This window comes from Rattus norvegicus, chromosome 14, assembly GCF_021556685.1.
Source record: "Rattus norvegicus strain SHRSP/BbbUtx chromosome 14, alternate assembly SHRSP_T2T, whole genome shotgun sequence".
In the NCBI taxonomy this organism is placed as follows: domain Eukaryota; kingdom Metazoa; phylum Chordata; class Mammalia; order Rodentia; family Muridae; genus Rattus; species Rattus norvegicus.
In genome coordinates, this window is record NC_141547.1 from 4,202,248 (window position 1) to 4,346,426 (window position 144,179).

The 144,179-nt window shown below is 46.1% G+C and overlaps 3 protein-coding genes and 1 non-coding gene across 15 annotated transcripts in view; 1 reads left to right on the forward strand and 3 right to left on the reverse strand.

Annotated features, from left to right (window-relative positions):
- Positions 1-11,828: 11,828 nt before the first annotated feature.
- On the reverse strand, positions 11,829-103,087 carry Lrrc8c (leucine rich repeat containing 8 VRAC subunit C). 4 transcript variants are annotated; one of them, NM_001037179.1, is given in 4 exon segments: positions 15,759-18,199; positions 43,966-44,107; positions 78,005-78,075; positions 102,843-103,043. In NM_001037179.1, coding segments are annotated over 2 exon segments (2,412 nt in total). In that variant the 5' UTR covers positions 44,104-44,107; positions 78,005-78,075; positions 102,843-103,043; the 3' UTR covers positions 15,759-15,925.
- On the forward strand, positions 95,981-106,013 carry LOC148001187 (uncharacterized). 2 transcript variants are annotated; one of them, XM_087584639.1, is made up of 2 exons: positions 95,981-97,064; positions 99,766-106,013. In XM_087584639.1, exon 2 carries the CDS (start codon positions 102,873-102,875, stop codon positions 103,446-103,448), a length of 576 nt encoding a protein of 191 aa, XP_087440765.1. In that variant the 5' UTR covers positions 95,981-97,064; positions 99,766-102,872; the 3' UTR covers positions 103,449-106,013. The 2 variants fall into 2 exon arrangements, with proteins under 2 accessions (XP_087440765.1, XP_087440764.1); XM_087584638.1 differs by having other exon boundaries at positions 95,981-97,060.
- On the reverse strand, positions 99,758-99,889 carry LOC120096783 (small nucleolar RNA SNORA36 family). The gene has a single exon (XR_015637759.1). It is a non-coding gene; the product is annotated as a small nucleolar RNA SNORA36 family (small nucleolar RNA).
- A 32,091-nt stretch (positions 106,014-138,104) lies between the features above and the next one.
- Lrrc8b (leucine rich repeat containing 8 VRAC subunit B) overlaps positions 138,105-144,179 on the reverse strand; it is a 66,311-nt gene continuing 60,236 nt past the window's right edge. For 7 of the 8 annotated variants that reach the window (XM_087582816.1, XM_087582813.1, XM_087582811.1 and 4 more), the window contains one exon: positions 138,105-142,446. In XM_087582816.1, the coding sequence (XP_087438942.1) occupies positions 142,174-142,446 (273 nt within the window). In that variant the 3' untranslated portion in view covers positions 138,105-142,173. 8 annotated transcript variants of the gene reach the window in all.

Genomic DNA, 144,179 nt, shown 5'->3' on the forward strand with positions numbered 1-144,179 from the left:
TCCTTCCTGCCTGGAGCTCTCTGAGGTCTTACAGAGGCCGAGGCAGAGGCTACAAAACGCACTTGAAAAGGATACCAGCAGAGGAGCCATGGCATCTCTAGGTTTTCCTCTAGCGTTCTTCTCAGCTGACCCAAAGACTCTGCAGTGGTGACCCCGAGGAAACCCGAGTTCATTCTCCAGGAACAGGACAAGGATGCAGCATTGGGAAGAACAGGAAAAGAAATTAAGTTCTTGAGCAGGAAGCCGCCACCTTTCCTTTGGGGACAGGGGAAAAAAAAAAAAAAAAGACCAGAAGGTCAGCTGGGGATGCACAGCTCAGTAGAGCAGGACCTTTCTGTACCGTTTGTCCTCAGCTCTGAACCCACCTCCTGAGAAGTGGGCAGCCTGGGACCAGGTGCAGACAGCACCTGGGGAGCTCACCTGTGTTCCGAGAACAAAGGACCTGAGTGTGGCAGGCCAGGCAGCCCCTGGGATCATCCAGGCTCGGCAGCCCCAGCAGTTGGACTTTTTATGTGAGCGTTGGGGATCTAAGCCCAGATTCTTGCGCTCTCACACAAGCACTCTACTCACTGGCACACCTCCCACACCTAGCAAGTCGGCAGGACTGCAGACACAATGGCAACCAAGCAAGGGAAGAAATGGAAGCATAATATGAAAGGGGACAGGAGGGACACAGAGATGGATCCACCGGGTGCTTTCCCTGGGTCCAGTGACAATGCTGATGTGACACATTAGTGTTTAGGAGTCTCTCTTTGCAGAGAAACTTGCTCTGGGCGTTGTCAGCTGACTCTCAGCTACTCTGTGGCCTTAGGCTCTGTGTGAGACCAGATGGCAGCTCTTTCTTCTTCCTAGGCCTGGAGGACAAAGAGTAAGTTCTCAGACGCTGCAAGACTACCCTGGCTTTGTTTTTATCTCAGTGTTAATTGAGGTTTCTGTTTTTTCAAGTGTTTTGTGTAATGTGCATGTGTTACCTGTGTGTGAGTGTGTGTGTGTGTGTGTGTGTGTGTGTGTGTGTGTGTGTTTAGTGGGGGTCAAAGGTTGATGTTGCATGTCTTTTCTTGATATTCTCTATTTATGGAAGCAGGGTCTCTTGCTGGACCCAGAACTCTCCAGGTCAGCTAGCATAGAGCAGCTAGTCAGTTTGCTTGGGAATGCCCTGCTTCTGCCTCCTGAATTCTGTAATTACAGGTAGGCCACTGTGCCCACCCAGCTTTTATGAGTATTGGGGATTTGAACCCGAACCATCAGACTTCCAAGGCAAGTTCTGAGCCATCTCTCCAGCAACCCTCCCTTTTAATTTTTATTTTAGTTACTGTTTTTATTATTATTATTATTACTATCATTATCATCATCATCATTATTTTGAGAAAGGGCTCAAGGTAGCCCTGGATGGCCTTTATCTTGCTGTGTAGCCAGTAGATGGTCTTGAACTTGTGCTTCTTCTGCTTCTGCTTCCCAAGTGCTGGGGATCACAGACATGCTGCCCCATTATGTCAGCTTTTATCCTCAGGCCTGGGAATGGGATCAGGGGCTCCCTGCATGCTAGGCAGCAACTGCACCAACTCAGCTGCAGCCCTGGGCGCTCTCCTGGCTTTGACTATGACTAAGGATTGTACCTTCCCCGCTTCCTGATACTGGAAAACTAAGATAAAGAACGCTATTCTAGCATATCATTTACACGGTGCCCTCCGCTTGACCCTAACATTCCCCTTTCTGCTCTCTGTTCTAGTGACTCAGGAACCTTTTCTTCCCTGTCCCATGCTCTCCAGTGACACCACATTTCAGGCTTCTGTCCCCATCTAGAAATCCAGTCCTTCTCATGTCTATAGGGGGTGTCCCCTGCATTGAGGTTCGGCCAAGGTTCCCTACTGGGGTCTTTCCTCTGGTTTAGAGTCTGGGGTTGTGGAGAGGGTCCCACCATCCTGTGATCCTGTGTGAACAGGCTTTTGGGCTGGCTCTTATGACACACTGTAGCTATTTGACTATGCAATGGTCTTTTTCTGTTTATGGAAAGTTTGAGAACAACTTATTTTTTTTTTTAGGATGATTTTCATCCTTTCCTTTTAATATTTTCAATTTTATATAATCATAAAACTAGCAAATTTCATGGGTGTGCATATGTTTGTGAGGTGTGTGTGTGTGTGTGTGTGTGTGTGTGTGTGTGTGTGTACAAGTTCATGCAGAGGTCAGGAGTCAAAGATGAGTCCTCAGGAACCAGTCACCTTATGTTTTTGAGACAGAGTCAAACTGGGAGCTGAGCCTTGCAGATTACACTAAACTGGCTGGCCAGTGAGTTCCAAGGATCTTCCTGTCTCCATTACCCAGGTGCTGAAGAGTGCTTTTATGTCTGTCCTGGGATTGAGCTCAGGTCCTTGACTTGCTGGGCAGGCAGGCTATTGACTAAGCTTATTTCCCCAGCCCCTACACTTCCTGAGAGTAAGCACTGAAGTAGTGGCTGCTTAAGTGTGTAAGTCACACACCTGACCCTGAGTGTCACAGCAGCTTTCACGATGCGTCTCTGATTCCCAGATGAACAGGCTGTGGGCAGGAAACCCCGGGCTTTCCTCAGCACATGCATTCAGAAAGCAGCAGGATGTAAACTGGCCAGAGTGTAGGACAGTAACACACCACTCCAGGCTTAGATGGTAAGGCCAGACATTTTGGCCTTACCCTTTATCATCTGTATCTCCAGCCATACAGCAACCCAACACTCTTGAGCTGTAAGGAGAGGAGGAGTCCTTTTCCCATTTCTCGTGTGCTCAGCCCAACACTCTAACTGCATCTGGACACAGCTGACTTCCACCTGGCTGATTTACATATGCGGTTACATCACCACTTCATCACACATTCCTGCAGTCAAAACTTAGTTACATCACTGGGAAGAAGCAGGGAGATGACCGTGGGCAGAGAGCTTTCATTTAGAGTGGAAACAGGACTGGTAATAAAGAGTGAGGAGAAATTTATAACTTAGGACAGAATTGGCAGTGTTCTCATCACTAGGATACAAAGTATCTTAGTGTTGCCGAGGAAGAGCCATGTCTTAGTTCCTACTGCTGTGGTGAAATGTCATAACCAAAAGCAAGTTGGGGAGGAAAGGGTTTATTTGGCTTACACTTCCATATCAGCCTATCAGTGAAGGAAGTCAGGACAGGACTTAAACTTGGCAGGAACCCTGAGGCAGGAGCTGATACGGAGGCCACGGAGGGGTGCTGCTTACAGGCTTGCTCCTCATGGCTTGCTTAACCGCTTTAGGACCACCTACCTGGGGTAGCATCACCTACAATGGGCTGGGCCCTCCACCACTAATCACTAATTAAGAAAATGCCCTACAGGCTTGCCTGCAGCCGGATCTTATGGAGGCATCTTCTAAATTGAGCACACCCATCCCTCAGAAGACTCTAGCTTGTGTCAAGTTGACATAAACTAGCCAGCACAGGCCGAAATAGGGATATCCTTCCTATAAACAAAGGATAGAGAGTTAGGTCCATCTGTTCAAAGTCACAGTCAGGGAATGGCATCGTGAACATTGAATTTATTTGGATCCCAGGAAACACAGATCAGGCCTACTTCATGGAGGATCTGGAAAGCCAGGAAGCTGGCCCTCTGGGACAGACAAGTGTTTGGATCAGAGAAGGAAGAGCAGCGATGTGTTTGTGAACCTAGTCTGGAGAGGGGAGAAGAGAGAGAGAGGCCTGACAGGGAGGGAGCTTGAACTGTGTGTAGCGAGGTGGTTCTGATGCCGTTGCACTGACAACACGTGTGTTTATGATATTTGTTTTCCGCTCCTTAAGCTTGAGGTGACAGGATTCATAGAAATGTCCAGAAGAACAGGAAGAGTAGGAGGGAGGAAAGAGGTGGCAGCAGGGGCAGAAACCTGCAAGTCACCCTAGGAAGGCCTGCACGCTAACAGCCATGCTGGGCAGCCAGGGCACTGAGACTGGGGAGGACAAAGGGGCACTGGAGATGGAGTGGGAAATCTAAGCTCTTGACTTTGGACGACAGGAAAGGAAGGGGAGCTCTGAGAAGACAGGAGAGAAGGAGGAGGTGCAGGTCAGGCAGGGATACGGAGGGCCAGTCACAAAGCAGATACCAGATCCCCTTGGGAGGAGGAAGTATCTACGAAGGTCGACATAATGATAAGCTTTTGAAGTTCAGCTCCCAGGAGGCAAGATCTCACAAGCCCAAGTAACAGGGCACCAGATCTTAGCACAACCGACTCCATGATGGGCGTGCCATCCAGGCTATAAACTCAGCACACAGACTGAGCACTGCCCGATCAACAACAAACAAACAAACAAACAGACAAACAAACAAACAAACAAACACAGTAAATGTACTAACCTTGGTTTTGTTTTGTTTTGTTTTGTTTTGTCTTTTGTAGTTCTGCTTCTGGCTAACTATTCTTGTTAACAGAAATAAGTCAACCCAGAACAAGGTTTTTATGCTTAAAAGCTCACACTGGGGAAGGTTCGGTGCTGGATGGAGATCCTGAGCACCCAGTGTGACAGCCAGCCAGCTAATCAAGACTTTCTATTGGCTTAAGCCCATGTCCGAGCAGTCTTTTCTTATAGTTGCCCGACGACATCCACAAGTTCAAGACCAGCTTGAGTAACTTAGCTAGACTCTGCTTGAGAAGACTAAACAAAAAATGTTTGATAAGCTGCTAACGTGACAAGAGTAAGGGAGAGTGGGGACCTGACTAGTGAGAGGTCAGGAAAGGGAGAACGTTAACTCTGCCCATGGAAGTGAAGAAGAGCAGGAGATGTGGATCTGAGGGAGAGGGAAACAAGAAGGTGGGAGGGACAGGACTTCCATCACAACATGTGGTACTAAAGGGTTTGCATTCCTCTCGTGCCCACCCTGACATCCATCCAAACGGTCACCAGTCCCTGAAATGTACAGTAGCCTGAGGTGCAATGACTTGCCTTCGTTGGGCTAGAAAGAGATCAAAACGTTAGACCAGGGCTGGAGCCTGCAGAATAAGGAGCCAATGAACTCGAGATCTCTGTGGAAATGGGCATAGTTAGTGGCCTGAAAAGAGGAGCATACCGGGAATTTCCACATCTCGAGGAAGGGGAGGAGCATTAAGGGTGTGTGTGGTATGGGGGTAGGAAGAATTTAATTTCCTCTGAATCTTAAGGGACCTGTAGACCAGCTGACACAGTCCATGCCACCTTACACTAGATGACATGCTGTTGACTAAAGTTTGAGCCGGATATGTTGGTGAACTTTTACAAGCGTGAACATGACTGAGGGGAACCCTGAGAGAGCTGCTTTGAAGATTTGTAGGCTGGAGGCATTAGGCAGCTCTTCCAGTGGCATTACGTAATCCTAGTTTCTGTCAGCCATAATTCGGCAGGCTGCCTGCTGCGAGTCATCTTTAAATTTCGTGCTGGAGATCATCTCTGGGACTTTTTCTGGTCCCTTTGCTCATGAGTAATTGTTTCCTAGAAAACGTTTACAAGCCTCAAATGTTCCTACTGAGCTGGAAGGGTGTGGGCCCACTGGAAAGGCCAGTGGATGGGATCCGTGCCTTCAAGGCTTGCACTGCCTGTCTCAGTCACTGTGGAGGGTTGTCAGCTTCACTGAAGTCAGGCCAGGGAGGGGGCAGGGGGCGAGGGCTCTGTACAGCCTCTTGCATTGGATTAGGATAGAAAGAAGCTAACGGGCTTCGTCACTGTTACCCAGTCTCTCCTCTTCTTCTAACCATGGAAACCAATGCTGACTTTTCTCTTAGTAATTTGTGTAAGTTCCAGGGATATGTGCATGTATGTACAATGTATACAATTCTGAATGATACTGGATATTTTGGGCTTACATGAAATTTGTGAAAGTGCTAGCTGGAACCCTTCATAAAGAAGATTTTAAAAATGTGAGGGGCTGAGGCAGGTGGTGGTGGCACACACCTTCAGTTCCAGCACTCAGGAGGCAGAGACAGGGGGATCTCTGAGGTGAGCCTTGTGTACAGATTGAGCTTCAGGAAGCCAGAGTTACTCAGAGAAACCCTTGTCTCGAAAAACCAAAAAGGAAAAAATAATGTAAGGGACTGGAGAGATGGCTCAGTGGTCAAGAGAACATACTGTAAGAAGGCCTGAGTTTGGTTCCCAGCACTCATGTCAAGTGCCCTACAAAATCCTATAGCTGAAGCTTCAGGGGGTCCAACTTCCTCTGCTAGCCGCTCGGGGCACTACACTCATATGTAATACACACACACACACACACACACACACACACACACACACACACACACACACTTTAAAAATAAAAATCCTTAAAAATGAGATTTAATGAAAAAAGAACAACAGTTTTCTCCAATGTACACTTTTCAAGATATCCTACCTTGAAAAAAGAAAAAGGGTATAGAAAAAAATGGCTTCCTCAATTTTCTTGTTTTCTATAATAATCAGTGTAATGAACGGAACTCGTCCTCTGTGGACCTCAGACCTCTCATCTGTAAATGATAGTAACATTAAGGTAGGGGCCTCATGCATGAAACATTGTATCAGACCTCTCATCTGTAAATGATAGTAACATTAAGGTAGGGGCCTCATGCATGAAACACTGTATCAGACCTCTCATCTATAAATGAGAGTAACATCAAGGTAGGGTCTTCACACATGGAACATTGTATCAGACCTCTCATTTGTAAATGATAGTAACATCAGGGTAGGGCCTTCACACATGGAACATTGTAGAAGTGTTGCTCCATCTATGATAGGAAAGGTTGAGGTGAGACTGTGACAGTGACAGAATTTGTATTTCACAGTCGGCCACCATGTCTTCTGTATGTATATATGTGTATTTGTGATGGTTAGTATCGATTGTCAACTTGATGTAATATGGAATTACCTGAGAAGAAGGTCCCAAAGAGGAACTGTCTCTACTAGGTTGGCCTATGGGTATGTTAGGTGGCCTTAATTTCAGACACTGGGGTGGGAAGTCCAAGCCACTGTGGGTGGCATCAGTCCAGGGGCAGGGAGAATCCTACATTGTATCTGTGCATATAAAGACCAGACTAAACACAAGTAGGCATGCATTCTCTCTCTCTCTCTCTCTCTCTCTCTCTCTCTCTCTCTCTCTCTCTCTCTGTCTCTCTCTCTCCACCCCCCCTGGGTTTGACTGTGCGATTAGCTCCCCCAAGCTCTGCCCACTGATGGTCTGTAACAGGAAATTGTGAGCTGAAATAAATTCACTTCCTTTCTAAATTTCTTTTCATTAGAGTATTTGATTATGGCCCTAGGAGATGAGACTAGGACAGTGTACTTATAGTCATATATGTTTTCAGTTCTCTCTCTCTTTCCCCCTCTGACACTTAACAGAAAGGTGGGGGGGGGTCTACGTTTTCTGTGCAGCTGTCCAAAGCTGAACAAGGTCCCGGGTGATTCCACCTACACAGCACAGCGGGAGTGACGTGAGTGATTTTCAAGACCTTCCATAAAAGGCAGTCTGGCTTCCCTCCTGTGCTCAGACATCACTTTGGAGCCCTACACTATCAGAAGATGTTTCACACACTGACGCTGCCATGCTGGGAAGATGCCCAGGCTGCGTGAAGAGGCTTGTTCTGGCTGGTTGTCCAAGGCAGGGTTTCAGCTTGGAAATAGAGGCAAATGCCAGACACAGGATAAAGATACCTCTGTGTGATTCTGAGTGCCACCAGCCAAGGAGCTATCACTGAGAGCTTTAAATTTTGTCCAAAGTTCTTACTGACTGAGTATGAGGGTCATAAAATAGTTTCTTTATGCTGTGAAGTTTTGGACTGGCTTACTGTCAGGAAACAGATACACATTAGTATCTATTAATTATGACAGCTATAAAACCAGGATGCTCCTGAGTCACCCCAAAATACTTCTGTGGAAAGGTAGACCCTTATACTTAAAATAAGATTTATTACTTATTCTTATTTCTCTATATATTTGTATTTTATATGCATTGGTGTTTTGCCTACATGCATGCCCGTTTGAGGGTGTCTGATTCCCCTGGAACTCGAGTTACTAGACAGTTGTGAACCACCCTGTGGGTACTAAGAATTGAACCTGGGTCCTCTAGAAGAGCAGCCAATGCTCTTAACCACTGCGCTATCTTTCTAGTCCCTATTTTTATCTTTTAACTGTGTGTAACTGTGTAGGAATATGTGCACATTAGCACAGTTGCCTAAGAAGGCCAGAAGAGAGAGTCAGATCCCTTTGAATTGGTGTTACAGGCTGTTGTGAGCTTCTGGGTCTGATGCCAGAACCGAAAGTGGTATATACTTTGTAGAGCCATAACACTGCTTGAAAACATTTGGATCAGCCAATCTTCAAGGATCTAACTTCTGTTCCTAATAAGCCCAGATCAGGATAGATTTGTCTATATAGAAAAGTATCTTACCCGGTTTCATAGATTCAGTTTTCGTCTGTGCATCTCCCAGGTGTTGAAGCCTAGGCTTTCCTTACCAGAAAGGGTGGAGATCTAGTCTAAGATCCTATATGAGAACAGTGTTTGCAGAAATCTTATACCATCATGTGTGACGCTTAATTTTATTGTCAAGCAGACTTCATAGAGAGTCACTGGCGAAGTAATTCCCAGTGAGGGATGGCTTATATCAGATTGGCCTGTGGGTATGCCTGTAGGGGATTGTCTTGATTACCTTAGTTAATGTGGGGAGACTCAGTCCACTATGTGAAGCACAATTCCCTAGGCAGAAGGTCAGGAACTGTGTAAGAGAACAAAGCAAGCTGTTGGGCATCATCTGTGGAGTGACTTCTCTCTGTTCTTGAGCATGGATGTGACATGACTGTTTTAAGTTCCTACTGCCTACCTGGAGTCATGAGCTAAGATAAACACTTTTCCTCTTAGTCTATTTTAAAAAATTAATTAATCTATCTTTTTAATCTAGCATCTCATTATGTAACCCTAGTAGGTCTGGAACTCTCTGTGTAGACTACATAAAGCACTGCTTCCAGAGTGCTAGAATTTTCAGCATGCCTGGCCCCTGGGATGCTTTTGTTGGGCATATTTCACAGAAAGGACATTAGTACAATATATCCTTGCAGAAAGGGAACATTTGGACATGGATGTTGATGCCTATAGAAGCCATAGGAAAGAGGAAGTAGAGACCCCAGAATGACACATTTATGGGTCAAGGGTCACCAAGGGCTTCTTGCAAAGCACCACACCCTCACAACCCTCAGAAACACATCCGGGTTGCCAATGCTCCCATGCAGAACTGAAAAGCTGGGAGTGGTAGTGCTCTTCCCCATAGCCCCTGAAGTTAGAAAGCTAAGTCAGGAGTTTAAAGCTGAGCTTAAGGCTGGGGGTGGGGTGGGGTGGGTGTAGGTGTGGGGCGATACAGGCAGACTTTCAATCTCTGGGAGCCCACCGGAGCCCTGCTTAGTTTGGTTCAGTGGGTTGAGTTCTCCTGGTGTCCTCCATCCCCTCTGACTCCTACAATCTTTCCACCCCTTCTTCCGAGGGGTTCCCCAATCTCCGAGTGAAGGGACCGGATGGAAACCCCCGATTTAGGCTCTCTCTATTTCTGCTTCCTAGTTTGTGTTCCTTTTCTGTGGCAGCTTTAAGAACCTCACTGGAGAGGGAGCTTGAGCAGGACGGGTGGCCATTTTAGATAGAGGACCATTCAGGCCTCTTGGCTGAGGGAGCAGAACTGATGGATTTGTCAAGGAGCCCACCAGGTAGGAGTTGTGATGGTGACCACCAGCAGCCGCCTCAGGTAGCTTTAGGTTTGGTTTCTGCACCCCCTGGACCTCCAGTGTGGAAATCACCTCAGTAAGCCAAGAGCGGCCCAATTGACTGTGCAGATTTAAATTGTTAGAAAGAAATTTAAATAAGTCTTAAACCCCTTAAAAATGTATCTCAGGTTCCATAGGCTCCGGCCAGTTCATTTGTATCCATTCCTGGTCACCCAAGCAGTTACAGAGTATTGGATACATTTTTGTACTTTTTCTTTCTCTCTCTGTACACCGGAAATATGTGGACTTCAAAGAGTGTAAAACCACTTTGAGGTGAGTCCGGTAACTGTCCCGGGCAGTGTAGCCAGTGCTGCTGAAAATCGTAACTGACATCACAAAGCTTTTAGAGTTCCTTTTAGGTGATTTTGTTTTTTTTTTTGAGACAAGGTTTTGCTATATAGCTCAGGCTGGTTTCAAACTTGACATCCTCCTGCCTCTCTTTTCTGACTGCTGAGTTTAGAGGTATGAACCGTCATGCCCAGCTTTTTAATTTTATAGCTTTATCTTACTTGTTTATTGGACTTTCATTTTTGATATAGAATCTTGATCAGATCTAAAACTGGAGTGGTGAGTAGAAGTTTCTCAGATTATGTGATCTTCTCTAGCTGGTTTACTGTGCTGGAGACTCGTTTTCATCTAAGTATCAGGAGATCACCTAGTAGCAAGTGGCAGCCGCAGTTCCCTCAACCCATGCCCAACGCTTATTTAGTTAAATTAGCTATTTAACTCCTCTGGTAGCGTTTACTATACCATTTGATACTATTGTTTCCTCAACCTTTCTTAGACTGAAACATTCATGCAGGCAGGTGTGCCGATGGAGTTGTGACCGAAGTTGAAAAATCTAACTTTCATTTTTGGTGTGGATGCACAGATTCAAGGGCCACCAACATCCTGCTGTTCCTTGATGTGTAAACAATGAGGCCCATTGCCAGGCTGCCTCTGTTGTTGAGGGTCCCAGTGCTACTACCCGGAAAAGTTCTGAGTCACACCTCAGAGTAGGGGCCCTGGAGAAAGCTGATCAAAACAGCCTTCTGCTTCCGAACAAATCGGTTTTCTGCTACAAACTTTCACAGAGAGGCCCCGCCGACATAAACGTTTTAAGATTACTCTACAATTGTGACAAACCATGTTATTTGCTTAGCCTCAGCTTATCTGGATATTCCATGTGAAAGAAAGTTCTGGAAGATGATGGAACAGAGGAGGGCAGATGCTGGCCATCTTTTTCACGAGTGCACGGCTGAAAAAGCCATACCATATTCAATCTACACTCTTCCGTTTTGCCTCCTAAAGTGGTCTCAGAGTTACGTCTGTTTCTGAAACATAACTCTTTCAGCTCCCACACACCCTGTCCTTCCTCATCACAATCATCCTTTCCCAAACGTGATTACCAGCAACATAATTCTACGTAGAAAGTACGTGTGGTGACAGCTTAGCTTTGACCGTAATACTAGTCACAGTATTTTTACGCCCATGCAACAGTACGTAAGATTGTCTAGTAGTGTGTTCTGTGGGGTATGTTTACTTGGGGCAGTGTTTCTCAACCTTGCTAATGCTGCGACCCTTTAGTACAGTCCCTCATGTTGTGGTGACCCCCGACCATAGAATTAATTTCATTGCTACGTCATAACGGCAATTCTGCTGCTGTTGTGAACTGTAACGTAAATAGTTTTGGAGATAGAGGTTGCCAAAAGATCGGAGACCCACGGGCTGAGAACTGCTGAGTTAGAGGACCCCTCCCTGCCTGCAGAGAATAGTTCTTAGTCCTTTAATTCCCGCTATTGTCATAAGGATATGTAATGAAGGTTGAGTTGGACGGCCATTGTACAATGTGATTTGGCAAAGGTACAAAAACTGTCCTTGGGATTATACATTAACTCAGTAATTACACAAATGGACTCCAGGGACACCTCAGGGAGATGCGGGGCAGTGAATCCAGGAAGGAAACAATTCGTTACAATGATAAAAACTAACTCCAATGGTAAAGGGTGACTGAACCTATTTCCCGCAGCCCAGAGAACCTTGGTAATGGCTTAGCAAAAAAAAAAAAAAAAAAAAAAAGATGCATGATTTCTAAGCATAAGTAAGAAAGGATGGATCCCCGAGTTACGTTACAAAAACAACTTTATTTATTTTTGTTCCTGTACACTACATAGCGAAGTAACATTAAGACAAGGTTTCCTTTCATGAACATGTATTCTGACAAACCAACCATCAGTCCTTTCTCTCGGCAGTCCAAGAAGTTTGCCAGCCCTCGACCATCTGAATGCACATGAACATAGCAAACAGACGCGAACCGAACACGAGCAAGCACGTAAGGCGTGGGGCGTCAACCCCAAAGAGCTGAGTCGCAGGGGAATGAAGACACAAAAACGAATGCACTAGAAACCACTCGGGCCAGGTGTGCAGTAAACACTTGTAATCCAGTGTCCAGGAAGCCAAGGCAAGAGGCTCTCAAGTTTAAGGTCAGCCTGGGTTAAAAAGCAAGACCCTGGCTCAAACAAACAAACAAACAAACAAACAAACCAAACCCTGAACACATAGTGGCTGCTATCTGGTCAGTAAGTCAAGCTGTCCAATGTTCTATATCTCTCTGATTAAAATATAAATTCCTTGGGGGCAGAGACTCTCTTCTCTCTCCCTCAGATAATCCTAAGAATGTCATCTTTGTTAGTGGGTGACTTTGGGAAGGGGAATGGGAGCAGATACTTGCTGGGGGTGGGGGTGGGAGGCTGATATAATAATTATCATTGAAGACTGAGAGATAAACCTGAAAACTCACGGCTGCTCTAGGTAAGACTGGGATTTCTTACTATGTCTCTAAATGGAAAAGGTGCAAACATCCCATAGACTCTTCCAGAAGTCTCCTCAGTGGTAGCAATTTTTATCCACTTGGGTATGAAGCCCTGTTCTTGAGACTCTGCCCCAGTGTGAACTCTTTAATGTAGTCCTCACTAACACTCTGAAAGACCGAAATGACATCAACAAGACTCACAAGAGTAGCGCTAACAGATTTTTTTGTATCGATGAAATGCCAATACTGTTGATCAGGTATTTGGTGTGAAAATTGGATTAGAGAGTGAGATAAACTAAAGCCAGAAACCAGCATACTGGAAAAACAAAACAAAACAAAACAACTGGGCTTCTTTTGTTGAGGAAACCCAAGGAAGAGTCCATGTTTCAGACCTTTCAGAGCAGGGCCTATGATTAAAATGAACACCATCTTTGGGGCAGGGACATTTCCAAAGAGCCTGAAAGGGCAGGCTTGCTTGCTGTTTAGGACGCCACAGAGACGGTTGGAGCTCATTGTAACACCAGGCAAGGACTGGGTGGGCCATGCAAAGGACCTCATGTACATCACAAATTTTATCCCATCGAGAGTTCTGATATTCAAAACGAGATCAAATCACATAATAAGAAAACACAATTCTGTTCTGAGGTGTTACATTCTTGGGTGTAAAATTTTCATTAATTGGTTTGTGCACGTTTTGTGTAGGGGCTCGTGGCGTGGCACCTGTCAGAGGATGACTTATGGGAGTTGGTTCTCTGTTCCACTGTGTGGATCCTGGAGAGCAAGCTCAGGACCTCAGGTGGATGGCAAGTGCCATTCCCCCACAGAGCCATCTTGCTGGTCCCTTAGGTGGGGTTCTATTAGGACCTTCCAACCACAGCACCACCAGACGGCTGTTCTGTACTCTGTTAGTAAACCTCACTGTGCAGCGTGGCCACCTTGAGCTTGAAGCGAGCCCCGGAGTTGAGAGTACAGATGGCACATTTGTGATTTATACAGCAGTTTGTTGTGAGTCGGAGGTTGGACAGAGCTGATCCTTCTCAGGAAGAGCACTTGGAAAACACAGAGAGAGGAGGCAGACAGCCTCTCTGTGCTGAGTTAGATCAGAGAACATTAGAGAAGCCAGCAGTTCAGGTACCTGAGTTTCCTGTTGGAAGGCTGGACAGTAACTGAAAGCGAGAACGCGAACAAAAGCTTACCGTGTTAAAAAGGACGGGAGTCAGAAAATCCAAACTCTTCAGAGTTTGTGAGGCTTTGGAAGTTTTTTTATAAAAATCTAATAGAAAGATCTATGAACATTTCCCTTTTAGTCTTGGGATTATTCTGGTTTATTGAATGATATTTACAACCTAGGTTGGGAGTGAGCCTGCAAAAAAACAATCACTATGAAAACAAATCAAATTATTTGGAAGCTTGATAAAACTGAATTATTGGCGATTTGCTTCAGTTAGGAACCCCTATGGGTTAATTTTCAGTTAATGCCAGAGAAAGACTTCAGTTTAGCTATGGTGTTTAACTCTAATAGGTCCCCTTGGAAGGGTGATGTTAGAAATAACCACAAGTCTTAACAATCAACACAGTGCATTCATTGGTTCAATTTACATTTCCACAACAGGCTACCCATGCTCAATAACAGACAATCTGCCCGTAAGTTCTTTAAGACAGAGCTTTTCTGAACATGGCACGTGATTCATATGATTTAATATTCTGAAACTGAATATTTCTTCATATAAGACATATAAGCCATAATAGTATTTCAAAATATTATTATCTTAATTCCAGGTTTAAAGAAATCATGACTGAAACTTTAAGCAGAAGACAGAAGTGCTTGCACATGGCTGGCCCCTCGCACGATTGTTCACTGCTCTTCCTCCACCCACCGCCATGAATCCCGTCCCCCAGGTCACTAAACTCAGACTCCGGGCACAGCGCTGGACAAGCGCTTCGTCACTGAGCTACACCCTCACAGCTCTCTGTCTTAACTCAGACGAGGAGGACCATGTGTTTCCCAGGCCTTGTCCATGTCTACGTGTCACAAAAAAACAGGTCTAGGCAAGGTCATGGGGGCCAAGAAAACGATCTTCAAAACAGGGTTTTGGAAGTCAAATCATCTTCCCACTGTCGGTGTTAAATTTTTCCCTAGGCCAGTCGGTGGAGTGTGTCACTCATGTCTCCACACAAAAGCTTCACCCGACACTAGGCAGGAACTATTGCTAAGCGAGAACACCGAGAGGTTAGTCAGCTCTAAGTGAGGTGCATCCTTAAGCAGACAGCCGAGGAGTTCCCATGCTTGCCGCACTGGCATCGGCCTCGAGGGCAGGCTTGCGGGAAACTGATGGCTGTGCTTCTGTATACAGTGGGCTGTTTTGTTCAGCAGGCAGAAAGTGAACTGATATCTCAGCACAGGGTCCGGGGAGGGGATGGGATGGGGTCTGTGCGGAATACATCAGCTTTCTAACAGAGTGCCTTAGTAGCAAGATTGTTTTCCATCGGAGGCATCCACATATCAAGGCATCAAAAATGATTAAATTACTCAAAACAGGGCTTCTAATTCTATGATTTAAAATTTAATTATCTGCCAGAATATTGAAATAAATCTAATTTCCCCAAGGTTGTTCAACAGTACCATATGGCAATACTGAGGCGGATGGGGGTGGCGGTGGTTGTATTTAATTTTTGATGGCATATTTTAGGATGGTGGTAAAAACACGAATCAGTTAGACAGCAAACAATGCACGCATGCGCGCAAGGACGGCAACCACAGGGGGTTCCTTTCTTCACCCACTTACAAAGCCGGGCCGAGGTTAACTGAAACTGTTTAGGAAATAATACAATTAACGCTGTCAGAGGCAGGGGATTTCTCAGGGTAATACTCTGTGACAGTGCACTTGTGTGAGCTCACAGTCTAGGGTTTCCTACAGAGTAGCACCACCTGACCCGTGAAGGCGGAGGCTCACAGTAAAACAGCTGGCATAGACTCCTCGCCTCAGTGCACACGGTGAAACACGCCAAGGGCTCTGACGGGTAGAAAGAACTAAGGGTGGTGTTGGCGGAATATCTCTACCCATTCAGACTATGCCAAAATGCACGCGACCTACGATCCCTTTCCTCTTACAAGAATGAGCTCAAGCTCTCAAGCAAAACCCAAGGCCAGTTGGAACTACCCATCCCTGCTGGCAGAAAGCAGTAACAGATGAGTCAGCTTCCAGGATAAATAAAACTTTAAAATATTAATATTGAAAAAATACAATTAAACTTTTATTAAAAAATACATACTCCTTACTCGATCTTTGTGTACATGTCTTGGTGTGGAAAAGAAAAAAAATAATATAGGAAAGGCATTAGGACTACCTAATTCTTTATATTGTATTTGGTAGAAGCATGTTTCAGTCATATTTTGATGAAAAATAAGTTAGTCTGCTTTCATTTGCTCCCGGACATCTGAGGGCAGAGTCTCAAACAGAGCGTCTTCCACAACCAGCCCGGCTCGTTTCAGAGCCCGGCAGTCTCCCAGCTCGGGAGGGAGGACTTCAAAGTGATTGCCTTTGATGTCTAAGTAGGAAAGAAATAGTAAGTTTCCAATTTTTGGTGAAAGTACAGAGAGGCTGTTTTTCCCGATCTTCAACGTTTTAAGTTTCTTGCAGAAGTAGAGTTCATCCGGGAGGCTCTCCACTTTGTTACAGGTGATGGAGAAATACTGTAAACTTTGCAGAACCCCGATTTCGGGCGGGATGAAGCGAATGTCGTTATAGGACAGGTCCAGGTATCTGATTTTGTTGCACAGGAAGAGGTGGGAGGGAAGCACTTCTACCTTATTGTGGCTGAAAAACAGTCGCTCCAGGCTGGTCAGTTTCTTGATGTGCTCTGGGATGTAAGCGATGCTGTTATACCACAGTTTGAGCACGGTTAGCTTTCTCAAGTGCTGGAAACTCACGATCTCCTCTATGGACTTCAGGTTGTTCTCCTTCAGGTCCAGCTCCTGGAGACTGAGCAGGCTGAACACGGCGTGGGGAATGCGTTCCAGGTCGCAGTGGACCAGTTCCAGCTCGGTCAGGTTGGTCATCTTCTTCAGGTTGTTGAGCATTACCAGCTTGGTGCCGTCGTTGTGAATGCACATCTTCTGGAGGTGGCTGGACACATCCACCACGGCCTGAGGGATCTTGGAGACGTTGCTCTTGATGGAAAGGATTTTAAGGCTTTTGAGGTCCCGCAGGGACTCCAGGGTGACGTTTTTGGAGATGTCGTGACTCAGAGAGCCAACCAGATAGAGCTCTTCCAGATTCCGGAGGCCGTACATCCAGGGGGGCAGCTCCCTCATGTCATCGAACTTGACGCTCAAGACCTTGAGATTCTCCTTCAGGAAGGAGAGTGCCGCACTGTGGATCTTGACGGAGCACTGGTGGAGGGAGAGCTCCTGAAGGTTGTCTAGCTGGGCGATGGTGGCGGGTATCATGACGTTCTTAATGATCTCCAGCTTCAGGGACTGTAACTCCGTGATCTCGAACACGGTGTCTGGGAGGCCAGACAGCATGATGAGAGGCAGCTCCAGGCGGTTGTGGGCATTCGTCTGCAGCTTCTGCCGCAGCTTGTCGGGGGTCCACTCGTTATTTAAGTTGAGCTGCTTTAACTTGTTCTCGCTGACCTCAGAGAGGAACACCGCAAACCTCTTGGAATAGAGAGGGTCATACTGGTCTATCATATGGAGCATAAAGGCAAAGTCATTTTTCACGTCCGGAATGTCATCGATTCCAGTCTCCTGCCGGACATACTCAAAAGAGTACTCCCTCAGAGAACGGTAGAACAGCCAGTACAAGGTATAAAGGCACGTCAGGCCGTAGATGCTTACAAAGCACAGGTAGCAAAAGGAGAGTTTGGAGAACAAATGAGCCATGGTGTGATTGCAGGAAAAGTTCTTATAGCCCGTCATGTCCTGGATGTCCACATTGCAGTCCACGGTGAACTGGACTTTGGAAACCAGAGCACTGTTGTAGGCGATGATGATCAGGAACTTGATGACCTTAAGCACAGTCTGCCGCACATACATGGCATACAGGATGTCACCTTCCTCCACGTGCAGTCTGAACTTCTTAACCTTCTCGAACAAGGCCTTGGCCTGTTCACCTTCCTTCTTGTCCAGAGCCCCCGCAGTGGATTTGTCAACCACGAACTTCTCGGGAATTGACTTGAGAGACTGGGACTTGACCAGGCTGCCTTCCGGACCGGACTGGATGGTGTTGGACCTGTTCATGTTGTTCTTCCTATTGTCCTTCTCTTCGGAGTCCTCGCCAGACACCTCGGAGAGAGCCCGAGTGGTCCACGGGGAGTCGAAGCACTTCCCCAGGATGGAGATGAAATGTTCTATTTTGGAACTAGATCCAGGGAACTTGAACCAGAAGTTGCTGCAGAGCATGAAGACCAGGGTGTGGATGAGCACAAGGTACGGGAAGTACTTGGCATACCAGTGGAGGGCTCGCTCGTAGCACATCTGGTTGATGAAACTGTACTGCTGGAGGTCCAGGTCTGTCTTCAGTCCCTTCATCTCCACGGTCGCCGGGTTGGTCGGAGAGGGTTTAGGTGGGGGCAGCGGGGTGGTATTGATCACAGTCTGGGAGACGTTGGAGAGGGAAGAGTGGTTCTGAGCAGGCTGCACTCTTTTTGGGAGGCAGATGATCTTGTCTTGCATGACCTGAAAGACAGAAATAATAGTTTCAAATTATATTACCCAAAGAGCTCTTAGTAATGTCATTAGTGCCAAGAAAGTAGCAATAACATCCAATAAATGTCCATTTCCTCTGCCTGGAGAACATAACCTCCGACTCCAGGACCAAGACTTTATTCTTAGCTCATGTTATGGGAGAACGAAATAGCTGATTTTGTTTACTGCATCAAGAATCGGCACAAAGTAGCAGCAGCAGCAGCAGCAGCAGCAGCAAAGCCAGGACATGGAACAGGTCATAGCAACGTTGAGTATTTAAGGAACATTCAACATTTTTTAATCTCTGTATTTCTTCACTGTGGCGAGAATCAGTACACGCCCTTAAAGGAAACTGCTGGCTCTGGATGTGGTCTTCACTTGTGAGAGACGTGTAAGGGTTGGAAAGAAGAAATGTGGAAGTAATTCCTGGTCCTCCTGTTTATCCCTCTCCTCCGCCCATGTTGTGCACTGCACTACACGCATGATTAACATAACTGGCTTTGATGTAACGGGGCTCTCACGGAAGCATTCCCACGTTCTTTAGAGATGAGAGAACACAAACCAGGCCCGACAGCAGTGCATCCATGCGTTCATTCTCTGCCTTGGAGACCTTGAGTCCTGCGGCTGTCCTGCCAGGCTCTGCTGGGGAGACTATCAAGTGAAAGCATCACGCAGCTCTGAGGAGTGCGATAAGGAAGAGGCAGGGTGCGACCTGTCTGGGACGAGGCAGGATACTGCTTGAATTAAATTAGACAAGTCACGCTCACAAAGAGGGTCAGAAACCTGGAAAAATATGGAAAACAAGCAATCGCCCAGAGGACAAATAGCAACCAAAAGGCACAGAGTATCATGGATGAAATTAATGAGTACTAGTGAATGAAATGAATATGTTTTGATGAATGAAATCAATGATACATTTTGATGAATTAAATTAATAATGAGGCAAAGTTTTTTGGGGGCTGTGTGATGGGGACAAAGGCCCTTGCTGGTAAGCCCGGTGTCTGGAGCTTGAGCCCAGAGACCCACATGGTGGGAGGAGAGAACCGACCTTCATGTGTGCACATAAATAAATACATGTAAAAAGGAGAGAACAGAGCAAATCAGTTTGTATCTCTAGGAGCCCGGTGTCTGGCGGTTCCGCAAGAACAGGCCCTGTGACAGCCAAGGTCTTTGCACTGATTACAGGGGTAGAAACTAAACACACTGCAAAGTGGCCCCTGCAGCACAATGTGTGACTATGAGCAGGTGACACGGACAGCCCACGAGACAGACACTCAACGCCGAAATCCAGCTGAAGCAACCAAGGCTTCATGAAGCGCACGCTGCCCACGTGTTTACTGGCTGAGACACACTCAGGGCCACCGCCTGTCCTCCTACGTCTGGTGCTATCGGTGTGGGCATGAAGAACGCCTCTTCCACCTCTTCTAGCGGTGAGGATGACGACAATGGTGGTGGTGGTAGGGAAGATGGTAATGGCTTCAGCAGCACACGGCTAATGTGCTCAACACACATCTGTCCTTATTTTGGAATCAGTATTAATTCTGAATTGTCACCTTTAAATTTTTATTTTATTAGATGGGATGCCGTGTCACCCAGGCTGGCTTCAAACACCCCATGTAGCCAAGAATGACCCTGAATTCCTCTTCTTGATTCTACCCCGAGAAAGGGCTGGGGTTGGCAGCGTGTGTCGCCATGCCTGGTTTAATCATCACCTTGGTCCGATAAGGCAGTGGCGGGCTTATGATTCCCATTTTATAGTTCTAGAGACTGAGGCATTAAATCAAATGACTAGACTGATGTCACATAGTTCAAGACCTCTCTTCTTACTTTATGTAACTGGTATGTCTGAAAAGGTCTGTCTTGATTTTGTTCATTAAAAAAAAACATTTTAAAGGCTATATTTAAATTTGTGTGTGTGTGTGTGTGTATGTGTCTCTGTGTGTGTCTGTGTGTGTGTGTGTGTGTGTGTGTGTGTGTGTGTGTGTGCGCGTGTGTATGTAGGGAGGTATCATATCCCTAGAGCTACTTATAGGTGGGTGCTGGGAGACAAATTTGGGATCTCTGGAAGAGCAACAAGTGCTCTTAGCTGCAGAATCATCTATTCAGCAACCTTTTTTTTTTTTAACTAAAAAATTGTTTTTATTCTTTCCCAGTGAATTTTATACATTTTCACCTCGTGCTATCCGCTGTGATCCCCCCCTTCCTGCTGAAAACTTTCTTTTTCCCAACAAACGCTGACCCCAATTTAAAGTCTTTTGTGTGTGGTAGCTGGAGCACAGCGCTCTTTCCTGAGGAACAGCAGAGTACGTTGGTGAGTTTTACAATTCTGGGTAGAAAGTAATTTCCCCTTCACATTTGAAAACACGATTCCATTTTCTCCTGCTTATTTGTGGGCAAGATGCCTGCTGCCAATTAATTGAGTTGTTTATTGGGCAACCTCTCTCTCTCTCTTTCCCCCTCCCCTTCTAGAAGCTGTTAAGACTTCCTGGGTTTTCTCTTGATTTTAAAATTTTGGATCCATGCAAATTATCCCTGCTCTGAATTTGGCTCAAAGGACTTTTTAGAAAATATCTTCCAAAGCTACACCACACAGCTCCATTTTCTTCTTCCCAGGGACACATGCTCCTGTCTTTTAGTAACCTCTTCCCTTTCGAGGCTGCATGCTGAAATCCTCCCCTCTCCCTTTCGAGATCTGGGGGAACACAGAACTAACTCACTGCTAACGAACCGTTTGTCTGGGCAGTTGGGTGCAGGACGCATGCTTTATTAGTTTTTTTTAATTAATTTTTATTTTATGGGTATGTGTGTTTTGCCTGCCTGCATGTTTGTGCACTGTTTGTGTCTGGTGTCTAAGGAAGCCAGAAGGTGGCACTGGATTGCCTGGAACAGACAGTTGTGAGCCACCCTGTGGGTGCCAGGGATTGAACCCTGGCCCTTTGAACGTGCTCTCAAAACTACTGAGCCATGACTCCAGCCTTCAGCTAATGTTTCGCAGATCACATTTGTAGGTGTTGGTCTGGGGGCTGTGGGTTGAAGGCAGCCTGCCCACCATCTCACCTCCCATTCTCCACCAACTCTCTGTTCCCAAGATTTCTACTAGTCTCCTATCTATCCACTCCCGTCACAGCTACACAATAGCTTTTGTTGCCATTGCCTTTGTAACACTGTCTTTTTGACCATTCTGAATAGAATCATTTAAAAATCCACAGTCCATTGTTTCAGATCACGATCTGACCTTGACAGCATCAGTGTTCTGTTAATTTTAATGTTAGCTTTCCTTAAAATTTTTCTTCCCATTTCATTTTGAGGCGAGGTGTCACTATTCAGTGCAAGCTGATCTCAAACTCATGGTAATCCTCCTGCCTTGGCCATCTGGGATCACGTGTGTAACCAACCCAGCTTAATCTCAGCATTTTTGTTTGTTTGTTTTTGTGGTTTTCTTCACCCATTCTGGGGAAGGTGCATTTGCATTGGGAGGTGGGTTTCCATGTATGACTGTGCTCTTGTGATTTCTGCATCTACCCAGCCCTAGGGCCATCCCTGGGATTTCTCACAGAGGGTTGGTGGTTCAGGGGGTGTTGTCAGCTGCCAGGGCTGTGCTGGAGAGGAGAACAGGCTGACTGGAGCTGGCCGGGAGGAACCCTAGGGCGGTCGGTCCCTTGAGGCACCAGCTTTAGCATCTGGTCAGTTACTGTTCTTTCCAGATCCTTCTGGAAATAGGGGCTTTGGCTTCAAAGAGTGACCAGACTCCAGGCTCTTATCTCACTTGGAGCCTTTCTAGTTCCCTTTCCTGGCAGGAGTCAAGGTCCTGTCTGGTGTGTTCAGTTTTGGAAGAAAGCCTGGTGGTTGATTTAGCCCACTCAGTGTTCTGATCCTGCTCCAAGGACAGGCTTGTCTGGGTTTGCAGCCCACCTGTGGGTTTTGCTATCTTATCCATCATGACTCTGCACATAAATGGGGTGTTTTGAAGTCCAGCATTTTTACAAGGTTTTCCACAACCATGTGTGTATATTACTAACAAAGTTAGACAAGATATAGCATTCACTCTCAATTGGAATGTATTCTTTAGTCTGTGGCTTCTGGCCTGAAAAGGCAGGGTAACATTGGCTACAATGTTGCTGCTCCATTTGGTTAAGGTAGGTTTTCTTTCTTTCCTTTTTTCAAGACAGTTTCTCTGTATAATAGCACTGACTGTCCCAGAACTCCCTCTGCAGACCAAGATAGTCTCAAACTCAGAGACCCACCTACTTTTGCCTCCTGAGTTCTGTGCCGCTATCACCCTAAGGCAGATTAAAAAAGAATATTTTTTAAATTCATTCTTTGCTAATGTCATACACATACATACACAATGTATCTTAATCGCGTCCAACACAATCCTCTCTCTCACTCCCCTGGACCCCTCCCAATTCTCCTCCCTTCCCCACTATTATGTCTCTTTTTATTTAAAATAACACTCTGGGCCCAATTAGAGATGCCCGAATGCCCTTAGGTGTGGGATACCCCCTGGAGCATGACAACTGACTGGTCGGGCACATCCCTGAAGAAAAATATCTTCCTCCCTTGAGTAGACACCAATTACCAACAGCTTCTCAGAGAGGAGTGGGTCTGCATGAGCCCACCTGCCTTTCACACTGGAGCTCTTCCCATGCAGCTGCTATTCGTTTATGAATGCCACGGCCATGGCATGGTTGGCCACGCCATGGTTGGCAGACAGAATCTCCAGGTCCCCTCCCTATCCTCTAGCTCTTCGATTCTTCCTACCCCTTCTCATTTTGTAATCTCCAAGCTGTTGGTCAGGAGGCCCCATTTAGGACTGAACATTCAGTCACTTACTCTCAGCCCCGGAGCAAGTTATGAGTCTCAAGTTATGAAACAAGTTACCGACTGTTGCCACTGAGTAGATATTTCTTTTGAGAAAGGGTCACATTGTGTCCCAGATACATGGCGTTTGACTTGCAAAGTAGCTGACGGTGACCTTGAACTCACGACCCTCCTATCTCTTCCAAGTGCTGAGGCATGTGCCACCGTACTTGGTTTGGCCAAAGCTAAGGACTGAACCTTGGGCTTTGTGCTTGCTGGGTAAGGACTCTACCAACTGAGCTACAATCCAGTGCAGCTGTGGCAGGCTCGATTCAAACTGGTGGAACAGACCAATAAAAAAAGCAGGCAAAGTAGCTGAAGATACTCCGCCTTTTATGGGAAGAGGTGACTTGGCAGTGCAAGCTCAATTTTGGTGAGAGCCAAGCAACACAGATTCATTATAATGTGAGTGTCTTCACAAACCTTGATTTTAAACACACACCCATGCTTTAACTGTCTCTTCATCCTCCACTTGCTTCACAGAGATGCATTAGCTGGTACTACATGCTATATACCCTAAGGTATTTATAGCCAGAGGTGCCCTAAATCAGACAGAGCAAATCAAGTTATTTATGCTGTGGTAAGATGCAGAGTGAACTATTTCCCCAAGCTGTATTCTCCACGGGTCATTCAGAGACACTGAGGAAGCGCCTTCATTATCTAAAGGCTACCAAGTATCTGCTCTATGATACAATGTAGCAGAAGCAAAGAGGCGGGAGAGATGGTTGCTGCAGCCTCGCTAGAGATGTAAAAGGCCATATGGAGTCAGTAAGGATACAAACGAGGCAGCATGCCCTCCACGAGCGGGCACAGGAGGCGCAGTAAGCTCCTGGGCATGGAGGAGGCAGAGGAGGCTCCAGGAGGAGGTACAGCTATGCTGATTGGGTCTTGAAGCCTCTAGCCTTGAATAGGGCATTGGGGAACAGACGGTGGGAACCTACACACAGGTTCCAGAGACAGGAACTAAAGGCGGCACCGTGAGAGTGAGAACCACCAGGGAGACAGACTGTCTGACTTTTCTCACTTCTCCTGGGCAGAGGGAAAAACCAGGAAGGAAGTAACTCTCAAGCCACTGAGGCATCAGCCAATGGACAAACTTGGGTTCGGTTTCCCTGAAGCCAGACCCCGGAGGATGAAGAACCATGGCCAACAGGCACCTGTTTGGTTTTTGTGATGGAAGGATTAATCCAGAAACCTTTGTTTCGAGGTTACCAGAAATGTTAAGTACCATAAAATCTTTCAGGGAATGAGACAGTGCTGAAGAAACGAATGCTCTGGGGCTTTTCAAACATCCCATTCACGAGCCTGCTATCCTTCAAGTCCAGCCCTGTGTGTCTGGGGACAATTACCCCAGAGTGCAAAAATAGACATCCGTGAGAACCGCACACTGCATCACAGTCGCCAGGACAAACAAGGTCTTTGTCTCCAGGGGAAATAGGAAAGCAAAACTGTGTGGCGACATTGCTTCCTGCCTGTGTGCACGTGTATCCCCTCTGTTATTTAAATGACTTGATTCCTTAAAAGAGAAGTTTTAGATTGATAGCAGGATGGAGAGGAAGGTTCAGAGATGTCCCATAGGCACACACAGGTACACAGACTCCTTTACTAGCACCTCTAACGGTGGTAACATTGTAACAATGTACAAGATGACATATATTGACACACGTTATTATCCAAAGTCCACAGTCACCTTAGAGGGCTCACTTGGTCTTTAGAATCTACTGGTCTGGCCAAACTCTACAACATATTCATCACTATGATATCCTGCAGGGCTGTCTCGCTGCCCTCTAAGCCTGCTGTGCTTAGCCTATCCGTTCCTGGCCTTTCCAGAATTTTGCCCTCAATCCCTGTCATGGTTTGAATACGTTTAGCCCAGGGAGTGGCACTGTTGGAAGGTGTGGCCTTGTTGGAGTAGGTGTGTCACTGTGGGCGCGGGCTTTAAGACTTATCCTAGCTGTGTGGAAGTCAGTCCAAGATGTGGAAGTCAGTGGAAGATGAAGAACTCTTGGCTCCTCACCATGCCTGTCTGGATGCTTCCATGTTCCCGCCTTGATGATAATGGACTAAACCTCTGAACCTGTAAGCCAGCCCCAATCACATGTTGTTGTTATAAGAGTTGCCTTGGTCACGGTGTCTGCTCACAGCAGTGAAACCCTAAGACAATCTGACTTAGTACTTTCTTCAGGTACCTCTTGCACGTTTCCTCAGTTTGCTCAGTCTCTCCCTGACCGCACTGCATAATAACCAGTTCTCTGGATTCCCTCTTGACGATGGCGTTTAAAACTCATGGAATGGTCAGGAAACAGCACAAAAATACATGGAGAAAACTTAGGCCCCTAGCATCCAACGAGGGGGAAAAAGTCTCATGCAAATCATGAGAGTTTAACTGGTTACTTAATAAGTGTACACACCAGCCAGGGCTGAAGCACACTGTCAGAGCCCCTATTTATCAGCACGCACGAGCTCATGGCTGTGGTATTTTGGAACACACATGCACACACCCACAAGAACTGAGCAAAAGGTTTGTCTTCATGAGTTGTAAGAAGGAACAAGGCAAAACACACCCCTGCCCCGGGCACCGGACAATAAACACTCTGTTGTCTGGGTTGTGTCTTTTGGGTGAGGACGCTCAAAACTTACAAGATGGTCAGTAAGTAATGAGCGGGGATGAAGTTTCATGTGTAGAGAAATCAAAAGAAAGGAAAACCAAAGACTCGGGGTTACCAACTTAACATCGAGCATGCCCCCTCCCCCGAGTTATCAGCATCACAGGGTGGTGCGTTGCTTACAAATGATGGACCCGCAACCCACACCGATCGGGTCAAGGAATTTGAGTCCTTAAGGATGGAGAGAGCTCCAGGAAGGACTGTACAGAAACCGGGATATTTCTCAGTGTGAGGAAGATAACATACATACTGTACACGTGTGAACCCCCTCAACGGTAGAAGACAACGGTTGTACATATTCTATATGTTCTGCAGGAACCAGACACCAGGCACATTTTGTGAACGTAAGTCAACAGAAAGTCTTTTTCTTTCTTTTTCTTTCTTTCTTTCTTTTTTTTTTTTTTTTTTTTTTTGTGGCTTGAGGAATTATGAGACACCACTGGCGTCATTATTATACAGACCAAGTGAATGCCTAAATGCTGTAACAAGTCCTCAGACACAGGCACCACGGCCTGATCTCAAGGTGGCACACATTAGGGACAGTGAACATCAGATCAGATAGACACTGTCTCTCTCCAAGGATGACAAGTCCCAGAAGTACATGCATGCCTACAATCAGCTGCCATTAACATCTGGGAGCATCTGGCCCATGGCTACCTTCTTCCGAGATGAAATGATTTCTTATGCGCATTCTCCGAATCGACAGAGCTCAGTGCTGGCTGTTGCAGACCCTGGGATTGCTGGAGTGGGGAGGCCATTACAGTTACATTAGACCTGTCTGTTTTGATATTTGGATCCATAAACACATTTCTTCCACCACCACCACCACAGGTGATGCTTCTTAGAGAGACAACAGGATGACGATGTGTCCACCATTATCGTCTGATGCTGTTAGCTCCTGGTTGACCTGGCACTTCCCAGACACCTGGGACGGTTTGTTTCCTTTATTTTCGTTACACTGATACAGTCCGTTTCCTTCTGCTAAAGAACAGGGCTCCACAGCAAGCAAGAATTAGAGGGACTGAAAACTGAGGGTGGGTACAGTACAGGAATTTGAGGGACTGAAGGTATTTTCCAAGCAGATCAGTGGGTTATCAGGTCTATGAAAAAAGTAAGATTTTAGTGAGAAGCGTCTATTTCAATGTTAAAAACACATGAGAAAATGAAGTGAATATGAAAACCTCTGGATATACATTAGGGATACACGCTGTCTAACAGTTTATTTGGTTTATGTCCTTGATAAACCTGAGATCTTTATCTACAACTATGCCCTTGAAATTATACAGGAAAAGCTATTTCTGATGTGATGTGCAAGGGCAAGCGTCCTCTGACTTCTTATTCAACATCTAGGGGTTGCTGATACATCAATGAGTAGGAAAACAACCAGAGAAACTGGAAAAGGTTTAAAGGGAAAAAAAAAAAAACCCACAACTGGCTTAGCAACAATGTATCAGCAGCACCAAGAACTCAATGCCAGGAACAGGCATTCTAAGAGGATTTTTTTTTTTTCCAAAACTGCAGATTATTCTAGAAATTTGCCGTAATAACCCAAGAACAGCACTCTGCAGCTCTCAGGGAGTGTGACGATGCTAACTGCCAGGCCCAGTCTGTTGGAAGAACAGAGCACAGTATTCCTAAGGAGTTTAGCTGCTGTCCATTGTGACGTCACAAGGCCCACCCTTAAGTGGGAGCTGTTGCAAGTGTTGGGCAGCGTTCGATGAGCAGAGCCAAGACTCTTTTTGGTTCTGTCTTGGGAGGACCAGGGTCATAGAGATGGTCAGAAGCATGTCCAACCTACATTTTCTGTTGAAAGTTTTAAGGAAAGATTTTTTTTTCCCTTAAAACTGACCTAACTGGGGTTGGGGATTTAGCTCAGTGGTAGAGTACTTGCCTAGCAAGTGCAAGGCCCTGGGTTAAGTCCCCAGCTCCAAAAACAAAAAAAGAATAATAATAATAAAAAAAGAAACTGACCTAACTGACGTCACACACATGCTCACATTGTGTATTTCTCGCGAACACTTGCAGTTTCCTACAAAACGAAATGCTGACATGGCTGATGATCTGCTTGGCGTGGGGGTGAAGGATTTGGGGTTGGGCTTGCAGAAACTCTAAAAATATGGATATCTAGCTTAGTGTCCAGTGAGTTTCAGAAAAGAAACCACTGCTCAGCCTCATACTGTGGTAGGCAATATATTCTGAGAATAGCACATAATACCACCAACGTTACAGCACTAGACACCACGTCTGACCGCAACATTCACGGCTCCAGGTCTGGGTTTCCCTACAGAACCTCCCTAGCTTTTGAGGTGACCTGAGCAGGAAGATGTCACCTCTGCTTTAAAATAGAGGTCCTTCATAGTGCCAACATTCCGCACTCCCTAGAGAGCAAATGTCCTCAGCTTGTGTCACATGGAAAGAAGGATCTCTTAAGTCTTCATGCCTTATTCTTTCAATCAGGAAGTGCCTAACTGTGTGTGTCTGTCTGCCTCCATCTGTCCGTCTGTCCATCTGTCCGTCTGTCCATCCATCCATCCATCCATCCATCCATCCATCCATCCCTTTCCCTCCAATGTCCTTATTTACAAGAATCCCCGACATGAACATTTATGCCTTACAAATCCTGCCTTTTATAACATCTCGTAACTCTACTTCAGAAATAGAATTTATTCCTCTTTTCTTCCAATCTTGCATGAAACATTAAGGGCACTGCTTTTCCAAGGCAGAATTACTCTTCTGTCTCTGGATGTAGTCACTGAAATTTATTTATAGATATCCACTGTAGAAATTATATAGTTTTATGAGTGCACACATGAATTCTTACTTTGAAGCAGTTTAAATAACTTTAGGGTCCAAATCAAGCTTGGGGTTGTCAGAACTTAGCACGGTTCCTGTAGCTACAGACTAAACTGACATGATGAATGGACAGTGTGCTGCTCCGTGTCTAGCTGTTACATACAACCTTTTGGGGCAGAGATGGAGTCTTAAATTATTCTGTATTCCCCATAATTCCTAACACAGTCCTGGGAACTCAGTCAACATTCCATAAATGTACACTAATTTATCTGTGCTTTCAGAGTGCAAGTTTCACAGGGCTCTCCTGCCCCCAGACCGTCTCGAGGAAAAGTATCCACGTGTCAAGGATAAATGATCTCTGTTGAACTTCTACTAGACATCTTTTAAACTCTCTTCCAGTTCTGATAAAGTTACTCTGTAGGAAGAAATGAAAAATGCAACTAGTTCATGACGACGACCTTCGCGGGTAACAGTAACCCAGTGTCGTGAAGATACCAGCATCACTGAAGACTAGCAGACCGTTACATGAATTATCATTCAAGCTGTGATAGACAGAGTATCGTCCAAAGCGAATAGAAGCAAGCCCTGGACGTTCATTTAAGGCCCGAGTTAGAAGAGGGACTGGACGGTGCTGGGAGCTAAGAGTGCTGGCTGCTCCTCCAGACGACCTGACTTGGTCCTCAGCACTCCTCTCAGGCAGCTCACAACCACCATAGCTACAGCCCCAGAGAATCTGATCCCTTCTGTGGCCTCCTCAGGGAGATGCCCATTTGTGGCACCCGCTCATACGAACACATACATAAAAGTAAAATTCTTTTAAAAACTGGTTTAGAATAAAAAGAATGTTTTTCTGTGGAAAGAGATGAAAGTTTTAAGACTCAGGTCAGCTCGTAACATCTAAACCAAGGAGACAAGGCTAAGTTAACTAGACTGATATAGATAACATCTACCTGGAGATAATGTCACATAACATCTGGGTAAGGATAGCATCGGGCCAACCAATGTCCTTGTATTCCCTCTCTAGAGCTAACTCCATGGTCGTCCTGTTTTACTTTCCTAGTTGCTATGGTTACTGCAGGTCATATACTCACATACTAAAATTCAGAGCTGGATCCACACATTTGAGAGCACATACATACATACATAATACATACATACACACAAGCAACACTAAACTCATTCATCAGGTTCTAGTTATATGTGTGTGCACTCGTGTGTGCAACAACCAAGTACAGGAAGGGATTTGAGAAGTGGGAAGGACACGGGAAGAGCTGGACCATTGAGAGGGTGGGTAGAAACGATATACGCACCGTCCTTGTAGGGACAGAGCAAGCTATATTTGCACGCAGTAAATGAAAACAGGTCACGAATTTAAAGGAGGGTGGGAGGGTTGTATGGGAGATCTTGGAGGGAGGAAAAGGAGGGGGAGAAATGTAATTATACTAACCTTAAAAAATTTAAGAACCTTTGGAAATAACAAACTGATGTTTAAAAAGGTACTCGTGCAAGGAATTTCAAATAAAATAAAATAATTTTATTTAAAAAAAAGGAATACGGACACTAGATAAAAATCTGGTTTCATTCTGACAGCTAAGATGTTTTAGTAAATTGTCACAGATAACTAAAGTAAAACAAATCTATAGTTGTAAAAACAGCCCACTGAGATGACACACACTTATGTCACAAGACGTGGAGATTCAAGATAGCACCAATCTCTTGTTAACTTGGGCAGAGCGGGAGGACGCTATGCATACTATCAGGGAGAAAAGCCGTCAACGGCGACACCTAGCTCCTACCCTGCAAGCCATAGTCATGACTGGGTTGGCGTGCTATGTTTCACCAGGGCAACAGTGGCTTGGCTGTGCACTGTGCACGGGAGTAACCAGCCGGTTTCTGATTGGCTCTTGTCATCTGATAGAACTCATGCCTGAGACGGTCAGAGACTCGGGGGAGAAGCCACCATTTCTATTCTGCTAAACATAGTATTAAACTGCCCACTGTGTACTTTATACCCATAGGTTAGTACATCGTATAACTATCGTCATGGAAGCTCGTTCTGGCAGTAGACAGTGATTAATACAGAAACTCACAGTCGGTCATTGTGCAGAGAATAAGGGCCTGGGGAGTGCTCAGCCTGACCTGTGATGTCTACATCACCCCTGCGCCCCCCAGGCTCAAGGATCATAGTGGAAGAGGTGTCAGAGTCAGAAGCAGAAGATGATCGCAGCATAAGAGTATTTTCCCAAGAACCACACCACACACAACCAGTCCCACAAATGGCACAGAAATGACATGAAGAAACCCCGGTCACAAAGGTACGAATCTCTTAAGGGGGTTGGCCTCGAGTTCCTGGGAAGCATGTGCTTTGCCAAGAAGCACAACAAGAAAGGACTGAAGAAGGTGCAAGCCAACAATGTGAAGGCAGTTAGTACTCGAGCAGAGGCCCCTGTGAAGCCTCAGGCCATTGAGCACAAGATGCCAAAGGGCCCCAGCTGCAAACTCAGCTGTCTGGCTTTCATCGCTCACCCCAAACTTGGGAAGTGGATTCAAAGCTACATGGTTAAGGGTCATAGGCTCTGCCAACCAAAACCCGAGGCTCAAACCCAGGCAGAGGCCAAAGCTCCAGCTGAGGCCCAGGCTTCAGCTCCAGCTCAGGCTCCCAAGGGTGCCCAGACCCCTGTGAGGGCCCCATAGAAAAGGATCCTGCCAGTGTGAAGAGAGAGAGACCACTGTGACACACCTACCTACACACTATTTGCAGATGACCAGTGTCCTATGCTGTTTTTACAAATAAACTTGAGGCAAGAAAAGAAGCATTTTCCAGACAGGATGTGGCTGTTGCACACATGGCTATATCTGTATGCACAAGACCTGCACTAGATCAACCTGGAAAAAAATCCTTGCACGGATTGGGAAAAGGATCACCAGGTCTCTCCTCATTTGAGGAGCTACTGTTAAATGATGGCTGCCAGGGGAAGGGAAAAAGTCAGTTTTTCCAGGAATGCGTGACAGTGGCCTCTCAAGGATGACCATGCTCAAACTGACGACCCTTACACTCATCACATACTGGGAGTACTAAATGGACTCAGTGGATTTAAAAAAAGACATGAAGTTAGGAGGATGGGGTGGAAGGCAAGGATTGGGAAGTCATTACACACACATGAAATTCCCAATAAAATAAGAAAATCTTTAAAGAAACCTTCTACTGCTGCCAAGTTTGTATGACCCCCTACATTCGATACTATGATCCCATATGGGTCACAGCCACTGTTTGAGAAGCAGGGATCTAAGGCACCAGGTGGGCACAAAATGAAACACACCTGAGTCTTGCCTGTAGGCAACATGGCTCCTCTAGAAACAATGTAACCTTGCTCTTGTTCCGAACTGTGGTTGGCCAAGAGTTACAGAAGAGGATGATAACTGCTCTTGGTTATCTGTGTGGTCCAAGCTTCTGACCATGGGCGGCAACTCTTGGTCGTGATTCCCAGAAGTCCGATGTAAAGGTGGCATTCATCAGAACCCTAGCACTTGGGGACACTAGACTGTGAAAGCCCAGTGTGGGTCAGTGCTTGTCCCAGGCTCTCTGTAGTGACCCACTCTTGAGAAACAGACAGGGGCCGCTCTGCTGCATACTCCTGTTCCCCGCCATCTCTCTTTGGAGTGTTCCCCTTGGTGGACACCTACAAACCTCCTCAGGCCCTTTGTTCTGTGCTACCGCTCTGCGTGTCCTGCATTCTCCACTTACATGGCTTCATTTGTTTCAAGGAACTTAGGTCAGAAGTTCTATTTCAAATGAATCTGCTGCTTTCACCCTGTGAACTGGATATTTTAAAAAAATCTTTGTGTATGTGTGTATGAGTGTGTCTGTGTATGTGTTTGAGCATGCGTGTGCATGAGCGGGTAAACACGTGTGTGTATGAATGAGAGTATATTGTGTATCTACATATGTGTGTGATCATGTGCATATGCCCGTGTATATGTGTGTGTCTTGTATATATGTGTATGAGTGTAACTGCATATGGGAGTGTGTATGTGTATATATTGTGTATGTAAATATGTACATGTGCGGTTTGAATGCATGAGTATATGTGAATGTGCATACATGTGTGCATGTATGTGTGCATGTGTGTAGTATGTGTTTTTGTGAGTATGCATGTATGTGTGTATGTGTGTAATGTGTTTATGTGTTGTGTGTATTTGTGTGCATGTATATGCGTTATGTGTGTATGCAAGTGTATGTGTTGTGTGTAGGCGTACACGCGGTTGCTATGGTGCTCATGCTGAGGTGAGAGGGCCATCTCTGGTGTTATTCCACATTGAAACAGGATCTTTCTTGTCCCTGAAGCCAGGCTGGGTGGCCCTTGAGCTTCTGGAGCCTGCCCTGTCTCCACCACCTATGTGACTATGGGAGCACGGGACTTGAGACACATGCAGCCGTGCCAGGCTTTGCTTGGATTCTTTAGTCTCAGGTCTTCACACATGTATAGCAAGTGTTCTACCCACTGAGCCATCTCCCCATTTCCCCAGCCTAGAATTAGACGTGTTTGCTACTACAGAACTCCACTTACATAATAACTATATGCCACGAACAGAGGTCTCACAACACGTGGATTCTTCTTACAGCTCTCTCTACACTCCTCCCCCACCCTCCTGAAAGGGAACACCAATACAATCTTGACCTAACAGCATTTCAGAAGGGTCTTGACTCAAGCTACAACACTCCTCCCTAAAATCCCCATTCTAGGAAGCCTGAGAGAAACTTAAGCCAGTGATATTTTCCTCATGGAAGTCTGTTACAGTTTGGGCTTTAAATAGCCCCGCCCCTGGTCCCATGTGTGGAGGGCTTGGTCCCCAGTGCAGCAGTGTTCAGAGGCAGGGTGTTTGAGAGGGACTGGGTCATTAGGGCTCTAAAGCTCATCAACATTGTAATCAAGTGTTGGGTTAATAGGCTATGGGGGCACAGGAAACCTGAGTAAGTCTGTTAGAGCAAGTAGAGGTCACGAGGGCACTCGTGTAACAGCATTCTGCCCCTTTCCCAGCTATCATATGCTTCCTGTCAGTAGATGGCCAACGTGCCATTTGTAGCTCTCTGCTTCCTGAAACCCACTCTTTTGAGCAGTTACATGTGCTTGCTACCGATTTCCTTTCTGAGGGCACAGGGATGAACCCTACGGATGAGGACCGGCTTTATGAAGCTCACAATCTTAGACACGTGATACAAATTCTTACAACTGGACTCCCGCTTCTATCAAGGGATGATTTATCTTCCCTCTTGAGAAAGTCCGTGCTAATGAATTCTCTATTTGCGGAGACCAAGGGAAAACGCTTATAAGGTCATTTCCAAGACCACATCTGAAGAGACAGATAAGATTTGGAAGAGCGAGTGATACAGTTTAAGGAAAGCAGAAGAATCCTTTCTAAAGGGGGTCACTTTGAGTGCACGTGTGTGTATGTGCAGGTGCATTTGTGATTGGCTGACATGTATCAAGAACCTTAGCGAAGGGGGCTAATTGTGCATGTTCCCGGACAAAAGTGTGCACGCCACCGCATCATGTGACCCGTCTTCTCTTCCACTGCCTCCTCCTTTGGTCTTTTCATTCCTCATACCATTTTTTCCCCATGAACAAAATAAATCCATAGTTATAGACCAAACACAACACTTCCAGGTTACCTAAAATGTGTAACATCTTTCCATTTTTTTTCAAATTACCATTTGTATTATTTACATTTTAGTTAAGTGTGTCCTGTGAGGGCTGTGTCTGTTGCTGGTTGGCTTATTCCTAGGAGAAACTTTCTCCTGTGCTTTTCAATAGCTTTAAGCTTTTTAGTTTGTATATATCTTTCCAGCTGGTAGTGCTTAATTAATTAAAAGTAAGCAAATAACCAATGCATTCATTTATCTCATTTCTGAGAAAGGTTCCCACATAGTCCAGGTTGGCCCTGACAGTCTCAGGAGGCAAGGCTGCTCCTGAAATCCTCATCCCTTGTCTCAGCTTTCTCAGCGCTGGAATTATAGACATGCCTGACTCCTATATATGTATGATGTGCTGTGAGACCCTGGCCCTAAGGATGATGGGAATTGCCTTTACCCCTCTTCAGGGTTTGACAGAGAACAGGAGCCCTGGTGCTATTCTTAGCCTGTCTGGGACCATGCAATGCCATGTATCACATCACATATGAATGCTAGATATTCCAAAAGGATAGGAATTACAAAACACATATAATAAATTTTATGGTTTCACCAAAGAAAGCTAAAGAGGAAGCAGCCGCAGCCGCATGAACTGTAGGAGCTGACATGCTGCAGACACAAGCTAGAAAAATCCAGGCTGTCAACTAAAGTGAGGTTTAACTTTAGCCTCAGCACTGTAGGACCTCTGACTCCTGAGGGAGATACAAGAGTCACTAGAGTTTTGGGGTGGGCAGGTTGGGGGGTCGGGAAACATGGAGGAACACAGTCACGGTGACAAGGAACAGTGGATCTGATGTGAGAAGACCGGGATCTCAGTCACCACCTTGAGGAGAAATAAATAGAAGGCCACCTCCTCCTGTGCTAAAGTAACCAACTCCCTCTCCTCCAATCTTCCTTTTGTTTGCTATTCGTCCCTGGCTGGCCTGAAACTCACTATGTAGCCCAGGCTAGCTTGTAGCTTGTACAAGTCCTCCCATTTCTGCCTTCCAAGTGCTGGGCTGACCGGCATGCACCATCACGCCGGCTGATCGAGACCTTTAAATATTAGTTTTGAAGGGTTTACACACACATAAACAGCAGCTGGGACTAAACATGTGATGAATCTCCTTGGTCTCACATGGAGGAAAAAAAAAGCAGTGTTCCGCCAGCATGTTGTGATCTGAGGGAAAAGTTGGGAAGAAACGGGTGACAAAGCAGTATTCAATCCCTAAAAGTGAGGGAAAAGGAGGTGTCCCCACTCACTGATCAGCAATGGATGTCAGAGGATTGCGATAGCCCCAATTCCTGCCCAAACTCGGGAGAGAGGGGCAAAAGGTGACTCACATTATTCTCGGTGCCAGGGATGCACTGCACTTTAAATTGTCAGAACACGAGAAGCAGAGTCCCAGGTAAGAGCACACTTGAAAACACCTGATGACAGAAGGCTCATGAAAGATGACAGACCTCAGAAAGGTCTCTATCGAGGGAGAGCGGGACTCTGAAATCATGTCCCTCTCAGAGTTCCCCATTGCCGCTGCAGAGGAGACCAGCCCCCCGTACTATATTTTCACAGCTGAAACAATGTATAATTGACACTCCCCAAGGCCCCAGTAGGATGGTAACACAGATGTGGGTAAAAGAGAAACTTTCTATCTTAGATGAAGTCTTTGTTTTCTCTTGGCGAGAGGGTCTCAGCAGCCCAGGCTGCTATGGATGTAGTCTAGGCTAGTGTCAAGTTTATGATATCCCGCCTGCCTTAGCTTCTAAAGCATGATCGCAGCCTGAGCCACCATTGAGCCAAGACCAACTGAGATCTTCTTTTCAACCTGCTCACTGGTGCCTTCACTGTTCCCCCAGGATATTGAATTTCAGCTTAAACTAAGGCGGCCTAAGGACTTCTGGCCTCACCTATAGTAGAAGGGAGATCCAGAGTATACCATGCCAATGAAGCCCTCTGAAATCACTCTGAAGTTTGCGCTTTTTCCTGCCTAGACTCTCTGTGAGCTGCCTATAGGCTGTCTGCCATGGCTCTACAGAGAAGTAGAGACGAGTTTCCATGTGCAGCAGAAACCAAAGCGTCCTCCAGCAAGCTCAGCCATGCAAGCTAATAATACATGAACCTGTCGGCCAGTTTGCCCTGGCGCTTGGGCTAAACCCACCAAGACATTTTTTTTTTCTTTTGGTAAGTCATCTCAAGTCATTGAAATGATTCTCTTGTGGCTCCCACCCCACTCAGAGAGCAGGAAATATTTTCCCCTTGTAACAATCACAGGGCAGGTCCCCAGGGCTTCCAGGGACCTTGCATCCCCCAGTTCCTGTTTCTGGTTCTTGACTGCCCCTCTATATTTATAGCAGTCTGCCCGTAGGCTGTTGTGGATTTGGTTATAAGATAACCTGGAGTCACTGAGCAGAAATCTGAAACAATCTGATTTTTTTTCCAGGAAGCGGCATGTTGACCTTTCAGGATTCGGTCTGTTTTACAGAGTATGTTGAGTTTTTGAATAGTGCTGTTTATAGCACAAGGCTTGGGTGTTTACTCTGTGGGTCCTTGAGGGTGCGTAACCGTACGGGAATAGGATACACACACTCCTGGGCTCTTGGGGCTTACGAAGAATTGATACTTGTTTCTTTTGTGGCCTGGTGTCACGTAAGGAATGCTCTTTACGTGTGTTTTTTCCTGCCATGGTAGTTTTGAAATAGTCACTTGCTTAGAAATGAATAAATATTTGTCGGATGAATGAGACAAGAAAGTTGATTCTAACTTTTGCACTTTGGGGCCAAGAAAGAGGCTAACCAATACCCATTTTATAACGACTTCCCCCCCAGTGCCTTCAAAGCTGCACTGCTTTACACTCTATGAACGGTACATTGTAGGATAGACAGATAAGCAAGCGTGACTGGCCACCCACAGGGGAGGCAGTTTTCAAGGTACTCAGGCCTCTGGGTTAGCGTTCCATCGCCGACCAATGGCCTGGCCACTGTCATTTTCCCTGCTGTGTTTTCAAACCTAGGAATGAACTTGCTTGGTAACTAAGGTCAAAGAACGACTGCACTTCCCTTTACAAGTGGAATATCACGGCAGGAAGCATATTTTAGCCATTTTAATGTCGCTGCGGAGATGGGAAAGGAATGCGAGCTTTACAGAGGGCTCTTTGTAGCTCAGAAGTTGTCAGCCACCAGGCCAGCTTCAGAGGACTCCCGTAGCAGAGCAGAATAGGAGCTTAAACTCCTCTCTCAAGGAACGGTATGCTCACTGTAGTGTAGCAACTGGGTGTGTTTAAATTGTTCTTTAATAATTTACAGCAGATCCTCCCCTCCCCCTCGTTCCTTCAACAGAGAAGCTGTTATCTTGTCGCAGGCAATGGTGGGCAGCTTTAGAAAAACCGAATCTGTATGGTTGACGCTCTGTGACTTCATATCCCCCCACTGTCCATAAATCCCCCCACTATCGCTCCGCACTTGTTTTTAATACAGTTTTATACACTAACGTCTGGACGCGTGCACCCTCTCCCCCATGGTCTACAACAGTGTCTGTGGCGTGAGAGGCAGAGGCTAGAGCATCGTTCTCAAGCTGTTGGCTGGGATCCCTTTGAGGGGTCGCATATCAGATATTGACATTATGATTTACAACAGTAGCAAAATTACAGCTATGAAGTAGCAATGAAATAATTTCACGGTTGGGGATTTCACGGGTCCCACAACACGAGGAACTGTATCACAGGGTCACAGCACGAGGGAGGTTGAGAACACTGGGCTAGAGACAGGGGGGTAGCTGGTCTGCTGCTGCCTGCACTCACCCCTTAGCTTTAGGACAAGCTACCCCAACTCCTATCTTTCCAAGTCCTTATCTGGAAATCAGGATTTATCTTGCCACAGGCTCGTTCTGGGAAGTAATGAAAGCCCGTATCGGTTCCAACACAGGTTGTCTCCTTACGTGATACTCAACGGCACTGCAGTTCGAATTCTGACTAAAGGGACTCTTCTACTGGGTGCCACAAGCAGGATTCAGGCTCTTCCCGACTCCGCCCTCCAAGCCTCTGTCATGGTGGGTCCCGGGAGGCTTGTTAAATGTTCGGACCATCTTCTGCTTATGCTGATATTTATTTCCATCCCCATTGTCTGAGAATCCACATGATCATCTTCTCTCCGGGTTCCTAACTTCCAGTGACTGAGATGCCAGCACCACCGTGAATATTCTCCTGAGTCAGCCAGGGTCACACCCCAAAGCAGCATTTGATGCTCAAGCTCCTCAGACTGTGCTGTACTTTCCATTCCGTGTCTAGAGCCCCACAGGGTGCCTGACCATTGCTGTTATGCAGACACCGGTGAATTGGACACCCTGTCGAGTATGAGTTCAGAGCCCTGCAGGCTTGGTGACTTGATACAATGTTCTCTCTCACTTCTCGGAATTGTAGCATCTCGGACTACATTTCTGTATCTAGACCACTGGCATCTGATTCCTTCTCAAGGGCTGTAAAGGTGGAGCAGCATGTAGGAAAGATCCAGGGTAGTCAGGCTGTCTGATGTGAATCATGAAAGCAGAGTACGTGATTGTGGGGTGCAGGGTGGGTGGTCCCGGGGGTCCTCCGACGGCTTCCACAGAGACAGGGTGTGCTACAGGCATGACTAATTGTGTGAGAAGGAGGAGGCATAAAGTGTGCTTGACATCCTGCCCCCTCCCCCACCTCCGTCACTTCAGACACCTCTCCTGATTCACGTCCACTAGACAACTACTTTTATTTTCTTTATTGAGAAAGGTTTTCCTACAGCTCAGGCTGGCCTTGTACTTGTTCCATAGCAGTGGGTGATCCTGAACTTCTGATCCTTCTGCCTCCATCTTCCAGGTGCTTGGGTGAAAACTGTGTTCCTGCACGCCTGGTTTATGGGGTGCTGGGGATGCAAGCCACAGCTTTGTGGGGCTAGACTAGCATACCACCAAATGAGCTAATCTGCAGCTGCACTGCAGACACCTGGGTGGACGTAAGTTGAATCTACTTCCCCTGGCTTCCCAGACCCTCCTTGCTCTCCTTTCGGCAGTCTGTCCAGCCCTGGAATATGGGATTGTTGGGGAGTTCCTGCCCAGTGTCAGAGCTCTGCACACTCAAGAGGAGACATGCAGTCTTCCTGCTGACCCAGGCACCTTCATCTGACGGCCATTGTTAATCTGTCCCCTTCCTTAAAGCCCTCATGACACTACTTCCTTTGGTACCATTTCCTGTTGTCCACAAACATGTCTCTCTGAAGACACATCTCCTTCTATACCATGGGGAAACTAAGCTACAAAGGTTCACATTTTAGTGTCCCTTCCAAACAAAAGCTTTATCGCTGCCAGCTGAGAGGGGTTCTGTCCCAGTCAGTCAAGGGAGTTTCTCCTCCAGTCAAAGGTGGGGGTTCCTCCTCCAGTCAGTCAAGGGGAGTCCTGCCTCAGTCAAGGGGTGGCCCTCTCCCATTCAGTCAAGGGAGTTCCTCCCCCTGTCAAAGGAGTTTCTCCTCCGGTCAAGGAGGGGTTTCCTCCTCCAGTCAGTCAAGGGGGTCCTTCCCCAGTCAGTCAAGGGGCCTCCTTCTACCACTATGTCCTTCCATCTGGAGATCAGTGCTCCCTACTTCCTAAGCACTCAATATCATAATCTGGGTGGTTAACATTTATCTCAAGCCTAACTTGCTCAAAAGAAACCTCTTCAGTTGCCCAGGTCTAAAATCCTCAGAGACAAGGCCATTGCCTTTTCTCTCACATTTAGCATTCAATCATCCAGAGGTTCTTGGTACTCTTCCCTAAATACATCCAGGGCTGCTGTTTCCAAGCAGGTCCAAGGCACCAGATTAATCTCAAGACTGCTGGCTTTCCCAATAATCAAGCCATAGGCGTTCCTGTCCTTTACACGTGTACTGTACATTCCTTCTGTCTCCCCTGGGAGCTATATCTAGACCAATGGAACCTGTACAGGCAGTACCAAATTTCTGAGACAGACTCTCACCATGTAGCTCAGGCTGGTCTCGAACTTGCTACTTGGGCAAGGTCCTTCTGCCTCCTGGGTGCTGGGATTGTAAGCACACCACCTTGCCTGGCCTTACTCTGATTTTCCAAGCTGGAGTAGTCTGGTTAAAATACCACCTCATGCCAGGCGTGGCGGTGCATGCCTTTAATCCTAGCACTTAGGAGGTAGAGGCAGGTGGATCTCTATGAGTTCAAGGCCAGCCTGGTCTAAAGGGCAAGTTCCAGGGCAGCTAGAGTTATATAGTGAAACCCTGTCTTGAAAGGACCAAAATAAATAAATAAAAATAAAGTATATGCCCCTTCATGAAATCCCTCTGCTCAGAATGGTCCACGTGGGTCATGTCTCATTTGAGCAAAGTCACCTTCCAGAGATTAACAAAGCTCTACATGGGCTATCTGCTGCCTCCGCTCAGGCGCCAGTTTTACCTTTAGCCTGCCAGGGAAACCCTTGTTTGCTTGGGTCACTATCAGGGGTCTTCCTCAGTTCACCTCGTATCCAAACTCATAAGACATAAACCTCACACGGTACCGGAAGCCTTGACACAGTGCTAGAGGGCCGTGTGCACGCACAGCTGCACTGAGCTTTGCCCTGGTGGGAGAATCTTCGTCGCTGCAGGCGGAGTCGTCCACTCTGCTTTCTGCGCACTTCTCCCCGCCATCTTGTCAGGCGTACATGACAGAATGAAAGCTGCACCTCTTGGAAGACAGCAGACACAAGGCCAAGCTTACACACAAACGCTTCCCCAAATCACACAAGTCCATCTATATGGCTCGTGACCAGGCAATTATTGCTGACTCAGCTCAGACAAAGCTGGCCAATCAGTGCTCATTTAAGTAATAAGCCATGTTCCCCGGTAACCATTAAAGCCCTCCCTGTACCTGGTCTCCAGGGGAAGGCAAGAATGAAAAGAAGTGTGTAAAACTGCCGGAAGTGAAGGGCCTAGCAACCCACATCCCTACACCCTTGTTCTAGCTTTTAGCCTGGAGTGCTCCTTCCAGCCTGTTCCTGCCCAACCCCTTGGCCCACAGCCACACTTCCTGACTTCCCCTGGCGTCTCCTCCCACCTGAGCATTTCAGTTTTCCTTTTTCTATTGTCTTTTTTGCATTCTAACTTTTTTAAGAGTTCCCTTTTATCCGTCATTTATTTCATTGCTTGCGGTTTTGGTTGTCCACAGTCGATTATGGTCCTAAAGTATTAAGTGGAAAGTTTCTAGTAATATGTGATTCATACATTTTTAAATTGCTTTTCGTGCTGAGTGGTGTGATATTCGTCACTTAGTAATTGTCTTGGTTTGCAAGGTGGCTGTGGGGGCATCTCGGCACTTGCCTTCCCGCAACCTGTATTTTAACGGTGGCCTCCAAGCACCAAGAGTGGTGATTTGGACAGACTGACAGCCCCAAGATAAGCCCCGATTTAACAGGGAAAGAAGAAGAGCTCTGCGGCGTAATGTAAGAATAGACAGAGAAGCATCGGCATTGGTAAGCATCCTTTCCGAACACTGGAAGTCTTGGGGGTGGTTCTGTCCCCTTCTCTGTACAATACTCACTGATTTTACTTGTTTTGTTCCTTCCTTTCCCTGTATTATTTCACATTGTAACTTTTTTTCTTAAGCTTGTGTGCTCTGGCATGCGCTGCAGGCACGGGGCAGTCTTCTGAAATCACTACTCTTCCTTGCCATGTGGCTTCTTAGGATCCAGCTCAGGTGGTCTGACTTGATAGCAAGTGCCTTTGTGTGCTGAGCTGTCTGGGTTTTTTGGTCTTTTATTTTTACTTCCTTCATTGGTAATTCTTAGTAGAGCGGAGCCTGGTACACGGTGTTGTGTTCTTCAAGGTTTATTTTATTTATGAATATGAGTCATTTTATTTATGAATACATCTATATTTCCTCCCTCTGGTTTTACACTTTCGCTCTTGATGGTATTCTTTTCTGAGTGGGTGGGGAGGAGGGAAGCATGTTTTGTTCTGAGACAGGGTTTCATGTAGATCAGGCTAGCCTGGAACTCATTTTGTTGCTGAGGAGAACCTTGACTCTGCTCCTCCTGGTTCCAATTTCCAAGTGCTGGACTCCACCAGGCTAGGTAGCAAAAATGTGTGTGGTTTGTTGTTTTTTTTTTTTTTTTTTTGCTCCAGTAAAGCACAAGCGTGGTGTCAGGGACCAGGAGCAAGAACACTGGATCCAAATAGTTTGGGTTAAAACAAGGGCTATGCTACCCACTGGGAAACCAGCTCCCATCTTAGAGTTGTCAGGAGGAAGGATTGAGCTCATCCCAGGAGTGAAGTGTTCAGAGGGATGGCCGGCACACAGGACACACGTTAGTGATGGGCGATACCAATCCTCATAAAGAAAGCCTTTATTTTTACACTGTACCGTTGGAGATTTTTCTTTCTTCCCGCTCCCTCCAGGTGTTTTCCCTGAGGGTCCCAGCCACCCACAGCCTCTAACTCCCATCCACTTATCCGACCACTGAAACTGAGATTTCTTTTTTTTCTTTAAAGATTTATTTATCTTATGTATCCGAGTGCTCCATTTGCACGTACACCTGAATGCCTGAAGAAAGCATCAGATCCCCATTGCAGATGGCTGTGCATCCCCAAGCAGTTGTTGGGAATTGAACTCAGGAACTCTGGAAGAGCAGCCAGTGCTCTTATCTGCTGAGCCATCTCTCCAGCCCTGAAACTAAGATTTCTAAGACTCCAGATGTTACTATCTCCTTAGTCAGCGAGTTAGTGGAGAGCTGCCCGCTGTTGCTATTCACAGCTTCCCTGAGCTTGGGCCCCTCCTGTTCTCCACATGGCCTTACAGTACCCATCTTCTTTCCCTCAGGGCCTTCTCCCTGGGTGATAGCGCTCACCAGAACATCCACCCCAATGATGCCCGATTTGAGACTTTCCCAGCAATGCTCTGTTCTTTCTCATAGATTAGACTCCTCTCCTCTCCCAGGACCTTCTCTCTCTGCTCCAGCCCTGGTTTTTAGTGCAACTATTACCTTCTCGCTTCTAGGCTAAGCTGAGTTCTTCTGCACTTCTGACCCGTGGAGCCAGCATCATGCCAAGTCTTGTCTGCTTGCCTGACAGCTTAGTTTCCCTCAGCAATTAGCTACAGACAGTCCTCGAGGCCCTTCAAGTGTGGTGCCTGGCCCAGTAATAGGTATGAAGATCTGTCTGGATTTGATATATGTACACACAGCTTCTATACAGAATGCGCCTGTGATCGAGTTACATTTTAATTCAGTACTAAACACTGAGTATATCTTGGCATCTCACCAAAATATTAATTCTCCCAGAAAAACTTTGGCTCAGGCATGAGAGGCAGAGAAAAGCAAAAAGCGAATTGGACAACGGAGGCGGCGCTGTGAATGCACGCTGTCGCATACTTCGACGTGAAGGTAACGAAAGACGAGGAGCCCGTCTTGATGCTAACGGCCTCAACTATCACTTGAGCAAGTGGCTTCCCTGAATTCTTCGAAGCACAGCACCATCTTGACAGGCAACTTGAGTAAATGAGTTTTCAGGCTTCCGGTCATGATTACCAATACCACACACAGAGATGGAGAAGACCACTCAATGCAATCCCCCCCACCATCCAATCAGCTCTCTTGTCTCCTCCCTCTTCGGCGCCCCGCCCACCGCTACTCTACAGAACGCTGGGGATTAAACCCAGGGTCTCACGTGTTCTATGCACGTCCCACCAACAAGATGCATCCTCAGCCCGGAAGAGCCAGACCTTAAGCCGCACTGCTCAGACTTCAGTCCTGCGTGGGTAGAGCACTTACTTGTAAAGTACATCCAAACACCCCGATCATCAGCATGGCCACCGAGAGGTAGTCCGTGAACACATCCCACCACGGCTTCAGCACCCGGAAGGCAGGCTGCTGCTCGGAGAACTGCCGGAACTCGGTCACTGGAATCATGTTTCTGAGAAAGGACAGAACGCTGTGAATTAACTCTTTTTTGGCTATCACATAGGACTTTTTTTTTTCCTTCTCCTTTTTAAAGCAACACTTGAGAAGCTTTTGTGAACCCTCAGGAGAAGATCTTCCGAAGCCAGAGGGCTCCCAAGATACAGTGTTCCCCACTAGTGATGGACCAGCAGTCGGGAAATGAAGTGAACCACATATAATTGGGTGACTGGTACCCAAGCTCCCTCTGTGCTCCTTGGACTTAGTCCCACCCAGGTATTTCCTGGATCCTCAGTTCCCTCCAGTAGAGCATGAAGATGCCACGGAGACCGGGTCCATCTTTTGAAATGTCTTTGCCATTTCTTGCCTTCCCAGGCTGGGCTTTAGTGTACATGCTATTTCTGTAGTCTTTGTAGTCACTGCTTTATTGAAACCTATTCATGGGTTCTTCACTTACTCCTTAGAGAAGAGAAAGCATGTGGCTACATGGCTACTGTTTCTTTTTAGTAGACGGTGTGCCTGTGTGTGTGTGTGTGTGTGTGTGTGTGTGTGTGTGATTTTATCCCTTTTTGTCTAAATGCATTTGTTTCAATTCCTTTTTCAAATGCCACGTGAATCTCTAACATATCCAGATTTTCTCTTCTGAGAAGTCAATTTGCTACAAAGTTGCTACAGTTTGGATAAGTATTCCCCAGAGGCCAGCGTTAAGGCAGGTACAGCCACCTGGGTGCGGTGCTTCTGAGAGAAGGAAGACCTTTAGGAGGTCGGGCCCAGGAGAAGGAAATTAGGTCACTGGGAGCATCCCTTGAAGGAAACACCTGGAGATCAGTGCTTACTTCTCTCTCAGCTCTTCAGCTGTGACGCGACGAGTGGGTATTGCAGGCCATGTATTCTTGCCTAGATGTAATTCCATGCGAAGACCCAAAAGGTGCAGGCGAACACACAGTGGGTCCAAGTGTTGAAGACCACGAGCCAAAAGAAACCTTGGGCTTTTGATGTTGGTTCACCCCGGGTGTTTGTTACAGTGACACAGAATGAACGTGAAAGACCTAGCTATAAAAGTCACAGCTGAGCACCCAGCACTGAATGGGACATTATTCTGCCTCTCCCAAAGCCCATGGACTGTGGGAGAAGAGGCGGAAGGATGGGAGGAGTGCTGTCAAGTGCTGCTTTCTTGATAGGACATGGAGTTTACAACCATGAACACATGGATACCCGCACATGAGCTGCACAAGACTGGGCCCTACAGCATTCGACTATGTATTGGGGCCGGCTTCTGAGGCCCACGTCTCCCTGGGGAGCTTTAGGAGGTAGTGATTGCTGGAGAGGGACACTAAACCAAGGTCCTCCGTAAGAAAAGCAAGTGCGCGCGAGTGCCAAGAGACCTGTCCAGTGACTCCCCCAGGTATTTCAAAAGCTACGGCTACATAGGTGACAGCAGCTGGATGCACAGGGCACAGCTGAGGCTCTGGGGAAGAGACATGTTCTCACAGAGAGGTATACTCAGTGTGACCCGGGATGCCTGTGAATTGGTTGGTGGTCATAGCTTTGGAAAGTATCCTTATGCTCTGGCTTGGCGACTGCTCTGTTTTGCTGCTTTGCAACTCTTGTTTTATTTAAGTGGTTTTTGTTTTTGTTTTTGTTGTTTTTATTTATTTTCTTTTTTGAGACAGGGTCTCTCTACATAGCCCCGGCTGTCCTGGAATTCACTATATAGACCAGGCTGGCCCTATACTCACAGAGATTTACCTGCCTTTGCCTTCTCAGACCTGAGACTAAAGATGTCTCCACCACCACAGCCAGCTACAACTGTTTCTTAACAATAATTTGGGCTTCACTATTGAATTTATTCTTTAAGAGCGTTGGACGTTTCAGCCCTCGGCTCTTACGGTCTGTCTCCTTACAAGCGGGCAGCATTTGGTGCGTTTTTTCCATCTTACCAAAACAATCCCATGCTTGGGCTGCCCCCAGCAGCATCCTCTTGAGAGCCAAGCCTATTATGTCATGCATGTCTGTCTGTCCTAGCCTGCCTTCTACAGCTCTGAGAAACATCAGAAGCAAAGGTGACTTGGGTAGGAAAGGACTTATTTGTCTGACATGGCCTGATCACAGTTCATCTTTGAAGGAAGCCAAGGCAGAAACTGAAGCAGGGCAAGGCCCTGGAGGAAACAACTGGCAAAGCCCATGGAGGAAGCCTGGTTGCAGGTTTGCTTCTCATGGTTTGCCTAGCTTGCTCCTTTAGACAACCCTTGACCACCAGCCCAAGGGTGATGACAACCCTAGTGTGTTGCCTTCCCCACTAATCATTAATCAAGAAGATGCACCACAAACCAGCCTATGGGGCAGGCTGATGGGGGCAGCCCCTCAGCTGATAGTCTCTCCTCTTCCATGACTCTAGATTGTATCCCGTGGACAGAAACTAAGCCTCAGTGCCCATGTTCCAGGCAGATCCCTCAAGCTCACCCGATCACGTCAGTCATTCTAGAACACAGGGCTAGCTCACACCTTTTGGCCTTTTCCTCAACGAAGCATGACAGTCTCAACCGCCCTCAATATGCCATCAGCTGTTGGACACAGCTGCCGACAGGCTGTGATTTCCAGGTTCTGGTTCAGAGGTGGCTAGTTCTGTGCGGCACTCCTGCGAGCGGCATCATTCCTGCACACCGAGGAGCTCTGAGGCATTGCTGGAGAGATGAACAGATTCGGATGCTCGTTCACCTGGGGTAGCGCTGTCAGCTTCGTGGACAGGGCTCACTGTGCTGTGAGAGGCCACTGTTCTTTCGTGAGTTTGGTTGTCTCACAAGTTACTCAAAGAGCTGGGCTCGCTCACTCAGCAGCAGGCAATTTCAGTTAGAAAAGAAACGGGACTGTGGCTCTCAGTCCTCATGTTCTCCCTCAGAACAATGGGGGGGGGGTGTCCCAAAGTGTGTGTCATGCTCTCAAATATCTAACCTTAGAAATGGAAAACAAGAGCACCAGTGGAAGGGGAAGCACTTGGTCCTGCCAAGACTGAACCTCCAGTGAATGTGATTGTTGGGGGGAGGGCGGTAATGGGGGTTAGGATGGGGAGGGGAACACCCATACAGAAGGGGAGGGGAAGGGATTAGGGGGATGTTGGCCCGGAAACCGGGAAAGGGAATAACAATTGAAATGTAAATAAGAAATACCCAAGTTAATAAAGATGGAGAAAAAAAGTGGAAAAAAAATGGAAAAGAATTTTTTAAAAAGTCCATCCGTTTATGAAAACGAGTAAACCCATGATATAAAAATGTTGGTGGCACATAAACAAATGTTTCTCACAAAAATCAAAAGGCCATAAACTCAAAATTGAAATAAAACGATTACACTTTAACATAGATGATGAAAAAAAAAATCAGACCTTCAAAACACAAAGAGAAGGCACTATTTTACACTTCTGCAGATCTCCCCAATATCGAAATAGAGCCGACGTCTGGATTCTCAGGTCCGGTTCTGAACTCAGGGCTGTGACATGCTGTTTGGATTAGGGTACATGAGACTGAACAAGATTCACAAAGGTATGAGGTAAGAAATGCAAAGACTGTGAACGGGCCTTCATGTCATGTGGGTGTTTATTTCTGAGACCCTGACTAGTTAGTTACAGTGTGGACAATCAATACAGAGGTAGCAATGAGCCTCACTGTGAACGCTTCTCTGGGGCTTCCCAAGCATATCTAAGGCAATGGCTATGAGCTGGTGGATAGGGGGCTAGCACAGTAGACAGAAAGGCTTAAGCTTGACTATGGGTGAGCTGCTGTCTCTCCTGGAGTTCAACTAGGTGTAGGTCCTTTCAGCAGCCAGATGTGGCCAGTGGAGAGACATCAGATGATCTGCAGCCACCCAGATCACCAGGCATGATTGCCAGGTAGGCAGCAGCCCTGACTGATAAGCTGGTGTTGCCAAGGAGGCAGACAGCATCCTTCCCTCGCTTTAAGTCAAGCCAGCTCCACTGATCTCCTCAGCAGTGAGGAAACGCAGAGGCTGCCTGGGTGCTCATGATGAGGAAGCTGGCTATCAACAGGAACTTATGGAGTATTTTCATGTTCAGTTAAACCTAGGTAATGTTTGACTTTAGTATCTTCTTAGTTACAGACCTCTGAGACCCACTGACGCTTGACTGGCATAAACAGCGATGGACTGTTGGGAATTCCATTGGCATTATCTTTACAACTGCACTGTGTTTCACGGAACAGTGACCCAGGACCTTGCTTTGTTATTCTGCCAATCTTACATAAAAGGTCTCATTGAGAGGCTGGAGAGAATGGCTCGGAGGTCAGGAGCAGAGCTGATCTTCCAGAGGACAGTTTCCAATACTCACAGGGTAGTTCCCAACTTAACTCCAATTCTAAAGGAATCTGATGCCACCTTCTGGCCACCCAGGGCACTGCACACATGTGGTGCATATACACACTTGCAGGTTGAAAACCCCATACCACACAATAAGCAAGAAATGGTTGTTATATAGAGGGCACAATGCTAATTTCCGAGTGTTTTAGAGGTCTAGAAGTTCCTTGAGGGATATGCATGTGTACCCAAAGGAGAAAAGTTGAGAAGACACCTCACAAAGCAGGGAGGACTAAATACAGCTGTGAAGTGAAGTTCTTGGGAACCTTATAGTGGGTAAGGCCCAGATGAAACCCACCAAGGTGATTGGAAAATCCTGTGACAGCCTGTGACTGTCAATATTAAAGACTGAGCAAACATTTTCTGTGTGGGCGGGAAAGGATTCTCCCTTATGCCACAGGGTTGTTGATTGAGGGTCCCAGTGCTAGAACTGGGTTATTTTCCTAAGAGTTGTTGGCCAATGAGACCATAGAGACTCTCAAATGATAACGTCCACCGGCACTGCCAATGGCGCCGTTAGTCACATGCCATGACTGGACCCTCTTGCTAAAGACATCACATGCTTCGGTTGCAAGCTTGGAGAAATCCAGCTGGAACTGAACCCTCCCTTGAGGTTAGCTTTTATCGTGCCAGGATGTGCTACTTAGGTGTCTGGGGACATAATAGCCCAAAGCACTAGTCAACTGGATGCTTAGAGACATTGAAAGCTGCCTGAGAGGCACACACACGTACCCACCCAAAGGAGCAACGTTGGGAAGTCACCTGAGACAGTGAAAGGGTGCAGGGCCCAGGAGCCATGGTTAGTGCAACCGTCTCAGGTGCTACGGATGTCATAACATTGGACTTAATCCCCATTCTACAGGGGGAAATTCACACCTGGTACTGCGAGCTCTGAGGAAGTCATGGTTGTCTTGTTAGAAGGATATGATGTACTGCCTAAGGTACTTCGCAAACACTTTTGTTTATGCTCGTGGGTTATTTCCTGTGTCCGTTTCCATTTCTTTTTTTTCTTTTTTTTTTCTTTTCTTTTTTTCGGAGCTGGGGACCGAACCCAGGGCCTTGCGCTTGCTAGGCAAGCGCTCTACCACTGAGCCAAATCCCCAACCCCCGTTTCCATTTCTCATTTCCCCGCCTTCCTATGTTCTGTAGGGGAAGGACTTCCTTTGAGATTTACTACCAGCCTCGATCTGGAGATGGGAGACACAGGGCAGGGCGGTTGGGTATCCAACCAGAGTTGGAGAATAGATCTGTGTCATCCCTCCAAGGCTCAGGGACTGTCATGGAGGAGAGGGGTGGAAACTGAGATTACAGTCACTAAGTCAGGTTCCAGCTCCAAAGCTCAGAGTCCTGCATCCTTCTATGTCATGACACTGTCATTGATACAGCAGTCAGAGACGGACAGTAACTTCTACTCAGTCAAAAGGAGTGTATGAAGCTTCTTACAAAAACAAAGCAAAACACTAAGTTTGCTAGAGTGTACTTATGAAGACTGTACAACTGCCACCCACCCCCCCCAGTCTGAGGCCTTGATCTTGCTTTATGAAAGGCACCCTACACATCACTGATTTTATTATGGGTGACAAAGGGAAAAGAAAAAGACACGTTAGCATTACAAAGTGTTAACCTTGTGGGGGTCACTTACAAAGGTTTGAGCTAGTGGAGTTCCATGGGCCACCAAGCTCGATGGTCCTTATCACTGGTTTCCTTAAAAAGGCAAGGGTCTGGAACCCCCAGCAGGTGGGATTCCCTGGGCCTGCTGAGCTGTCTCTTGGACATCATGCTTTACTCTAGGGAATAAAACAACCAAAGAACTGAAGGTGAACTAAAGAGCCAAAACGTACTGTGAGGCAAGTGCCTTCCTTGCTGGGCCATCTCCTTCTCTCCAAAGGAAGATTTTTAAATGATTCATAGGAGTCGGATACGCTAATTTTAGACACACGTCTGCCTCTCTTTCACAGACGCCTGTGCTTGTTCCCTTTCACGATTCGGAACAATGTGGGTGCTGTGCGGTGCTGGAGGAAGTGCTTAGCCTGCAGGAGGTTTTAAACGCCGCTTTGCTCATTCTGTATCGCACTCAGTGTTCACCTCTTGAGGATGCCATTCAATCCTTTGCTTTCGGTGTTGGCTTTGCAAGCGTAAGGACCTGCATTCCACCCCCAGAAGCCCTGTGGGAAGCCCTTGTGCTGAGGTGCACTGTGACTCCCAGTTTTAGGCAACTGGAAACAGACAGAACCCTGGGGCTAACTTAACCGGCCAATTAACCAAGCCTCCTCAAAGAGCTCCAGGCCAGTGAGATCTAATTTGAAAATCAAGGTAGACAATGCCTCAAATATAAAATCTGAGTTTGGCCATGTTACACCTGCACACATGTGAGCACGTACAATACACAGACATATACACAGACATATACACAAACATATACACACAGCCATGTACACACAGAGACATATACACACAGGACATGTACACACATATACATACAGACATATACAAACAGAGAAATATATACACAGAGACATACACACAGACATATACACAAACATATACACACAGCCATGTACACACAGAGACATATACACACAGGACATGTACACACATATACATACAGACATATACACACAGACATACACGCAAGACATATACACACAGACATGTACACACAGAGACATATACACACATATACACACAGACATATACATATAGACATATACACACAGACATACACACAGACATATACACATAGACATATACACACAAACATATACACACAGCCATGTACACACAGAGACATATACACACAGGACATGTACACACATATACATACAGACATATACAAACAGAGAAATATATACACAGAGACATATACACAGACATATACAAACAGAGAAATATATACACAGAGACATACACACAGACATATACACACATATACACACAGACATATACATATAGACATATACATACAGACATATACACACAGACATACACGCAAGACATATACATGCACAGACATATACACACAGACATATACACGCATAGACATATACACATAGACATACATATAGACATATACACACAGACATATACACATAGACATATACACACAGGCATACACACAGAGACATATACACACAGAGACATATACATACAGACATATACATACAGAGGCATATACACCCAAAGACATATACACAGACATATACACACAGAGACATATACATACAGACATATACATACAGAGGCATATACACACAAAGACATATACACACAGAGACATACACACATAAAAAATACTGGCACTAGGAAATGCGAATGTAGCCTCTTCTGTGGCTTTTCCTAATGCAGTACATCCTCACCAGCACAGAACTGCCTCCAGGAGAACGTTAACACTTTCTTATCTAGGGTTAATTAAGCAGAACACATTCTTTATTAACCATGACTCAAAGAATACCAAACTTGGTCTAGAATTTGGATCCCAACCTGACTGCTAACACTGCCAGTTAGGGTGGGCGAGCCTCACGTTTGTTTAATGTTTTCTCAGCAAGGATGATAATGGTAATGAAATGTGTACTGAACGAGCACAGTCATACCATTCAGGGAAACACGGGTCGGCTCTGGACAACATATGGCTCCTTAGCAGAATAAATGAGAAGCAGGCAAATGTTCCCAAGTCCAAGACACACAAATATGGCAGGAAAGAAACGTAACGTGTACCTCTTGTCTCTTAAACTATTTTCAGTTTAAAACATTACCCTTTGAAAGTTTCATTCATGTGTGCAAAATATGTTGGTTCTCTCTCAATATAACCCACTCAACTGAGTCTGATTATTGATGCCTCCGTGTGGACGGAATGGGCCATCCCCTGGGGCCTGGACAACCCACCAGTGGCAACATCTTCCTCTCAGCCACCAGCACTTCCAATAGCTTTCTGGCCAAGGGGGGGCACCCCATGAGCATGCTCCCTCACCCCCATCCATGCTGGGATTTTAACTGGCTTGATCTCATGCATGTTGTACATAAGTGACAACTGTTTGGGAGGCTATATGTACTGTGCCATGTCTGAAAGAATTCACAGTGTACTTCATTTCCCAGCTCTTACATTCTTTCTGCATTATCTTCAATGATTTTGCCAGAACTTTTAGGCATGCGCACATGTGTGCATGCACGTGTCTGTGTGTGTGTGTGTGTGTGTGTGTGTGTACCTGTGTGTGCCTCCGTGTGTGGGTGTGTACTTATATGTGTGTGCTCCTGTGTGTGTGCTCCTGTGTGTGCCCGTGTGTGCTCCTGTGTGCGCCTCTGTGAGTCTGTGTGCATCCATGTGTGTACCTGTATGTGTGTGTGAGCTGTGTATGTCTGTGTGCTCCTGTATGTGTGCACTTGTGTGTGTGCACCTGTGTGTCTGCATGTATGTGTTTGCGTGTGCCTGTATGTGTGCATGTATGACTGTGTGCACCTTTGTGTGTACCTATGTTGGCACCCGTGTTGTGTGTGTGAGTGTGTGCGTGTATGTGCGTGTGCACGTGCGTGCGCATGTGCACACCAGTATGATGCTATAGATGTCTCAACTATGGCTTGGTACTCAGTCACATATTCTCTGGATTTACTGTGGGAGCAGGAGGATGGGAAAAAGGAATTATGTGTGTGTGTAGGTAACTAATCAAAACTAAAAATATGAAGAGGTTTTTATAAGAATCCACTAGTTTGTAAGCTTATTAAAAATACTCCCCCTGCCAAAGAAGTTTGAACAGAAATACCCTGAGTGTGTGGGCAGTGCTGCTCTCAGAAGATGAGTTGTTCTTTTTTAAAAGTTATGTGTATGTGTGTGCATGAGTATCTGCACACAAGTGCAGGTGCCTGCAGTGGTCGGTGACACCAACAGACTTTATGACGTCATCAGACCTGACGACGCCATCAGACTTGATAATGCCATCAGACCCTTGGGAGCTGAAGCTATGAGGCTCCTGATGTACAAAGCCATCTTTTGAGCCCCATAAATTATTAAATGGAGATCTTAGTGCCAGGTTTGGGCTATCTCTCCTTCCTAGCTACCAGTCAGTGACACCCTAGAGGCACTTAAAACGACACCAGCTACTGTTATTGCTTGTGGTTGCTCATTATTGTAAGACCCTGTTACTGAAGACACCACACACTTGGTTTCAGGACAGAGAGAAGTCAGCTTCAGTTGTTCAGGAAATTCTCCAGCTAGCTAGCTTTCAAACTGCAGGAAGACGCTATGCAGGCTGCTGGGTGAGAAAAGGCACCCACGGTCCTACCCAGTACTGGGTCCTGCATGCTATGACAATCTGTCATGAAAGACTTGTCTGCTGGTGCAACAGCGGCATGACGGTCCCAGGGGTAACCAAGTATGTTCTGACTGGATCTGAGATCTTCTGCACAGGAGGGATTTATGCCTGATACTGTAAACTTACCAAAATCTCATGGATGGGGGATCCATGGATTTCTGACCCCACGGCAACCTACTGTAGTAGATTTGCTAAATGGTTCTCCCGTCAAACTGCCTTCTAATTATTTATTTTCCTATCCACGGATCTGTGCTGCTCTCAACCTTGGTCAGAGTTTTTGTTGTCGATGTGGTTACTTTTGTTTGCTTGTGTTGCAGTGGGGCGGGATTAGCGTTCTTCTTATACCTCAGTGGCATCTGGCACCCTGGGGCCATTTATTCTTCTTCTGCCTTCAGTTTGCTTCTGACTTCCCAGGCTGTCTCTCCTGCTCTTTTTCATCTTCTCCTTCTCTCCGTCCTTTTATCTGAGGGACCACTGTGAAGTCTTCCTTAACTCCTTTACTCCTTGGATGAATGGCTACATCACGGTGTTCAGTCTCATCCCCGTCAAATCTACCACAGCACTGCACCTCCGTCTGGATTCAGATATCCAGCTTCCCGATGACATCTTGGTCACCAAACCTGGTTTTCCAAAATCCATCCATCTCCACCCCTTTCTCCTGCCCCTCACGGCAAAGCCCTGCTGCATATGTAACTCTCCTAGCTCATGACGACGATTCTATCCTCCCAGTTACCAAGGACCCAAATCTGAGTCACGCTTCTCTCCGCTCGCTTGTCTCTCATTTCCATAGCTGATCTCTCGAAATAAAAACGACGCTATTCTTTTTTACTTTGCTGTTTGCTGCTTTCCTTCCATGAAAATCTTAGCAGCTCAGATCCAGTCAGAACACACCTGGTTACCCCTGGCACCGTCATGCTGTGGTTGCACCAGCAGACAAGCCTTTCATGGAGGGCTGTCATAGCGTGCAGCTCTTTTCTCCTGGGTTCTACCTTGTTCATAGGTGTATTACAAAGATGTGGAAAATGGTGCTTAGTAAATGAGACAGAACTTGATGAAATTAACAAATCTGTTAATTTCATCTGCTCTGTGGGTTTGAGTGCTTCCTGCTTTGCATGAACGAGGGAGCGTCCAAGTTTGCCTAGCACTGGGTTCAGTGAGAGGGAAATGGGGTAGAGAGACACAGGACAGGGTACCTGATATTCTTCTCCTCTTGACTCTACGCGCATGTGCAGGTGCACTCAACCACACATGCGTGTGCGTACACTGCACAAACAGCCCACATACACACATAAAATAATGAGTAATTCGTAATTTTAGTAAGGAGGAAGTGTTTTCCATGTTAGAACAGTCGTGCAGAATCAACATGTGTCTGGGTGACATCACAGGCAGACGGTCCCTCTGTGCAGGGCCATGAGCACAATGTTGGTCGGTAGGAAGGAGGCACACAAGAAGGCACACACTATTTTACACTCACAGACCCTTCCCATGTGTCCCAAAGGGTGCACACGTCAAAGGAGGTCATCAGTGTTCTCTCAAAGTATCAGCCATAAACAAAATGCTTTTCTTCAGCATCGTGAAGAGGATGAACAAGGCCCATTTTCTCAATCGCATAAATGATGTGTCTTTCTTCCTCGGGAGGGCATGACCCTGGAGAGAGTTTACTGTGCGGTACACATGACAACGTAGTCTAGAAAAAATCCACCAAAGAAGTTAGGATGATGGAATGCTAGGAAGGAACTTTATTAAAAGAGAAAAGTTGCAAAGTGCATTACTAAATTTAGAACTGAGGTGGACCAGGAGGTTGGCTATCCTGTTCGTTCCGTCATTTTAGGGCTGAGAAATCTGAGTCAAGGGAAACCAGATGCTTGACTAAGGACTGTAGCTTGTGGAGACCAGAACTTCCAGTTCAAGTTTTCACCCTGCTTTAGGGCTCTTTGATGAAGTCACAGGATGTTAACAGGTGTTCAAAGAACCTAGAGAGTTCTAAACAAAGAGTTGCAGGAGAACTTCTCCTGGGTTCAGTCTGTCGTCATGGCCTTCGTTTGACTGTAAGCAATAAAGATCATAAGGTGCTATTAAAATTTCAGTGATTTTTAGAGAATCATTACACTGCGCCCTCAAGCCAGCCTAAAATGAAAGCATTTGACTCAGAGGAAGCTTTAGGGCAAAGTTGACCTCGTGACCCAAAAGGTTTGTCTGTACTAGTCTCCTCTGGCCTCCCTGTGTTCAGCTGACAGCCCAATTATCTCATTTGAAAAGTCTTCAATTTGAGTTTCCCATGATCTCCAAGGGTGGTGATGGCAAGAGATAAAAATTACTCCCAGTCAGCAATGTTGGTTTTGTCTTATCCAGGGAGGTGATTGCTTTTTTTTTTTTTCCTTTCTGGCTATTTCCTTCAAATATTTAACTACAATCCTTTGGTGAATGTTTCTGATTAGAAAGAAAGAGACTCTATGTCTCTATGGTAGCTCAGGCCTGGGGCTACTGAGAATATGTCACAGACTTGGTCAGGAGCTGTTTTGGATCCCTGTCAATAGCTTGGTTCCCTTTCATTAACCAGCTTGCTATAAATTAACTTTGAGAACAGATTATGTTTGGCATTGTACAAGGGGCTCAGAGAGAACACAGCAGACCAGGTACCAGTTCCTGCCCACGGATCATCTCAGGGAAGGGGGTGCCCATGAAGGCTGGTGCTACAACACTCTTCTTTCTAGGTAGTGTTGACTCGCTGTGTGTCTGTACTGATGCCAGAGAGATTCTTTTATTTCAAATGAGACAAAATTTATAGCTTGCTTATCTCAGAATCTTCTAGAAAACAGCAGGGGGCTTAGACGTTATCAATGCATACTCGTTATGTTGAAAACACACAGATACTATACACATCTAACTAAGCAATTTGTAATTAAAGCCAAATCTTTCTATTACGTTACTGTCTTTAAAAAAAAAATCGAAACTGCAATGAAGAAAATGGGAAGTGTTAACTCACAGACGCGCACTGTAAAAAGTGATTAATCAAAAACACACCTGTATTAAGAGAGTGCCTAAGAAGAGCAAAGGAGTCAGGGGCTGTGTATGAAGCCAAAGCCGAAGACCAGTGACGTGTAGTGCTTGTCGCTGGTGCTGACTGAATGCTTTCTCCCAGCTCTGCCTGGAGCCAAGGAAAGGGCCAGTGTGCCTTGCCTGTCTGGACGTTATAAAGACAGGACAGAACCGGCACTGAGCCTGGATTTCGACATTTCTACATCCTGCTGGGGTTTGAGAAATCCCTGTTTCCTGGGGATTTTGTTAAATAGCTTTAAGGGAGGTCACCATGGCACCAACCACACAATGCTCACTCCGCACACTTCAAGTCCACTTGCACTCAGAAAACCCTAGCAGAGTGAGGCTAAGTGGGCGGCTAATGCCCTTTTAATTAAGTTTGTTTCTATAGCATTGCACCATCCTAACTTTCTCGGTGGATTTCTCTAGACTATGTTGTCACGTGTACCGCACAGTAAACTCTCTCCAGGGTCATGCCCTCCCGAGGAAGAAAGACACATCATTTACGCGATTGAGAAAGTGGGCCTTGTTCATCCTCTTCACGTTGCTGAAGGAAAGCAGCTTGTTTATGGCTGATACTTTGAGAGAACACTGATGACCTCCTTTGACGTGTGTACCCTTTGGGACACATGGGAAGAGCTTGTGAGTGTAAAATAGTGTGTGCCTTCTTGTGTGCCTCCTTCATACCGACCAACATTGTGCTCAGCCCTGCACAGAGGGACCGTCTGCCTGTGATGTCACCCAGACACATGTTGATTCTGCATGACTATTCAAACATGGAAAACACAGATTCCTGGGCTCTGGGTCTGACTTACCTACGGGCCGACTGTACCACAGCGACTGGCCTCTATTCCACTTGTTTGTTTGTTTGAGAGAGGGTCTCCTGTAGCCTTGAACCCACTAAGTAGCAACAGGTTAACCTTGAGCTTTTTACCTTCTTGCCTCACCTCCCTAGTGCTTTAGCATCTCCTGTTTAGTCAACGCTGGGGACCAAATCTAGGGCTGTGTGCATGGCAGATGAGTACCCAACAAACCCAGCTACATTCTACTCCTCACAATGGCTTCTGCATTCATTTTCTAATTCTATCATTCAAACTAGAGCCATGTTTCAGGAGGTCAGTGTGCACCCGTGTCCTGACCAATAGTGATCCCACCCTGACAGCACACTGTGCTTCAAACACTCCCTATGTGGTTTTGACGACATCTCGGGGTACCTTATCCAGCTCAACATATAAAAACCAAGTGTACAATTCAGACTTAAGTCACTAAGTGCTTGTTCTGAAGACTTACCTCCCTCAACAGACACAAGTGTTCCTTCAAGGCTGACGGGTGCCTGATGCACATTGTCAGTTCTAAGCAGTCACACAGGGCCACACAGTGCAGGAAAGTCCAGGACAAACCAGCCAGGCTGTCCCTTTAGAAGGGCCCAATCATTCAAGGCAGAGGAAACTGGAGAAGCCCAGAGCTGCTGTCTTCCAGAGTATTAAAACTCACACTTCCTGCTTTCCTGTTTCTTAACTTCTGTAGTTTAGAGAAGTCCAGGAAGGCAGGACTCTCCGTGTGCAGGCCTCATGCAGAACGCTGAATGGGAGCAAGAAATGAGGCTGGACTACACTGTGAATGATTCTATGGGGACCGTTGCCACTTCCTTTCCAAGGGGAACTTTACCTTGTTTACCAGACAACTTTCTCACAACCGTTCATGGAGAATGGTGAGGTTAAGGTGGAGCGGGGAGGCTAAGGCAATTCCTGGCCCAAACTTTTCCATTCCCCCTCCCTCCAACCTGCATTTACTTATTTGGCAGGGGATCCAATGAAAGGCCTTGTGCATACAAGTAAGGATCTCAAAAAATAAAAATGAAACTCAAACTTTCCCAACAAAGTGATATTACTCAGGGCACAAGAGGCCGGTGGGGAGACAGGAGGTTGATTGACAGGCCAGTGGATTCACAGTAATATCCCTTTAAGTAATTATTTTAAAATTTTTATTTTGTGTGCATGGGTGTTTATCTGCACAAATGTTCGTGTACCACGCGCATGCTTGGAGCTCACAGAAGCAGGGAGAAAGCAATGGAGTTACAGAGAGTTGTGAGCTGCTGGCATGGTGGGAATTGAACCTGGGTCCTTATGGAGGGGCAGCTAGTGGTCTTAACTGTTGAGCCATCTCTCCAGACCCTTAATACACTAATCTTAATGAGAATCTCCTATCTGAAATTCTCTTCTCTGCCCAGGGTTCCTGGGAATCGCTGCCCCCTGAGTGCACAGCGAGCCTGCTTTTATCTCACGCCAGCCCTTGATGAGTTTCTTCTGTTGGACACGCTCAGTCAAGTCCACGTGTGAAGGGAGGGGCCCAGGCTCTCTTATCTCTACAGAAAGGCACAGCTCAGGAGACCAAGTGTGGAACTCACCAGAATACTCAAGTATGAATGGGACAGAAAGGTAGAACGTTAAGTATCTGGCTGTGTATGTATGTATGTATACACACACACACACACACACACACGAAAGATAAAACTTTGTAGTACAGGACAAGTAACAGTCAGGTTAGGGTGGAACATCTCTTCTGAATTTAACACCACAAGAGCTCCTGCTCCTGAGTTTTCCTCCCACACAGTGAAGCTAAAAGCAATCAAATGTGAAGGCATTTACCACTCTTAGGGTTATCAACTCCAACTCCTGGGAGAGACCGTCAAAGACGGTTTCAATGAAGGGTCTAGACTGATGGCTGTGGCCAAGGCCACTGGTCTCCCATAGCCAGATCGTATCAAAGATCTATAAAGAAAGACGTTATCTAATTAAAATGTTCTATAGATGCATGCATTTTTCAATTAAGAAGAGATAACCAATCATTCCCAAACCAGGGTCAGTGTGGCTCTCAGACCTCAGAGTAGTTCCGTTTTGCAGTGAGTGGACAGAGGTTAGTGCAGAAAACTCCAAGCTGGAGAAAGTACAAAAAGTTAACAGGCCCTGTGCTCTACCATGAATGGGACGTGAATATCACAAGGCTCTCCCCAAGGCTCAGGGCCAGTCCTGGAAGAGGGGGTGGGAAGATGTACTCAGAATTGGGGGAGGGTCAGAGTGAAATGGATCCCTTCGGACGTGACAGAATTCTGCACTTATGGGCTCAGAGGCTGCGCTCATCAGACCCACATACGACCAAACCAGTCTATATTCTGACACGGAATGGAAAGGGGCTCGGGAGCGGCCGCCCCTGACTGATGCGCTGTAGGCACTTGATGGCTTCTAGGGGAGGGAGAGTGAGGTTTCTTCAAGGGTTCGGGTGGGTTGACTACACTGCACTGTGGGTCCTCGCATCCAAAAATATGTGAACGGTGCGAATTGAGTCACCGGATAATTATGCCCAAAACAAAAAGGGTATAAACTTAGAGCAGGGGGGGGGGGCCAGGAGGGATTAAGGGAAGGAGTTGCGGGTTAATATGAGCAAAATGGGATGTATGAGATGTGCACAGAACTAGCAAAAATATTTTTAAAAGATAAAACAGAAAGGGAGAGGAAAGCAGGCACACAAGTAAACGCATCGCAGTTCTGAATTCCGGCATCACAGTTCCGACATCAGAGCCCTGGGAGCTGAGGAAGGGCTGCAATAAACGGGACCCCTCGCCCTCCTCGACATTGTGAAGTAGGCGGGATAGAGTACATGACGGCAAATGCTGAATAATTCACACGGAGCCTGGAAAGTCACTAGGGAGAAAAGGTGTGCGTAGTAGGGTCGTTGTGGTACCAGCCCTACGAGTGCGAAACTTGGTTCTGGCACACGTCAGCTAGTACCTCAGTCCCTCACAGCGCCGTGGGCGTCGCTCCACCACGGGCACCATCTGTCACTCAATCATCTCCTTGTTTCTTAAATTAATATCACGTCCCAGGTATAGAATGCGGGTGTCACAAAAGTAGGAGTAAGTTCCGTCTGCTCATTACTCTATCTTACACCAGTGTCCGCCACATAATAGAGGTTTAACATATATCACTATTAACCACACGTGTCCAATATATATTATGTGTGTGTGTGAACAAATGAGTACACACGTGTGCACACGCGGAATGAGTGGCTGATAAATTAAATCAAAACTTCGAGGTCAGCGTCTTAGTGTTCTTGTTGCTGGGAAGAAACACCATGGCCAAGGCCACTCTTAAAAAATAAAGCATTTAACTGAGGGCTGGTGCACAGTTTCAGAGAATTAGTCCATTATCTTCATGGCAGGAAGCATAGAAGCAGACAGACAGTCAAGCATGGGGCTGAGAGCTACATCCTGATTCACAGGCAGCAAACACAGGGAGGGAGACCCGACCTGGCTGGGCTTTTGAAATCTCAACATCCACTCCCAGCAATACATTTCCTCTCAGAACTACTCCAACTAGGCCACACCTCCTAATCCTTCCCAAAGGGTTCCACTCCTCGGTGACTAAGCATTCAAGTATAAGAGCCTAGGGGGGCCATTCTCATTCAAACAACCACAGTCAGTACAAGCAGGAGGTGGTAGGTTTTTTTTTTTTTAAATTTGAATCCTTTGTCAATGAAAATAAAACAGAAGGAAAAGAATTAAACATCCTCGGACAATTCTGAATGAGACCCAACATAATTCCACTTCATCTAAAAAAATTTTTTTTTTAGATTTTATTTATATAATATGGTATGAGTGTTTTGCCTGCATGTATGTGTGTACATTACAGGCTGGTTTTGTGTGTCAACTTGATACAAGCTGGAGTTATTACAGAGAAAGGAGCCTCCCTTGAGGAAATGCCTCCATGAGACCCAGCTGTAAGGCATTTTCTCAATTAGTGATCAAGGTGGGAGGACCCAGCCCATTGTGAGTGGTGCCATCCCTGGGATGGTGGTCTTGGGTTCTATAAGAAAGCAAGCTGAGCAAGCCAGAGGAAGCAAGCCAGTAAGTAACATCCCTCCATGGCCTCTGCATCAGCTCCTGCTTCCTGACCTGCTTGAGTTCCTGTCCTGACTTCCTTTGGTGATGGACAGCAATGTGGAAGTGTAAGCTGAATAAACCCTTTCCTCCCCAGCTTGCTTCTTGGTCACGATGTTTGTGCAGGAATAGAAACCCTGACTAAGACAGCTACATATTTGAATGTTTCATCCTCATTTGGTGTTAGTAGGATTAGGAGGTGTGGTCTTGCTGGAGGAGGTGTGAAACTGAGGGGTGGGCTTTAAGGCTTCAGAACCCAAGGCAGGCCCAGTGTCTCTCTCGGTCTCTCTTAGTCTCTCCTTCTTTCCCACTTACAGCTCGGGATGTCTACTCTCGGCTCCTGCTGCAGCACCACGCCTGTCTGCCTGCAGCCACGAATGATCATGGGCTCGCTTCCTGCGACTGTCGGCAAGCGGACAATTAAATGCTTTTGTAAAAGTTGCCTTGACAGTAGTGTTTCCTCACAGCATTAGAACAGTGGCTAAGACACGGGCCTTTTGCTTTTTACTTTTGTGGTGTTGGGCGCTGAACACAAGGCCTCTCTCACACAGTCTTCTGATATTTTATCGCTGAGTTACATCCACAGCCACAGCCCCACTTTAATTTCTAAACGTTTTAGGCCATCCACGTGCTGCCCACGCTGACCTTGAATGCACTCTTTAGCTCAGTCGGGGCTTGGCCTTATAATCACCCTGCCTAGCCTACCAAGTCGCTGGGGCTCCAGGCCACTCTGACCACTCCTGGCATCCTGCCATCTTCATAAAAAAAATCTGCATACTATTTTGAAAGGAGTTATTTGCCAGGTGCTATTATTAGTAAAAAAAATCTTGGGTTGGAACTAAAAGAGGCTTTCCTTTGAAAAACCCATTTCAGAGCTGCCTTGCCAGACGTATTTTAAAAAGTAGTTGAAAGATCTAGAAAACAAGAGAGATAAGCCCAGTGCTGTCTCAGCTTGACTGGTGGCATCTAAAGGTGGCTTCGGATCTGATTTTCTACAGCGAATGCCATCAGCTGGATGGGAAGTGTGTTGGGAGGGGACAAGACTGGCTCAAGGCTTGTTACCCTGGACTAGCCTATGAGGTGTGTCTGTGAAACCAGCAACTCCTGAGGCAGAGACAAGAGTATGGGAGTTCAAGGTTATCCTGGGATACATAGCTACTTTGAACTCAGCCTGGGCTCCATGAGACTCTGTCTCAAAACAATCACAAAGAGTTGTTAAACGGAGATGGTTAAAATATTAAACCTAGGGGGCGTGTGGTACTCACCTTTAATTCTGGTATTCAGGAGAAAGGTGGGCAGATCTGCGAGCTCAAACCCAATCATGTCTATATAGTGAGTTTGAGACCAGCCAGGGATAGAGGGAGGCCCTGTCATACTAAACAATTGGGGTTGGGGATTTAGTTCAGTGGTAGAGCGCTTGCCTAGCAAGCACAAGGCCCTGGGTTCAGTCCTCAGCTCCGGAAAAGAAAAAGAAAAAGAAAAAGAAAAAGAAAAAAAAAAGCATTGAGAAACCTGAGTAATTCAGTTAAAATCTAAAACTTCATAGAAAAATAAAAAAGGCATAAACAAGAAAAAGAGATTACTTCTAAGAGCAAAAGATTACTGCAAAGACGAGAGACTTTTTGGAGCTCTGAAGAGGAAGTGGGGAATTTAACGGATGATCTGGGTGGTGGAAAACAGGCCCAGCGCCAAGAGAAAGGGCAGTCGATGGGACAACTGGACGCATTTGTTTTTATTTGTTCTGTTCCCTCCGTTCCGATGACCCATCCCCAAAAGTTAACAGAGATCACTGTTCCGATGGCCTAGACAGGATTACATGGATGCAAAAGTTACAGCGAAGTAAATAACAATGTGGAATGGCAGTCTGTTGAAAGATAGGTCAGTTCCTTTGTATCACAGGCGTTGGACATGAGCTTGTATCCTATGATTCCAGAGAGACTGAGAATTCCCTGGATTCCTAGGGCCCAGGGTCTCACTGACTTCATCTCCCCTCCCTGGAGGTTCCGGGGCTCAGCTTATCAACGGACAATAATAAGCTCGTTCCCAGTAATGAACGAGAAGGTTCTCCAGGGCAGATCGATGACATCTCCATGCCCAACAATGACCTTGACCCTCGACCTGGCAGGCAGCTCTTCACAGGTACTAGCCTAGCTTCTGTCAGTTGCACATTGAACCCATTCTGTGGAGAAGGCAGTGATCGAGAAACACAACAACTCCTGTCCTCCTTGTGCACCTTGCACTGGGATACAAAGACAGACTGGACAGTCACGCACATCTAACTACAGCTGTGGGAAGCACAACGGGTCGGGCACATCGACGATGCTTCCTACACACACAGGTGCCTGAACCACTGAGGGGTGAAGAGCTGCCTTCTACGGGTGGTCCACATTGCTCTCCATGGAGCCGGTATGAATTTTGTTTCTGTTTCTGTAGAATAAGATAAATCTAGCAATGTCTACTTCAGAGACAAGAACAGGACTGAGCTAGTTGAGATGTCCCAGCGGAGGACAACAAACGACAATTCGTCAGACTAAACTGACCAAAAAAAGTCACTAAGACCCAATCACCAAACATCAGTGACCCAGCAGAAACTGAGCTGTTTCTTCACCTTCCAACTGTCTGTTGAATGAGCCCAACTGTCCTCAGATGTGCCAATGTCATTGACTTTATACTGGGCCATCTTCCGCCCAACACCTCCATTGCTCATGCAAGGTACTGAGTTCATCCCAACCAGCAAACATGCCTTGGCCTCTTAGGAGTCAGCCAGCATCTTCTCGAGCAGTGGCAATGAAGGGGTCGAAAGCCACCTCTGCCTCCTGCCTCTGTGCAGATGCACTCATCTGTCCTAATCTCCTCACTCCGTCTGTCCATGTCTATCTAGGAACTCAGTGCGTGGAGGTCTGCTCTCTGGCCAGGGGATGAGCCCTTAGACCTGTTTAGAGACAACGTTAATCGGTAGGTATATACTCGTGGGCTCCAGGTCCTCAGACTTTTGACTTTTGGTGGTACTTGGGCTCAAACCCAAGACATTGGGCATGTTAAGCAAGTGCTTTACTACTGTGCTACACTGCTGGCCTAGCATAGGCAAATTTTATGACAGGGCCAACCTCTTCGCTTTTTTCCATTAGCTACTGAGACATGTAAATTGTTGTAGACTAGTTATCCTAACATGCTATAGAAGTCAAGGGCAAATTCTTTTACTAGACTAGTTCTGTTTTACTAGACTAGTTCTGTTACCTAACTTCTCCAGATCTCCCATCCTCCCTACCGTGCTAGACTGCAGGGACTGTGCTAGCTCCCTTCCTCCATGAGACCAGGCTTTTGAGGTTCACGTGTGTGAGGGCGTGAAGCACATTTCATGTTGCTTGGCTTGCTTCTCTTTATTGGGAAGTTTTGCAGATTTATCCATGTTGCTGGTCACTTCTCCTTTTCTCTTTTCCTTCCTCACTCCCCCTTTTCAGCATCTTAAGACCGCCTGATATTGTTCATCACTGAGAATCAAAGCTAAACAAGAAGTCAGGGCAGAAATGTGGCCCACACATCCAAGAGAGGAGGCTTAAGAGCCTTTGTTTTGTTTCTCAGCTCTTCATACCAATTCAAACTCAAAGGTTTACTGAGCCAGACCAGCTCTCATGAGAGGTGTGGCAACGAGTCTTCAGCTTCCTCCAGAAGGATGGGATCTGCAGCCGTGAGGCGGGTGTGATGGACCCCTGGAATCCTGGCCCTGGAAGGAGCGCGGTGGAAGGAACGGGGTTGGGAGTTCAAGTGCAGACTCAGCTCCATACAGAGTTTGAGCGCAGCTTGGGTTATGTGAGTTTGTCTCAAAACCAAAATGAAAACCCAACAATCGAAAAAATAAAACCAGGCATGTGATTGCCTGGGAATGAGGAAATGAGTTAGAAACAAGCATGTGTCAGGGTTTCACAATTGGGGGCTTTCACAGCTGGGGGTTTTCACAGCTGGGGCTTAGAACTGGAATAGACTCAGATTCAGATCCCTTGCCAAATTTCTCGCCACACTTCTTAAGTGATTTCGGTTTTGAGGGTCTCACGTAGCACAGGCTGGCCTCTAGCTATGTAGTTGAGGATGACCTGACCCTCTGATCTTCCTGTGCCCGCCTGTGCGTGGCACCAATACTGCAGGTAGGTGCCACTGTTTACAGCTTTTTGTCGGGCTGTGATCCCAGCAGTCAGCACATACGAGGCTGCTCGCTGCATCCACTGAGCTGCAGCCCAACCCCAATGGAAAGTCCTGCAACTTGCAATCCAAGTCCCCAGAACCAAATAGATCTGGACGGAGGATGCCTCAGTACGCTAGAGATTCAATACTTCTTTCCACCACGGCTTAACCCGGTGAGAAGGCCCATAGCTCTTTTGTAACCAGCAATGAGATGCGTAATCTCTTCCAACATTTAACCACGACACCAACAGTGACCAGCCCCGTGGTTGTAGAAGGAGAGCAGAGAGCATCTGCATAGGGAAAGAGGCTGATTGAACCAGAGAAAAACCCTGTCGGAGAATAAATGAGTCAGTTTGAGGTGGACCAGCCTTCCAGGCTCCAACTTCAAAGAGAAAATGAAATTATTTGGGTTGCCCTGGTAACACCGAGATGAAATGTGGAAACAGGAGTTGCAGGCTCTAACGTTCACAAACCCTTCCCCAGCAGGAAGGTCTCTCACATCACAGAATGAGCTTTACCATGGCAACATGTAAAAACCCCACATACACTGCTCCAGCAGAGAATACCCAAGGGCTGGAAGCCTGGCAATGCAGATCATACTGACACACTGCCAACCTGGTACCTCACAAAGGCTTGCTGGGATCGAGCGAGACGTCCTTTAAAATCTTAGCCAGTTTTCAAAGTGAGGTGTCAGGTATTAACTCTTCCACTCACGTTTCTCCAAATCTCCACTCATTCTAGAGCATTGGTTTTATTCAGGAGAGAAAAATATAGGAAAACAAACACAAAGGCCAGAAACCTTGTGGTGGTTTAAATAAGAAATGTCCCTCAGCCTCTCAGGTATTTGAACATTTGGCCTCTGGTTGGTAGCACTGTTTGGGAAGGCTCACGGGATGTGGCCTTGCTGGAGGACCTATGTCCCTAGGGCTGGGCTTTGAGCTCATCATCCCACTTGCAGTTTGCTCTCTCTGCTTCCTGCTCTCAGTATGCTGCTTCCTGCCACACTTGCTGCCATCACGGACTCACCCCTCTGGAACCAGGGGCCCAAGTGAACTCCCTTTGCCCTGAGTAGCCCTGGCTGTGGTGCTTTATTACAGTGACATAAAAGTAACCAATGCAAACACCATCTGAGGTTATATGTTCCAGGTCTGATGTGTGCCTTTGTAGGGGAAATAATGCCCTCCCCCCCCAGTTAGGAAGGCAGTCGGTAGACCTCACTGATAATCACACTATTATAGTTCCACAGTATTGCTATTATTATTTGATTCTGGTTGTTGTTATTAATAATAATTAATATTATTATTAAAATTAATATAATCAATTATATTATATTAATACAATTAAATAATTATATAATTTATATAATTAATAATAATTATTGTTATTATTATTTGATTCTGGCAAAAGAACCCATGGACTTAAACATGCTAAGAATTTACTCTATGATAAAACAACACTCTCAGCTCCAGGGTTAGTCAGGAAAGACCCTGGAATCAAACTGGGTGACAGGAAGACCCTCAAGTGGAAATACCGGGGCCAGAATCCTGCCTCTTCCTCTGCCAGGTGACTGGGTTAGTTAATCCATTTGCTTCTTCATCCTTAAGAGGTGGAAGAGAACGGTTATTCTCCTCCATAAGTGTTAGGAAGCATGTGAGAGAGAGTTACAGTACGTGCTAAGCGGTAAGTGGCAGGAGAGAAGACAATTAGCTTTGGTAAGTAGGCTAGGGAGCTCACAATTGGAAAAAAAAAAAAACCTGTCATTGTGGTAAGAAAACGTCATATAAGGTCTACCTTCTCAGCGAGTGTTTTAGCTGCGCAGCGTGATTTTGCTGAACGCAGCTGCCAAGTTCTACAGCAGGCGCCGAGGATTTGTTTATCTTGACAACTGAAACGCTCTACCCACTTGTGGTCTGGTTGAGAATGGCCCCTATAAGGCTCCTGTGTTTGAACACTTGGACCTCAGTTGATGGGACTGTTTGGGAAGGATCAGGTGTGGCCTTGTTTGAAGAGGTGTGCCACTGAGGGGCGGGGAGGGGGGGGATTTGAGATTTTAAAAGACTCAGCCACTCCCACACTCTCTTTGCCTCTTCCTGTTTATGGATCCGAGGCCTCAACTGTGGTTCGAGCACCTTGTCTACTGCCTGCCACAGACTCACCCCCCGAAACCATAAGCCCCAAATAAACTCTTTTGTAAGTTGTCTTGGTCACGGTGTCTTACCACAGCAATAACTAAGACACCAAGAGCAGTGACTTCCACTGGTCCCATCTCCTTCTCAAAACCGCCAGCACGCTCTCTGACGCAGGGACTCTGACTACCGTACACGCACCACAGAACTGGGGTCATGCAGTATTTATCACTGTGTGACTGGCCCATTTCTCTTCACATCATCTTTTCAGGATTTACTGGCGCCATCACGCAATGAAGGACTCACTTCTTTTTCGAGGCAAAAAAGTATTCCATGGCAAGTATTTTAACTGACACACTAGAGGGGAGACGCCAGAGCCCCACCCCTCCCTGAGGAGCTATAGGCAGATGATTGTTTCTAGAGGAGAGACATTTTCTTCAGTGGTGTGGCCACTGCTCAGCTGTCCCTGCCCCTGAGCCTTGTCAGCAGCCCTAATTAAACTAGCAGGTTCGCTAATGAAATTGATATATTCATCTGTTGAGAAGCTATTATAAGGAAGTTAATATTAATAATAAGAGGCTTCACATTAAGGAAAAAAATGCCTTAGGAAACAAAACAAAAACCTTGAATCAGATTTCTCATTTTGCTAAGTGAGAATCGCAGGTCTAACAACTGACAGTGCTCCTGTGCCTGCCGACTGCCGGGCATCAAGCACGGCATTATCTTTTTACTCTGCAGTAAGTCAACCAGGTAGGCCCTGCCTTGCTTCATAGAAGATGAAACCTACGTACAAGTTAAACAAGTTACAAAGTCCGTGAAGACAGAGCGAAACCTCCAACTTCTATCTGTCCGACTCCATCACCCGTGCTCACCCCACTTCACTATCTCCTTCATGGGACAAAGGCACCTGCTTGGGAAGCTCGCTGTCTCTGGACGGTATTCATGGCAGTTGTGTTTGTGAGTTGAACACACAGCCCACGGCTCTGGCAAAGGAAGACCCAGTCTAAGAAAAGGGCTTCCAGGTGGCTCAGAGGACTCAGCTTCTTCCACGGAGTCGCTAACTCGGAACCTGCTCACCAATCATTCACAGCCGGAAAAATGGAGTTTTACAGGGCATTAAACTACTTGGTTCACTAAAAAGTATTTACATATTCATCTGTTGAGAAGTTATTGTGGCTATTGTAAGAAGGTTAATGTTAATAATTAGAGTTTTGCCTTACAAAACAAAACGCTTCTATCAACGCATTGCCCTCTTAGTTATACTCGCTTCTATTTGAGGCTAAACCTTTGGGCGGAGAGCACAGTTCCCAAATCCTGTCCTGTTCCAGTCTCCTAATTTAGGGGTATCTGGGTGTAATTCCAGGAACTCAGTGGCCAAACAGCAAGTACCTTCTGTACCGAGAATTGAATACTGGGAAACTTACACCAAATTAAAATACAAGGACACTGACTACATACTTCCCCCCTCATTGTTCTTGTTCAGATTAATTAGGTTAGGCTACTCATTAACCATCTCTTGCCCCAAGAAGATTACCAGGATCTCCCTTCCCGCCTCTGTCAGTCAAGTGTTCTGTGTAATTACAGAACACATACAAATACACATACACACAAGACGGATTTCTAAACCGGCTAATTTATATGGCAATCCTGTGTATTAATTATGACGCTGACAGTTGTCACTCCTGAAAAGGTGGACTTTCTCTCATGGCAGATACATTCACAGAAAGGGCTGGCTTTCTATGACTGGTTTCGATGTCTGATTTAAAAGTAAAACTGGATAACGAATTCTGGCTCCCCTGTTCAGCTCAGAATATTTCTAGGGCTGGAGGTTTTTGAGGTATATTTTATGTATGCTAATCCACAGTGCGGGTAACTCCTCCCAAAGCATAGACCACAGCCTTCATCCTGCAACAAGCTCTGATGGCAAGACCCTCGGGCACGATGGTGGCTGTTCCTGGTTGTCAACTTGACTATATCTGGAATGAGCTACAATCCAGAATTGGAGGGCTCACCTGTGATCCAGATCTTTAGGCTGGAAGATACAGGCTTCTGACCTGGATCTTGGCATGAAGATCTTGAGGCATAGTGGCCATGAAAAGCTTAGGCCCAGGCAAGGTAGCGCATACCTTTAATCCCAGGAGACTGAGGCAAGAAGATCTCTGAGCTCAAGGTCAGCCTGGGACAAAACAAGTCATAGATCCAGGCGTGGTTGTACAGACCTTTAATGTGGGCCACACCTTCTGTTGGAGACCTACATAAGGACATTGGAACATGGAAGGTTCGTTCTTCTTCACCTGCTTGTACTTACTTGCCAGTGCAATTGAGTTGGAACTCAATTCTACAGAAGACCAGCTGGAACAACCAGCCTTGTGGAACTAAGCGACTACTAGATTCTTGGGCTTCCATTCACAGCTGACCACTCTTAGGGAGATGGACTAAATGCTGTAGGTTATCATAATAAGTTCCCTCAATATAGAAGGACATGCCATACGTTCTGTGACTGTAGAGAACCCTGACTAATACAGACACAGAGAGGAGCTCTCTGGAGCCATAGCTCCTTTAGCAGATGTCACACTACCAGGATGCTCACATACCCTTAGCTCTGGCTTAATTGTTCTACCAAATATTCCATGCAGGCCCCTCTGTCAGCATCACTCAGATTTCTATTTTACGTCTTTTTTTTCCTTTTTAAAACCTACATGCTCCAAATTTACCTCTTAAAAAATCCCCAATATACATAACCCATGCTTTAGCTGATGGACTTGTTATGGAGTTTAGAGAAGTCAAGACAAGTCCAAGATTCGTACTTATTTCTGTAAAACTGAGAGGAGTGGAGTCATTTCTGACCAACAGAAGCCTTAGACTGTAGGGAAAGCGAGTTTGCAGAGCACCCCGGGGGCTTCTCTAGAGAAGCATGGACAATGCTAGGTGTCCAAGAAGATGGATTTCATAAGCAGCTGGATATGCTAGACTGGAATCAGAAACTCTCAGCTAGGGGAACCAACTCAGGGGTGTTTAGGACATAGAAGTGTTACCAGGGAACAGGATAAAACCACTTGGAGCGCATACAGAGAGGAACGCTGTCTAAGGACTTCCTGAAACAAAGAACATTTTGCTCCAGATATGGTGCGTCCTTCCTTTTCAGGAATACCACTTCTGGAGATGTTTGCTTGGGTCGCCCTTTGAGAATATTAATACTAGCGGCTGGGGGATGAGTCAGTGGGTAAAGTTCTTGCTGCACAAACACGAGTACCTGAGTTTCAACTCTAAGCATCCACGTGAGAGCTAGGCATGCTATACACGGGGGAGTTGAGAATAGGTGGACTCTCTGGGGTTTGTTGGCCAGCGGAGCTGAGTCAGTGAGTTCCATGCTCAGTGAGAGACCCGTCTCAAAGAATAAAGAGCCAACATAGAAGAGAGACAACATCAGCATCTGGTTCCCACATGTACATATATAAGTACAAACCACAAGAACATGTATATATGCCATATACATGCATGGACATGCACCCCACACCAATTCTTGCACATCAGTACACTATACCACGTACCCCCCATAATAACTCTTGCACAGAACTACACTATCACACACACACACACACACACACACACACACACACTCTTGCACAGCACTACATTAACACACATGTGCATGCACACACACACTAACTACTAAACACCACTACATTATCACACATACACAAACTCTTGCACAGCAGTATACTACCCCACCCACAAACATACTAACTCTTGCACAGTACACTATCACATATATACACACTAACTCTCACACAGCACTACACTAACACACACACACTTGCACAGCATTATACTGTCCCAACACTCTGAACCCTTTCACTACCATGCCCTCTTCCTGGTGTTATCTTCGCTCCCTGTGCTGTGTATCTGTGTTCTTCACTTGTGTTTGGTCTGCCTCCTTTATGCAAGGTAAACTCCTTAAGAACCTCCAGTTTGGCCTTCACTCCTTCCTTCCTTTGAATGCCCAGGCACGTACATGCACTCACTAGATAACTGATGAAGGAATGAGTGAAAATCAGTGTAAGCACGACTGGAAATCCCCTCTGTTGTGGTTGTCAGAAATGCACAACAGAAGGGCTGCAGGGACGGCTCAGTCACTACGAGCACTTGCTTTACTTGTAGAGGAGCCAAGTTTGCCTCCCAGTCCCACACACGGTCTCCCAACCACCTGTACGAAACTCTAGTTCCAGACAGAGGCTCTGATGGCCTCTTCTTGACTCTGGACCAGGCATTCGCGCATGACATAGAAATAAATAAATCTTTATGAAAAATGAATGTAAGAAATATCCGTTGACTCTCAGAATTTAGAGTGGGTGGACTTAGTTTTGAGAAGAGGGAGCAGACAAGAGGCACTCTTGTACTGGGCTCTCCTGAAGCATGGGTTCCCTTACAGTGTACCTAGCAGTGGTATGTTCACTCCATGGTTCTAAGACCCGCCCACTCCACGAGCGGAAGTGCAGGCCTTCACCAAGCAATGGTTCTTTCTCGGTGACAGTTTAGGTCACAATCCCTAAGGGTACGTGGCCGGTAATGAACAGGCACAGAACAGTGTGACGGCTTCAGGATCGTGTAGGTGACGCGGGAACAGGTTCACACTGATGATCCTCTTTCAAGGAGATACTGCCTGAGTCCTACTCAAGTAACATAAAGGGAGCGAATGCTGTAAGCAGCTACGGTTGGCTTCCTCATCAGAGTGTCGAAGGCTCTTATTTTAAAGAAGAAGGTGGAAAAAACTATATATTCCAGCCATTTATTTACCACCTCCCCCACCTCCACCTTTGGAAATAAATGCCAGGACCCTGAATATTCCAGATATGCCCTTTACCGCTGGTCTACGCCTGCAGCCTCTATTTCTGACCAATCTATACCATTACCTTGATCCACATCATGATCATAGCACAACTGGATGGCCACAGGAGCCTCTTAATTGATTTCCATTCTTCTATCATAGATTGGTCTCCACTGAGCAGCTAGAAGGAAAGCCTTAAAATTCTGGCCTTCTCCTGTGAGCCAACTCCCAACAGCTCTCCGTCTCATTCAGGGAAAAGCTCCTTCGCTCCTGCCTTTAGCTAGTCAGCTCTGTCCTGCTCATTCTATCTGCTGTGGCCACGGTGACCCTTCTAGACAGCATTAGAACATTCCACATCTACCCCCCCAATTCAGGACCTTCATAAGTTCAACTCCTCTGCTCAGAATTCTCCCCTTCCTGGTAATAGCACACTAGCACCTCTCACCTTCTTTTGGGGCTTCTTGAATCTGACTCAGATCTCAACCACTTTTGACCCTCTCTCACCGCACGGTGGTGTACGTCATCACCACCTCTTATCTGGACAGTGACACCGCAAAGCCAATTTAACGTTAGACCCCACAGCGCACACTTCCTTTACTCTTCCACACCAGCCATCCCAGTTAAATATGCTGCAGATTTCAACTGCTTGTGTGTTTCCTTTCCTGTCTTCGTCCGTTTGGAGTCCCACCAAAGCAGGAATTTCTTTTGCTTAATTTGGGAGTTATTTTTGTCCCAACTGTTTAGGATAGCATCTGCCCGTGGCCTGTGTTCCTTACTGGATGCAGAGAACTGGATAAAGAAGGAATAAAGAAGTAGAAAGAGGGTGCACAAAGAAATGGCACGGGAGTGAAGAGAAGCAAAGGAATATGGGCGGCGAACAGATGTCAAGGGCCTGGTAGTGAGCGTGCACACTCCAGCGTGTGCAAACGCAAAACGCTTCGGTGCACTGCACTGTGCCGGGATTCCATTTGTCGAATAGAAAGTTTAGGAAGGACTGGTTGTTAAAAGACCTCCATAACAGATTTTAAACAAGATCCAAACACTGTTAGAGGAAAAACATGGGGAAAATATGTCAAGTTAGAGGCACAGGCAAGAACTTCACAACAGAACTTCAGGTGCTGAGAAACAAGGCCAATGATCGACAAAGGGGGCCTCATCCGACCAAACAAACAGCTAATCCAGCAAAGAAGTCTACAGAAGGAGGAAAAAAAGATCTTTGCTTGTGCGCCTGACGGAGGATTAGTAGCTAGAATATACAAAGAACACAAGAAGCTTAACAAGAAATGAAATAACCAGGTCAGTACCTGGACTAATGAGACGAACAGTTCCCCAGAGATGGACCAGAAACAATAACTGTGAAAAATGTCCAGTTCCACAAGGGACTAAACGCGCTTTAATGCTGCACTGAGGCTCTGTCTTACCCCCATTAGAATGGCAGTCCTTAAGGAAATGAACCAGGTAAGGCACTCCGTGCCTTCAATCCCAACCCTCAGGAGGCTGAGGGCAAGCTAGTCCACATTCCAATATGCAGTACAGAGAGAGTGCTTTGTGACCACGAGGGCAGGGCTATATATAGTGAGACATGTTCTCAAGACAAAAATAAAACAAAACCCCCAAGGGGGTCTAGAACAAGCCTATAGGTCGGTTAGCCCACGACAACATGAAAAATGGGTACTGTGTAGAAAGGTCCCTGGGGTCCGGCTAGGAGTCCTCGTGACCCTTTGGGAGCTACTTTTGAAACCTGGGCAGCGTTTCGTGTTTGAGTACATCTGTGTAAGTATGCACCAGGAACCACCCAGTGAAGAATCTACTGCTAGAACCCTGGCTGAGCTAGGATTGCAGGATTTACTGGAAATCCTGGGATTCGGGGGGGGCAGGGGACCCATGCAAGGTGTGAGAGGTCTCTCAATGTTGGCCACAGGGCAGAGCCATCCATTCCTGAGTGAGTTAGACTAGAGTCTCTGGCGTAGTACCCAGCCATGAGGTGTTTTATTTTAGTTTGTGCACCAGGGTTTTCCTTTCTAGATAGAGGGGGTTTTGTTAAAGCAAGATCGATATTTTTAGCTTCTGTTTATCAAGCAAACACAGGAGCAGGACCCTGGGTTTGGATCTGTTTTCCAAGAAACATCTTAAATAAAAGTAAAGTAACACATCGGAAGGCCTTACGGGAAGACCAGAACTATGCGCAACTCTAATGAATGAAGAGTTTGCTTACATAGAATGGTTTCAGTACGCCATGATCGATTAAATGATTGATTGATCGATTACAGCTAGGGATTGAACAGATCCTTGAACATGCTGCACATATGCCGTACCACTGAGCGACACCCTCAGCCCTGTATTTATTAATGTTTGACACAGGGTATTACTGTGTAGCTCTGGCTGACTTGGGACTTGTTATGTAGATGGGGCTGGCTTTGAACTCATAAAGATCCCTTAAGTCGGCCTCTCAAGTTGCTGGGATTAAAGGCAAATGCCACCAGGCCTGGCTGGGCCCATTTTAAGATCACATCTTTAGCTTATATTTTCCTTCACACAACAGGAGGACTGACAGATGCCCCATGAACTCAACTTTGGAGAAAAGCAGCCTGCTTGAATACTACTGAAGGGTGCTCGGGCCATAGCTACAGAGCCCTATTTTGAGAGCCTGTGGCTGAGTGTTTCCATACATAATCCAAGGCCAACACTTCCTACCTGCTGTGGACACTCCTTCAGTGCTTGGGCTATTTATATACTGTCTCATCTATCTCTCCTCCCACACGGCAAAGTGTAAGGGCAGAGTCTAAGAGCCTTATTCAGGCACTCCCAGCTCCTGACCTAGTTGCCTGGGCAGTAACGGTTCACACCACACGGAACTGTACATGCCTATGGTTTAGCTCCACCACATAGTTTCTGAACATTTGAGCAGAAAAGTTAAGATGGGGTCTGTGTTTGATAAATGGAAGATAATAATATTGACCTTATTTGACCAAGGTGCCCCACTATGTATAAAGGAGAACCCTAGAACACAAACTAAGGCTTAAAGTGTTACCAAGAAGGCACAGACACCTCACGTGAGCTGCATTATTTAACTCCTCCATATCCCAAGACTCAAAGTCCTACAAGCCTACGTGTGTGGGAGAAGTTGAGGTTTCAGTTAACTATTTTGTCTGGGGTTTTACAGGGGAAGTCCTGAATGTCGCCCAGGGGAGCCAGTTCACAGTGCTGTGAAAGTGACATTCTATAGACAACACTGCACTTCTTCCTGGTCTTTCTCAGAAGAACTCATCAGCCAGGAGGCTGCTTTCTCTTCTCCCACTGTTTATTCAGACCAATATCAAAGGGGCTCTTACCTGAACTAATAGGAATTGTACCACATGAGCTCCCTGTGACATTTATATAAGCACAGGCCATGATTGGATCCTATTGACCACCATTGTCCGCTATTGGCATTCTAGGCATTGTCCTCTGCAGGACTATGTGAAACCCAGGGGCTCTCACTACCTCTCATTTCCTAGAGTGGACAACACAGATGTGTTTTGTTTGTTCTCTCCCTGGTTTCTAGCTCTGTTTGTCAATTTTGAGCTCTCTAGCCTTCGGTCCTTAATAACATCACAGAATTTAAAAGCAGCCTCTGCTTCACTCAGGGCTTGGATGAGTCCGTTCTCTGGTCTGCAGACAGTTCATAGCATATTTATATTAAATACGTGTCATTATCACTCCCTTCAAGAAATAACAACCCACAGGTTCAATTTTTAAATCTATTGATTCATTTTAGGGAGAAAAAAAAATGAGGGCTTGCTCAGTCTTGCCCATACGTGAGCCTAATATTAAACCAGAGACAGCACCCAGGAGAATCTTTCTTAGACTGAGGACATGGATGTATATTTTTAAATCATAGCCATCCTGCCTCCCTCGCCACTTCTGAGTAAAATGCCACAGAGAGCGAAATGTTTGAGATAAGCAGAAAGGACTATCTGAAAATGTTCGCGAGGTGAAGAATTCTCTCGTCCTCTCAGATAACGTTCTACAAACACAATGTATCTCAAACGGCTTCTTTCCACGTTTCCAAGCAAACACACTCAAACAGATTAATTAATCAGTCTCCGGCTGTCCTCAGATGCCATACTTAAAGCTGAGTATGATGTCACGCAAATGATTCTCATTCAATGAGAATGTCAACCAGAAGAGGTCTCACGGAAACAGAAAGCCTCAGAGCAAACGAATGAGTCTCTTACCAGAGAGGCTGGTTAAACCAAACAGCTGAGGGGCCGAGGCCATCAGGGAAAGCCTCTGTTCTCGGGCTTGATGCTCTCCTCCTGTGAGACATCGATTATGCATCTGGGTGTGGTCCGAGGGGACTTTTGGGAAGCATCATAAGCTTCAACAAAAAAATTGCAGTTGAGGGAATATAGAGACACCCCAGGCACACCCCATTCCCGAGGGGCTTCTAGGAACATGCCTGCTCCTCGTATGAGTGACATTATTGTCCCCCCTTCCAAATAATTTTGCTTTGACTTCTAAAATACTCTTCAGGGTGAATCTCAGTTGGTAGAGTGCTTGCCTGGCATGCATGAAGCCCTGGAGTCCATCCCAGTACTGCCTAAACTGGGTGTGGTTCCCCAAACCAGTAATCCTAGCACTAGGTCGGGGGAGGCAGGAAGATCAGAAGTTCAAGGTCATCTTTAGCTACAGTGTTCTCTGCCAGCCTGGGATACACAGGACTCGAGAAAACAAAACAAACAAAACCCAAACCCAACCCAAACCAAAGAGCTAATAATATAACGTACAGATACTCATATAATATAGGATAGTATGCATTGTTTCGTTTGAGTCGAATTTTTTTCTCTCTGGTGTTAAAAAGGAGCCCATCCCCAATTTCTGCAGAAGCAAACTGTGATCATGGTAAGTACCTTTCAAACGACAGTGGCCCTTGATTACTGAAGTCACTGTCACAGCTAGACACACTATAACAAAGACATCACATGCTTGCAGTAACAACATTACATCCATAGCATTTAATCCAGAACTCAAAGGTGATTTGTGCAAATTCTACTCTTTATGAGCTGAACACATTGCTTTGTATGTGAAGACTGGTTAAAAAGCCCTTATAACAATCTATGTTAGCAGTGAAATTAATTAGAAACACTCCTGTTATTACCTTATATGTATATGTTACTTCTCTGAACATCTGTGGTCCCAGAATTCTTAGTCATAAGCAGCCACATTAATCTAAAAAATAAAAATAAATATAGGTCATCTTGACTCCATCTTGCACAGCACGTTCTGTTCGGTATAGCATCCACAGTGTAAGCTTTACTGGCAGCAAGGTCTAGGCTCGCAACAGGACTCTACTGGATGGCTTTTAACCTCTTTAAATTATGCACAATTAGAAAAAAAGTCCTGGCAATAAATGTAACAATTATGATTATTTTAAAAGGCCAAATAGAAAAGCTCAGCTTCTGTCTTGGGATCTTCTGGTATTGCCTACGTGCGCCTTTACCTGCATGGGAAGTTCATGGAAAATGCCCGTAAGAGCTCTCAAAGTGTGGTGCCTTCTTAAAACATTTGCATTGTGTAATTTCTCCCATGCCTTGACATGAGTCTTCAGATCACCCATCTTTAATCCATAGGTGCAAGTCAAAACCCCACGAACATCAGTCCTCTCTACCCAAGAGGCCCCAGATGAGCAATCTAGGTTCTCCAGGTTCAGTGTTTCAGTGCCTACTTGGCACTGGGTACCTCTGGAGCATGACTAAAAGTTTTCAGGAAGCTTCTATAGCCCAAACCAACAATGATATCTACTGAGGGGTTCCCTAAGAACAAGGGTTCATGGGTGGAGAATACATTACCACTGTTTCCCTAGAAGAATCTGCTGTTAGACTGCCTCCCAATGACTTATGCTTATACCCAGACATGTGCTGCTCTCTTGCTCCATTTAACAGGGCGGCAGTTAATGCTGACTCCTATCTGGTCAAGGTGCTGAGAATACGTGACTGATGAACGCTTCATCCTAAATCCTAAACGATATGGATCCTAAATCCGCATCATCACCCCCTCAAGGCCCAAGGAACATGGCAGAGGATGGGACAGAAAGAATGTAAATGCTGGAGGATATGGCAGTGTCATGAAATACTGCCATCCAGATATCACATCGCCATTGCAAACACACATGCTTGTGTGCACGTAGGCGCGTGCTCGCACATACAGACACACACACCACACAGACATACATACACACATGCACGCACCACACATACAGACACACATACATGCACCACACAGACATACATACACACATGCACGCACCACAGACATGTACTACAGAGACACCACAGAGACACAGACACACACACTACAGACACAGACACACACACCACAGACACAGACACAGACCACAGAGATATATATACACACACACATACCATACAGACACACATGCACCACAGACACACACCACACAGACATACACCACATACCACACAGGCACAGGCACACACACACACACACACACGCACACACACGGCAGCTAAGAACACCTGCGCGCGGCAGCTAAGAACACCTGCACAAGCCCATCCCTTTTAACCCATCTTAGATGGAGGAGGTATAGATGCCCCATCCCTTCCCAAGGAGCTAATGACTGGTGACAGCTGCTGGAGGCAGAAGTATCATTTTCTCTAGTAGTGAGACCAGTAGGGGATAAGCAAGATGAAGATGTTCACAGGCAAAGGAAGGGGGCTAGCGGTGGGTTAATTCTAACGCATTGCATGCACATCTCAATCTGTCAGGCGCACAACAGCAGCAAGGGCCAATCCACACAGTTAGACCTGCTGGTGTGACCGTAAGTCATTCTGAGAACACAGCTGCACCTATGGGGGTCTACTAGGTGTCATCAAACCGAGCCTAAGGAATTCAGCTATGGTTTATAGGGTTGAATGTCCCCTGAAGACGGATTTCCTGGGAGCTAAATCCTGTGCTCCCCAGGAATGGTCGATGCCGCTACTCTTACTATACGGATCGGTTCCAGTGTCCAGTTCTCCTCCCTCCAGCTCAGGGAGGCTGGCGTTCCAGTGCCCTGCCGGTGGGTATGGGCATGTGACTCAATATTAGCCAATTAAATGCCAATGGAGGTGACTTGCTTAACCGCCTAAGGAATTCGCCTACTGCCAACCTTTCTCCCTGTTTCTTACATGGGATTTCAGGCCTTGTAGTAACTATCTAAATTTGACCAGCTATGGATACATGTTAGCCATGGGAGGACATCAAGAAATAAGCAAGGCAACCCCTAAATGTCCTATGACCATGTCTAGAGTATTATAAGGGAGGAAAAGCAATGTCCTTGGTGTTTATACCACAACTATGTGTGTGTGTGGGTGGTGGTTGTGGTGCCAAGGTCAAAAGAAGGATGAGGGGCAGATCCGCAGGGCCAGTTCTCATGGTCATTTATTCCCGATGACTTTTGGCTTTGTAAGAAATATTCTGTTGAAAATGTCTTGTAGAAAGGATGTAGACTCAGCCATAAAGTCCCACGCTTTTACTATATTTGCTTTGTTGCACACGTGGTGGTCAGAGGACGATTTCCAAATATTCATTTTTCTCCTTCCACCATGTGTGTTCTAAGGATTCAACTCAAGTCGTAAGGCATGGTGGCAAGCACCATTCCCCACTGAGCCACCTGACCGTGTCTAAGCTTTTAGGAGTTAAGATATACGATAGTAAGTGAGATTTGGTCCTTTAAGCTGAAGGCTTTTATCTCTGCTCTCAGATTTCTGAAGTAGGAAGAGAATCTTTTCTGCAACGAGTGGGGCACCCATGGACGGAAACATGAGCGTACTATGTGGAGAACACTCGACAAGAAGCCCAAGGTCCAAACCCATCGCAGCGATAAACAGAGCCACATATGGAAACACAGCGTCAGTATTCTTGATTTCTCTCTCCTCACTCACATTTTTGAGCTGTGTCAGGATAAAGATGACTTAGGCGCAATTTTGGAAGGTATTGAGATTCAAGGAGTAGTTCACACACACACACACCCCCGCCCCAGCAATGATGTCAAATTGGAGGTCATAACAGAGAGAGGCTGTTGTGGCATACACATTGTGGTGATCCGTATATGCTTTATTTCCAATAGTATGACATGTAGTGATTTCTAATAGTGCCTAAGGAGTGGCTCTATTAGAGAGCATGGCCCTGTTGGAGTAGGTGTGGTCTTGTTGGAGTAGGTGTGTCACTGTAGGTGTGGGCTTTAATACTCTCCTCCTACCTGCCTGGGAGTCAGTAGTCTGCTAGCAGCCTTCAGATGAAGATGTAGATCTCTCAAATCTGCCTGCACCATGCCTGCCTGGATGCTGCCACGTTCCCACCTTGATGATAATGGACTGAGCTTGGGAACCTGTAAGCCAGCCCCAGTTAAATGTTGTCCTTATAAGAATTGCCTTGGTCATGGTGTCTGCTCACCAAACTAAGACACGCATGTACCAGGAAGGCCTGCAGATGCTGGTCCCTTGATATCGGACTTCCCAATCCACACCGTGGGCCAAGAAATTTCTGTTCACTGTAAGTGTCCCAGACTCTGATAATTTGTTACAACTGCACAAAAATGAAATACAAAGCATTTGGGCATGAGCAGAAAAAAACCCCAAAACCCCACAACCATCATAGTAACAAATACATAGGAAAATGAAATGTTAGGGAAACGAAAGTGGAGAGGAGATCAGGGCTAGGATGGAGCTCAGTTGGGAGTGTGTCTGCTTAGCATGCACCAAGGTCTGGGTTCAAACCCCAGGACTGCATAAGCTAGATGTGGTGACGTATGCCTCAGATCCCAGCACCTGAGAGGCAGAGGCAAGAAGACACAAACCAAAGTTTCCTGGGGAAAAAGGTGCCTCAGTTGAGGAATTGTCTTCATCAGACTGGGCTGTGGGGCATTTTCTTGATTAATAATAGATGGAGGAGGGCTCCAAGCACTGTGGGTGGTGATCCTAGGTTCTATAAGAAGGGTGGCTGTCCAAGTCACGGGAAGCAAGCCAGCACACAGCACTCCTTATGGACTCTGCTTCACCTTCTGACTCCAGGTTCCTGCCTTAAACTCCTGCCCTGGCTTCCCTCAGTGAATATAAGTTGTGATTAAGTCCTCTCCTTCCCAAGATGGTTTTGGTCGGTTTAACACAAAGGTCAATGCAAGTTCAAGGTCAATGTGATCAAGCTACAGAATAAAACTCTGCTTCAAGATTCATGTGATGATGATGATGATGGTGCATAAATATACTACTATATTGCCCACTGTAGAAAAACTGTCCAAACCTATGTGCCTGATGCTACTTACAACCTCCTCCCAGAAGAAATCAATATTTCCTGGAGAAAAATGCTTAGTTACTTGATGCTTATGAGTGTCAGTGACAAAAGACATACTCTGGGCAAGCAATTACCACCCAGAGCTGACCATCTGACAACCAAGTTAGTGATCTTTCTGATATTTCAATGTCAAATCTAATGATTTTTTGCCATGGTCTTTGCTATAAAATACTCTTACCCAAAGCAAGTCTTTGGGGTTGAGATGTAGCTCAGTCAGTGGTTCAATTCTCCAAAGTGATAGATAGATAGATAGATAGATAGATAGATAGATAGATAGATAGATGATAGATGGATAGATGGATGGATGGATGGATGGATGGATGGATGGACAGACAAACAGATGGACAAGTGGACAGGTGGATGGATGGATGGACGGATGGGTGGGTGGATGGATGGATGGATGATGGGTGGGTGGGTGGATGGATGGATGGATGGACAAGTGGGTGGATGGATAGTTGGATAGATAGACAAACACACAGATAGATGAGCAAGCCAATCTTTGAATTCTAAAAGAGCTTTCTCTTTATAGCAAACTAGTTACAACATTTTTGAAAAATAAGTCGTCCACTTACCCTCTTAATTTCAGGGAATGGGAGCTTTTTCCCTTAAGGCAGAGAGGGATCGTACAATGCTCAGGTTTTACAGGTCATGTGCTCTATTTTTATATACTGCCTTTAAAGCATGTAAAATCTATGTCAGAAGTGGATGGCATAAAAGCAGGCTGAGGATCCAGGTCGCATGAACCCTACGTCGTCATGCCTGTTCAGGGTTCTGAGAAGTCCCAGACAAGGCTCACTCTGAGAGGCATAGAGCTGCAGTTATTGGCTTCGAGGCTGAGACACGACAGTTGGAACAGTTCAGTGTGGAAGTGTAAAGGCCATTTGAAAAGAGTCGGTCTATGGGGCTTAAGATGACATACCATCTAAACTGGGAGCAGGCTTGAGAACTGGGCTGAGTGGGAGCTCCTCCTCAGGGCACGATTCGAAGAGAGTTGTGCCTCATGAGTGATGTAAGTCTAGAAATGAGGTGATAAGCCTTAATGTCTCTCCCATGTTTTAAGTTTGAGGACGCCCATTGCCAGTCTTTTATTCTGACCAACAATGCATGTCTATTATATTAGAGACAAAGTCCTTTAAATAAAGCTTAGGATGGATAAGGATGTGCTGTCTAAAACCCCGAAATAAAAAATGAACAGGACAGGAGCTTTTTCTGAGCTACCAAAGGGCAATTTAAGTGGCCTCCTCAGTGATTAAGGGAGTACGTCTTGTTTTGATTTTCTGACTAGTTTTGGCTACACTCCAGAGTTGTACTTGGGTCCAGAAGAAAACACCTAATGGCATTTGTTTCTTTAAAGCACATTTCCTAGTTGTAGATGTAACTGGGCAATGATACTGTAACATTTTTTTAAAAAAGATTTGTTTATTTTACGTGTGTCACATGAGTAAGCTACCCTCAAAGGGGAGACATGAGAGTGTCAGATCCCCTGTAGCTGCAGTTACAGGGTTGGGGGCCACCATGTAGGTGTTGGGAACCAAAGTCTGGTCCTCTGAAGAGCAACTCGTCACAGCTGAGGCATCTCCCCATCCTAAGAATCCCTTCGAAAGGGGTTGGGGATTTAGCTCAGTGGTAGAGCGCTTGCCTAGCAAGCGCAAGGCCCTGGGTTCGGTCCCCAGCTCTGGAAAAAAAAAAAAAAAGAAAAGGAATCCCTTCGAAAAGTAGCCCCTGAGAATCTGGGAAACAGTTTTGGCCATTCTGAGTTTGGCAAACTTTTCGCGTGTTTGACTCTATAACAAAGTCAGGTTTCAATTTTTGAAAAATTATCCTTTGACAACATTCAGAAAATGTTGGTGTTTGTCCTGCTGTGGTTTGCCCCCGGTGCATTTTGTGTGGATTTGCATCTGTCGAACAGTTAAAGCTGTAGCTCAGAGGTCATCCGCCTGTCAGCCAGAGGCTATGTTCAGTGTCCCATCTGTTTTGACAATGGACTCCTGATGTATTTAGCAGATCAGCACCTTCCCATTGGTCTGGAACACAAGGAGGGAAGGCTCCACAGCCATATGAGTTTGTGTCTAAGGAGAGCACCTACCTTGTACACATCAGCTATGTTAACATTCGCAGAGTCAGGGAAGCTATGATAGGTGATTTCACAGGCAAGAAGACAAAGGGTAAAAGGAAATGTGTGCAGCTGGCCGTGAAATGAAACAGCACCTCCCAGCAGACCCGGATGGATGAATTCCAGCACAGAAAGCCTCCAGCCCCAAACGCACAGCAGCTGAGGAGAGGTTTCGCCTTTCATGGACTGTTTCCTCCTTCCAGAGAGAAACTGAAATATGACATCACTTTTCCTAGTTGCCAACAAGCACTTCATACATTTGGAGCATGGGGTTTGAAAACTCCCCCTTTCTCAATATGTGACGCCGAGGAAAAGCAGTGCAAGTTATGGAAAGCAAACTGAATGGAGGAGCTGGTGGATTGTGCGCACATTGCTAAGGACGAGGAACCAGACATCTGCAGGCGTCCACCTGGTGATTTTTCAGACCCCTCCTCTCTGCCTATGGCGCTGGAGATGCAACCCATGGTGCATGTGAGACCAGCACTCTACTCTCTGGCCTCAGGTTTGTGAGACGGGGTCTTGCTGTGCAAATGGGGTGTCTTGCTGAAAAACGGAGGTGGCCTCCAAATCCCAGTCCCTCCTCCTCCTCCACTTTTTAGTCAAAACTTGCACCTAAAATGTCTCTTTAGCAATACTTTGCAAACCACCATGACTGAAATATGAAAGCTTTTATGCTCTTAGGCTGGCACTTGCTCCATGCTGGTAGTTTCATAGTCCAGGAAGGTGCTCTGTGGCTGCTGGGGGAGTAAGTGGTTTATCCAGCTTTGAACCAACCTTCTAAGAATATTGTGCCTACTTGTGTAATAGCACGACTGTTACGGTTGGATCTGAGGCCTGCTCCACAGGAAAGAATCCATACCTGCTACTATAAAAGTCTGGCCAAAACCCCGTGGCTTGTGAGATCTGAAGTCCTGGATAACTGAATGCTATTGTCCAAATCTGCTGACACAGCATCAAAACCCATGTTAATGCACATGGTGGTGGTCTGACTATGCTTGGCTGGTAGGAAGTGTAGGAGGTGTGGTCCTGTTGGAGTAGGTGTAGCCTTGTTGGAGGAAGTGCATCGCTATGGGTGTGGGCTTTGACGCTCCACCCAGTGTCAGTTTCTCTTAGCCTCAGTCAGATCAAGATGTAGAACTCTCAGTTCCCCCGTCGCCAGGTCTGCCTGCATGTTGCCATGCCTACTGCCATGATGATAATGGACTGAACCTCTGAACTTGTACGCCAGCCCCAATTAAATGTTGGCCTTTGTAAGAGTTGCCTTGGTCATGGTGTCTCTTCACAGCAGTAAAACCCTAACTAAGATAGAAGTGGGTACCAGGGACTGGGGGTATTGCCGTGATAGCCTGACCATGCTTTGGAATGTGGATTTTGGGACTTTGGATTTGGAAATGCTTTAGTTGTGGCTTAATGGACCATCCTAGTAGAAATGGAAGACATTGTTGCTGAGGGTGATTTGAACTGTGGGGCCCTAGCTCAAGAGGTTTCAGAGAGGAAGAATTTTAGTGTATGACCTAGAGACGAATGTTCTTGAAATATTTTGGTGAAGAGTGTGGCCGCTTTTAGTCCATGTTTAAAAAGTCTACCTGAGATGTTGACTAATTGCATTGACACAGGAAGTTTCAGAAAAGCCCAGCATAGACTTTGTCTTCTGGTTTACCCTCATGAGGCGCATTTTGATCAAGCACAGAAAGCTTGGAAAGGACACATACAAACTGTATGGTTCGAGTAATAAAAGGGCAGCAGGAAGTGCAGTAGAGCTGAATCCTGTGTTCGAGAAGATGAGCAGATTGAGGGAGTGGTGAGTTTGGCGCACGAAAGCTAAGCTCATTTTTTTATGTGTTTGCCATTGAACAAGGAATAGTTATATCGTGGTAGGTGTTATTAGTAATTGGTTGTTTTCGTTTGGACTTTTAAGCTGGAATGAACTATGACCCAGAAATGGAAGATACAGGCTTTTTTGATCTGGATACTGAGGCATGGTGTCCATGAAAAACTTAGGCTCAGGCATGGTGGTACACGTCTTTAATCCCAGGAGACGGAGGCAAACAGATCTCTGAGTTCAAGGCCAGCCTGGAACAGAGCAAGTTCCAGGTAAATAAAAGCTTAGGTACACACACTCCGATCTCTTGAGTTCAAGGTCTGTCTACAGAGCAAAGTCCTGGACAGCCAGACTTAGGCAGTGGCGGAGATAGAAAACAAACAGAAAGCTGGTGATGTAATAGAAAAGACGGCCATGTTCCAGCCCCAGCAAGCGGCAGAACTCACAGCTTCAGCCATGTGACTCTGGCTTTAAGGTCAAGAACAGAGGGGGAAGGTGCAGCCTCAGTTGCAGCTGATGAGTCAGGACTGAAGGGGCCATGCAAAGAACGTAAGGCTTGGTACCATACAGGGAGCCTGTGAAAGGCTATTGGTGAGTCCCAGTTGCAGTGAAAAACCTCAGTGTATTAGAAATGCCAGCACCATGGGAATAGCACTAAGAAACAGCCGTGGAATGGTGTCGACCGAGCCTAGAGTGGTGCAGAGGGCAGAGCTGGAGAAGTGACCGAAGCCTTTTGGAGGAGCCCAGAAGATCATGTGTGGATCCCAGACATTGGAACAAGAAGCTGTAACATTGAAGTTGCCTTGGAGGCCCCAAGATGTTCTAGATTCGAGAGCCATGGGATACCTGTTGGAAAGCTAATAACAGGGAGTGGAACCAGCCCAGGAAAAAAAAATTGTGCTGCAGTTAACCAAGATGAACGGAGCTGGAGAGATCTGAAGACCGCTTTGACATTAGACGTGCAGATGCAGAGTTTGCCATGTGTCCAGATGATTAGTTTGGTCTTGCTTTGGTCCAGTATCTCCTCACTATGATGTTTTGGAATGGTAATGCATATCCTGTGTTGTTGGAAGTGTGTGATCTGCCTTTTGATCTTATAGGGGATTACAGGTAAGCGATTGGATGAATCTCAGAAGAGACTTCAAACACTGGACTTTTAACATGGTTGAGGTGGTTATAGACTGTGGGTACTTTTAAAATTGGACTAAACGTATTTTTTATTATGCTATGTTTAGGTATGGCCCCCATAGACTCCTGTGTTTGAAAAAGCCTGTGGGGCCAGGGAGTGGAATGTGATGGTTTGAATATGTTTGTGCCATGGGAAGGGGTACTTTAAGGAGGTGTGGTCTTACTGGAGGAGGTGTGGCCTTTTTGGAGGAAGTGCGCCGCTGTAGGAGTGGGCGTTGAAGCAGAAGAATCTGTTTCTCCTGGCTGCAGTTGGATCAAGATATAGACCTCTCAGTTCCTCCAGCACCATCCCTGCCTGGATATCCTGCACCAAGTCTACCTGCACGCTGCCATGCTTCCCGCCATGATGATTATGGACTGACCCTCTGAACCTGTAAGCCAGCCCATTTAAACGTTGTCCTTTATAAGAGCCGCCTTGGTCATGGTGTCTCCTCGCAGCATTGGAAAGCCTAACGAAGACACATTTTTATTCTCAGGGAGTTCTTTCCCACCAGTGTCGGATGCGGAGAATTGAGAGAACGGATGCCCAGGTATAGACAAGACTTGCATACCATCCCTTCAAACATTTGCTCAGGGGACATCATGAAATGGTGCATAGAAAGACTGCAAGAGTCAGAAGACAGCTGCCAACGCCATCTTTTGGGCCAGACGCAGCCATTTATAATCAGAAACTCAGCAGAGAGCTGTGCTTCTGCTATAGCATAAAAATGAGGCCATCAACAGTCAGGCTCAGATAAAGAAGGGGCTGATTCACTAGATTCAGGGACAGAGAAGACATTATTGCCTCCAACCAGCACAGTGGCCACACAGATGGCCCCGATTAAACTAAAAGCCACAAAAACAAAACAAGGGGTCACGAATCTAGGAAAGGACTAGGTCAGGTATGAATCTGCCAAAGGACAAAATTCATTAACAAAACCTTGAAGTTCAGTTGATATTCCCGATAAGGAATAGCTGATCAGGATTAATTATTTTCGTACAATCCCATCAACATGACTAGTACTTCAGCACTGACTCAAAGAACAAACATCTGACCTACCCGATCTAAAGCCATTTTCATTTAAGTTTTAAGTACATTTACATTTTTTAATTTTAAACTTAATTTTGAAACTGTTTTCCAAGCCCCCGATTTTGTCATCATTTCTGTTATTTCCCTCTATATTCTGGGGTTTGATTTACTTTCTCGTATATAAGTGTATAAGTGATATGATTGACAGGAAGCTTTTTGTGTTGTTTTCTATTGCTTTTATTTTGGTTGTCGCCTTTTAGCAGTGACAGAATAAACCCAGAGCTTTGTGCACACTAGGCAAGACCTCTGCCACTAAGATACACACCAGCCCTGTATGTTTTTTCACACATCAAGCTCTGTGAAGCTCCTTTACCCCACACATTTACCTTTCTCTTACCGTTTACCCATCGGCCTATGCTTGCATGCATACACACATACATGATACATACACACACGCATATACCATACATACACACCACACCACACACACACACACACACACACACACACACACACACACACACACCACCATCTTAGCTCTGTCTCACCATTTTTCCTATTCATTTTGATGGTGTGTTTTTATCGTTCAGCTGGAAATACTTTAGCATTTTCTTGAATTTGTTGTTTTTGGCTCTAAAGGTACACTAAAGTTACTCATGTGACTTATAAATGTCACTGGCCTTTTTCTAAATGTTTTTAAACAAATATTTAAGTGCTCATACTGGAGAGATGGCTCAGCAAACAAAATTCCCAATGTATGTGTGTGTGTGTGTGTTTCTGTGTGTGCGTGTGTCTGTCTGTGTATGTCTGTGTGTGTGTATGTGTCTGTGTGTGTGTGTGTCTGTCTGTGTGTTTCTGTGTGTATATGTCTGTGTGTGTATGTGTATCTGTGTCTGTGTGCGTGTGTCTGTGTGTGCGGGTGTGTCTGTGTATGTGTCTGTGTGTGTGAGTGTGTATATGTATCTGTCTGTGTGTGTCTGTGTGTGTGAGTGTGTTTGTGTGTGTGTGTCTGTGTGTGTGAGTGTGTATATGTATCTGTCTGTGTGTGTGTGTGTGTCTGTGTGTGTGAGTGTGTTTGTGTGTTTGTGTGTGTGTGTGTTAGCTGCTACCCAAAGAGACCAGAAAGGGCTGGAGTTATGATTGTTGCCAGTCCCTAGTTTTCTTTTTCTGAAGGAAAGCACACTCTTACTTCCGACTGCTGTCATGGTCAAGCAGATGTATTTCATTTTCTCTGCACACCTGTATCGGTTTCTCTTGTATTTACTTTCTAGTCACCAGACCATGGTGACAGTCTTGGGATGGTTTTGCTGTGCTCAACCCACTTGCAGCAGAACCCACTTGATGTGCTCTCGGGATCAGTCAGTTTATGTTCCATTTTTATCTAGTATGGGCGCCTGACAGCCATTATCTGACAGTTTGTCCTTTTTCCTAGTCTTCTCTTCCTTGAACATCCGCTTTTCTTTTATCATTACATTATTTTCATTTTGTGCTAAATGTAGTCCTATGCTGTAAGTTTTTCTTTATTCACTTGCTTCTGGGGTATTCTTCTGTGTGATCTAGTCTATGTTCCTGCTTGGTGTGTCGGGAGCTCAGGCATGTCTCATCTGACCAGGAGTTTGATCCTTGTCCTGACACACCTCGGGTGCTTTCCTCACACTGATGTGATCAGCGGCCAGAGAAGCTGCACTGGAACACTGCAAAAAGTCAGCAGCATTTCAGCACCACAGACCAACCTACCCTACCTGCCCTACCACCATCAGCCTGCCCTACCCACTGCACCATCATAACTCCAGAATGGTGCATGCTGTGCCTTTCAGTCAACATGTGTCAGATTCTGGACTCTGGGGATGTTTGTGCTTTGAGAGTTGGGGCAGTTTCGCAGAGGCTATTAAAGTAAACACAAAGATTGGGATCTCTAGCCAGATAGTGGTGGTGCATGCCTTTAATCCCAGCATGCAGGAGGCAGAGGCAGTTGGATCTTTTCGAGTTCAAGGCCAGCCTGGTCTACAGAGTGAGTTCCAGGATAGCCAGAGCTGTTACACAGATAAAATCTGTCTCAAAAACAAAACAAAACAAACAAACAAAACAAGCAAAATAATCGGATGTTTGGCGTAATTTTGTGTGGTTTTCTGGGTTAAGAGTAGCAAACCACTTTTATAAGTCACCGCAGGAGGCTCACGGGAAGAGACAGCTGTAGTGTTGATGCTGTTCCACATGCCATTGTGTGTCCGTTTCTTCAGACCTTTTCCTCTTTTCTCTTTACAAAATGTGTGTGTGTGTGTGTGTGTGTGTGCGTGCACACGCATTTGTGTGTGTTTTCACATGTTCTTTCCATTGAGTTCTTGAGCTCCCCGAGAGGTGTTTCGTTTTAGATTTGCATTTTGTTGTCCATTTACAGTTCCCATTTCTTTGCTGAGTCCCTGTCAGTCTGTGGAGTTTTTACACTGCACGCTGGCAACAGCAGTTGTAACCTGTTATTGCCTAATCCCAGCATTTGGCCCATCTTAAGCCCATTTCTGCTGACCACTCCTTGTCTTATTATGGGTAACACTGCCCTGTGAATTTTCACACCCAATAACTGATTTTGACACTGGATATCCTGAAGATCATTATAGCTCTCCTCTGCCTCTGGAAAGCGCTGGCTTTAGTTGCAGCCGCTCAATAGTGTGGTCCTAGTCAAACTTTTGAACTCGGTGTGCGGCCGCACAGTGGCAGTGGCTCGAGCATGGACCTGGGCCATCCATCTGCTCAGCCACCAATGCCCCTCAGTACTTCTGAGATCAGGCAAATACTTGGAAGGAGTTTGGATGCAGATCTGGGGACTTTCCCTTTACTGTGCAGCCACTGGAAGTCTCCCACTTGACCCTCTGTGTTCCTAAGTCTGCCGCAGGACTGCAACATTTGCTTTAGGACTTCGCAGCTTCCAAAGGTAGGAAGCACCCAGCGATTGATTCCACGAGAAAGCTCTCCTTTGACCTCGGCTGGGGCAGTTCCGTCTCTTAGGGAGTCCCCCACTACTCCTTGCTTCCTGTTCTTTCAGACCCTCCTTGTCTAACTTATTTCCTGAAAGATATCTTCTAAAGCACACCCCTCCTTCAAAAAATGATTTCTAATCCTTAATTTAACATGTTATTTCAGTGTGGAGTACCTTTAATAAGCAAAACAACAAAATCAAACAAAACCCAGAAGAGTTCCACCCAAGCATCTATGATAGCTGGCTATGCCAGGTGGTTACATCATAATCCAAATCTCTATGTTGCTGGTACATTGCCAAAGAATGCCAAAAAAGTCAGAAGCCCAGCTTTAGGGGTTGAAGGGTTACATTCCTCAGACGGCTACCCAACATAAGCACACTCTAGAGTTCTGGAACGCATCCAGCTTCCAGCATCCTAACACCATGGAAGAAAACATCTCGTGAGAAACGACAACAGGAAAGAGAGCTGTGAGCGGCACCCCGTGAAGGCTGAGCAGAGCACAGCGAGAATCCTCCTTAAAACGGAACGCTTTGAAAGTAAACTCCCAAAAGCACAACTAGTTTTCGTAAAGGATCACTTGTGTGAACATTATTCTAAGCAACAAAAGCTTAATTGTAGATAAGTTCAGTATTACAGATCTATCTACGTCCCCCCAGAAAGTAAGATGTATGTTTATGCCATTCATAAAGCTATGAATTCATTACTGTGTGCAGAGACTCTTCACCGCTCCTGGTAATGTATCAATATCAAATGTTTGTTACACATCTCTGCTTCCTAATAGTTAGTGGCTGAGCAAAGCTACTTTGTAACAGGCTGTGCTGAAAATGCCACATTTGGAAGATAATTTGTTTAGCCTGACAATCCTACTAGGAAGGTTCTAGGGCTATACTCTTTATAAGTGGAACAGGACCTATAATAAACTCCCTGAACACTACTGCACGATCTTCAGAATCACACAGCTGTGTGTGCTTGTGTTTGTTTGGGCACGTTCATGTGTTTATGCGGGTGCACATGCATTTGGAGGCCAAAGATCAACAGTGTCTTCCTCAGTCGCTCTCCACATTATTATTTGAGACAGGGTCTCTCACTGAGCCGAGAGTTCATCAACTTGGCTAGGCAGGCTGGCTGGCCAAGGAGCGCCAGGAGAAGCCTTGTTCTGCTTCTCCAAGTATTGGGGTCACAGATGTACACTGCTCAGCCTGGCCTTTTTGTGGGAACTGTGGATCTGAATTTGGGTTCTCATGTGCATACAGCAGGCACTTTATCAACTGACCAAGTTCCCCAAGTCCCAGAATGTTGAAATTCTAGGAAAGAATATTTCTTTTGGGCTTGGTGATATATGTCATTAAGTCCAGCACTGGGAGGCAAAGGCAGGTGGGTTATTGTGTGTTCAAAATCAGCCTGGTCTACAATGGGAGTTCTAGGAAGTCATAGTGAACCCAAAAAAAAAGTTTGATTTGTTTTGAAAGATTCAAACACATTTTTAAAAGAAAGAATATAGATTTTTAGGGGTCCCTTAAGAAAACAAAATACACAGAGCTATGCTCACTAAGCACCTCTCACTGAACTTTTCTAAAGGAAAGAATGTTCGAGATGAGACATACAAAACACAGAGTCTAGGTAAACACACCGTGCTAAACAGTAATAGCAAAAACGGTGTTCATTTAGATTATGCTTTGAATATATTTCCTGATATTAAATAAAAGTGTATTGTGAGTGCTGGTCATCCTAATTCGAACGGTACAATATAAATGAAGAAATCTAAAAAGTGAGTGAGCAGGTAAGAAGTTCAAACATCTTAACACAAAAATAGGATGGAGGTGAAATTTCTTTGGGCAATACAATGTGTAAAGAGTGTCTGTAGCAATAGGCTTCATTATACTTTGTCCTTGAACGCATGCAGTCGCGCATGCCATAATGCACCCAGAACCTTTGTATTCCCACTTGATGAAACAAAACCGATCAAGAGAGTTTCAGACCCAGGGCAGAATCTATTTGTGAGGTATTATTCACAGTCTCTGGGAAGAAATTAAGACTCCTTGCCTGACAAAACGCATGAGAAAACGTAAGTGCTCTCAGTGGAAAGCAGGACTGTTCTTGCAAATGTTTCCTGGCTACCCATTTAACACTGTCAGTCAAGGGTCTAGTAACACAGGGCGTAGTGAAGAATGCCTCTATCTCAGCACTCCTGGGGCAGAAGTCCATGGATCTTAGAATGCCTGATCTACATGAGTTCCAGGCAAGTCAGGGCTACCCCGTGAGACCCTGTCTCAACCCAAAAGTCTGGTAATAATCTTGAAACCACACTTTAAAACCAAGTCTTCCATCGGTCTCTCCTATCAGGTGTCCCAAGGGGAGTACACTTCTAGATGGATCTCCCCAAACCTCTTTACACATGAGAGTTGGGGGTGTGTACACTTCTCAAGTCACTCTTCCAGCAAGCATTTCCAGCGGTCCGCTAAGCCGGCCGGCGCCCTCGCCTTTTATGCTGACGGCACACTGCCTTTCTCTGTCTTGCGTTTCTTTCATTTATTTGTTCTCAGGCATTTGTTGCTCTTTCAGTTCACCTGCGCTGACAACACCCACATCCAAGCGAACACCATGAGTACTGACTCAGCTCATTTTCCTCACGCTACCACCGTGCGCTTTCCCCCAGTTAATTACAGACCATTCCAAATCCTCAGCAAAGGCTCTGTCATCATGGTCTCCCATAAGCGGCAGGTGACGCTTTCAAACACGCCGTCCAGACACTTCATAAAACACCCGAAACCGCTAACATGTCCAGATCGCATCCAATGCTCCTGGGGTCACTTCCGGAATGATCTGTGCAGCTGGGCGTTAGCCAGAAAGCTGAGTGTGACCTGGACAGTGTCTCCTAACATCACCGACATACACACTGTACCGGCCTCGCTAATGCTCAGGGAGGCAGAGTCATTTATCTTTACAATGTTTTCCCAATGAAGTCATTCTTCAAGGCTCCAAAACAGAAATGAATGACTAAGTGGTCTCCAACCCATTGTTCCGGAAGTTGGGTGCCAAGCTGTAGCTTTCCCATTTACCAAGACATGTTCTGATGTTCGTAAACCTCTGAGATGTTGGAACGTGACTACCAAAGTAATTCTTATTGATTTCTGACCAAGTGGTTAAGACACATGGGGGATAAAGGGCAAGAAAGCAGAATGGAGAGTAATTGGGAAAAGGAAGGGGACTGGGGGAGGGGACAGAGAGAGAGGAGGAGGAGGGGAAGGGGAGGAAAGGGAAGGGCAGGGGAAAAGAGGGTGATGATAATGTATGATATACATGTAGAAAATGTCATAAAGCAATACATTGAATAATTACACACGCTAATGAACACATGAAAACGCACACACAGAACTCTGGGGCTCACAAACTTCCAGATATTTGTCTGACCAGGCGGCCTTCACCTAGTGTTCTCTTTGATGTCTTCACTTTGTGTTTACATACTCGCTGCTAGTTATAGTTAGTTCAACCATTTCTTCCTAATTTTCCACTCCATTCAGAGATATATTTTCACGCACGTATTCACCTCCATTAGGAAAGATGATTTCTTTTTTTTTTTTTTTTTTTTTTTTTTTTCTTTTTTTCAGAGCTGGGGACAGAACCCAGGGCCTTGCGCTTGCTAGGCAAGCGCTCTACCACTGAGCTAAATCCCCAACCCTGGAAAGAGGAAAGACGATTTCTTAATGACACTTAATGACACATTGCCGGAATTGAAGCAGAAGGGTGTTAGTGGGTGTGGTGGCACGTGCCTTTAATCCCAGCAGAACTCTGTGAACCAGCAGAACCCAGCTTGATCTGCCTAGCAAGACCCAGGTCAGCCAGGGCTGCACAGTGAGACCCTGTCTGAAAACGAAGCAAAAACATCAGAAGGAAGTGGACAAGCTCCCAGCTAGGAGGTGAGAAGTCTCACCACAAACAGGTCACCATCAATAGTCCCGAGCACCCATGTCCCTGAGCCTCTGACTGACCAAAAAGAACAGACAAGGCTTTGGCTACCCTGGATGTTTTCTTGTCACCAAACACGTTTTTGGATGTGTGAGGTCTTGTCACAAAGCTGGGGGAGAAGAGAGGTGTGTTGTTTGTGGAGATGATGTGTGCCAGAGATGCCAGCCACCAGATTCGGGAAACTGCAAGGAAAACACAGCCTCCTCACTGCTCCAGAGAATGCACCAGAAGGCCAGGCTATTGCCCCCCAGGGGACTTGTACAAGAAACCAGGAAGCCAAGAGCAACCCTGGAAACCCCACCCTCCCCAAGTATCAGCACGCTAAAATCTTTTTAATAAGGAACAGTGTGTTGTAATTATGAGCAAGTGTGAATTCTTTGATACACACAAACTTTACCTTATCCTCAATAAACTGGCCCAGGTCCCAAGAAGAAACGGCTGGTATCGGAACGTCGGTAGCATGAGAACGGTTGAAAGGTGTTAACTGTGTGATGACTAAGGGGGACTTCTCATCAGAAAGCAAAAGAATGTCCAGTAGAGGAGGGTTTGGGAGATGACTTTAGGGGTGTATTAATTTTGCCAGTGTAAACTTTAGGTAATCATCTTAATTCTTTACAAGTAAACTTCAGTTTGAAACAACGGGCTAGAGAAATAGCTGTCAGTCTTGAGTGTGATTTGAATTATTACCCAGATAACTGGCACCCAAGTTTTCTTTTTTTTCTTTCTTTCTTTCTTTCTTTTTTTTTTTTTTTTTTTTTTTTTGGTTCTTTTTTTTCGGAGCTGGGGATCGAACCCAGGGCCTTGCGCTTCCTAGGCAAGCGCTCTACCACTGAGCTAAATCCCCAACCCCAAGTTTTCTTTTTAAAAGCCAGTCACTGTGTCATGAGCTTGTATTCTTAGCAGTGGAGAGGCAGGAGGAGGCAGAGCTCTGGAGATGGCTGGTGAGCCAGCCTCTCTGTATCAGAGAACCATCCTAGTAAGACACCTTATCTCAAAACCAAGGTGGATGGTTCTAGGCGAATGACCCCCGGCTGACCTCTGCCTTCCACACAGACCCATGCACACACATACACACGCTACTGTGCTCCATACAGAGTGAATAAAGTATGCTTCTTTCTCGTTTTGTCTTGGGTTTGTTTGTTAAAACAGGGTCTCTATGCACTTTGGCTGTTTACTCACTGTGTAGACCAAACTGACTTCTAACTCAGAGAACCACCTTCCTCTGCCTCCTGAACGCAGGCATTAAAAGTATGTGCCACCATGTCTAGCATACACCAAACATGCTTCTCATAACTACAAAATAACAGTATAATTGTAGAGGGTTTTTAAATTAAGACATCATATACATTTATAAAAACATATTAATACATTGTCTATTCTGTATGCCTTCTAGTTTCAAATGGCTCTTCCATGACTTCCGAATGTAACAAAGAATCAAGACAGGGGTCATCTTGCCCCAGCAAAAACTGGTTGGGTAGAAAGAAGGGGGAGGGGGTAGGAAGACAAACAACTTGACCAAGGGCCACAGTCCACAGAAACATAATAGACCTGGTGTATTAAGCTTCCTCACGTTTGCTGGTCTAAGGCTTCTGGGTGTCTCAGCTTAGCCAGGTTAACTCTCCCCATGCTCTACCTTGCTGCTTTCTCTGGTTTGGTAATAACTTTCCTTTCCTGGGTCTTCAGAAAGATTCCTTAAGGAACACACAGCAATCCTGGATCGCTCTAACTCAAACTTCCAGCATCTGAAACGTTTTCAATGACTTTCTTAAGCTATTTGTGTGTGTGTGTGTGTGTGTGTGTGTGTGTGTGTGTGTGTGTGTGTGTAAAATCTGGGCTCGTGGCTGAGTTCAAGGCCAGCCACAGCTACACATAGAAACTCTGTCTCAACTGCTCCCCTCCCCAATCTTTCTGACAGCTGATTTCTGAATTTTGCTAAACTTTTCTGAGCCCGCACTACATATTTTTTTCTACCACCAGCTCTTTGGTAAGATATCACAGGCTATAGAATCATCCACATGTATCTTTTAAATCCAAGAGCTGGCACCAGGAAAGCGAGTGGGGGGTGTGGCTCGGTAGGAGCACTCGATGCACTTAAGCTTGTAAAAGGCCACGAATTTAATCCCGTGCTTACGTTTGCATGCACGCACCCCCCCCCCAAAAAAAACAACATTCCCACATCAGAGAATGTTCCTTGATTTCCTTGTAAAGTTTATGATGAGTAGCAGCTCTTCTAAGTAAATGGTTCAGCATTTTCCATGTCTGATAACTAGAAGGGCTTAGTCACTCTCCACCTCTTGACCTTGGGCTCTGTCCACAGAGTCTCAACAAACTAAGGAACCCCTCTTGCCTTCGTCACTAGCCACTGGATCCAGTGGGCAGGGAGGGGTACTTTCACTTCCACGATAGCTGTTTAAGGCCACGTAAGCTTCTCTGCGTCTTCCTTCACTTGATCCCAGCATCTTTTCCCCATTCTTACAATCCATAGGCAGGCGGCCTCTAGCACACAGCATTGTGTCTGGGCCTCCCTTTTTCAGTCCCTTGTATCAGAGGTGGGATGGCCCAGGCTTTCACCTGGGCTAATTCTATCCTAAAAGTGGCTTCTGACTGCAGTACCATTTCCCACAATGGAGGTCTGAACTCTTCCTTGCTCACAACCTCAAAAATCTCCTGAGGTTGGCATACCTTGTTCTGTGGTAAAAAAAAAAAAAAAAACAACATTCCTAAATAAAGACAGCCCTCTTGACTATCTGATGCTAACACTCCCCTGAACTATCTATCTGATGCTAACAGTCCCCTGGACTATCTGATGCTAATAGCCCCCTGGGCTCTCTGATGCTAACAGACCCCTGGGCTGTCTAATACTAATGTACTCAATGGGGTTATCATCCAATGATGTTTATTTGTCCTGGGAGCAATTTATTAATGAAGTGCACTTTTCTTATCTGGCATCGAAAGGTCAGGCTTTGTTTAAGAACTGTGACCTTCTAGTAGATGTAAGACTAGTTAAATGAGTGAAGGAAGGTGCTGGGTAGGGGTGAGATTGCCCTGTATGGCAGGAACTGAGTCAGATCCTCAGACCTTATGTGGGTGTCAGGTGGATTCCATAACCTGCCTGCCAGGGCTCAGAAGTAGAGAAAGAGAATCCCAGAAGCGAACTAGCTAGCTGGACTGGGAATGAGCTCCTGGTTCAAGTAAGAGACTCCACTTCAGTGAATAAAAGGCAGAGTGTTCAAGGAAGGCTTCTAACATCAGCCACAGGTCTCCCCAGGAACACAGACATGTGGGTGTGCAGGTAGCTTCATATACATAAGCCCCCACACATGAAACACACACACACACACACACACACACACACACACACACACACACACATGTGAGATGCTTGAGATGAATCTCAAGACAAAGGTGCCACCAACTCTATGGTAAACCAACGCTGTGGTATTTTCTTAGCTGCTGGGAGGACCACTTACAAATACATGACTTGCCTTTCATTTAGGATATAAGAACCATCGAGGTGCTGTCCTAACTGAGCAAAGAAAAACAAAATAGAAAAATGTCTACTACCTCAAACAACTTACTGCTTTCCGTCGTACATTTCCTGGAAACATACTATGAACATGAAAAGATTAAAGCATTACCGTGCTTGTCTGAAGTATAACGGGACCGTCAGAAGGGTTGGAGGGAGGTTCGGGGGCCAGAGGGGAGGGGGCATTTAGCATAGTGTTGTCTACTGTTGAGGGCGGGGTGTGTGCCCGGGAGATAAAGGCACTGTCACAGGCCTTGAGAGATAAGCAAGGTTGAGAGACCTGGAGCGGCAGACACAGGAAAGTCTGTCTGCCAAAGCACACACATTCCAAGCCACTGAAACAGCTCCGGTAAGTTCTCTAAAATGTGCGGCTCAGAACAAAGAAACATACTAAAAAAGGTGAGTGCATGTTTCTAACGCAAGCCTTTGAGAAAGGATGTGATTCAAAAGTTAGATATGTTAAAAACAAAACAACAACAGAAAAACCAAAAAAAAAAAAAAAACCCACATTTAACCCAACGGTAGCCATGGGAGGACTGAGCCTGTGATCTTCCAGTAAATGACACCAAAACCGAAGGCAGAGATCTCAGTCAGCTCCAGACCGCCTGCAGTGATGGAATCCTTACTGTTCATCCGCTAGGAGAAGGGAGCTGTCTCTACACGCCCAGCTTCATCTAATGCACGCAGTGAGGTAGGCTCTAAAACTCCGTTACACAAGGAAACCAGGGCTCAGTGTACTTCAGTCATTTATTTGAGAGCCTTTGAACACCTATCTTTCAGTGCAGCCAGAACTCCAGGGCAACTACTCTAACCTGGGGCTACACTCTGTATGGCCTGCCAATTTAAAACAATGTATATCTTCTACTATGATATATCTTTGTGTGTGTGTGTGTGTGTGTGTGTGTGTGTGTTTGTGTGTGTGTATGTGTGTGTGTTTGTGTGTGTGTGTTTGTGTGTGTGTGTGTGTAGGCTAAGAAGTCTATGAATAGAGCAATATTCTCTATTCAATCATTTCTCTTAGTCACTTTCAATGTCCCAAAGTTTAATTAACAGAACAGGGAAGCGGCCCTGAACTGAACTCAACACTCTGGGGTTACTATGATATATCTTTATATTTTATTTACTTGTTTATTTTTGAGCAAGGCCTTCACTGTAGAGCCCAGACCACTTTGGAACTCACAATGCCAAGACCAAGCCCACCTCACACTGGTAACAATCTTCCTGCCTCTGCCTCCTGAGTGCTGGGATTTCAGGGGTGTCTCACCATGCTTGGCTACCATTATATTTAAAAGAAGAGGGGTCAAAGACACCTCCATGGCACCTGCAAAGTAACGGCAAATGTGTTCACAGATGAACCAAGGTTAGAGACGTGGCCAAATCCTGGGAATGTGAGGTCCTTGAGACACTGTTGCCAAGAGCAGCTGATGGGAGAGGACAGAATGGCCCACTGGTTCGTTTCAAATTATTCATTTAGTTGCAATCAGTCCAAAGAACATGGGCTTCGGAAATAGAGTGTCCTTACTCAAAATCCAAACTCTGTTGCACATCAACCTGGGCATAGCAAACTCTGGAGAGGTTACTTTTAATTTCTGTTTTCTTGTGCAGGTGTTATGGTTAGTTAAAAACATATTTAGGTCAGAGGGGGGGAAAGTAGGAAGCCTTTGGATAATGTGGAGAAAAGTTAACATTGAGAACTAAAGAGAACCAGAGGCAGTGTAATTCTATCACTCAGGAGGCTGAGGCAGGAGGATTGCCAGGACTGAGGCAAGGCTGGGCAGCAAAGCAAGGCAGTGCCTTAAAACAAACAAAGGCAAGCACTAAGGTGCTGTCTGCATTCACTTAGCATATTCTAGCTGCAAGGCATTTGCCAAGTCATAAACTCTGAATTCCATTCTATAAAATGGGTACGGGCGGCACCATCTCTCTTAGGATGGGAGAGATACCAGGCCAGTCAGTCAGTTTACAAAGCAGTAATGTCATCAAATCATTAAGACAAGCCTTGCTAAAGAAGTATAACTTTTATCTCATTTCTCTTTAAGCTTGGGCTTTATGACGGAGGTGCCAATGACTACAGATTAAAATACTACAGAAGATTTAAACATCATAGGCAAGCAGTGCCTTTAGTCCCAGAACTCCAGAGGCAGAAGCAAGCAGATTTCTGGGTTTGGGCTAGCCTGGTCTTACAGAGATCGAGTTCCAAGACAGCCAGTGTTATGCAAAAAAACCTTGTCTCAGTCAGCCAATCAAACATAATAATTTGATAAAAACTGGGCATTCGGAGTTAAAATATTTCTGACTCTGAATTGTTTTTAAAAGGAGAAACTCTACCCAAGCATCAAACTGTTCGTTTCTCTTAGAGTTCGTATAACATTATCTTTACTAAAAAGCCTCCTCTTTTTTTAAAAAAAAAAAATACACTTCTTCAGTATGTAACTCACTTGATAGACTGTCTAGCACGGACAAAGCCTCAGACTCAATCCCTAGCTTTACTTATGAGAAATGGTTAATTATGCGTACCACCTTTTACAGACACTGAGGTGGTGGCCCCCACCTGCTGTCTAGAATATAAAAGAAGAAAATGTTTGTACTTGCAAATCACCCTCCCCCACATCTCCCAGTTGGTCTTAAATCCTTAGACATTCAGGTATCATAGACTAGAGACATGTAGACCTAATCTGATAGCTCTATCTACCTATCTCTCGTGGGATGCAAATCTGAGTAAAAGTCTATTAAATTCAGGTTAAAACCAGGCTTGGTGGCTTTCTACAAATCATCAGAAAATAAGGAGAAGTGTGTATAAAGCTTTGGTGCTGGCAGTGTTGCAGAACTCCATGAAACAAGCGGTTTAAAAAAAATCACTTTTATTTCCCCTGTCACCAAGGTGGCATCTTAATGCTGGTCCACTCTAAATCCTCGTCCCGGCTTCAGTAAAGCACTGCATACTCGGCAGAAATGTGACCGTTAGCTAAGGCCACACTTCTTTCGCTACTGCAGTCTGAAGAAGTGAAACAGCACCTCTAACGGGCAATAAGGCTCTCCCAGCCAAACCCGGGCACTCCCACAAAGATCAATTAGTCTTATTTTTCACTTTAAGGAGGATGGGATCCCAAAAATGTTCCCTAACTAATTTGTTGTGAGTTTAAAATGCTTAAGGAATTGGAAACTCAGTGAAGTTTTGCCCTCACCCTCTAATAAAACATCCGCATAAGGATGGGAAACTAGGTGTGGGCTGAGACGTTGCAAGGAAAGGTAACTCGAAGGGTTTTTAAATAACTGAAATCTGAGGTACACAGCCAAGTGTGGGGGGAGGGATGCATTAGCTGCTGGAAAAAGAAAGGCTTTGGCGTCTACAGAGCACACCCTAAGGCTCCCTAGGGGCTAACTCCATCCCAAACACCTCTATGCTGGGAACCAGAGAAAACCAAGAGCCTGCTAGGCTCCGTTTGGGCTGAAGGCAGAGGTCCTGGCCGCAGAGCTGGCTTAGACACCTAGCCTCCAGGGTCCTGGGATGCGGAGCAGCCCCCTCCCGCCCCTCTGGACCTGCAGGTGAGCGGACTGCTGTTCGCTGGATCCCTATGGAGACCTTCGATTTTTCCCCCTCCTTCCTCAAAAAGTGTAACTTCAGGCTTCTTCCAGGGAGGCGAGGGGGGTTGGGGAGAAGAGCAGGAAAACCAGGCCCCAGCATCTCCCGGGTTTTGAAGGTAGGGAAGGAGAATCGCCCGGGCCATCCCTGCGGCGACCGCGTTTTCTCCTAGTGCGCCCCTCCCCCAGTACCCAGAACCTGCGGCGGCCAGGCTGTACAGGTCGCCGGGCTGGGGGCTCCCTGGCGCGTACACCAGGGCCCGCGTGGGCTGGGTGGGGTTGGTGTTAGCCGGATACCCCGACCACATGCCGGGCAGGCGACCACATTGTGCCTGTCCCAGAGCTCTGGGGAGGCAGAGACGCGAATGAGGCAGGGTCCAGGCTGGGGCGCGCCCAGAGAACCGAACCTAGTGGCAGGGTGCTGACTGTCCCTCTCCATCCCTCCGTGGGTCCCCAGTCCTTACCTCTGGGGGCGAGGGTGTCCGCAAAACAGGATGCCAGGGCGCGGCGAGCTGTGTCCGGGTTGGGCTCAGCGACGGCCAGCGACCGCGGCGTCGCTGCTCATGGCTTGTCGCGACCAGAGTGCTACGGCCAGGGACGCGGCGGCGCCTCGGTCCTCGTCCTCTTCGCGGGCTCTGAGCCGGGACGCAGCTAACGCCCCAGCTCCGCAGCCCTGTTCCTCCTCCCCGGTGCCTCCCCGCCTGCGAGCGGAGCCGCCTCCAGCGCCGCCCCGCGCGCCGCCTGGCCCGCGGCAGCCAGCGCCGCCCAGCGCCCAGCCCCGGGGTCGCCGCCAGCTGCCGAGTCGCCGCCGCGGTGCCAGCCCCGCTGTGACGCAGGCAGCAGTGCCCGGGAACTTCCTCCTCTGCGGAGACCACCAGGCGTCTAGGGCTGGCGGGCCTGCGCTGGGCGGGCCGCGGAGCCCCACGTTCCGCACCGGGAAATCAAGCCTCTACGCGGCTGGATGGTCGCGCTGCTCGGAGCCGCCCACCTGGCTGGCACAGCAGGGAAGAGCGGTCCTCTGCCTCCTGTGTGCAACCCTAACAATGCCAAAAAGCCGGTGGCTTCTGTGAGCCGGTCATCCGCTCTTACACCGCAGCTCCTCCCCGGGCTAAGTTGAAGCAGAGCGGCCGCTGCTAAAAATAGCCCTCCTGGGACCTCCCAGAGGGTCAGGATGGAGATCACCCCTCCCCAGAGAGTGAAAGGTCCTGGAAGCGGGTGGAGAGGGGACGGTGGGATATACTGAAGGGAACAGAGGAGAACAAAAAATTATCCGATGTCCATAGTTTACAAAGCCCCAAGCCCCTGGACAACCCTGGTGTCCCGCAAGCAGGAGGGACCCTGCAAGATGGGCTTCTGGGCTCTGAGCAGCAGGTGCCATTCAGTCTGAAAACTCCGCTACGATTTTGTGTGGGCAGAGGTGGGGATGGTGTGTGTGTGTGTGTGTGTGTGTGTGTGTGTGTGTGTGTGTGTTGTGCAAAAGAGTTAACCCTGTGCCCCAAACCACCTGTTGTTTAGACGATGTAGGGGAGGGGTTCTCTCCTACCCATTGATCTGAGCTGTGGGTTTCTCCTCCTATCCCTCTGCCCAATTACAGTTCGAAAGCACAAACTGGCATCTTGAAAGCTGGTGGCTCCCTAAAAAGAAAATTTGCCTATTGGAGGCGGGGTGGGGGGGAGTGCAGACAACATAACTGTAGCAGTCATCAGAGAGTGAGTGTCAGTAACCAGCTGGCTGTCCTCAGAGCACTTGGTGGATAGAGAATTACTCTGTCCTGGCAGTCTGAGAGATACAGAAGAGCAGCGGACAGAAACAGGCAGCCAGCAGCCATTAACTAAATTTGTGTGCCCCTGTATGATGAGTTTAGAGAAGGCAATCATTTCCCAAGCCACGATTAAAAAAAAGAAAAGAAAAAGAAAAAAAGCAGGGGGGGCCTTGAGGGGGGGGAAATGCCTATCCCCCGCCCTTAGGCTCCTAACTGTTCTTTCCTGCTTACAGAATAAAATACTATACTGTCTCTACTCCCAAAGCAGTTGTTGGCAACCTTAAAGCCCTTGGGGCCTTAGGGGAATCACTAGTGTACCAGCCTCATTAACCTAGACAAGCCAACAACCTAGGGTGGGGTGTTCTACTGAAGAAGCAGAAGAGGTTTGTGTCTCTGGGGGAAAGGCAGAGAGTGGCTTTAGTAGTTTGCTTTAAGAAAGGGAGAGGGGTGGGAGAGATCCAAGTACTTGTAAGGCAGCAGATAGATGCAAAAATACTTGTAACTCGAAGTCCCACACCCGCGGATCCCGGCCTGCAGCAGCTCTCTGCCCCCAGACCCTGTGAGAGAGAGACCCAACCGCCTGGTCAGGTGGGCACTCCTGAGGCTGCAGAGCGGAAGAGACCACCAACACTGCTCACCCCTGCCCACATCCCTGGCCCAAGAGGAAACTGTATAAGGCCTCTGGGCTCCCGTGGGGGAGGGCCCAGGAGCGGCAGGACCCCTGTGCCTGAGACACCACCAGAACCAGAAGGAAACAGACCGGATAAACAGTTCTCTGCACCCAAATCCCGTGGGAGGGAGAGCTGAACCTTCAGAGAGGCAGACAAGCCTGGGAAACCAGAAGAGACTGCTCTCTGCACACACATCTAGGACGCCAGAGGAAAAAGCCAAAGACCATCTGGAACCCTGGTGCACTGAAGCTCCCGGAAACGGCGGCACAGGTCTTCCTGGTTGCTGCCGCTGCAGAGAGCCCGTGGGCAGCACCCCACGAGCGAACTTGAGCCTTGGGACCACAGGTAAGACCAACTTTTCTGCTGCAAGAAAGCTGCCTGGTGAACTCAAGACACAGGCCCACAGGAACAGCTGAAGACCTGTAGAGAGGAAAAACCACACGCCGGAAAGCAGAACACTCTGTGCCCATAACTGACTGAAAGAGAGGAAAACAGGTCTACAGCACTCCTGACACACAGGCTTATAGGACAGTCTAGCCACTGTCAGAAATAGCAGAACAAAGTAACACTAGAGATAATCTGATGGCGAGAGGCAAGCGCAGGAACCCAAGCAACAGAAACCAAGACTACATGGCACCATCGGAGCCCAATTCTCCCATCAAAACAAACATGGAATATCCAAACACACCAGAAAAGCAAGATCTAGTTCCAAAATCATTTTTGATCATGATGCTGGAGGACTTCAAGAAAGACGTGAAGAACTCCCTTAGAGAACAAGTAGAAGCCTACAGAGAGGAATCGCAAAAATGCCTGAAAGAATCGCAAAAATCCCTGAAAGAATTCCAGGAAAACATAAATAAACAAGTAGAAGCCCATAGAGAGGAGACACAAAAATCCCTGAAAGAATTCCAGGAAAACATAAATAAACAAGTAGAAGCCCATAGAGAGGAGACACAAAAATCCCTGAAGGAATTCCAGGAAAACACAATCAAACAGTTGAAGGAATTAAAAATGGAAATAGAAGCAATCAAGAAAGAACACATGGAAACAACCCTGGATATAGAAAACCAAAAGAAGGGGCTGGGGATTTAGCTCAGTGGTAGAGCGCTTACCTAGGAAGCGCAAGGCCCTGGGTTCGGTCCCCAGCTCCGAAAAAAAGAACCAAAAAAAAAAAAAAAAAAAAAAAAAAAAAACCAAAAGAAGAGACAAGGAGCTGTAGATACAAGCTTCACCAACAGAATACAAGAGATGGAAGAGAGAATCTCAGGAGCAGAAGATTCCATAGAAATCATTGACTCAACTGTCAAAGATAATGTAAAGCGGAAAAAGCTACTGGTCCAAAACATACAGGAAATCCAGGACTCAATGAGAAGATCAAACCTAAGGATAATAGGTATAGAAGAGAGTGAAGACTCCCAGCTCAAAGGACCAGTAAATATCTTCAACAAAATCATAGAAGAAAACTTCCCTAACCTAAAAAAAGAGATACCCATAGACATACAAGAAGCCTACAGAACTCCAAATAGATTGGACCAGAAAAGAAACACCTCCCGTCACATAATTGTCAAAACACCAAACGCACAAAATAAAGAAAGAATATTAAAAGCAGTAAGGGAAAAAGGTCAAGTAACATATAAAGGGAGACCTATCAGAATCACACCAGACTTCTCGCCAGAAACTATGAAGGCCAGAAGATCCTGGACTGATGTCATACAGACCCTAAGAGAACACAAATGCCAGCCCAGGTTACTGTATCCAGCAAAACTCTCAATTAACATAGATGGAGAAACCAAGATATTCCATGACAAAACCAAATTTACACAATATCTTTCTACAAATCCAGGCACTACAAAGGATAATAAATGGTAAAGCCCAACATAAGGAGGCAAGCCATACCCTAGAAGAAGCAAGAAACTAATCGTCTTGGCAACAAAACAAAGAGAATGAAAGCACACAAACATAACCTCACATCCAAATATGAATATAACGGGAAGCAATAATCACTATTCCTTAATATCTCTCAATATCAATGGCCTCAACTCCCCAATAAAAAGAAATAGATTAACAATCTGGATACGCAACGAGGACCCTGCATTCTGCTGCCTACAGGAAACACACCTCAGAGACAAAGACAGACACTACCTCAGAGTGAAAGGCTGGAAAACAACTTTCCAAGCAAATGGTCAGAAGAAGCAAGCTGGAGTAGCCATTCTAATATCAAATAAAATCAATTTCCAACTAAAAGTCATCAAAAAAGATAAGGAAGGATACTTCATATTCATCAAAGGAAAAATCCACCAAGATGAACTCTCAATCCTAAATATCTATGCCCCAAATACAAGGGCACCTATATACGTAAAAGAAACCTTACTAAAGCTCAAAACACACATTGCACCTCACACAATAATAGTGGGAGATTTCAACACCCCACTCTCATCAATGGACAGATCATGGAAACAGAAATTAAACAGTGATGTCGACAGACTAAGAGAAGTCATGAGCCAAATGGACTTAACGGATATTTATAGAACATTCTATCCTAAAGCAAAAGGATATACCTTCTTCTCAGCTCCTCATGGTACTTTCTCCAAAATTGACCATATAATTGGTCAAAAAACGGGCCTCAACAGGTACAGAAAGATAGAAATAATCCCATGCGTGCTATCGGACCAACACGGCCTAAAACTGGTCTTCAATAACAATAAGGGAAGAATGCCCACATATACGTGGAAATTGAACAATGCTCTACTCAATGATAACCTGGTCAAGGAAGAAATAAAGAAAGAAATTAAAAACTTTTTAGAATTTAATGAAAATGAAGATACAACATACCCAAACTTATGGGACACAATGAAAGCTGTGCTAAGAGGAAAACTCATAGCGCTGAGTGCCTGCAGAAAGAAACAGGAAAGAGCATATGTCAGCAGCTTGACAGCACACCTAAAAGCTCTAGAACAAAAAGAAGCAAATACACCCAGGAGGAGTAGAAGGCAGGAAATAATGAAACTCAGAGCTGAAATCAACCAAGTAGAAACAAAAAGGACCATAGAAAGAATCAACAGAACCAAAAGTTGGTTCTTTGAGAAAATCAACAAGATAGATAAACCCTTAGCCAGACTAACGAGAGGACACAGAGAGTGCGTCCAAATTAACAAAATCAGAAATGAAAAGGGAGACATAACAACAGATTCAGAGGAAATTCAAAAAATCATCAGATCTTACTATAAAAACCTATATTCAACAAAACTTGAAAATCTTCAGGAAATGGACAATTTCCTAGACAGATACCAGGTATCGAAGTTAAATCAGGAACAGATAAACCAGTTAAACAACCCCATAACTCCTAAGGAAATAGAAGCAGTCATTAAAGGTCTCCCAACAAAAAAGAGCCCAAGTCCAGACGGGTTTAGTGCAGAATTCTATCAAACCTTCATAGAAGACCTCATACCAATATTATCCAAACTATTCCACAAAATTGAAACAGATGGAGCACTACCGAATTCCTTCTACGAAGCCACAATTACTCTTATACCTAAACCACACAAAGACACAACAAAGAAAGAGAACTTCAGACCAATTTCCCTTATGAATATCGACGCAAAAATACTCAATAAAATTCTGGCAAACCGAATCCAAGAGCACATCAAAACAATCATCCACCATGATCAAGTAGGCTTCATCCCAGGCATGCAGGGATGGTTTAATATACGGAAAACCATCAACGTGATCCATTATATAAACAAACTGAAAGAACAGAACCACATGATCATTTCATTAGATGCTGAGAAAGCATTTGACAAAATTCAACACCCCTTCATGATAAAAGTCCTGGAAAGAATAGGAATTCAAGGCCCATACCTAAACATATTAAAAGCCATATACAGCAAACCAGTTGCTAACATTAAACTAAATGGAGAGAAACTTGAAGCAATCCCACTAAAATCAGGGACTAGACAAGGCTGCCCACTCTCTCCCTACTTATTCAATATAGTTCTTGAAGTTCTAGCCAGAGCAATCAGACAACAAAAGGAGATCAAGGGGATACAGATCGGAAAAGAAGAAGTCAAAATATCACTATTTGCAGATGACATGATAGTATATTTAAGTGATCCCAAAAGTTCCACCAGAGAACTACTAAAGCTGATAAACAACTTCAGCAAAGTGGCTGGGTATAAAATTAACTCAAATAAATCAGTTGCCTTCCTCTATACAAAAGAGAAACAAGCCGAGAAAGAAATTAGAGAAACGACACCCTTCATAATAGACCCAAATAATATAAAGTACCTCGGTGTGACTTTAACCAAGCAAGTAAAAGATCTGTACAATAAGAACTTCAAGACACTGAGGAAAGAAATTGAAGAAGACCTCAGAAGATGGAAAGATCTCCCATGCTCATGGATTGGCAGGATTAATATAGTAAAAATGGCCATTTTACCAAAAGCAATCTACAGATTCAATGCAATCCCCATCAAAATACCAATCCAATTCTTCAAAGAGTTAGACAGAACAATTTGCAAATTCATCTGGAATAACAAAAAACCCAGGATAGCTAAAGCAACAATAAAAGGACTTCAGGGGGAATCACTATCCCTGAACTCAAGCAGTATTACAGAGCAATAGTGATAAAAACTGCATGGTATTGGTACAGAGACAGACAGATAGACCAATGGAATAGAATTGAAGACCCAGAAATGAACCCACACACCTATGGTCACTTGATTTTTGACAAAGGAGCCAAAACCATCCAATGGAAAAAAGATAGCATTTTCAGCAAATGGTGCTGGTTCAACTGGAGGGCAACATGTAGAAGAATGCAGATCGATCCATCCTTATCACCCTGTACAAAGCTTAAGTCCAAGTGGATCAAGGACCTCCACATCAAACCAGACACACTCAAACTAATAGAAGAAAAACTAGGGAAGCATCTGGAACACATGGGCACTGGAAAAAATTTCCTGAACAAAACACCAATGGCTTATGCTCTAAGATCAAGAATCGACACATGGGATCTCATAAAACTGCAAAGCTTCTGTAAGGCAAAGGACACGGTAGTTAGGACAAAACGGCAACCAACAGATTGGGAAAAGATCTTTACCAATCCTACAACAGATAGAGGCCTTATATCCAAAATATACAAAGAACTCAAGAAGTTAGACCGCAGGGAAACAAATAACCCTATTAAAAAATGGGGTTCAGAGCTAAACAAAGAATTCACAGCTGAGGAATGCCGAATGGCGGAGAAACACCTAAAGAAATGTTCAACATCTTTAGTCATAAGGGAAATGCAAATCAAAACAACCCTGAGATTTCACCTCACACCAGTGAGAATGGCTAAGATCAAAAACTCAGGTGACAGCAGATGCTGGCGAGGATGTGGAGAAAGAGGAACACTCCTCCATTGTTGGTGGGATTGCAGACTGGTAAAACCATTCTGGAAATCAGTCTGGAGGTTCCTCAGAAAATTGGACATTGAACTGCCTGAGGATCCAGCTATACCTCTCTTGGGCATATATCCAAAAGATGCCTCAACATATAAAAGAGACACGTGCTCCACTATGTTCATCGCAGCCTTATTTATAATAGCCAGAAAATGGAAAGAACCCAGATGCCCTTCAACAGAGGAATGGATACAGAAAATGTGGTACATCTACACAATGGAATATTACTCAGCTATCAAAAACAACGAGTTTATGAAATTCGTAGGCAAATGGTTGGAACTGGAAAATATCATCCTGAGTGAGCTAACCCAATCACAGAAAGACATACATGGTATGCACTCATTGATAAGTGGCTTTTAGCCCAAATGCTTGAATTACCCTAGATCCCTAGAACAAACGAAACTCAAGACGGATGATCAAAATGTGAATGCTTCACTCCTTCTTTAAATGAGGAAAAAGAATACCCTTGGCAGGGAAGGGAGAGGCAAAGATTAAAACAGAGACTGAAGGAACACCCATTCGGAGCCTGCCCCACATGTGGCCCATACATATACAGCCACCCAATTAGACAAGATGGATGAAGCAAAGAAGTGCAGACCGACAGGAGCCGGATGTAGATCGCTCCTGAGAGACACAGCCAGAATACAGCAAATACAGAGGCGAATGCCAGTAGCAAACCTCTGAACTGAGAATAGGTCCCCCGTTGAAGGGATCAGAGAAAGAACTGGTAGAGCTTGAAGGGGCTCGAGACCCCAAAAGTACAACAATGTCAAGCAACCAGAGCTTCCAGGGACTAAGCCACTACCTAAATACTATACATGGACTGACCCTGGACTCTGACCCCATAGGTAGCAATGAATATCCTAGTAAGAGCACCAGTGGAAGGGGAAGCCCTGGGTCCTGCTAAGACTGAACCCCCAGTGAACTAGACTATGGGGGGAGGGCGGCAATGGGGGGAGGGTTGGGAGGGGAACACCCATAAGGAAGGGGAGGGGGGAGGGGGATGTTTGCCCGGAAACCGGGAAAGGGAATAACACTTGAAATGTATATAAGAAATACTCAAGTTAATAAAAAAAAAAATACTTGTAACTCGAGTTAGGTCTAAACTCAAATGTTCTACCTCAGCGACTGGGGTGTGGGTATAGCTCAGGGCTCGCTCGTGTCTCAAGGCCTTGGGTTTGGATCACCAGAACAGCAAAAAGGTAGGCACACATCTCAGAAAAGCAACTCCTAAGGTTGAAAACCTCCCACCCAGTGTCCAGTCCTCCAAACATCTCCCCAGGGTGCTTCGGCATTCTCTGCTCTCATTAGCATCCTGACTGTAAGCTGAGATAGATCGGCCCACTACCAAGCATACAGCAAACCCTAGATAGTTGGTGAAGGTGCCATGGGCTTATGTCTCTGCTCTCCCTCTGTAGGTTCAAGGGTGGACTGCTCTCCTTCTTACACATCCCCATCAGTCATCTAGCTACAGTCCTGCAGGGTGCTGGGAGAGTTCTGTAAGTGTGTGAAGCGTCAAGGAGAGGAACCAAGCACTTTAGTTTGTTAGCACTCGAAGCATGAGGTCAATTGTTGAAATTATTACTCTTTGCTACTCTGAGAAGCAAAATAGCCACTGTGTTGAAGTTGGGAAATGAGCTGTGTATGTCTCCATCAAATGGCTCCAGAGCTGCTATCTGAGCTCCTCTGTGATGATCCAACAGGGTGGACAGGACGATTCTGCAACTGTATGCAGAGGGTTGATGATGCACGTTAAACATGGGGAGTTACTAGTCTAAAAGCCATAACACCATACTGCTATGGTCATAACTCCCCTTTGGCTAGCTTACAGACACCAAGTCTAGCCTTTTCACTCCAGTTACCTTAACTCACAACCACATACTTATCAAGCTCCTCATAAAAACACGGGGCAGGTCAGCGATCAGCCAGTCAGCATGTGAGTGCTGGGTCCAGAAGGTCTCAGAAAAAGCATGAGGACTCTTTCTTTGACTCTCGGGTGTTCACAAGTCACGGATGAGGGAATCTGGCAAACACATGAAATTGGAAGTCCCCGTCTTCAAACTGGGATTCCAGCTCAGCGAGAGAAGAGGCTGCTGGTTGGTAGGTAGGCCTGGGATTCTGTCTTGTCTTTTTATCTTACCTGCAGATTGTAATAGAGAAGCAGAATGGGTGTTTCTGGACTGGACAAGGCTAAGGAACTATGCACATCTGGCCTCAAATCCCGTGTGACTAGGTATGTGGTCCTTAGCTTCTTCACCTTTGAACTTCAGCCCTTTCCCAGACCACTCTTGAGGGATAAGGTGAGGTTAGGGTGTATCTTGTAGATGGTGAGGGAACGGTAATGTTGTATCATTTTATTGTTGGCTACAGGAAAAAAGATTCCCTAAACTGTTATTGTTCTTCCAAGGCATAATTAATCACTTTCTGGCAGGTGCCTCACCTTCCTGGAAAATATACGTCTTCTTTGTCTTCTCACACCATCAAGTCTAGGGCTGTCCTGTGCAGGGACTGTATCCTTATCTTCATGTCTGTTATCAATACTTAGCCTAGGACCTTCTATGAAATCCTAATGTGATTTCCAACTTCAGTTTATTCCAAGTCCTTCAGTATAACTCCAGCGTAGGCTCTGAAGTCAGAATCCTGGAGCTAGCAAATAATTTATAGTTATTAATATAATATAATATAGTTATAATATAATAACTAAGTATGAAAGAGACACGATGACACCTGATACTTGGTATATTAACTTAATAACTTTCAGAAATCTTAATCTTACTTTAAAAGTTACACTAAAATTATTTTGTACATGTATGGCTATAACATCTGATTTTCTTCAATGCTGGAATTACTCTTCAGGGTGAACCGCTATTCTTGTTTTGTCTTGCTTTCAATGACAGTTGATCCTGTCTGGTAATAACGAAAGTAAAGTTTTAAGTTCTCAGTCAAAACCACCAGTAGGGTTTTACTCAGAATCTTCTCTCCACTCAATGTATCTGCTACCCACGTTTTTTCTGTGTAGAGAAAGAGTCTGAGAAGGAACTGAATAGAAAACATCCTATTTTGAATTTCAGTTGTTAACATTGTTGCAACCAGGAAAGCACATTAGCGAATTCCGGCTGCATGATAAAACTCCACCTTGAGCTACAGCTTTGAAATCCCTGACTTTGCACCAGCAAACCACTAAAACAGCAGGAAGGACAGGAAGTTCCCTGGGAGGTCACGTGGTAATGGCAGCTGAATGTGCACCAGACAAGTGACCTAAAAGCAATGGGCCCAATGACCTAAAAATAAGAGACTTTAAAACTTTAGATCCAGGGCAGGAGACAGCTCAGCTGGTAAAAGTGCTGCGTAAGCCTGAGCTGGATTCCTGAAGCCCACAGTGGAAGGAGTACCTACACACACACACACACACACACACACACACACACACACACACACACCTACACACACCTACACACACCATACATACATACACTTACAGTATACACACATTCAGACATGCACAGCAACATACTACATGCATACATGCACATATACATGTACATACTACATACTTATAGAGCACATATACCACATGCACACACTCAGACACACACACCACACACACAGACACTCACACATTACATACACACACAGATACGTACACACACAGCACACATACTACATACATACATGCACATAATACTTATATAGCATATATACACACACACTACATACATATAGAGTGCACACACCATGAACACACACAGCACACACACATATAGACACAAACAGCACACATAATACATACACACAGAGCATACACACATACATACACTACAACATATAGAGCACACTACCATGAGCACACATACCACATGCACACACACCACACACATATAGACACACACACACACACACACACACACACGCACACATACACACACAGACATGCGGGGTGGGGGATAAGAATGAAGAAAACCACTTCTAGATCAAATCCTTTTACAAGAGAATTGTTCAGCCAGTCCATGTTGTGAACTTTCCTTGGAAATGATTTTGCACTAGTATGTGCGGGATACATACTGCGGACTCAATAGAGGCTTCACGTGCATTGGCTTATTTAAAACCACCATGGCCACCCATGAAATAGTGTTAGCGTCTCTGAGTGACAGAGTCAAACCCCATTAAACTCTTCTAGCTAACCAAAGGTCTCACAGCCCGGAGGGAGCTAGATGTGAACCAAGACACCTCTGACTTCAAGGTTAGATGCAACCTCTCAATCCTGTAAGAAAGAAAATAGGTGTTTTAGAAGCGAACCCGTTGACTATTAGTGGTGTGACTTTTCAGTAGTTCTTTTAAGTTTTATTTTCTTTTTAAAACACAGTGCGTGTGTGTCTGTACATGTGTGTGTGCTTACATGTGTGTGTGTGCATGTGCATGTATGTGTGTGCGAGTGTGCTTGTGTGTGCTTGCGTGTATGTGTGCATGTGTGTGTGTGTGCTAGGCAAGCGCTCTACCGCTGAGCTAAATCCCCAACCCTTGGAGGCAAACTTCTTTTTTTTTTTTTTTTTTTTTTTTTGGTTCTTTTTTTTCCGGAGCTGGGGACCCAGGGCCTTGCGCTTCCTAGGTAAGCGCTCTACCACTGAGCTAAATTCCCAGCCCCGGAGGCAAACTTCTTAATGAGGGATCCTAAGGTAGGGCTCTGGGAGAGAGACTAGAATCATTGTTCAGGTGAGCCAGTGATAGGTAAGCAGCTATCACATGATACAACCACCACACCATGGTCTAAGAAATACACATTTTGATGTTCATTTATGTTTCCTGCCTTGTAACTCCCAAACCGCTCATTACAAGTGATTAGGGATATGGCAGGTTCTTTAGATTATGGGCTTTGTCCTCAGTTCCTGAAGGCACAGGGCATCTTCTGTGACTTATAACAAGCCCTTTTCAAGGACACTTGGCCTTCTGTTGAGAGCCACACCTATGCAGACTGGCGTCCAGCTGGGGCCAAGCCTACAGTTTACCTGGTGAGACTTTCACCTCCACCCATCGGAGGTGCCAGGGGCTTCATTAAGGCTTTGTTTGGCTTAGAGGTGTCAGTGGTCCGTTGTGGGAGGTAAGTGAGGGTGGCTCTCAGCTGTGGCAGGGAATGTGTGGCAGCCTGTGTCACTGCACTGGAATCCAGACATTAGAGATGGTTATTAATAATATAGTAATACAGTAATCGGTGGCAGAACAACAATTTTAAAAGTTAATTCTAATAAAGAGAAAGTACAGTTAACATTAGACTGGCGGCGGCGGTGTGTGTGTGTGTTTGTTTCTGTGTTGGGGTTGTTTCCAAAAGAAATACTTAAAAAGAAAAAGACCAGAGTCCAAATAAGACGAATCTCGTCATGTGCCGGGGGAGGGCGTGGAGCACGGCAGGAACGCAGGATCAAGCAAGTGAGTCAGAGAATGAGTGAGAGCAGTGGCCCTAAACAGTTGTAGCCTCTGGGTTCCTGCGCTGGTTTCCCTAATGATGAACTGTGCCTGGATTGATAAGCCATAGAAACCCTTTCCTCGACTAACTGGATGTTTCTGTCAGTGTTTCACCACAGCAACTGATGATCTTCTGGTCCTTCCCCCTCCACCCTTCCAGGGCTGGGCTTGCAGACAGTCGTTCACCAGCACCCCAGACTTGTGCAGTACTGAGAACAGCACCCAGGACTTTGCACACACTAGACAAGTACTCCACAAACCGAGCTACGTCTGCATTCCAAAACTCTCAGCATAAGATACACCCAAATAATCTTTGAATAACCTCCAATAAACATAGTACGGTTGTATGGTGGCTAATTTTGATTGTCAAATGATTGGATTAAGGAGATTGATAAGGCAGATTAGCAACCCAGGTCCCCAAGTGTGTCTGTTGAGTGTGTTTTCACAAATGATAGGTCTTGAGGGCTCCAGCATGAGGAAGGAACAGGTCTCTCCCTTGATGGATGTGGAGAAAGGCGGTGAGTAGGGCAATGTTCCTGGCAATTGTGTTTTGCCCTGACCTCTTACTGTGTAACCCACTTGTCTTGCTTCAAGGCTGCTATGAACTGCTCTCCTCTCTCATGCCCTCATCATGGCAGACTGAGGCTTGCCCTGAAACTGGGAGAGAAAGAATTCTTTGACTCTGTTTTCACAAATGTTTTGGTCACCGTGGTGAAAACATCTGACTAATAAAACCAGGGCCGGAGAAGTGTGGTCGCTGCTGAGTGAGCCTGTCCGCACAATCCTTGGGCATTGGGGTTGTGGGAGGAATTCAGAAGAGTTTGGAGAAATGGGTGACCTCAGAAGGCTGTAGGCGATCTTACCTGGGTGCTCAGAAGGCCAGAAAGCTGATAGACCATGGAAAGTAATGACTTTCCTCTTAGCCTGATAGCTCCATCTGGAATCCCAACTACTCAGGAAGCCGAGACGGGAATGACACAAGGTTCAAACCCTACCTGGGTTTCTTAGGGTTTCTACTGCTGCAGTACAATGCCGTGGTCAAGAGCAAGCTGGGGAGGAAAGGGTTTATCCAGCTCACACTTCCACACTGCTGTTCATCACCAAAGGAAGCCAGGACTGGAACTCACACAGGGCAGGAACCTGGAGTCAGGAGCTGACGCAGAAGCCATGGAAGGTGCTGCTTACTGCTTTGCTCCCCAGACTTTTTTTTGCCTGCTTTCTTATAGAACCAGGACCACAGCCCAGGGATGGCACCACCCCCGATGGGCTGGGTCCTCCCAATCAATCATTAAATAACAAAACGCCCTGTAGCTGGATCTTATGGGAACATTTTCTTAATTGAGGTTCTCTCCTCTCAGATGACTGTAGCTTGTGTCAAGTTGACATAAATCTAGCCGGACAACTGGCCCCTTGTCAACTTGACACACTAGCGTAACACTGTTAAGCCACAGTTTTTCCTTTTTTGTTCATCCTGGAGATCACACATGAGCATCAACAACACATTATAAAACATTTTATGAACTTTAAAAGTCTTTACAAATTCAAGCAATTTAAAACCAGTTTTTTTTAAAAAATCCAAAGTATTTTTTAACGTAAAATCTTTTTTTAAAATTCAGTCTCTCCAATTCCTCTCTCAATTGTGGGGTCCTGTAAAATCAAAAAATACATTAAATACTTTTTTTTTACTTCAAGAGGGAAGAACCAGGGCATGGTCAAAATCTGCATAAAACCAAACCAAACTGGGTAATTATCTGGGATTCACTTAGGATCAGATGGGCTCCACCAGCAGGCTTGAGTCACTCCTCTGGCCCCACCATCTTCATACACAGCTTGTCTTCTAGACTCTGACTGGGTGGTGGTCCCACGGTATTGGCATTTCCAAAATACTGGGGCCTTTCGCTGCAACTGGGCTGTAGTTTTTTTTTTTTTTTTTTTTTTTTTTTTGGTTCTTTTTTTCGGAGCTGGGGACCGAACCCAGGGCCTTGCGCTTCTTAGGTAAGCGCTCTACCACTGAGCTAAATCCCCAGCCCCATGGGCTGTAGTTTTAACAGGAGCCTGTCCTGGCTCTCTTCATGGTACAGAGCCTCAACTTCTCTGCATGGCCCCTTTAATTCTTGGATTTCAACTCTACTAAAACTGCACCTTCACCAATGTTCTTTCTTGGCCTCTCACAGTGTCAAGCCTTAGCTGCTTTCTATGATTTCATGCCTTCAAAACCAGTCCACTTGGGTGACTTTTATACTACGAAGTTTGGTACAACATTGGCCATCTCTGGAACACAGATGAAAAAAAAAAAACAAAAAACACTTCCCAGAAGATTTCACCTCAGTGATGCTGATTTCTTCTCAATCACAGCTGATTTTTTTCAGCCCCAGCTGACCAGACGACACAGATTCTTCACACAAATAGCCTGGTAGAGTCCTTGCTTCCTTTTGAAACTTCACAAGCCAGACCTCCGTTGTCTGCAGAGCTCTCAACATTCTTATCTTCTGAGCTCCCACAGAACAGCTCGCTGAGCTCTCAACAACCAATGGCTCTTCTAGCCCAAAGTTCCAAGGTCCTTTCATGATCCTCCCCAAAACATGGTCAAGTCTGTGACAGCAACACCTGGAATCAATCCCGGTTGATTCTTAGAGTTTCTATTGTTGCAGTGAAACATGTTGCATGACCAGAAAGCAAGCTGGGGAGGAAAGGGTTTATTTGGCTTACATGTCAACACTGTAGTCCATCACTGAAGGAAGCCAGGACAGGAACTCAAGCAGGACAGGAACCTGCAGGCAGGAACTGATGCAGAAGCAATGTGGGAATGCTATTAACTGGGTTGCTTCCACTGGCTTGCTCAGCTTGCTTTCTTATAGAACCCAGGATCACCATTCCAGGAATGGTACCACCCACGATGGGCTGGGCTCTCCCCCATCAATCACTAATTAAGATTAAATGCCCTATAACTGGATTTTATGGAGGCATTTACTCAGCTGAGGTTCCCGTCTTTCAGATGACTAAAGCTTGTGTCCAATTGACCTAAAACTAGCTGGGACAATGGGCTTTAGAGTGGGTTCAAGAGTAGCCCGGGCATCTCAGTGAGACCATGTCTCCCGATACAAAGTAAAACGAGGGCTGGGGAGATAGATCAATGGCAGAGAGCTGGCCTTCAGTTTAATCTTTAAAGTTAAAAAAAAGACAAAAGCTATTCTGGGGTTCTATTGAGGAGGATTCCATTGGGGAATGGACTAGAGCCTGCTCATGTTATGTTTCTGGCAAAGAGTCTGGTTATATTGTATCTATGTCTCAAGTCCTGAGACTTTGAATGGGTCCCAGTTTAAAGTTGATGGGCTCAAAAATTAGATAGAGGAATTTTCTTTTCCTTCATTTTCATTTTCCTCTCTCTCTCTCTCTCTCTCTCTCTCGATCTCGATCTCGATCTCGATCTCGATGTTTTCTTTGTATAGACCAGGCTGGCCTTGGACTTACAGAGATTTGCCTGCCTCTGCCTCCCAAGGGCTGGCATAAAAGAGTGCTTTCTTTTTAGTTTTGAGACAGAGTTTTGTGTATCTCAGGCTGCCCTTGAACTGAGCTGAAGAGGACCCTGAACTTCTAATCCTCCTATCCATAACTTTCAAGTGCTAAGATTACAGGCAAGAGTCACCATGCTTATGTATGTTATGCTGGGGATCAAGCCCAGGGCTTCCTGTGTGCTGGGCAAGCACTCTTATCAGCTGAGCTACATTTCCAGTCCTAAAAGAGGAACTTTCAAGGCAGCAAGTACTCAGGCTTTGGATTTCTTTCTTTTTTAAAAAGATGTATTTATTTATTCCATATAAGTACACTGTCACTGTCTTCAGACACACCAGAAGAGGGCATCGGATCTCATTACAGATGGCTGTGAGCCACCATGCGGTTGCTGGGAATTGAACTCTGGACCTCTGGAAAAGTAATCAGTGCTCTTAACCGCTGAGCCATCTCTCCAGCTCCCGGCTTTGGAATTTCTAATGCTACTTCTTTTATAATCAGGACCACCAAGAGGCAGAAAAGAATTTTTAAAAAATGTACAGTCTGGCTTGAGAAGGCATTGTTTTGAAAGAGAGACAGGAGGATGTGCCCGAGGAAGTGTTTACTGCTGTTAAAGAGAGATAAGTCCCAAACGTTTGTGTGTAGTGGGACAATGGGAAAGTTATTTTGAAGCATTTCAGAGCAGATCAGGTGCAACGTGTTGTACAGCTGTAGACTGGAGCTTCAGCACTGATCTGAATCGAACCATTGCAGTATTCATGACATTAAATTGTGCATCACCTTGACTTTGAGAAGAGAGTACCTTCGAGGCTCCTTGCTACTACAAGCCTGTCCAATGAAGTGTTTTCCAGGCCCTCAGAGGCTGCTGTCATCTAAGGATTAGGGGTAGTTACTGTCTAAACTGGCAGCTGACTATGGCATTGTTCGTGTGATGCAAGCTTTGCAGGAATGCAGAATGTTGTAGTTACAGGATCATGTGGGATTCCACTAACATTTTAAAGGGAGTGTTGCGAGGCTAGGCGGTATAGGAGTGTTGGCTTCCTGCATGGAGTCCCTAAAAGGGCAAGATGTGAAGCCACTGGGGTGAGGCCTAAGCTGAAATGAAGACTCCAGTATGTAGAGATGCCAGGATGTGAAATAGCAAGCCTTTGTAAGAGTTGCCTTGGTCATGGTGTCTCCTCACAGCAGCGGAAACCCTGAGACACTCAGGAAAGCAGCTGTGTGGATGTTACTGGAAGCACCACAGAGATGGGGCTGCCCGATGCCAGTGCCACTCGCATACGTGGTAATACCACACACCCTGAAACACATGGTGATACCACACGCCCCAAATATAAGACAGAGTGCAGGGTTCAATGCTTGCCTCAGTTTGATCCAGTTGTGTGTGTGTGTGTGTGAGTGTGTATGAGTGTGTGTGTGAGTGTGTGGGGCGTGTGTGAGTGTGTGTGAGTATGTGTGTGTGAATGTGTGTGTGAGTATGAGAGCGTGAGTGTGTGTGTATTTGTGTATGTGAGTGTGTATGTGTGTGTATGTGTTTGTGAGTGTGTGTGTGAGGTGTGTGTATGTGTGTGAGTATGTGTGTGTTTGTGAGTGTGTGTGTGAGGTGTGTGTGTATGTTTGTGATAGTGTGAGTGTGTGTGTGTGAATGTGTGTATGTGAGTGTGTGTGTTTGTGATAGTGTGAGTGTGTGTGTGAATGTGTGCATGTGAGTGTTTGTGTGTGTGTGTTTGTGATAGTGTGAGTGTGTGTGTGTGAATGTGTGTATGTGTGTATGTGAGTGTGTGTGTGTTTGTGATAGTGTGAGTGTGTGTGTGAATGTGTGCATGTGAGTGTTTGTGTGTGTGTGTTTGTGATAGTGTGAGTGTGTGTGTGTGAATGTGTGTATGTGAGTGTGTGAGTGTTTGTGTGTGTGTGTGCAAACCAGAAGTTAATGTCAAATATCTTCCTCCATAGCTCTCCACCTTATTTTTTTTCAAGACAGGGTTTCTCACTGAACTTGGAACTCACAAATTTGGCAAGGCCATCTGGCCAACAAGCCTGAGGGATCTCCTGTCTATCTCTCAGTGCTGGAGTTATAAGGATGTGACTCTGCACTCTGCTTCCTTCCTTCCTTCCTTCCTTCTTTCCTTCCTTCCTTCCTTCCTTCCTTCCTTCCTTCCTTCCTTCCCTATTTGGGTGCTGCATTCAGACTCAGGCCTTTATGCTTGTACAGCAAGCTCTGTACTGACAGCCATCAGCACAGACCGTCTCTCCCTTCAGAAATGCTAATGTCTTACTCTGCCGCTGTGTGTTGGAGGTCATTGTTGTTGTTTAGTGTTTTGTCTGCCTGTTGTCTGTGCAGCACTCGTGCATCTAAACACTCTCAGGAGCCAGGACAGAGAGTCAGATTACCTAGCTGGAGGTACACATGGCTGTGAGTTGACATGGGGATGCTTGGAACTGATCCCAGGTCCTCCAGGAGGGCAGCTCAGCTCTAAACTACAGAGCCATCTCTCCAGCCCTTGGTTTTATTTATTTTCTTATTTTAGTAGCTCATAACTAAGAGCTTGCCTCAGGTCCTAGAGAAGACTTTGGGCTTGGGCTTGTGAACCGTGTTGGGATGTTAAGACTTTGGTAGACTTGTGTATATGCACTGAATGCTGTGTGGCATGGTTGTGTCCCTATTTGAGGTCCCAGGGGGGGGATTTTAGGGGTAAAAGTGATGTGTTTGGGTGCCAGGTGACACATGGTGGATCTGTGATGGTTGTGACTGTCACTTTGGATGGATTAAGAAAGGCCTAGAAGACTGGGAGGCACATCTAAGATATGTCAGCGGTGTTATTTCAAGAGATAATTTGACCATAAGGTCTGGGACCTAATTGTGATCGTTTCGTATGCTCAGCCCAGGGAGTGGGACTATTAGAAGGTGTGGCCTTGTTGAAGGAAGTGTGTCACTGTGGGGGTGGGCTTGGAGACCCTCCTCCTAGCTGCCTGAGGATGCTCAGTCTGTTCCTGGCTTCCTTCAGATGAAGATGTAGATCTCTCAGCTCCTCCTGCACCATGCCTGCCTGGATGCTGCCATGATCCTGCCTTAATGATACTGGACTGAACCTCCGAACCTGTAAGCCAGCCCCAATGGCATGTCCTTTATAAACTTGCATTAGTCATGGTGTCTGTTCACAGCAATAAAACCCTAACTAAGACACTAATCAATGTGGATTTATAATATGAAGGCGTAATTTTTAAGATGTGATGAGAGGTAGGAGTTGGGGCCTTCATGGAAGAAGTCAGTCAGTCACTAGAGCCTGTTGCTAGATCCTATGCTAAATGCTTCTGGCATTACCTCTTTCCTTGTTTCCTGTTCTCTAAGACATAAAAGTGCCCCCGCCAAGTGCCTTCTGCTACTGTGATGCTCGGCTCAAACACACAGACAGGGGGGTCGGGCAGCAGGTCTACAAGCAGGAGCCAAACAAATAGCTCTTAATAGACCAATACTTAGTCCTGAAGGCTTTAGCCACCTGATGGGCAACTAAAACAGACAGGGGACACCTCGAAGTCCATCTCAATATGGGTGGAATCACCCCCATTTCATGGCAGTTAATTTTTTTTTACCTGGGGAAGGTTTCATCACCAAGACTGCGTTGCTGTCAGCTCTCAAATGGCCCAGATTTGCATAGCCCTCAGATGGGCGCATCGTGACAGTGCTTAATGCTCACATCACAATGCTGCTTGTCCATCTCTTGCACAGAGGTGAAGGTGGAGGTGTGTCACACTAGGGGACTTCTGAGTGCTTCAAAATGAAAGGGCGTTACAAACCTTGGATGACTAATGCTCGAGATGACAAGGGAAATGGTTCAGTATGCAGCACTGGTTTCATGCTACTCCACCCGTAAAACCCTAAAATGACTTCTAAAATCAAAGTGAAACAAAAAGTTCCAGGCAATGTTGTTAGTCTAGTAATGCTGGCTACAGAGGATAAATAGCACCCAGAGATTTCACACAGGAGGACCAGGTATCCTGGGAACAACCCCTGCTATCCCTTCACAGCAAACCGTGAGATTATCTGGTCTTTGCTGAACAGCTTTGACAGAGCCTGGTGGATACTTCATCCTCCTGAATAGAGCCAGAACTTTCTCTGTAATCTGGGAAAAGCCTGGAGGGTCTTGAGAAGCCACTGCGAATGTGTTCTGACCTTAGTGGGTGCTGAACAGTTGAAAGGTATTGGCATTCCCTAATGGTGTTTGGATTTATCCTTGTTTTAACCCATGTGGTGTGTTTTTAAGGTAAGTGACTTCCCAAACTCTGTGGGCTTAGGAGAATCACCTTCCCGCCATGTTAATCCTCGTCATTGCAGCAGAAAAGCTGACAAAAGCAGTTTAATGAAGGGTTTCACTTTTGGCTCATGGTTAGAGGGGACTTGAGGCCAACTTTGGGGGTGGAATCGTGGTGATAGATTTTATCCATCCTAACCCCGACTAATATAATTAAATACTCTGACGAAAGCAGCGGAAGAGAGAGGATTTATTTTGCTCTATGGCTCTGAGGGATACAGTCCATCATGGTAGGAAGGCACGGCAGTATGGAGGGCAGGATAAGGAAGAATATGGCTTGTCACATTATCTCCACACTCAGGAAGTAAAGCGCGCACATGAAGTGGGTGTGGGGCAAGTGGAACTGTGTCTCCAGACAGGAGAACCGGACAGGTCGCACAGATTAAGAAACTCCAGAAAATCTCATAATTGAGAACGGTAGGCATTTGGATCCGCTCTCTTCCGGTCCTGGAGTACGTGACCACGGCACCCAACTAAGAAGACCATGGCAACTGGTCACGTAGTGTACAGCCCAGAGGTTTCCATGCTAATGAGGTATCTTGATGGGCCAGGGGTTTGACCAATTATCTTCCCTTCCTGGACTTTCCCTCCTGCAAAAGGTATTTAACCTCTGGACCACCCTGAGTACCTGGTATGCATCCATTTTCCACTACGAATAAACAGTTTGGATAAGCAAGGACTCTCTCAATCACCGTGTGTCTTCCGAAGAAGATGCCTCTGGACACCTGACACTTAACCGCACTCACCCTAAACTAAGCCAGATTCTCCTTCCCCTCCGCTGAGGCTCATTGCCCGCCCACGCCCTCCCACGGACGGACGCTTGCCCCTTCTCAACTCGGTGCAGTTCCCAGTGGAGTCTGGGTATCTGGGAGTTTGGGAACCCCAGCCTCAGTCTCAGCCTGCTCTACTGCTCACCTGGGCTGGGCCCCCCATCTTATTCTGCCTTCTCCCGCCCCCAGCAGGTGCTGGAGTTCTGAGAACCAGGCACCCGGAGGATGAAATACAGTCCTGCGCTTCATCTGCCTGAGCGAGCAGCATTCACACACCCCAGAGGCAGTGAGGCAGACCCACAGAGTGGGACAATAAAGCATCAATGTCTGTCCCCAGGGGTGTGTTTTCCATCAAGGCTCTATGAGCCCATGGGGGGGACACTTCATCTTTAAACCAGAGCAGAAAAAACGAAAAGCTAACTCAGCTAGAATTTGTTGTTACCCAAGCTCTCCCCTTCAGGTCCCACATCTGCTCCCTTATCTAGGTCACGGGGCTGCATGCTGCTCGGTTCATATCTCGTACCTTCTCTGCGGTCTCCCGGCTGAGCTTCCTTCTGCCTACCCTCCATGCAATGGCCTGGCTTACCTCCCAAAGTACTATCTCGGCGTGTATAACCCAAAGCGTTGGTTCTCAGTAGCTGCTCAATCAACAACCCTCCTTGGTTAAGACAACTCCCCACAACTAAAGGAGAAAGCCGAAGTGGAAAATCCTGGTGGGTTTTAAGTCTTCGCGGGGAAGCATGTTATTATAAAGATTATGTTTGGTATTGTTCTTAGTGGCTAAGACCTTTGGGCTTTTCTGATAAGAGAATCCTTGCTACTTACGCTGATCAGTTAATTCTGAGATACTTTAGAACAAGGTGTGATTAGGATGAAGACCAGGGATTAAAGTGTTAGAACTCTTGCTCAAACTGACCAAAGTATAAACTAACAGCAGAAGAAGCCGGCTGAGATTTTTAATGTGGCCAATGATTTAACCCATAACCTATATGCTAAGAAAAATCCCAATTAAAAGCCCTCTTTATTGAGGGCCAGTGAAGATCTGTGGCTGATGAACTCAGACTCTGGGGTCCTGAGGATGAGCCAAATTAGAATAATCTGTCCTTCCTGGGGTACAGGAAGTGCAGTTAAAGCAACGGCCAATGCTATTTAATCTTTGTTAATGTTTGTGATAAGTCATTATTTCAAGCAATCTCTTTTACGATCATTTTCCCCCTGTAAATTAGCAACGATGTTGGAGATGGGGTGCTAGGACTCACTAATTCAGAGCTACCAAACCCCTCTTTGAAGCCCAGGAGACCTTGAGTGGACTGTCAGTTAAGCCCGTCTGCTTGGCTCCCAGCTCTGGCTGTTTCAAGCACCCCACGGATGCTCTGAGGAGGTCACGTGACCACCGCAGCGGCGGCTCAGGCACAGTTCCTGAAGTGCAGCCCCGGCTTGTTCCGGCATGTTCCAGACATAAGCCAGGCATCAATTTTACCTGGCCCAGAGCGGGGCACTGCCCTGTTTGTCTAGCAGAGGAATTATAACCCGTGGGAAGGAAGCAATGCCATGTCCAGAACAGACGCAATCCTTCACTTGCGCGGAGGTCTGCTGGGAAACCCCGTCTTGTGGTGTTGTGGCATCGGCAGTAGGAAAGCTTCTCTCCAGTGCTCTTACCCGTCTCTGTTGCTGTAGAGTGGGAGGTCTGGGATCAAGAAAGCAGTAGCGGTAACGGTGGTAATCCTGGGAGCCACAATCATGCAGGCAGAAGTTCTGACAATCGGAACAGCCGCTGCAGGAGAGGCAGCAGTGGCAAATGTTGGCAGCGGTGACAGCTTGGGTAGCAAGCAGAGGTAGATGAAAAGCTCCGGGGTGAGGGGGGGCCGTGCATAGAAAAGCAAGGAGCAATGGCAAAGGTAAAGAGTAGGCAAAAGAGGGAAGCCAGGGATGAAGAAGAATAGAGGGCCACAAAGAGGCAGAGAAGAAAAACTGCACTCCTAGGTCAGAAGAGTTCCAGAGAGCTACCAGCCCTTCAGGCCAAGGCCCTGGGGCACCTGAAGCTTAGCCTGAGGTGACATCTAACACCAGCCCCAAGGAGAGCCAGGAGAGCCGAAGGAGTCTCACTTTCTGTGCCTGCACAAGGCTGGGGCTCTTGTAAGTGTGGGAGTGAAGGAAGGCCCTGGTAGCCAATGCCACCAGCAGTGCCACACTCAGACTAGAGGGGACCGTCTGCTGCTTGGATTTGTCCGCCACTGTTCTTTTCGTCATAAGCGGAGGGTGAGGGTTGCAAAGCTACCCAGGACAGTGTTGGGGAGCCTCTCCTGATCTATTCATGATTCCTATCTGAATAGAATGAAAGGGCGGGCCAGACAACTGCTGACAGGGGGGTCCTTTAGCAAACGGGCTTTCTGTTGCTCTGGCAACCTGATCGATAGATTCTAGTACCTACCAGCTAGTATGACTACTAACTGGCGTTACCAGTGTCTTGTGTCCACCCCAAGTCTATTCAGACACAAACTGCTCAGAGTTGGCATGGACTGAATTCTTATCACCAGGAGGGTTTTCTCCCCAAGACCACCGGGCGAGGCTGTGGAACACAGCGCCCTCTTGCTTTCTATGTCTGCTTGGTTCTTCTTGAAGTGTGTCTTCTAACAAAACTTCGGATTCAGGGAATCACCTGGTGAATTGTTGAGTATAAAAGGGTCACGGTAACCTCACTGAGCTCAGCCAGGCAGACGTATGGGTGGCCCAGGACCTTAGGAGACTTCCTATGGTTTGCACAGGAGTCAAGGGCAGTCTAATGGAGGTATTTTCTTTTCATCCCTGGGGGTGTTTGTGCCAACTTGGGGCTGCTAAACATCTGAGTCAAACTGGAAACAGAACAAAAGCAATGCTAAGCAGCCATTACTGGGATCCACAGAATCAGACTGTCACAGACTTTGATGCCGTATGACACAGCCGCAATAAACAATGGAACCTGAGCACCACTGGCCTCCCCAGGACCTCAAGCTGCTGCTGCTTCCTCTCACACACATGCACGGCCCTCTTACATGGCCTCCTGGGAGGAAATCCTGGCCATGCGTCATTTGCAGACAAGAGGAATCACAGTGTTTTGGCCAGCCCGGGGCACAGCACTGCGATTGGTGAGATGCATGTAATCAATGTTCTGATTTGCCGGGGACTCGACGTCCACGCTTTATTCTGGCAGGAGACCGAGGCGGTGTCCTTTGTCACTCCGTCTCGATGAACGTTCTCCCTAGGACAGGCAAGCAAGGTGGCTGGTGGCTTCCTGGTAAAGAGGCAGGCACGCCCTGTGGGGACTTGGGTGTGCAGGCTCTGCTTGCATTCTTGATAGTTATTGTGAGGAAAAACTACGTTATCAACACGGGCAGTCATGAGGGGTGTGGGTGTGTGTGTGTGTGTGTGTGTGTGTGAAGTGCAAGTGCAAGGGTGGTATTCATTTTTTTTACACACTAGAGTGTTTCTCATCTGGGTACTAAAACACACACACACATACACACACTTAGACAGACGGACGGACGGACAGATGGACAGACAAATAGGTAGGTAGATAGATAGGCAAGCAGATAGACAGATAAATAGATAGGTACATAGATTGGTAGACAGACAGACAGACAGATGGACAGACAGATAAATAGGTAGGTAGATAGATAGGCAGGCAGATAGACAGATAAATAGATAGGTACATAGATTGGTAGACAGACAGACAGACAGATGGACAGACAGATAAATAGGTAGGTAGATAGATAGGCAGGCAGATACACAGACAGATAAATAGATAGGTACATAGATTGGTAGACAGACAGACAGACAGATGGACAGACAGATAAATAGGTAGGTAGATAGATAGGCAAGCAGATAGACAGATAAATAGATAGGTACATAGATTGGTAGACAGACAGACAGACAGATGGACAGACAGATAAATAGGTAGGTAGATAGATAGGCAGGCAGATACACAGACAGATAAATAGATAGGTACATAGATTGGTAGACAGACAGACAGACAGATGGACAGACAGATAAATAGGTAGGTAGATAGATAGGCAGGCAGATACACAGACAGATAAATAGATAGGTACATAGATTGGTAGACAGACAGACAGACAGATGGACAGACAGATAAATAGGTAGGTAGATAGATAGGCAAGCAGATAGACAGATAAATAGATAGGTACATAGATTGGTAGACAGACAGACAGACAGATGGACAGACAGATAAATAGGTAGGTAGATAGATAGGCAGGCAGATACACAGACAGATAAATAGATAGGTACATAGATGATAGGCAGGCAGGCAGGCAGGCAGGCAGGCAGGCGGCAGGCAGGCAGGCAGGCAGGCAGGCAGGCAGGCAGGCAGGCAGGCAGGCAGGCAGCAGGCAGGCAGGCAGGCAGGCAGGCAGGCAGTGACCATGACACGATATTGAGCTTCCATTATCCACCGAGCACAGGGCCAATGCTCTCACTCGTGATCACTCACCTGATCCTCAGAGCCTCCCGGAAGAGATACTGTCACCCCCTCTGTAGGCCCCCAAGCTGTGGCCCAGAGTTTCTTGAAGCCTCAAAACTAGTAAAATCAGACACCAACCATTAGCAGCCAGGGGTTGTCCGAATCCAAATGGGAACTTGTCTAAGGGTTCCTTCTGCTGTGAAGAGACACCATGACCATGACAACTCTTACAAAGGAAAGCATTTTAGCTGGGGGTTGGCCTACAGCTCAAAAATTTAGTCCATTATCATCACAGCAGGAAGCATGGCAGGACACAGGCAGACACGGTGCTGGAGAGGTTGCCGAGAGTTCTACATCTGGATCTGCAGGCAGCAGGAAGGGACAGTGAGTCTCCAGGCCTAGCTTGAGTTTCTTGAAACCTCAAAGCCTGTCCCCTAATTTCCTCAAACATGGCCACACCCACTCCAACAAAGTCACACCTTTTAATAGTGCCACTCCCTCTGGGCTTATTTAAAAGTCCAAGGTCAAAGTCTCTTCTGAGATTCATAGAATGTAATCCTGAGACTCACTGTGGCACATCAGAGCTGTAGTGTAGTGAAGGAAAAAAGATTCTCTTTCCCTGTAGGGGTGTGGGAGTTATTCCCCGTTATGATCAGTTAGTTGAGGGAGTGTCTGAGAGTCATCTGAACTCGGTCAGTATCATCCCACAGGCAAGGGTCTCAAACTAAACGAAAGGGAAGAACCCCTTCTTCCTTTTTCCAGCGTGAATGGCCGAAATGAATGTGTCTCTTTCTTCCCTGGGAGCATAGGTGGCTAAGCCATTCCCCAGAACCAGGCTCCTGGCTTTGACCCTCCTGACATTGCTAACTGGGTTGTAGTGTTTGGAACCTGTGCTGGGGAGAGCAAGGGAGGAGGAAGAAGGACACCAGGAGAAGGGCACAGAAGTTTGCATAGGAGTCCTTCACTTGGTGGGGATCCTTTTCAGGGTCACAGCTTTATCCTTTGTGTCATCAACTGCGACCATCAGGGACAAAACTGCGGCCTTGTCTCCAAGACAATAAGAACAATGGCTGCTGACACCAGTCTCTGGGAGAGGTGAGCAGGGGAGGGGCAGCTCCGACTCTGACCACTTTAGTTGTGCTGTGGCTTGCCTGATGCAAGGTCTGGTAGTTAAAGGGCTTCATAAGCATCGCACATTTAAAGATAAAGGAGAGGCTCAGTACTGGATTACAACATAAAGAGCAAGCTGGGCATGGTGGGCACAGCTTCAATCCCAGCTCTTAAAAAGTCGAGGCAGTGGGTCTCTTTGAGGTTGAGGTCAGCCTGGTCTACAATTGGGTTCTAAGCTGGCTAGGGCTACATAGTGAGGCTTTGTCTCAAAAAAAAAAAAAGTATGTATACATCCAAATCTTCCTCCTCCTCCTCTTCCTCTTCTTCCTCCTCCTCCTCTCCTCCTCCTCTTCTTTTTCCTCCTCTTCCTCCTCCTCCTTCTCCTCTTCTCTCCTCCTCTTCTTCTTCCTCTTCTCCTCCTCCTCTTCTCCTCCTCCTCTTCTCCTCCTCCTCTTCTCCTCCTCCTCCTTCTCCTCCTCTTCTCCTCCTCCTCCTCCTCCTCCTCCTCCTCCTCCTCCTCCTCCTCCTCCTCCTCCCCCTCCTTCTTCATCATCATCATCATCCGTGATAGAAAGTGGTACTCTTGACATTTGTCTCTGACCACTCCAGAGGCTGGGAAGCTAGTACAAGTTCAAGGTGCCAGCAAGTTCAGTTCCTCCTGTCTCCTGGATTCCCGCTAGTGAGGGCTGTCATTGTTTATTGGGGATGCTAGTTTCAAGCCACAGACCCCTCCTTATGACTCCCCCAAGCTTAACTCACCTCTTTCAAAGCCCTGCCTCCCAGCACAAACATTCACACTTGAGTCAGAATTGTAACGTGGAAATTTCCAGAGATCGCAAACACAGAAAGATGGCCAATAACCATCTTTCGCAGAGTTTAGCACTGGCCAAGGAAATTTAGGCAATCTTCTTCCTTGAGTCCCATGGTGTTATCTGTGAGATAGCTCTTTTAGTTTCCAGCTGAGCGGGGAAGCGTACGACTCTCCTAGCATCCCACACTAAGTGACAACTCTGGGATGCACACTCTGGGCTTCTGGTCCCCAACCCGGTGTTCTTGTGGTTCCACCTCTCTTATTAGCAGCAGAAACATCAAAAGATGAGCATGAGTCCTCGGTGCTGGCCTTCAAGGGAATATGATTGTCAGGGAAGATGCTGGTATCGCCTCTATTTTATATATCCAAGAATTATCACGGTTAAATAACTACCTGACTACACAGATGGTACAAGGTGTATTCAATCTGACCAGTGTTTGGAACAGTTTATGTTCTCATTAAACCGCTCAGCTAACTCAGCCTTTGGGGGTGCTCTTTGGAAAATGATACGCAGGATGGGGAGATCCTGTTTGACATTTATCAGGATTTTAGCCACCTTCTAATTCCTCAAAAAAGATTTCATGCCCTTTACAAGAGTTAGTATCCTACACAGCACTCAAGTTAGAGTCCTGTTGTTTTTCAGGCCCTGGAGACAGAGGCCAGATGTTTCTTGACGCTTGGAAAGGTCCACTCCACTTGGCTGACTCAGAAAAGATCGTATCTTGTTCTGAAGGTTGCACAGAAATGGCATCGGGCAGATTGTTCCAATAAGAGCCAAATCAAAGGAGTTATCGTAGAGAGGGTTTTAAACCCAAGGCAACAGGATGTTATTGAGTGCATGGCTAAGAACTCTGCATTTCAAAGTTCAGTTTGGATCCAGACACTTTCAGATATCTCCTGCCCCAAGCTCCAGATTGAAACTGTCAGATTGACAGCTGTGCAAGCGAGGCAGGGTGGGAAGTCTTGCTGGGTCATCGTCAGTATCCAGAACCACACGGATCATAGAGGGCACATGGGAACCTGGCCTTCAGGCAAGGAGACTATTCAGATGGATGGAAACTTGCAGTGAGTTCGGAAAAATTACCCTGGGCTGTGCGGGCATATTTGAAATACTCACTCTGGAAACATGATCGTGCCCGGAAGATCACTCACAGCAGCTTGAGGAGTCGGAATGGCAACCTAGGAGAAGCTTCTTCAGGGACAATGCATGGATTTATTGTCACTATGTGTACATGTTCACGTATGTGTGTATTGCCACAGCTTGTATGCGGAGGTTGGGGAACAACTTTGTGGAGCTGGTTCTCCCCTTCTATCTTTACGTGGGTTTTAGGGGTCAAACTCAGGTGACCAGACTTATGGTGCGTCCTTGGGTGGCAAGCACCTTACCCTTTGAGCTTTCTCCACAGTTTGACCTATTCCCACGTTAGGACATCCACTGTCAGGCTACAGAGCATCGCAGTGTTCTGTATCCTAGTGGCACAGGGCAACGCCAGGATTTACAGACCTAAGTTCAGACACCAGATTCTTTTTCCCTTCTTATCCATGTTCTCTCAGAGCTGGGCGGTGCATTTCTCAGAGCTGGGGCTGCGCTCTCCTGCTCACCGTACCCTCACTCCCTACAGAAGCACCTGAGGGGCAGCAGGCACTCAGGATTTGTAGGAGAGTGTTTCCATCTCCAAAAGAGGGATCAAGGCTGAGATAGAAAGTGACAAGAGTAATTGTTGGGAAGGACTCTAACTCCATGTCACCGCAGAGACAAACATCCTCCAGGCTTCCTGTCTGAGTTTCTTCTTTCTGGGTTGCTGCCATGAAGGATCCCGATAGAATTGACTCAAGGAAGCCGAGGCTCTTATTGACTAACAGTTTCAGGGGCTGCTCAGGTCGTCATGGCAACAGACCATCATGGCTGCAGGCACTTGAAGCAGTCAGTGGTCCACAGTCATGAGGAAGAAAGCCACAAACGCTTGAGTTCAGCTCTTTTTCGCCCTTCATACAGTCAAGGATCTCGGCCCGTGGATTAGTGTGCCCCCGCTCCTGAAGTGGGTGAATCTCCCCAAATCAGTGAACCTCGACAAGGGCATTCCCCATGGGCATGCCCAGAGGCCCACCTCCCAGGATGTTCTAGAGCTCCTTAAGTTGACAATGATTTTGTAACCATTACTGGAACACAGGATAGCCCAGCTCTATTGAAGACAGAGGGCTTACTTTTTCTAGGTGTAGTGAAGTCTAGACCTAGGACCCAATCAGCCCAACTTGGACCCCAGAACACAGAGGACATGCACTTCAGGAAGTCCTCTGCATAGCAAAAAGCCCAATGGTGCTTAGCTTTCTCTAGGAACCTGGCAGGGGAGGGTATGGCCTTTGTCCAGGCAGAAGCTTACCCTCTGTGGCACTCCCAGCCTACACTTGCCTTGCCACATGGCCAATTTGATACTTATGCCCAGAGTTTTAGAATAAAACGCCAAGAACTTCGAGCTCCAGGAATCTGTCTCTGGGCGGACCCTGGGCTGGGTGGCAGCCATTTTCCACCTTCCATATTAACACCAGAGAGAGCAGAGCAGCTCTAAGTTCTGTTCACCTGCACAAGCTAAAGACTTCCTGAGAACTGTCTCTTCAGTATCATGTCGCCTGGCCAGCCCCACTAGTCCTGCTCCCGTGCGCCCTGTCTTTACTGCGCGCCTGGCTCTCTGATGGGATGCCCTGCAGAACAGTCTCTTAAGGTGATTCTCCGCTCCCTCACTTCTGACGCTTCGAGTTCAGTGAAAAGCTGTGCTCGTGTCAGGAAAGTGAATCATGTCAAAGGCCGGGAAAAGAAATGAGTGACGTGGAAGCGCTAAAGAAAGCCACTCAGGCGGTAGCCCTTGACCACGCTGCCTACTCCCCCAGCAGGCAGCTTAGGCAATAGCAGGTCCACAGACTCACTAGGTCACATGGCACAGGGGTTACGCACAGTCAGATCCGCCCCTCTCCAGTCACGTTTCACTTCAGGAAGGTTGTCGCTTTTCTCCAGGCCTATCCCAGTCATTGGCCCATTCTGATTATCTGATACAATACCTGATCCATTCGGATCGTTTCCAGCTTTGCAAGAATGTAATATCCTCTCCGACATCCATCTTTACCAGAAGAGTGAACGCAGGGAAAAGGGCCGCTTTCTTTATCTTCCAGCAGGAAAACAGTTTGTGTGACGGCTGTCCCTTGGTGTGAGCGAGCCTTGGAGGCAGCTGAGCTACTTGATGTGTGGTGGCCTCACATGCTACCATGCCTTAAGCAATTTGATGAACACAGGGAAAACCAAGAGAGCCAGGCCACAGGGCCGCGGGGGCCGAGGGTGTGAGCGTTTGGGCACCCCCTGTCTCTGTACTCAGCAGTGTAGTCAGCCAGAGGCAAAGTTGGGCCACAGTTTCTAATCTGAAACACAACGAGTTGAATATGCTCAGCGAAACCCATCCCTCCTCGTCCTCAGGCTCCAAGGAGCTAAGTCCGTAGCAGAGGGTGGTGTAGCAGAACTGTGTGAGGAATTCATTTTGCAAGTCTGAGATGCCTGCCAGCATTTTCCTATAATAAATCAGGGTTTGCAGGGGCTAAATCTGTAACTTCGTCTCCAATAAAACACAAACTGTGAGCTCCCTCAGCAACGGGAAGCAAGACCACAGTGCTAACGACTCTTCAATAGATAGGGGCCCCAGGCTACATTGCCCAGTGGAATTCACCATCCCTCTAATGAGAGCTATGTGTGCTTTGACATAGGCAGTTTAAAAACAGTAATTTGGATGACATATTTATACCAAAATGTGTTTAAAATGTGTGTGTGTGCTGGCACGCACTTGCATACCGAGTATTTTCCAGAATATTCATTTAGTTCCCTAATATTAGAAAGGGCATTACAGTACTCAAACCTCCAAAAACTTCTTAGATGTGTGTGACTTTGGCAGTGTCAGAGTCTATAAAAGGTAGAGATTTGGTGCAAGATTTGGTCTCTAGCTTAAACCCAGCTGCGTTTATTGACTTTATGTAAAATCTAACATCCGATGTAGCAATCACATTGCCTGAACGAGTTTCTCACTTGCTAAGTGGAATCCCTGCCCACTAACGCTGTAAGCATCAATGGCACTCATGAAGCTCGTGGGAGAGCCTCTGGACATTCTCAGTAATGGCGGCCACTGAAGATGCCTTCGAGAGCTGGGTTGCTTGTGTGTGAAATGGGAACAGGTCCTAAGTTGGAGATGCCCTGTGCACAGGAGGCAGTTCTCATAAAGGTGGGTTTGAAACCGAAATGGGGTCTGGCTTGTTAGGGAGCACACTGGGCCCGGCTAGGCAGGAAATGTGGGTGCTGATCTAGGCTCTTCCAGACACAAGGCTTTGGCGGAGTGCATGCTTGTCGGGTGTACTCAGCACGTGTGTGTGTGTGTGTGTGTGTGTGTGCGTGTGCACACGCGTGTGCAACACTGCCTCTTCCACCAGCCACCTGTGAGAGGCACTCACTCAGGCAATGTGATTGCCACATTGGATTGTGATCGCTCTCAAACCACTGACCGTCTCTTGGGGATCTCTCCATGGTGCTTTCTTGCAGTCGAGTTCTGTATCTGCAGAGCTAGCTTAGAGGGTGACTCCCCATCTCAAAAGACAGAAACCAGGATATAGAAACGGAAGAAAGACTGAGAGCTTTTCCCTTGCACAGAGCAGCTGTCTAAGAAAGGCTCAGTCCACTGCGAAAAGACTACGTTGATTGGCAACCGCTGGCCTTCAAAGGGTCTGAGACCTCTATGCATTACCGTGGCCACACCGAGGTAGAGGTGTGTGACACCAAACCATTTAGAGGAAAGATGGGGGAAGCACCTCCTTTTACACAGGCGGCATTTGATACCCCCTAGTGGTGCAGTTGAGTAACTCTGGGAGGGAAGCCTTTCTATTTCACTCTCTAACACCTGTGAGGCATTTCAAGAGTGAAATCGCCTTTTAATTAGTCGCCTGCTAACTCCTGTGGAGAAGGAAGCTGTTGTGGCCAAGTACAAGGCACCACGTGCCAGGCCAAGCCAAACTAGGCGTTAGTACCTTTGGACAGTTGCCTAGGGTTGCTAATCTGCAAAAGGGCTGGGTATCATTAGAATAATTGGGGATATGGGGCCAGTTACCTCCGGCTTTCAACTGCAGTTCTGTAGGTTAACAGATTTACAAGAAATGGAAATTGGCTCGGGTCCCATTCCGCACACTGAGTAAACGCTTCTTTCAGATTTTAACACGTGGCAGGAAACTAACTACCTTCCAGGAAGAGAGCCTGGTGAAAATGTTAATCTTGCTAAGACAAAGCAATGTGTCCTCTTCGGACCAGTATCTACTTAATGTTGTTGGAGATGGGATTCAGACATGGGTAAGGATGTGGAAGCTGGGAACACGGCTGGGTGAGGCTGATCAGCACTGGGTGTCGAGGGGAAGAGAGGTAGGAATGTGATCTGGAAGGGAGGTGGCTAGGCCAAGAAGGTGGAGAGCTTGGAGAAGAGGCAAGGTTCTAGCTACCAGCCGGTGTCCCCATGGGGGTGAGATTGACTCGACGGTTGGGAATGGAAGACACAAAGACAGAGCTGTGAGGTTTCTTTCTCCCTAGACCCCCAAATCCCCGTGGGCATCTTGGCTCCTATATTTGGGAGGACAGTGCACATCACAGCCTGTGAGTTTCATTCAGAGAAAACCAGTTTTCCTTCCTCTTTACCAAATCTATGTTGGCTATTCAAACTATGTCTCTTTTTCTGTTTCTTTTAATTGGGCAACAGATTCTTCACAACCCGCATGGTTCACACCTAGTCTTGTCCCGGTGCTAGGAAGCACTGAATGGTGTATTCTTTGTGCATCTAAGGTGAGATGGAGTTGCTGAGACTGAGGCCAGAAACAGTGAAAGTGTCGTGAGGGAGTGGGAGGTTTGGGGTTAAAAGAAAGTGGGGAGTCTGTTTTCTCTGTTAGGTCAGGTAGCATGAATCACATGCTCTCCCAATGAAGAACCCTGGAGCCACATTGGCTATGTTCTCCTCTCAGCAGCAGAGGGAGGCAGAGAGTAAAAAATAGTGTGTTTGGAGCCCTCTGATGGGCACTGTCACAAGCCTGTCTCAGCGCATGCTTATGCGTCAAGAGACAGAAGAGCTTGTTGATCAAGGGCTGAGGAAACAGCACGGGGCAGATGGAGACTTCACATTGAAAATGTCTCTTCTTCTGATCCGTTTTTGGCTTATGGCTACTGGGAGGACCAGGGGTCACCAAGTGGGAACAAATCCCAGGGAAGAAAGCAAAAACCAAACAAAAGCTGCCACTCCAGAGACTCAAATCCAACCCCAGAGGAGCCCACGCTGCCTCCCTTCCTCAGTCAAGCCCCTCACCACATCCTTAAGGCGCCATCTTGGACTGAGGAAGCAAACACTGCCATGAAGAAACCCCAGGAACTGCAGGCTCTTGGGGGCTGCTGGCCCTGATTCACCTAAGCACTTCCCAGAAGGCTGGGGAAGCCTGTGGCAGCCATGACTGTTGTTCTAGACTGTTTTCCATTCCTACAGACTTAGGGGAGCCCAGAGGCCAGAGACAGTCTACGATCCAGACTACTTTCCTTTGTACTCTGAGATTCACATATTCCCACAGAGTGAGCCCTGGTGCCTACTGGGGCTCTGGTATGTGTGAATGCACTTATGTGAGAGTGAGAAAAGGGTAGTGCTTGTGTGTTTGTGTTCATGTGTGTGAGTGCAGGCACTCACACAACAGCTTGTGTGTGAAGGTTAGAGGACCTCAGGTGTTGGGGGCCCTTGAGCTTCTGGGCATTCTCCTGCCTCCACCTCCCCCGTCTAGCTGTAGGAGCATGGGATTACAGATGCGGACCACCACACGCAACTTTACTTGGATGTTGTGAACCCACACTTGGGTCCTCATGCATTCACAGCAATTGTCTTACCTGCTTAGTTAGGAAAGCTTTGATTCCAAACATCAAATTCTCACATGTGTATTTCGTATAGTGATTCTGTTTCCTCTCCTGTCCACTAAGCCTGTTGAGAAGTCTGTTTTGGAGTTCCTTAGATCTCATTTATTGGGTACACTGCTCAGCACTGCTATTAACAGCAAATGAAGGGACAGGCGCCAAGAAGAGAGGGGGGCAGTGCTGGCTTTTGAGCATCTACACCTGAGACTCCCAGAGGAAATGGGAGAGCAGTGGGGGTTGATTCATCATCAGAAGACTGCTCCTTCTCCAAATCCCTTCATACGTCAGTGCAAGCCACCCTCAGTTGAATGCTTGCTATTCTGTGGCCATTACTGCATATTCAGAAAACCTAATGACTGAGATTTACATGAGGGCACGGAAATGCATCCCGTTATTACATGACGGGATAGCTGTGAGAGAAGCAAGAGATGGCAGCTGGTGTTGGAAGCTGAGCAGAAAGGACAAGGCAGAAACAGGGCCAGTCGATTTCTAGCGATTTGTCATAGTTGCCATTTATTATAAAAAAATGTAATCTCTTTACACAAAAGATACTTTAAAAACAGCAAAATTTACCCAAATCTATCGAACGTAGGGGTTTGAATCAATCCAAGGGCCAAAAACATTGAAGATAATTGTGCATTTTCTAGTAATTCATTCCAGATACACATTTCCAAGTTTATGGTAAAAGATAAAAGATCAAATGCCAGCCTCCACCGGGAGCTAACAAAGCAAAGTATCTCCACTCAAGGTTGGCCCATCCTTTACTTAGAATGAAACTTAGAATTTTAAGTCTTACCGTACAGCGTTAATATAAAGACTGACACACAACAGATATGAGTGCAGAGGCATCCATTCCAACCCTATATACTTTTGTATTTAAAAAAAATTGCACCATGTCTGTTAGAAATAACGAACATGCAGAAGGCATTCGTAATTGTTCTTGTCAGCTAGGATGTATTTTGCGATAAATTCAAAACTTAAATATGAAATTAAGCTCAACTAGAATCCATCTCAGCTCAGTACTCTGACTCATGTAATTTGTTAATACTTCAGTGTTGATGAAATTGCTCATTTAAAAAAAAAAGGTTTGGGAATGCAGTTTATAAAGTCCATTGCAAAAGGTACATAGCAGACGTTTGTCACTGGAAGTAGAAGCCATGGACAAGAGACAGGAAGGGAACCGTTCTGCAGCCTCCCCTGATTTAGCACAGAACATGGGGACACACGAGACACTATTACACACAGGACGTTCTGCAGCAGTTGCTTGTTTACACTGTCTAAATATATATATATTTTCCTTCAGGATGCAAAATAAGTCTTCCTTTCTCTCTCTCTAGTCTCCTTTATTTTTCATATTCTAATGCAATAGGCAGTTAATGAGAACAGAGACCAGAAGCTGGATTCTTATAAACAGGGATGACCAAGCTCAGGTATTACTGCCAACACTACAGCACGGACACACAGCTACTGTACAGTGTCTATCAGATTCAGTGAGGTGGGTGAGGGCAAGAACACAGTGCGCAGATGGGCGGGCGCTATGTGACTACGAAGATGGATGGGTTTGCTGAAAATGAAAGGAAATAGTATCAAGTCCACAGAGTAAGCGTTGACTAATGAACCCATCAATAATATGTGCTGTTTTAATTCAACATGATATCAGAATTATGAAACATGGACAGAACCATTTCATGATCAAAGAATAACGGTATGTGCACAAACCACTTTAGCACACTGTAGCACACAAATTAGAGGTTGCCTTTATCACTGAGTCCAGCAATTTCACATACCATGATTCAACCTGCTTATTAGTAATAGAGAAATATGGTACTATACAGAAGGTTAAAATGGAAATTCAGTATCAATATGCTACAGAAATCCACCCTGATGCAGATGAGGGGAAAACTCCACCTTTGTGGGAACACTGGATACCTTCTTAAACTAAAAGTTGATTTTATGGAAATTGAATTCTTCGTGATTAAAAGTAATGAATTAAAAAAGTTGTTCTCCTCAGGCTAACCTATAATAACCTCTTGCAATTTTTGGGAAAAAATATATTGAAAACTGAAGTTTGCAAAAATGAGGCATGTGCATGTCTCTGTATTTGTGTATGCAAATGAACCCATATTATTTTAGTATAGGCCAAAATTTTGTTTTTGATCCTTTACACTTAGTTTTTGGAAAATATATTATCATGAGACGTTAATCTCATGATGAAAGGTTTCATTTTCTTCAGTTAGGTGACTATCGACACTTATGTTAGCAAAGCCAGTGTTTACACAGATTCGTCTGTCAGGTGGTGTGTTGTTCGTTGTCTTAGTGTTAGACTTAAAAGCTACCTCAGCAATGATTCATCAGTGTTAAATACAAAAGACACTTTAAAATGTTGTATCAAGAGCAATATGGTTTCCACCAGTAACGACAGCCTTGTGTGTTGAAAGCGGCTCACACTTCATGATTGATCCTTCCAGGAAACTGCTTTGAGGAGGTAGACCAGTTAGCCAATGATGCATGTACTGGAAAACAAGGCACAGGGAATTTCTCCTTTATCAGGGGAGGCTTAGAAAGTCTGAACTGGTTAGGGTGGATTTTTTTTTTTTATTTCATATGAGGCATGGATGATAGTATTGAAACCTCTCGCTCACATTTATGTTCAAAACTTCAGACAATTTGTCACCTTTGAAATTGGTCCACATGATGATTTTACTGGAAAATGTCAACCATCAACTCACATTATTAAAACAGTAAGAATAAGAGAAGCCTGGCTAAGCCAGGGCCTGCTCATGAGGCCCCAGTGAGAGCCAGTTATGCCTGGGTCCCTGAGAACTTGGACATTCTAACAAAGACAAGCTTTGCTAAGACGTCTCTTTAGTCTATCCCTTGCCATCCATAGTGTGTTAGGCAGCTTAGGGCCTTGGTATAGTCTTTGTAACTAACTCTACTCAGGCTTCCTCCATGTAATTCTCTTCTATAAATGTCAGGCATATATTAAGAGGAGAGACATTTTCATCTTTCTAGAACAGGCAGGAGAAAATGACATGCCACAGCTCTGTGTTTAGGAGCCTCGTAAATAGTAGTTTCCAGTTTTTTTGTAGATGCAGTTAATGGATAATTTGACAGCTATTCCCAAAAAGAGGTGAGTTCATAATGCCTAGACCTTTGAGAGAAAAACACACTACAATGTCTATTTCCCCAGTGTGAGCGAGCCAGTCCGTTTTATTCAGCAATACGCATGATGACAAAGGGCCAAACACAAAGCTCTCTGTCAAGAGGAGCATGACGTATCTCAGGTCACAAGGCAGCCTATGAGATGGATGTCAGTTTAATGGGCTCAGGTTCTGAATAGACAGCTTCCATCATAATAGTATTTTGGGATCATGCAGATGGGGGGGGGGGACCCCTTCATCTTACTTAATGCTTACTAAATTTCTACAACGTATTTTCCAGTCACTTTTCTAATCTAGATCTTGCCTTCTCCCCTCAAACACAGTTTTAAAGTAACTGAGGGGTTGTACCCAAATGCTTGGACAGCAGCAAGGAGAGGTAGGTGATTCAGCGGCCCTCCTGTCCTCTCATGAGGAAACCCTCAAAGATGTTAGGGAGCAAAACACAAGGCTTTTGTCATCCAAATTGGTTGCCATAATTAGTTGCAAGAGTACAAAAGTTTTTGGAGCAGAGTGCATACAAACACGGGAATCATAATCAGCCCAAACCAAGAATCATTAAATTATCACAACGATGCACATGTTCACTGCTTACAAAAAAAAAAAAAAAGTATTCTCGCAGATGTAGCATCTGAGATCATACAGTAGAAAATATTCTATATTTCATATAAAAATCCTTAACATAGTAAAAGAAGGCCTTGATGACACAAGAAGACATTTCGAGAATGCATTGATTTTTAGGCTGCTCAGCAGATCACACGCCCTAGAAATCCTGGCTCTCGTTCTAGGCAAATGCCAAGTGTAAGCCCTATCCCAGGACTATCAGAGAAACCCAGATGAAGATGCCAACGAAATGAGAAAGGAGCAGAGAAGTCAGCCAAGATGGAATTCTGCCCAGTGTGATACACGCTGCTTAAAAAAACAACAACAAAAAAAGACCAATATAAATCTAAGCCAGTGGTGAGCACACATCAAGGAGTTTATACTGATGAGTCTTCATGGAGTTAAATATTAGGTTACAAGGTCACATGAAAACATGTATGCAAACGTGTAATGGGTTGAGGGGGCAGGGGGAGTGGTGGAAACAGAGTCCTGAAGACAAAACATGAAAGGTAAGGTTTCCACGACGACGCCTCTCAATCCACCCTCAACGTATACTTTTTACATCTCACAAATAATTTAAACATTGGTTGTTCACAAAACCCCAGTGTTGATATCTTTTTATTACTTGATTCAGACCCTGGATCATTTGGTAAGATTTTTTGGTTATGGTGTGTCATAATTGCAGGCCGTCTCTCATCTTTATAACTTTGGAAAGTTCGTTCTCTTTTCCTGGGGCCCTGCTTTAGAATCGCTTTTTTTTTTTTTCCCCTTGAGTCTGATCTTTAGGTTAACATTTATCTAAGCAAGTCTGCAAACGCTCCGTCACAGGAAGCGGAAGAGAATTGAGCAAGCTGTCCTCCACAATCAGACAGCTCCGTTTCAGGGACTGACACCCTTCCAGCTCCACAGGCAGTGTCTCTAAGTAGTTGCCAATGAGTTCCAGGTGGGTGAGGTTTGACAGCTCCCCAACCAGAGGGGACAAATCTGTTAGGCTGTTTCTTCCCAAGAGTAGACACTGAAGTTTCTTGCACTGGAACAGCCCGTCTGGTAGCATCTCGATCTACAAGGAGAAAGGAAGTAGGTGAAACCGGTTTTGACTGGCTCTGGTAGTACATTCATGAACTCACATCCTGTTCCCTTTCTTCAGAAGACACGGCTGCAGCTCCAGAGGGAAGGCATAGATAGCACTGCTTGTAAATTTAATGGAGCCACGGCCAGTACCTCTGTGAACAACCACGCTCTCCTGAAGCGAGGGCGGACAAACTGGTTGCGAACACTCCTGATGTGATTCTTATATATTTGGTTGTGAGCCTAGCCTTTAACGGCTGAGCCATCTCTCCAGCCCCCTGATGTGATTCTTAAAGAGAAAGCACTTATAGATGAAAGAGAACAAGCCAGTGACCAGGAGAATCGTAGTTACTGGGTCCCGGATCAGAAATAAATGACCCCCCAGAGTCCTCAAGAACTTGTAATCAATGAGCAATGCTCAGAGCGCCCAAGGGCAGGCAAAAACTTATTTTCAATAATCAACAGAAGCAGACATGAAGATGGGAAAGGGAATAGGTACATCATGTACATGTTACCTCAACAGACACACACGTCTGAGCGTCTGCCCTTCTTCCTGTTCCCTCACATTTATGATAGGATTTATGTAGCCCTGTGAGGTAATGTCAACTATAGCATGTAACCTGCAAACTTGGTCAACTTGAGAGCAGCTCTCCCTGAATGCTGCCCTGAATGATGAGCAGGATATCTACATGTGCAGTGGAATGGATTCACGGTGCGGAGACTTCCGAGGAAGATACTGAGCACATCCCATTCCATCAACTCCCTGTTCTGCCGGACTCTTGGGATGGAGGACCACAAAGCTCATCTATATTGGTGTGTGACAATGTGGGACTGTTAGCCCTTTACAGTACTCATTAAGGTGTGTTCTGTGGGATGCTCAATCTTCCCACAAGTTCTGAAGAAAAAGGAATCTTGCTCAAATACATGTGGTAAATCAAGTCTCCTCTTGGAGAGGCAAAGCGTGTGGTCACATGCTAAAGGCACCGAGGAATCCTGGGATGAAAATTGATTCAAGAAAACAACACTGGCTGTTTTTCATGCAAACCCTCTTACCCTCCTATGCAGGGCTCTGGGGGCTTTGCCATGAACACTTGTGCCCTGGAGGACTCCTTTGGTTTGGGGACTCTACTCTTGGCTTGGTGAAAAGCAGATCACTTGCTGCTTGAGAAACAGACACTATCCTATTCTTGTGTCTCCTGGTCCCCCGCATCTAGAGACCGGTGTTCAAGAAGTGAGAATCTGATGTTAACATTTGGAGCTCAAGACTGGCATTGTTGCAGAGAAACAGCAGCAATGTGGAACCTCTTTTGTGGGAGGCAAGTAGTAGGCAACTACTACTGTAGTTTCTAGAATGGTGTCCAGGCCTAGCACGGACATGAACATACTGTTAGCATTATAAGGCTGTGAGTGATCTCCACTCTGGTCCCTTCCCTGCCTTTCATTTTGACTATTCCCCAGGTTTGTTTTTGCAGACTTTGCCTTCCAGTGATATACTATGTGATGCTCTCAGAAAATGGCATCTTACTCATATTATAATATTTATGCCCATTATGAATGCCTGCTTTATAATTTCCACGAATATCTGTTTCCCGGACAGAACTGCGAGAATTTCGGGATTAGATGGTATTTTGATATTCGTGTCTCCCCCTGAAACGAGAACCCCCACCTTTCCTTAACAATGATCTCACTGAGTGGCTAAAAACCAATCTGGACGGGTTCCACCCC

What these genes read in the sequence shown, in the direction of transcription:
- Lrrc8c (XM_087582391.1), bottom strand. Translation starts at nt 44,103, where the DNA reads ATGATTCCAGTGACCGAGTTCCGGCAGTTCTCCGAGCAGCAGCCTGCC. An exon ending in TGTTTGGATGTACTTTACAA is followed by an intron (nt 18,200 to 43,965) that starts GTAAGTGCTCTA and finishes TCTGTCTTTCAG; the next exon opens with GTCATGCAAGACAAGATCAT.
- LOC148001187 (XM_087584639.1), top strand. Translation starts at nt 102,873, where the DNA reads ATGCCAGGGCGCGGCGAGCTGTGTCCGGGTTGGGCTCAGCGACGGCCA.